Genomic DNA, 121,896 nt, shown 5'->3' with positions numbered 1-121,896 from the left:
ACAGATACAAATATAACGATAGCTTCGCATTGCATTTAAACTGTAATGAACGCATCAAGTATAACAGTCAAAACATAACAGTTACATGTGAGTGAAGGTCATTATTCAGTTAGACTGAGATACCACTTGCTGAAGTCTAATATAGTGTAAACATAAACATCTGTGCCCATCACTTTTTGTGTCTTTTTTGTTGAAAGAGAGAAATATTAAAGGTAGAAAGAGAAGACAGAGAAGAGAGAAAAAGAAAGAGAGAGAGAGAGAGAAAAAAAATGAATTATATATATATTTATATATATATATATATATCAACACTCCGGGGGGGGACAGTTGCCCCCGGGGAGCCAAGTTCGGTAATACTGAACTGTCGATGGAGATCCTAGACGATGGATCCTGACAAATATTGGTGGAATTCGTCAGAGAAGCGAAAGAGGTTCCAATGAAACCATCTGGACTTATGTTCCTCACGACTTATCTCGCAACACATAGGTCAGATCCTCCATCTGCTCAATATCCTTCACTCTTGCGAACCATTGGGCCACGGTTGGTGCAGACTGTTGCTTCCAAAGAGGTGGGATGCTAGCCCGAGCCGCATAAAGGAGATGCTTGAGGAGGGATTTGTGGTAACGTTTCCTTGACAGGGGAGTAAGGTTAAGAAGAACCGCAGCTGGATTATCCTGAAGGGAGATATCCGTGAGTTTCTGTACGAGCTTAAGCACCGGCTGCCAAAAAGTTTGGAGCACAGGGCAGTCCCAGAAAATATGTAATAGAGTGCCTTGGTGTAGGTTGCAGTGCCAGCAGTGGACAGTTGTAGAGGAAATATCTTAGCCAGCACTGAAGGGGTTCTGTACCAGCGCGTCACCATTTTATATGCGGTCTCTTGGTATTTGCTGCACATAGAGGATTTCTGTGCGAAAAAGAGTATGCGTTCTTTTTGGGGTTCTGTGAAGGTGACTTGTAAGTCTCTCTCCCATTCTGCTAAGAATGGGGGATCTTCGGTGGCGTGAAGGTCCAACAGGGATTTGTAAGAGGTTGATAAGGACCTCCGGATCGGTCCCTCACCCAGAGTTCCTCTAAAGAGTGGAGCTTTCTGACAAAGCGGGTTGGTTTTGGCAGTGAGCCAAGAAAGTGAAATAGTTGGTTGATCCTCCAGAGGTCTAACTGGAGTGGTGCCTGACCTGAGAGCAAGTTCTCTGTAGTTAGCCAACCAGAGGAACACAGGAGCGTAGAGGCCCTCATGAGTCCCTGTGGGGCTTGCGATCAAAAGGATGGGTCAGTGAGGCCAGGTAGAAAATCCAGATGACCAATAAGTGGCGTCAGTGGGGATGGAAAGTTTCTTAATGAGGCTAAGTGGAAAAACCTCTTCAGTTCCATAAGAGTTGGTCCAATCAGTGGGTGAGCAGTCAAGTGGGTGGCAGGAGTTTTCCCAGTCCAAGATAGCCCCGCTAGTGGGGCTCTGGCTGCCTCCTGCTCCAGCGACACACACAGCTTCAAATCACTGTGACGGCACCAGTCCATGACCCTGGTCATATGTGCCGCAGTATAGTATAGAGCTGGATCTGGGAATCCGAGACCGCCTCTAATCTTTGGTTGTAATAGGAGTGTTCTGCCAAGACGTGGGCGTTTTCCACGCCAGATGAATCTGATGAATAATGAGCGAATAGCATGAAAAAATCTTTGAGGTATCTTAACGGGCAGCGCCTGCAATAAATACAGGAGTCTGGGCATTGCATTCATTTTAAGTATATTGCAGCGGCCGAACCAGGAAAGGGCCAGGGAGTTCCACCTCTCAAGATCAGCAGCGAGCGTAGATAAAAGGGGCTGAAAGTTGAGGGTGATGATGTCTTGTAATTTTGCAGAGATTTTTGTTCCTAGATATTGTATTGAGCGGGCAGCCCATTGGAATGGGAAGAAGGGACGTAGGTTAGAAATGGTAGAATCTAACAAGGAAACACTTAAGGCCTCTGATTTTTGTAGGTTAACTTTAAAATTAGATAGGGTGCCATAACGCTTCAGCTCCTGTAACAAAGAGGGTAGAGAGGGGAGGGGCTCGGTAATGTAGAATAAAAGGTCGTCGGCATAAGCCGCAACTTTGTGTTGACATTGGTCCGATTGGATGCCTCCTATGGACTGATTACTTCTGATATGCCGTAGAAAAGGTTCCAGGGAGAGGACGAACAGCATTGGAGAGAGGGGGCAGCCCTGTCTGCTGCCGTTCGAGATAGAGAAGGAGCTGGAGTTAAAGCCATTTACCCGAACAGTCGCTGTGGGATTATCATATATGGCCGAAATCCATGACAGGATGGAATCTGGCATACCCCCGAATTTAAGTGTCTCCCGAAGGAAGGACCAGTCCACCCTGTCAAAAGCCTTCTTGGCATCTGTGGAAAGGAGCAGCAGGGGTATTCGGGAATGCTTCGCTTTTTCTATGATGTTCAGTGTCCGGGTGGTTTTGTCCCTGGCCTCTCTAGTTTGGATGAAACCGACTTGGTCTATTCTGACTAGACGTGGTAATAAGGCATTCATCCTAGAGGCCAGGATTTTAGTTAATAGTGTCATATCACAGTTCAGAAGTGAAATGGGCCTATAACTGGCACATAGTAGTGGGTCTTTACCCGGCTTAGGGATCACAGATATAGAGGCGTGCAGCATGTCTGCAGGGAGATTGTGTCTGTCGATCGCAGCATTGAAGGCTGCAAGAAATGAAGGTGCCAAAGTGTCCTGGTATATTTTGTAATAGGGGAGGGTAAAACCATCCGGTTCAGGAGCTTTACCGGACTGGGTGTCAGCTATTGCGGCTACAAATTCCTCCGTGGTAATAGGTTTGGACAAATCTACTCGCTCTTCTGTCGTCAGCGTAGGAAGGTCAGTTTCTTGAAGATATTTGCGAATATCCAGGGCTTTTTGGGGCAACAACTGAGGGGTGGAAATTGGATCCAAATTATACAACTTGTAGTAAAAATCACGGAAAGTATCCGCCAGTTCTGGAGACAAACTGACTCTGGAGCCCGATGACGAAAGAAGAGCGGGTACGTAAGTCTGAGAACGATTTGTACGTAAAGCGTTGGCTAATAGCCGACCACATTTATCGCCATATTTGTAAAAAGAACGACGGGCCTTCAGTAGTACATGTTTCGCCTCGTACATGGAATGGTCTCGTATAGCTTCCCGAAGACGGACCAGTTCCGCCTCGGTAGCACTATCGGGCCGACTCTTATGTTGACGTTCCAAAGTGTGAAGTTGCGCCAAGAGGTCAGACAAGGTTTTAGCACGATGTTGTTTGGCCGCATGACCGTGTTTGATTATTATTCCTCTAATGAAGCACTTATGCGCAGACCACACAATGGCTGGGTTGTCTACAGAGTCTATATTGACAGAAAGGTATGACTTGAGTTCCCGAAGGACATCAGCGGAAATCTCGGGGTCTTTTAGGAGCGTCTCGTTAAGTCACCACGTGGATGTCCTGGGGGATGCTTGTGAAATAGCCATCTCCAACAGAATTGGGGCGTGATCGGAAAGTGCTATGTGACCTATGTCCGTCTTGGTGACCATGGGGATGGCCGAGTGTTTTAGGAAAAAAAGGTCAATTCTGGAGTAGGACCCATGAACGGTAGAATAGAAGGTATAGTCCCGTTCTTGAGGGTGTACTATTCTCCAGATATCGATTAGTTGATGTGAGTGTAAAAGATCTTTTAGGCGAAGTCGGGTTCCTCTAGGGAGGGAAGACAGGTTCGAGGAGGAGTCTTTATGAGGGTCCAATGTTAGGTTGAAATCCCCACTTAAGAAAAGTGTTCCCTCGAGGAAGGAGTCGAGGGTGGATAAGAAAGCCTCAAGGGTGGGGAGAGGGTTGGAATTCGGAAGGTAGATGTTCGCAAGAGTGAAGGTCTGAGAACAAATTTTTCCCTTTATGAGGAGGAATCTACCCTCCTGGTCACGGAACTCTTTGAGGAATAGCCAGTGGAGGGACTTAGAAATGAGTATACTCGTCCCTTTAGAGTTAGAGGACAAAGACGGACTATGATAGGCCGTTGGGAAGTGTTTGTTCATTAGTTTGGGTATCTTGTCTGCCCTAAAGTGAGTCTCTTGGAGAAATGCAATGTGCGCTCTTTGTCTCCATAGCTCGGCAAGACAACTAGTACGCTTCTCCGGGGAATTCAGCCCCTTTATGTTCCATGAGAGGATCTTGACAGTCATGTTGTCTAAGTCTAGGTCAACTTGCGTCGACTCCTGGGGTGCGAGGGAAGGGGAGGAGGGGAGGAAAATGGGGGAAGGGAGAGGGGGAGGAAATAAAGAAAAAAAAAATTTAACAAGAGAAAGAAGGAGAAAGATAAGAAGAGAAGAGATCTAGTAGTCAAGAATGTAGACTCCGCAGAGAGAAGCTACTGCCACCTGGGCAGAGTGTTCCTAGTGCGGGGAGTAGTAAGGCACAGCTGAGTTCCGGGCCCCCGCAGCCTTTGTGTTCATGCCACTAAGGCACCATTATTGTTACCCGGCTGGGAAAGAAAAAAAAAAAAGTTGGTGAAGACGGATTTACGAGCCGAAATCACAAAGTATTTGCCTTAGTAGCAAGCCTTAACCTAGGACAGCACCAGTCCCGAGTTCCCACCCCGAAGCCGCACGGCGCCCAAATCTAGGCACCGCGGGTCCGCCGGGACCACCCCGAGGCAGGGCCATGGCATCCAAGTGGTACCAGAAAAACTGTAACCAAATTGTAAAACCTGTAAAAAGGCAAGGTGTTAGTTAAAATAAAAAATGGGGGGTAAAAGGTCCTTGAATCCACACTCACCAAAGTAGCAAACAGCAAATAGAGTAGTTTTTCTTTGGATTCAAATGGACACTGCATGCGTTTTTGGCCTGCAGGCACGCTCTGCAGTTTTATTCATCAATGTTGCAGCATGGTTTTTAATTTTGGTTTAGTGTAGTGAGACGGACTGTGTTATTTAGATACATTGTTTATCTTACATATATTTGGAATTTTTTGTATATGTAAATACCCCCACCCACCCTACCCTTAATAAAGCCTTTTTGCATTTTTGTACCATAAGCCGTAGTTGACCATTCCCCTTTTTTGCTTTCTGGGGACTCCCTTGTCTCCTCTTTCTGTTGTTGAGTTAGTTAAAATAACAGTTACCTACTCACATTTGCACATACTTAGACATAAAAACCCTCGCTAGAACATAGATATCCCTAGGTATATACATATATGTATGCGCATCATCATAGGGAATAGTATGACTACTACGTCAAGTCTCTATGGCAAGTGATACGTTATTATGTCCACGGTTCCAATATCAGGCAGTCATAGCCTCCTCATTAATCTTATACTCCGGGCCCGGGCGTGGTCCTAAAAAAAAACCCCAAAAAAATACCCTAAATATACATCTACTCGGCAATGGAGCCCATCCCTAAAAAGAGAAATTGCTCTTGCGCGTAGGCTAGGGACCAATGCTCCAGCTGTATTTTCAGAGTATACCAGTGTGAAGGCCTTGGGTCAAAGTTGAAGGTACCAAGCTTAGTACTGGGTTTGTCACATTGGAAACAAGCCATCGATTATGTGGGATGATCAGTGCATAGGAGAGGCCTATTTTCATCCGTGGACCAGTGTACACTGAATGGCAAGCTGGAAGGCCCCCAGTTTGCAGGCCTTACACACATTCCTGGCATGTCACCCGTAAGCAACAGTAACGTTCAGGGGGCGTGGCTTGACCTCTAAGGAGATGGCTGCTTAACTTCAGAGCTCCCACTGACAGGGATTGATTTCTTCTCGCAACGGAGGATTTTTCAATACTTACCTACCGGAAAACATGGGTGCGGCTTCTAGAAACTCCTCTGCCTCTCGGTCTCGCTCACCTCGTGAATTACCTGGCAGACCGACTCAAAATATACCTGAGATGTTTAGAGCCCAGGCGAGCAACATGGCGCCGTCTCATTCTCCACAAGGAACACAGAGACAAGTGACGGGCACTACGGGGACCACAGCCGCCTCACAGAATGCGGACATTAACGGGGGAATTACCCTCTCCCTTCATCAACAACCCAGTTTAAATGATCTCCGTTCTGTGGCAGCCGACATAAAGGACACCTTGACAGTAGCCATCACAGAACTGAGGATTGACATCCAGGCAATCACTGGCAGAGTACAGGCTGTGGAGAAATCAACAGCCCTACACACCACAGCGATCAGGAGAAATCACCTAATTTTAGACACCCACACCAGGCAACTAAGGGATATGAACCGCCACTTGGAGGATTTGGACAATCGTGGCAGACGCCATAATCTCCGTGTGAAAGGCTTATCAGAGGCCGTCGATACAGATCATCTGCAGGAAGAAATCAGTGGCATATTTAATAACATTCTAGAAAGACCGAGAGACACTACAATCAATATGGAACGGATACACCGTGCTTTGCAACCGAAAGGAAGGGAGGATGATCCGCCGTGGGATGTGATATGCTGTATTGTTGTCAAAGAGGAGCTGCTGAGGAGAGCCCGTGTTTTGGCGCCATTACAGCACAATGGAACAGAGATTCGTATATTCCAGGATCTATCCTCCATAACACTGCAGCGTAGAAGGGAATTGCGCCCTCTGCTGGATGTTCTCCGCACGAAGGGGATCACATATCGCTGGAAGTTCCCCTTTGGTCTTGCGGCTTCTTCACATGGCCGCTCCGCTCTCCTTAGGGTCCCGGAGGACCTTCATCATTTCTGTACAACGCTGGAGATTCCTCTCACCGAAGTCCCAGAGTGGTATGCGGAATTCCGCTCCCCAGCGCCTAGATCTGAACCCATGGAGACACAGGAGGTCCAGTACCGCAGACGCCGATCCCCATCAGAGGATAGACTACACCAATCGGGACCGCATCCAGCCTCACTTCACAGCCCGACTAAACCTCCACACATGCGCAGAGCCAGAAGGGACCGCTGAATCGATCGATCCTCCGCTGGAACACCAAACGTTTCTCTCTTATAAGTTAAGTTGCTGAATTTACTTTGCATGTTTTACTCTGTTAACAAATCTTTGAGACATATGGAGCTTTTTTCTATCTGATTCGCCTACTGTACTTAGGCTATCAGGGGGACATAGAGACCAAATGCCAGAGGCTGGTTGTCACCCCTCTGGTTCGGGACAATTGGACTCACTCATTCCAATACAAAACCTTCCCTGACCTGCGGAGCTGTTTACCCATTTGAGGCGTGATGACAGCCTCCATGCCATACTTGGAGTCATATCTATCTTTTTTTTTTTTTTTTTCATAATACTATATCTACCTAAGTTGACATGTGACTATGTTATACGGAAGGAAGGAACCCCCGGGATACAGAACCAAATGTTGAGCCACATGGTACATACATTTATTACTTTATTATACCCTCCTTTTTAAGCATAAGCTTACGTAAATAGACCCTACCAAGAATGACCTATTCGGAATTACTACAGCCCTATTGTAATCTTCATGCTAATGAGGATTACAATACTGCAGAACAGGGTAGGACATAATATCAATCGACCCCATGTGTGTAATTACTAAAGGCAAGGGATCCAGGGAGTTTCTTCCTAAATACTAGACACGCAATGGAGCTAGATAAAAATCTGCCCTATAGGTTCTTCTTACCAGGGCTCTAACATGATCTATCAGCGCTTACGCTGACATAGATCTCGACCACGCTCCAAGTTTATAAACTGCACCCACAATAACCCGCTGTTCGACGCTGCGGGTCCAATTAATGCACTCTAATGGCACAGTAACCCACAAAACATTTTGACACCAGGCCCATAAAGGCATGGTTTAAGCCACATTTTACAACCCAAATAGCCAGCCAGAATTGACATATATGATTGGAATCGTCCCCTGCTATGATCTGCCCTTCAATGGGCATATTTGTAAACCTGACATGATCCTGACCATATTCCATATTAACATTACCTGCAGGTTACGGGTCATCCCAATCAATAGCGTCGGGGCCTGTAAACTAAAAATTTCCCATCACATCAGACCGTACCTTCCACCCCTTTATCTCAGTGACTACACTCTTTCATGCTACTGAAGTTTAACCCTATATATGCTCTACACACTGCTAAGGTTTATACATAACATGCAGTGCTTCATCACCCGGGGTGGCAAGGTGACAACTAACTCAAATTTTACATGTTTATTGCCCATATGAATGGCTACGTCCCCAGCTGACCGACCTTCAGATAGTGTATTGTCTCACCTTGTTACCATTAAATGCTCTTTGTTTGCATGTTTCGTTACACACCTGTATGGTTTTTACCCGGTTGCTCCATACCTGTAACTCACAAATGTTTACCTCCACTTGTACATTCCACTACCCTATAACAGTGGGCAGACACTCTCTTCGTATACCTCTCCCTCGTCAGATCTTTGCCAACCCCCACACGGCCCCAGAATATAGTGTAGAAAGCCTCTAGGCCAATACACACTGACTGGGCACCGTAACTCACCGAAACTCCCCAATTGTGAGATGGGTGGGCTGGTACCCCCCCCCTCTTCTGTGACTTAACTAAGAGTACCCCATACCCCCTTACTTGAGATTGCGTTCTTTAACATCCTCTCCATACCTTGAAGCTCTTATCCTTACTCCCCACTTCACAATTATAGATCATTAACCCTATCATGGCAACACACAAGGCAGTACAACCCACACTCAGTGTTAAATTTTATTCACTGAACGCCCGTGGACTTAACACCCCGGAAAAGAGATCCCAACTAATGCACCACCTCCAAAGAACTAATTTTTTACATAATTTTTTTACAAGAGACCTATTTTAGATCCGATAATAGTCCGAAATTACATAGCAATTTCTATCCGACTGTATACCATGCCTCCAATAAAGATTCAAAAACCAAAGGCGTATCAATTTTAGTATCTAAACACTGTCCCATCCAAATACAAGATGTTTATCGAGATGAAAAGGGCAGATTCTTATTCCTCAAGGGTTCATTACACAACAGACCTATTACACTAGCCAACTTATACGCACCCAATATACATCAAGTTACCTTCTTCCGCAAAACTCTACACCAGCTCACCTCCTTCCAGAATGGCATCCTGATAGTAGGGGGTGACTTTAATGTAGCACTATCACCATCCCAAGACACATCAGCAGGTTCCTCTTCCCTGACATACAGAGCCCTCAGAGCAATCAAGACTCAACTAAGCGAATTAACCCTACACGACACATGGCGTACTCTTCATCCCAAGGAAAAGGACTATACTTTCTTTTCCTCACCACACAATAAGTACTCCAGACTGGACTACTTCTTCATTTCACAGAATGACCTGACACTCCTTAAGACAGCTACCATTGACCCCATGCTCCTCTCCAACCACAATCCCGTTTCCATGACCTTGTCTTTCCCGACTTCACAGACAAACTCTCCCATCTGGCGCATTGATAACTCACTGCTGACAGATCCTGCAATTACACAGAAGATCAATACTCACCTTACACATTATTTTCGGGAGAATGAATCTACAGACATCTCTCCTACCACTCTTTGGGCAGCGCATAAATGCGTCATCCGACGAGCACTCATCTCTCTCGCCGCGAACAGAAGAAGAACCAGAATAGCGCATATTGAGGAGCTGTCTAAGCGCATTCATTCTCTTGAAAAAGTCCACAAGCAAACCCTAGCTACAAAAGCCCTTGAAGAGTTACAAAAGGCCAGAGAAGAACTATTAGAAGAACTAGGAAAAACGCTGAAACGCAAAGTTACTCTAACAAAACGCCTATTCTACGAATTCGGGAATAAATCCGGTAAAATGTTAGCCAGAGCCCTTCAACTCAAAAAAGCGGCATATACCATTCACACCATCAAGGACCCCTCTGGGAACTCAATTGTCACATCTGACGGCATAGCAGATCAATTAGTCAGCTACTTCACCAAACTTTACAACTTACCTTCTATAAACATGACTGGAAAGAACCCCGACAGAACACAGGCTATTGAAAGTTTTCTAACTCAATATAGCCCCACACCTATAACACCAGATGATGCGGCTAAGATAAATCACCCGATTACTGCTGAAGAAACTATGCTAGCATTGAAACAATTGAAAACCGGCAAGAGCCCAGGCCCTGACGGCCTCTCCGTAAGCTACTATAAATCATTTACTGAAATTTTAGTCCCTAGATTCCTAAAAGCATTCAACTCTCTACCCTCTTCGCCTCAAGCCAGCAAAGATATTTTAACTGCCCATATAACGCTTATACCGAAACCCGGCAAAGACTCCACCTTAGTATCAAATTACAGACCCATATCTCTCCTGAACGTGGACGTAAAACTTTATGCGAAAGTTCTTGCAAATCGTATTCTTCTGCTAATCCCTAGACTGGTATCACTGGATCAGGTAGGTTTTGTCCCTGGACGAGAAGCCAGGGACAACACCTTAAAGGCCCTCAACATACATCACTGGTTAACGCATTCTTCGAAGCTGGGATTTCTGTTGTCCCTCGATGCGGAGAAGGCGTTCGACAGAGTGGCATGGGACTACATGATGGCGACACTTAAAGCTATGGGTTTCCCAGAACACCTGCTTCAACTAATTTTCGCACTTTACTCCCAGCCATCAGCTAGCATTCAAGTCAATGGCCGCCTGTCGGACGCCTTCTCCGTTTCGAATGGCACACGCCAGGGATGCCCTTTATCACCCCTCATCTTTATTCTTACTATGGAGCCACTTCTTCGTAAACTACAAGCCAACCCTGATATCAAGGGTGTCAACATCAACCACAAACATTATAAAATAGCAGCCTACGCTGACGATGTCTTGCTTTTCCTTACAGACCCAATCACCTCTATACCCAATTTACTAAAAGACCTCACTATGTTTACATCACTCTCCAACCTCCAAATTAATTTCTCGAAATCTAAGGCCTTAAACATTTCCCTACCTACCAGCACGGTATCTCAGTGCCAAGCAAACTTTCCCTTCGAGTGGGAACCTCACGCTATCACTTATCTAGGTATTCAGATCCCCAAAAACCTATCCAATTTATACTCCAGAAACTTCTTGCCTATTCTCCAATCTATTCAACAAGATCTCAAGAAATGGCATGTGGGCATATTTTCATGGTTCGGAAGAGCGTCCATCATAAAAATGAATATCCTATCCAGACTCCCAAACCTCTTTCAAACCCTGCCTATCCGTCTTCCCTTAGCATTCTTTGCAACCTACAAACGACTCTGCAGAAACTTCATTTGGTCAACAAAAACACCCAGATTGAGCTGGGATAGATTAACCATTCCTAAATCAAAAGGGGTATTGGACTCCCGGACGTCTACAAATATTATTGTGCATGTCACTTGACCAGAGTAGTTGACTGGCAAATCCACGCAGACACTAAGGCTTGGGTTAAACTTGAAGAAACGTTTGCAGGGATCCCGATCTCACATCTACCATGGATTTCACAGAAAATGATCCCCAAAGAATGCACTAACCACCCATTTATACACTCTACCCTTCTCCACTTTCGGATGACATGTAAAAAACATAACATAGCGTCTTCGCCCGGGCCTCTGACACCCATCGATCAAAATACTGACTTCCCTCCTGGCCTCTCGAATTCCAATACTGATACCCAACGACGGCTACCCTCTCTAAGGGCTGAACCCTTTTCCATAACGATGAATTCACAACGTATGCAGCGTTATCTTACCGTTTTCCCAATCAAACCATCCCCTTCTTTAAATATTTACAGGTTAGGCACTTTATACAAAGTTCTAAACCTCTGATTAACTGGCATAGGGAACACACCCCCTTTGAAGCTATCTGCACTGCTACTGATCCCCAAAGACATCTGATTTCGACCATGTACTCGCTCTTGTTCTCAGACTGTAGCCCTAAATCTAACGCAATTAGCCAGCGTTGGGAAATTGACCTTTCATTAGACTTATCTAACACTGAATGGGAGCGGATCTTTGAGCACATTCATAAAGGGTCCATCAATGTCACAGCACAAGAAAATGGATATAAGCTATACTCTAGATGGTACAGAACCCCGATCAAAATACACAAATACCACCCTAACATTTCCCCACTCTGCTGGAGATGCAATTTGACTCAAGGATCCTTACTCCACATATGGTGGGAGTGCCCACTCATACAACCTTTCTGGAAAGAAGTACACCGTCTCATAACCCACATTACTACTTACACACCGGACTTTACCCCCGCCCAATATATGCTCCTTCACACATCTATACCCTACTCGGCCTACAAAAAATCCCTTGCCCTCCACCTCATCAACGCCGCCAAACAATGCATACTCATGTTTTGGAGACAGACCAATACCCCTACTACCACTCACTGGTTTCGCCGCATAAATAACATAGCAGAAATGGAAGCCCTCATTCACCAGGCCAGAGAGAACCCACAAAAATTTCAACAAACTTGGGCCTGCTGGTCACATTTTAAAGAATCTGCCGATTACCGCAACTCTCTATAATGACACACCTTTACTCTATCCGGGTTATTACACACACTGTTTTCTGCCTTTAAGATACACCTGAAAGATGCATGATCCCACTTACCTCTACCCATTTTCACATACTACCCCTACCTACTATAATCCTCTTATTATCTGGATGACATCTGGCACATAAGAGCTTCTATTCCCTTCACCATATCGTCATGTAATTCCACAGAGGTTTCCCTGGTTATACCCTCTTTGGAGCTGATCATCCCACTATATTTTTGTCCCACTGGTATACCAAACAACAAATTATTGTACAGGTGAAATACTCCTCTACTGATATTACCGACTGAGATTAGTAGCTCCCCTCTCCAGACACAGTTAGAACCCAATAGGAGTGTTCAGTTGTCGGGGGAGCATGCATGAGTATACCTGTACTTCACCCTCACTAAGTTAAATACACAAGACATTGTACCATACTCCAATAGATGCCAGTGGAGATGTCCGCTTACCATTCATGTTGACTTCCTTACTTCCTTATCTGTTTCTCTATTTGGCTTGTTTTACCCTTAGTTGTGTAGTCTATTGATTACTATACATTTTATGTTGTACTGTAACTATACTGTATACATTTAAACCGTGTTATGCTTGTAACATTTCAATGTTGCACTGTATTCTCCTTGTTGTAATGAAAACTTCAATAAACAATTTGAAACAAAAAAAAAAAAACAGTAAAGTTATTTAAACTCAAAATTCAACCTGGGAAACAACTAAAAGGGAAATACTGAGCTGGGTGCGTGTCAACAATCTGCGTATGTAGGATCAGCCCGCCACTTCTGCATTCGGGGGTTGTGAGCAAGAGTTCCCCACCCGTCTAGCTTGAGTGTGGTTCCCACGGCCACGGCGACTGTAGTGGGCCCTGTGTGATCTACCTGGGGGAGCTTGGCACATCGGATCTTTGGTAATAACTATCAGAGACCAATTGGGCACTGGAAACGGTTCCATGTCGACAAAGGAGAACAGGTCTGGACGCTCCGAAGGGTGACGCAAAGGAAAAGTATCTGGGCCCTTGCGGACTATGAGGTGAAACAGGTGCCCCCACTTGTACGTCAAACCTTTCTCCCTAAGACCATCTAGGAGGTTTCAGCGATCGTCGCATAAGGAGGGTCTTTCTGGAAACATCTGGAAGAAGGTGGACAGCTGCGCCATCAAATTCGAGTACTCCCACCTGCCAGGCCTGCTGTAATATATCCTCCTTGAGACTGAAGGAGTGTAAACAGCATAGGACGTCTCTTGGTCTGTCAGATGAATCCGATCAAGGGCCCAGGGTCCTATGAACTCTGTCAATGATGATCTCAGAGTCTGGCGGGCGGTCTAGGTAACCACTGTTGAGCGCAATTCTGAGTTTGGAACACTTTCGGGCAACCCCCTCAGCCTGATGTTCTGCCTGCGGCTGCGATTCTCCAGGTCATCCTGAAGTAGATGCAGCTGTATGATTTGGTCAGTAAGTTCGGATTGGGGAGTCTGCAGGGTTTGCACAGATTGGGACACAATACAGGTTGCGGCCTTGCAGATTTGAGCCATAGAGGCCCGGTGATGCACAGCCCAAGAAGCACAGCCCAATTGCACTTGAGGAATATGCCCTGGTGTTAAAACGGAGGAATCTTCTGTTTCAAAACGTAAACTTGAATGATCAATTGTCGAATCCATTTAAAAATGGTAGCTTTTGATGCTGCTTGTCCTCTACTGGGTCCTTCTGGCAGCACAAACAAAAGATCCATTTTGCGAATCTGAGCAGTCGCTTCCAGATAGGCCTTAACTGCTCTCACTACATCCAAAGAATGTAGTGATCTTTCTGCTGGAGAACAGGGATCTGGTTTAGATGAAAATCTGAAACCACCTTCGGTAAAAAACTAGGATGAGGGCGCAGTACCACTGTATCCTTGTGTACAATCAAATAAGGCTCTTTACAGGAAAGAGCTGCTAATTCTGATACTCTTCTAACAGAAGAGATAGCCACCAGAAAAATTAACTTCCTTGTCAGCAAGACCAAAGGAATCTGACGTATTGGTTCAAAAGGCTGTTTCTGTAACACAGACAGAACCAAGTTCAAGTCCCAGTGGTTTAGGGGCGCCTTAACCAGAGGATTAAGACGCGTCACCCCCTGCATAAAGTTTCGGATCAAAGAATGCGAAGCAAGTGGCCGTTGAAATAATACTGATAAGGCCGAGACCTGGCCCTTGATGGTACTCAAGGCCAGCTTCATCTCTAATCCCAATTGTAGAAAATCAAGAATTCTACCAATCATATATTTTCTGGGATGCCAACCCCTGGATTCATACCAGGATATATAAGCTTTCCAGACTCTATGATAAATCATTCTAGAAGCTGGCTTCCTTGCATTGATCAAGGTAGATATCACAGGACCCGAAAGCCCACGACTCTTCAGAACGTGGGTCTCAATAGCCAAACCGTCAAATTTAGCGTTTGTAAATCAGGATGGAACACTGGACCCTGAGATAACAGGTCTGGGCATACCGGTAGTGTCCACGGGGAACCCACCGTCATCCTTACTATTTCCGCATACCACGTCCTGGGCCAAGCGGGGGCCACCAGAAGTACTGACTTCCTTTCCTGCCTGATCCTGCGAAGGAGTCGTGGCAGTATCATAATAGGCGGGAATGCATAAATCAGTGAGAACCGATGCCACGGAATCACCACCGCATCCGTCCCGTGTGCAAGAGGATCTTTTGTTCTTGCCACAAATCTGTCTATCTTTTTGTTGAATCGGGATGCAAAGAGATCTACATCTGGAACCCCCCCATCTTTGGCATATGGCCCAAAAGACGTCGGGATGCAGAGACCATTCCCCTGCAAGTAACTGCTTAAATAGTCCGCCTGCCAGTTCTCTATCCCCGGAATAAAGACTGCCGATATGCATGGCATATGCTTCTTTGCCCAGACTAAGATCTGGTTCACCTCCTTTTGAGCAGCTCGGCTCCTGGTGCCTCCCTGATGATTGACATAAGCCACTGCTGTGGCATTGTCGGACTGGATCCTGACCGGGCAACCCTGTAGCCTGATAGTCCAGGTCTTTAGGGCAAGATATCGCCCGGATCTCCAGAATGTTGGTGGGTAAGGTCCTCTCAGTCTTAGACCATACCCCCTGAACCGCAGATTGTTCCAGAACTGCTCCCCAACCCGACAGACTGGCATCTGTTGTTACCACCGTCTAGGTAACCGGCAGAAAGGAATTTCCCTTCTGCAGATTTTTGAGTGTGAGCCACCAATTGAGGCTCTGACGCACAGCATGAGACAGGTGCATCGGAAGGTCTAATGCCTGAACCTTCTTGTTCCAGGCCGACAGAATACTGTGCTGCAGTAGTCTTGAATGGAACGGAGCATAGGGAACCACTTCGAACGAAGACATCCTTTTTCCCAGCAGCCTCATACAAAGGCGGACAGAGGGACCCTTCTTGGTCCTGAATGCCAGGATCAGCTCCCTTAAAGTAGTGATCTTTGCCTGAGGTAGAAATACTTTCTCCTGGCTGGTATCTATGATCAGACCCAAATACTCCAGTCTTCTTACTGGTTTTAGGAAAGATTTTTCTAGGTTGAGGATCCCACCTAGGTGTTCCAGATACCTGACTGTGGTCCTCAAATTCCCGTTCAAGGAGGCTACCGACCGGTCTATCAGGAGCAGGTCGTCTAGGTATGCTATGACAGCTATACCCTGAGCCCTTAATCTGGCCAGAGGAGGAGCCAAGACCTTTGTGAACACTTGAGGTGCAGTGGCTATCCCAAAAGGCAGAGCCACAAACTGGAAATGGCGCCCTCCTATCTCGAAGCGCAGAAACTTCTGATGAGCAGGAAAAATGGGCACATGCAGATATGCATCTCTGATGTCCATCGATGCCAGAAATTCTCCTCCCTGCAGGGTGGAGACTACTGTCCGAATTAATTCCATGCAGAAGGATTGAATCCTTAGGAATCGGTTCAGATCCCTTAAATCCAAAATGGGTCTGACATCCCATTTGGTTTTTGGACCGTACAAATGACCTCCTGCGACAAAAGTCGCTCTAAACGCTAGAAGGAGCTACTGCTCTTTCTCTGGATCTCTGGGGACACTTGACCTGAGGAAACGAGGAGAAGGAAATTCCTGAAACTCCAGCTTGTACCCTAAGGTTACCGTGGAGATTACCCATCTGTCCTGGAAATCCTACTGCCAGAGCCTTGAGAACTGTCACAGTCTTCCCCCCACTTAAGCGAGCGGAGGCGCCCCCTCATGCAGAGGTCTGAGTGTTTTGCCTAGTAGGCTTCTTCCCCCAGGACTTCTTTTGTCCCTGGGGATGACTCTTGTCGCTTACTCTTCTTAACAGGTAAGAGAGTGCTTTTCCCACAAGAGATTCTCTTGATATAGTTATCCAAGTTATCTCCAAACAACCTTTCACCACGAAATGGAAACCCAGCCAGGAGCTTCTTACATGGTGCTTCGGCTAACCAACTTTTCAACCATAGGATTCTATGTATATGCACTAACCCCAGCGACAGACGAGAGGTTTGCATGATAGAATCTTTGATGGCGTCAACAACATAACATAAGGCCGCTGGAAGGTTAGCCAACCCCTGGGCCTGCTGTTCAGGTAAAACCTTGATGACCTGCTTAACATGGTCTTTTAGGTATTGACAGACTCCAATCACTGCTACTACAGGTTGAGCCACTGAGCCTGCTAAGGAGAAAACATCCTTCAATAGGGATTCCATCTTTTTATCCACAGGATCCCTGAGCATCTGAGCATTGTCTACAGGACAAGTCAGACTATTATTTATGGAGGAAATGGCGGCATCTATGGCCGGTACTCCCCACATTTTCATAAACTTTTCTTCCATAGGATAAAGTGTTGAAAACTTTTTCGGCGGAAAAAACGTTTATCTGCACTAAGACTTTCTCCTCTTGGGAAGTCGCAGAGGGTCCCTCTCCACCTGATACGTCCGAAGAGGAATCATCCGTCCCATCCTGATCCTCTGAAAGGGATTCCTCTCCTTTATCCCAGAGCTCTTCCTGAGGGTCTTGGGGAACAGAGGAAGGCCTAGTGCGTTTTCTTCCACCGAGTGAAGACATAATCACGGCCATTAATCTTTCCTCTAAACCATTAATGGCTGAGGAAAAAACCTCCTGTGTAATGTATACAGGGGCTGAAGTGCCAGAAGCAGGTATAGCCCCTGACCCCGACGGCTCTCCCTGGCTAGCCGTCCCTGGCCCCTCAGGGGGGGGGAGGATGCTGCAGACAGGGGGCCCTCAAAACCTGAACGAGATCCCCTAGAGTCTCTGGTTCTTGGGGTGCTTGAACCTCTTCTACCCATAGTGCAAAGCAACAAGGTAGAGGTATCACAAGATGTACACTAACTGCTGAGCGTTGTAGTCTGGCTAAAAGCCGTGCTACCCAATGCCCAGTCTGGTGTTACTTTAGTAAATGCTGCCTAGGAGAATGCCTGTGTCCTACCTTACATGCGACCTTCAGCCTTGTGTCCCTCCAGAAGGCTTAGTGCACCTGCAATCAGTGCCTTTAATAGCCTGCAGCCGGTCCTGTGGGCGTCTGAGCACGCTGTGCTGACGCCCCGCCCCCCTCTACCACGCGCCCTCCCCCCCTGTTTTTTGAAAAAACTAGCGCTTCCCGCGCTAGCCGACCCTTCTGAACCAACATGGAGGAGGCTGGGGGAGGGGGAGGAGGGAGAGAGGCCGGTAGTGATGGGCCTGCCCTGTGCAAATGGTGGCGGCCGCGACGGCGGTGAAAATGCGGTGTCTAACCGCCTTACAGATCACCTGCGGCCCCCCCTAGTCTGGGGGGAGATATCCCTGAGGAGAGCCCCCCATCCATCCTACCTGGAGCCGGCCAGAGGAGCTTGTGCAGCGTCGAACACTTGAGACAGACATCAGCATGAGAAGGTTTGTGCTCTTGGCAGCCCCCGGTGGTCACAATAGGCATAGCATGCATTTACCTTAAAGGAAAAACCTACTAGAATTAAAAAATTCTGTGGAATCTCTCTTACCTTATCCAGCCGCAGGGTTTGTTCTACAGACCCAATCTTCGCCTCTCACGGTGGGCTCCCTTTGAAAAAAACGTCAGAGACTGGGGCCCCCTAGGAATAGGGGGATCCACAGTTCTGGCCCAGTAAAGCACCCGGCTAGAAAAAACATTTTCTAATATGCGGGGTCCAGCTCTCTAAAAAGATAAGCGTTATAGGTAAAACCTCGTTTCTTCGGACACGAGGCCCAGGTACCATCCAATTCGGCCTAGAAAAGACACTTTGGAAGGGATCCGGTTTGCCTGGCCTGCCCCAGTATAGGATATAGGATAATCCCTTTGGAGCTCGGCACAGGACATCTTTACACGTCCATCACCTAAGACACTGGCGTAAAAACTGAGGAATCCCTGCAAGGGGGAGGGATTATATAGGGGGTTGAACTTCCTGGTTAGGGTGTGCCAGTGTCCAATCACCAGTGATGCCCATCAGTAATTACTGAGGCTCTGTGTCCCGTGATGTTCGAGAAAGAAACACAGAATTGTTGACATTTTTGCAGATTTATAAAAAAAAGAAAAAACGAAATATCACATGGTCCTAAGTATTCAGACCCTTTGCTCAGTATTTAGTAGAAGCACCCTTTTGATCTAATACAGCCATGAGTCTTTTTGGGAAAGATGCAACAAATTTTTTCACACCTGGATTTGGGGATCCTCTGCCATTCCTCCTTGCAGATCCTCTCCAGTTCTGTCAGGTTGGATGGTAAACGTTGGTAGACAGCCATTTTTAGGTCTTTCCAGAGATACTCAATTGGGTTTAAGTCAGGGCTCTGGCTGGGCCATTCAAGAACAGTCACAGAGTTGTTGTAAAGCCACTCCTTCGTTATTTTAGCTGTGTGCTTAGGGTCATTGTCTTTTTGGAAGGTAAACCTTCGGCCCAGTCTGAGGTCCTGAGCACTCTGGAGAAGGTTTTCGTCCAGGATATCCCTGTACTTGGCCGCATTAATCTTTCCCTCAATTGCAACAATCCTGTCCCTGCAGCTGAAAAACACCCCCACAGCATGATGCTGCCACCACCATGCTTCACTGTTGGGACTCTATTGGACAGGTGATGAGCAGTGCCTGTTTTTTTCCACATGTACCGCTTAGAATTAAGGCCAAAAAGTTCTATCTTGGTCTCAGACCAGAGAATCTTATTTCTTACCATCTTGGAGTCCTTCAGGTGTTTTTTTTAGCAAACTCCATGCGGGCTTTCATGTGTCTTGCACTGAGGAGCCGGGCCACTCTGCCATAAAGCCCCGACTGGTGGAGGGCTGCAGTGATGGTTGACTTTCTACAACTTTCTCCCATCTCCCGACTGCATCTCTGGAGCTCAGCCACAGTGATCTTTGGGTTCTTCTTTACCTCTCTCACCAAGGCTCTTCTCCCCGATAGCTCAGTTTGGCCGGATGGCCAGCTCTAGGAAGGGTACTGGTCATCCCAAACATCTTCCATTTAAGGATTATGGAGGCCACTGTGCTCTTAGGAACCTTAAGCGCAGCTGAAATTTTTTGTAACTTTGGCAAGATCTGTGCCTTGCCACAATTCTGTCTCTGAGCTCTTCAGGCAGTTCCTTTGACCTCATGATTCTCATTTGCTCTGACATGCACTGTGAGCTGTAAGGTCTTATATAGACAGGTGTGTGGCTTTCCTAATCAAGTCCAATCAATATAAATCAAACACAGCTGGACTCAAATGAAGGTGTAGAACCATCTCAAGGATGATCAGAAGAAATGGACAGCACCTGAGTTAAATATATGAGTGTCACAGCAAAGGGTCTGAATACTTAGGACCATGTGATATTTCAGTTTTTCTTTTTTAATAAATCTGCAAAAATGTCAACAACTCTGTGTTTTTCTGTCAATATGGGGTGCTGTGTGTACATTAATGAGGAAAAAAATGAACTTAAATGATTTTAGCAAATGGCTGCAATATAACAAAGAGTGAAAAATTTAAGAGGGTCTGAATTCTTTCCATCCCCACTGTATAATATATATTTTATATATATATATATATATATATATATATATATATATATATATATATATATATATATATATATATATATATATATAAATAAAAATGTTTGGGGGTTCTAAGTAATTTCCTAGAAAAAAAATAATTTTTTTAACTTGTCAACACCAAATCTCAGAAAGAGGCTCGGTCCTTAAGTGGTTAATGAAAAAGCTTAAATTGGTTGTAAGCCCTTACATATACCCAGTAAAGGGACTATCCTCTGTGATACACAGTGACTAAACAAATCCTTCTACATACAGTAAGTGGTATCTGTCTATCTGCAGTCTTCTCTACATCCATTCAAAGTTCAGAAATTATAAGACTGGATGGAAGGGACACAGAGCTCACAGGAACAGAGCTGAGGCCGTCAATCAGCAGGAGCTCCCTCCCCTGTCACCATTTTTTTCTTGGTGTCAGAAAAAGTTGTCAGAGTCGATTCATGCTGATAGCAGAGAAACAAAGCAGCAAACAGAAATCACAGTTTTAATTGAGACAAGTACAAACTATAGAGGGATATGCTTGTTCATATTTCATGTCTGAGGTTTACAACCACTTTAACTCTAGATAGAGATAAAAGACACAAGTAATTGAGACATTGTGTGCAAGTGCCTGAATTTGATTTGGCATCATCTTGTAATTATTTAAATATAAGGTCAACAGACCTCTCACTGCCTGGTTTCTAAAGTGTCAATCACAGCCAGACAGCCAATGAGGAGAGAAAGGGGGGCCCAAGCTGAGCCTCCGTGTCTGAATGGACACGCAGAGCAGTGGCTCGGGAATGTGTCGGCTTGGGTGCCCCCAGAGCAAGCTGCTTGCTCTGGGGGCATTCGGCAGGAGGGAGGGGCCAGGGACGTCGGTGGGGGACCTGAGAAGAGGAGGATAGGGGCTGCTCTGTGCAAAACCACTACACAGAAGAGGTAAGTATAACATGTTTGTTAATGTTTTTTTCTTTTAAGTTTTTGCCTTTAATATCACTTTGAGGGTCACATCAATGGGGTCTTGGTGCCAGAATCTAGAGTGTTGGTCAGCTTCAAGTAGGAGGCTATTGATACTACAGGGAGGATGATTGTGTGACATGCTGATGAGCTAAACTTCCACTGAATGCCCAGGTTAACATCTTCCATCAAATACAAAATGGTAAAGAAAATACTGTAACACAATCTAACTTGCATAATAAACCAATTAAAAAAAACAAGACAGGCTTTATTACAAGATCTGGTTTTATTTTAAATATTTAAGAACCTAGACAACAGAGCTTAAAACAAGATGGAGAATGCTTTAGGGTATAATTTTGATGTTTACCAGTACATTTAGCACAGAGTTCCCCTGTTCTGGAACCTAATGGTGGTTGTAATGAAAATGCATAACACAATGTTGTTAAAGGATCCATCCATTCATAGTCAAGATTGTAACCATGTATAGATGGGTTGGACTCGCATCTCTTGGCTTCCAATATTTTTCCTACACTCTAGCTGCAAGATCTTCTTTCTAGAGTTCCAGGTTCCTCCCCCTCCCAACCTCAGAGTCTCAGTCCTTCTACTGCATTTTTCATGGTATAAAATGAAAGTCTGACATGGAAGAGGAGACTTGATACAGTGACAGGTACAGTGGAGGATTTGAGATGACAAAATATCTCCAGAGTGTCTGAGAAATATGGAGAAGCTAGTTTGTGATTCAATCTACTGGCGTGTAGAGGGACTCTAACACATTTTGTTGAGTGGGTTTAATGAAAGACCAGGCGAAAAAAAATATTTTCTTAATTATGGTAATGCATCTCTGTATTTACCATATTTTGCAAACCCCTTTTCCATTTATTCAACCACGTACACCAAGGTATCGCCAATGTCCGCCTTTAGACCATTATCTGCTATGTGCACTCTCTTCTCATTAAAGTCAATGTGGAAGGCAGCTTGTGGGGAGATGACAGTTTTACCAGCTTCCTCTTTTCCCAGTACTGGAACGCGACGAGGACCAAGCAATGGGTCATCATACCTCATAAGCTTCACCTTTGCAACATCTACAAAGAATTAGAGTAAGAACACTTGTTTAAATCCATGCAACAACATATTGAAAATTTCACCAAAACTGCACACGCAAAGAAATAGTAACTCATCGTACACACTCATCCAGTCATTGAAGCATTGCGTTACAGAAGTTTCATGTAAACTATACAGAACCGAATGATAAATGGGTACAGTGTAATGCCACGTACACACAAGCGGACTTTACTACATACTTTGCCCGGCGGACTTTTCGACGGACTTTCCGAATGAACGGACTTGCCTACAAGCTCATGCTTGCCTAGCCACTTCCGGACCGCCCACCGTCGTTTTACGTGATGACTTTGAAAGAGGATATCGTTGTTATGGCAGCAGCTAGCTACCATAACCCCGGTATCCTCCTTTTCAGCGGGCGATCCGCTACAAGATAAAAGTGGTCTCTGCAGGGGGTTCACCACGAGATCACTTTTATCAGCGGCAGGAGAGGGCCCCCTCCCGCCGTAATCTGGTGCCCTCCGCCGCTTACTAGAGGCGATCGCGTCTGTCCCCTTGCTGGGTGTGGAAACGAGTGAGGGGAAGATGGCCCCCACCCGTCTCCATATCACTGCAGGGCGGAAGCGACGTCAAAACGTCACTTCCGCCCATAGCTCTTAAAGGGCCATTTTTTCTTTTTCATTTTTTAAAATGACAAATTTTTTAATTTTTTTATTGCATTTTATTGTAAATATGAGATCTGAGGTGTTTTTGACCCCAGAGTTATTTAAGAGGTCCTGTAATGCTTTTTTCTATTTCTAGGAATGTTTACATTCCTTGTAATAGGAATAAAAGTAACACATTTAAAAAAAAAAAAAAAAAGAGTAAAAATGTAAAAAATACAAGGTAAAAAAAAATAAGAAAAAAAAAATTTTTTTAAATGCGCCCCGTTCCGACGAGCTCGCATGCAGATGTGAACGCATACATGACTAGCGCCCGCGTATGAAAACGGTATTCAAACCACACTTTAGGTATCACCGCGATCGGTAGAGTGAGAGCAATAATTCTAGCCCCAGACCTCCTCTGTAACTTAAAACATGCAACCTGTAGAATTTTTTAAATGTCGCCTATGAAGATTTTTAAGGGTAAGAGTTTGTTGCCATTCCACGAGCGGGCGCAATTTTGAAGCGTGACAGGTTGGGTATCAATTTACTCGGCGTAACATTATCTTTCACAATAAAAAACAATTGGGCTAACTTTACTGTTGTCTTATTTTTTAATTCAAAAAAGTGCATTTTTTTTTTTAAAAAGTGCGCTTGTAAGACCACTGCGCAAATACAGTGTGACAGAAAATATTGCAACGACCGCCATTTTATTCTCTAGGGTGTTAGAAAAATAAAAATGTATAATTTTTGGGGGTTCCAAGTAATTTTCTAGCAAAAAAAAAACTGTTTTTAACTTGTAAACAACAAATCTCAGAAAGAGGCTCGGTCTTTAAGTGGCTAGGTAAAAAATGTGGAAGTGCTGCTTTGCAGCATGACAAAATGTCAAAAACAACTATAAATCTAATTGGGAGAGAGGGGGAGGCAGGGCAATATGGCATTTACATAAGGGTTAAGGTCCATTTTTGATTTACTTTTCCTAAACAGTCTACATCCTTCATAAGTGTAAAAAAATAGTAAAAAAAAGTTTCCCATACCCTTCTTTATGGCAGCATAGTGTTTCCTCTAAAACTACAGTTGCCCTTTAGGTCTATCTGACTTTGCCCTTTTTTCCTTGCATACGATCAATTTTAGATGCTTCACTGAAATTCTTTTTGGCATGTTACAAATGCACATCATTAAATCCCAAGAAAAAGTATCTATTGTTGCAGGAGGGTTACAATGTAATTGTGAGACAGTCTATCTTAAACTTACAAAAAATGCTAATAATGTGCAGAGAATTAAACATATTCTGTATGATCTTTGCAAATTACTAGGCCCCATATTAAGCACTACACAGAGCTTTCCCAGGATCTCAGGGGTGTTTGGTCATTATGCATGGTAATAAGATGGTTACGGAAAGTCGTTGTCTTCTGCCTTTGCAATTCTGATCATAAAAAACTGTATTCCACTCAGGCTGTAATAATTGCTCATTAAATCCATCCTTACTGCAAGTGATTTGTAGAGATCCTCTGAGACTCATAAAGAACACTCTTCCCAGCTCATCACTCTATTGCCCCCTTTCTGTCTGGAAGTTACCTTTGATCCCCCGATCAGTCTTCATTAGGCGCCTTATTACCGAGTCTCTGCTGTCTCCCTGCCGGATCTCAATTTTCATGGAAAAGTGGCCATTTGAGGGCTGGGGGTTCACTAGATATACAGGCACTCCAGGCTACAAAACATAACGAGCATCTGATGTGTTGTACACAGTACAATATAAAACATAGAAATAACAAGTGATACGCAAAAATAAAAAAGTGATTTTTTTTCCTGTGATACATTACCCAATATAAATAAATACAATACAGTGACAACTCCCTGAATAGAGCTCATTGGCAAATACACAATATATGCAAAATGATATATACAACTAAAGGCAGGTGTTCAGTAATTCAAATACTAAACCCTTGATGCATAGCAGGCAGGCTTGTGTTCCTATCCACCATGATGATCAGCACTGCAGGTCCCACAAAGAACAAATATTGACTGCCGTGACAGAAGGACCAGCCGAGGGGTCAGGTCGCTCCAGTACAGTTGTCACAGCCGATCCTGTCACAGCAGGGAACTGCATGTGCTCAATGGCAATGCTTGGGAGACTACTATCTTTATCCAGTCTGTCACATAGGACTGTAGTTGATTGAAGAGAAAAAAAAATCCATCAACTGGAAAAAAAAAATTCTGAAAGCAAGAAGGAAGAAAGAAATCCCAGGTCCTAACTCCTAAGCCCTAGGCAAAAAACTGAGCTGTGTGCTGCAGATAGAGGATATGGCCACCAGCAGGGGACCACCCTTAGGGCGTATTTTTATTTCGGTTGCAACATGTGTCCTGGCAACAACAAACCCATCCATTATGGTTTCAATGAATGGAAGAAAAACTGACTTTTCCAAAAGTAGACACTTGTGTACTGCTAGGCAAGCCACATACACCCCCATGACACAGGGCTTGGGCCTCTTGATTGGCTGCTTGACCACTAAACACTACATTGTAGGTGGTCAAGAGGGAGCATGCATGTGTGCACCATACCTAAAAGTACCATTTTATTTATAGGGTCAGTGATTGAATTGTTATGGTTCACAGGCTTGTTACTGGAAAGTTGTGACACCAGTGGGTATCTTCTATTTAACACTGGAGTTATTTTGGGTTTCATCTGCTGATGAGACAATTTTGCATTAAAATTGGCAAAATGTCAAAAGGAAGAATGGTGTGTTTCATAAAAAGCAATCAACTTCCTTGTTTAATTTTTCCAGTGCAAATTATGGAAATGCAGTTTTCTTGTCTGAAACAACTATAGTAGAATGAGACTCCAAGCATAGTGTATGAACAGCAAGAAGGGAGATAAAGCTTTAATTAATATACTTAACGCTCAACTTCAGGATTGTTTAGCTCTTAGTCACAGCTCTCAAAATATATGCCTAATAAAACTGTTTTATTAATTTAGTGATCAGACACTTATTTTTGCAGGTATACAACATAATATTGCTGTGAGGAACAGATGTTTGGCCTTGTCCTTTTTGCACAACCGACCCAACTGCTTACAGTGGTCTTGGGCTCCCTGGTGGAATGGCAAATTCTGGGAACAGCAGCATGTGGAGAAGCCCCCTTCCGAGCACTGTAAATGTGATCGTATGGCTTTAAAGCTACTCTGATCACTTTTACTAGAAAGCCAGTCACTGGCTGAAAAATAGGATACCAGGATCGCGGCTGCAGCTGAAGCCATAAACCTGGTATAACTGCACATTTCCGAGGCTCTTTAAAAACTTCCCCTTGGCTGGATGCAGTTAAAGTGTTACTAAACACAGAACCCTGCATTCACTATATCTGGTCTCCCACAATACACAGAACATGGAAATACAATTATTTTAGCAAATATAAACTGCTAAATACCTTTTCCCATCAGCAGTATATAGCAGTCTTGTGACTTCCATCAGTGTCAGGCTGAGCACTGGTTAAAGCTTGTAGGAGGAGTTTTCACTCTCCCCTGACTGTACTATGAGGCATGCCTGACCCTCTGTCTGGACAGTGCTGATTGGCCCTGTGCCGATCAAATGCACCCTCCAAAGAATAATAATAAAAAAAAACTCTCTAGCAATACACACCAAAGGTTCTGTTCTAGCAGCGGATGGATTGAGGACAGTAAAAGAAGGGGAAGATCAGAGAAGACGGTATTGAACAGATTTTTTTACACAGAGAATAATCCCCTTAGGTTTCACAGTGAGTATAACAAGCATGCTTTACTGCATATACAGACTGATTTTACTGTTGTGGGATTAGCAACACTTTAATATAAAGTTCTGCAATAGACAATATCCGATCCCCTACAATTTTTTTCCCTGACGCTTGATATACACCACTGCCATGTAATTGTCTGACTGAATTCAACTTAAATAATCTCCCAGCAGGATGGTCCAACACTGCAGACACAGCCAAATCACCCGAAGCTCTAGGACAGTGATGGCGAACCTTGGCACCCCAGATGTTTTGGAACTACATTTCCCATAATACTCATGCACTCTGCAGTTTAGTTGAGCCTCATGGTTAGTTCCAAAACATCTGGGGTGCCAAGGTTCACTATCACTGCTCTAGGATGTTGATCAGGAGACAAAACTCCCCTGACAACCCCTTGCACTGACAGGGTGCCCAGGACTCCTCCCCAGCCTGACAGGCTGGCATCTGTCTTAAGGATGCTCCAAATGATGGGAAAGAAAGACTATACATTTTTCAAGTTGGATCTCTGAGCCACCAAGCCAGTGACAACCTGGTCCTCAGTGCCAAACAAATCAGTCTCTCCATGGACCAGATTAGCTTGTCCCTGGACAATAGAATGTTGTGTTGTAGAGGTCGGGAGGTAAAGGCAAAGGTACTGCCTCAAAAGGAGGCTTACCATCAGACACATGACTCTCATGCAAAAGTGCTGAGTCTCACATTTCCTGGACTTAAGAACTTGAATGGAAGAAACTTGACGTTTCTCCAGTGGCAGTAACACTCTGACCTGTGTTCAGGGCTAGACCCAGATACTCCAGACAATGAGTCGGTTCCAGAGACTAATTTCTGAAGTTTCAGAATCCCCTCGAACTGCTGTAACTTCTGGACAGTCAAAGCCATATGGTCAGACAAAGCTTTCTGTTACTGTTCTTTCACCAATAGGTCATCTTAAAGGATAAGTTCACTTTAAAAAAAAAATGAAAAAAGATAACGAATGCACATTTTTTGCAAGTAACAATGTGTGCATTTATCATTTTTTGTTGCAGGAGGCTGTAAAGCATTGTACCAGAAATCATTGGTACCTCGTACGAGGAAGCCAATACATTCTGACAGGGAGACTCAATTAACTACCACAGCGCAAACAGTACCATGATAGTTCATTGAAAACTACAAGCCGACAGTCGCAAAGGATGTGGAGACTTGTAGTTTATTCATAAACAGAGCTCTATGTATGAATGACGTGACCATGTGGAAGGTGCCCCACACAACCACCCGGTTTTCAGTAAGTGATAGCTGGTACGTGGAATTTCTCCCACTACTGCTGCCACGGGGAGAACAAGCAGGGAGCGGCAGCTGCAGCAGTCGGAACGTTACACGTTCCACCCTAATAACAGGTGGAACATGTAACATGTTTCCAGTGGTGAACTTATCCTTTAAGTATTCCACAGTGGAGATGGCACAAGAGCACAGAAGGATCAGCACTTGGGTCAGGATCTTGGTAAACACCTGCAGTGCAGATGATGGGATGAAAGGCAGGGCCACAAACTGGTAGTGTAGGGCCATCACAGCAAAATGTAGTAAACAATAGTGCATTAGAAAGCTGGGGACATGCAATACACATGCTTGATGTTCACAGATGTTCAGCGCGTGAATAAAGACATTCAGAGCTTTAAGATCCAAATTGAGGCAAATGCCCCCTTAAAGTTTGGTAATGGTGAATAGGGTGGAGTAAAACTGCTCTGTCACAGGAATTGAGGCAATAATACTTTGGTTCAGAAGAACCAAGATTGCTCATTGAAGATCTGCTAATCTGTGAGGGGACACAAGAAGTTTGGAGATGAGAAACCAAGAAAGGGAGATTCAGCATAACTCCAGTTTATAACCCTGGGATATCACTTCCTGAACCCAAGCATCAGAGACGCAAGTTGTTCAAGTATATGGAAAGTTTAACAGCATCCCCACACTCTGGATTACGGATGCGCACATTTATGAAGAATAAGGTTTGTCTGTGGATTTGGCAGACTGCGTCCAGGCTTGGAAGGTCTCGACGAAGAAGTCGAAAGAGCGAAGAAGCAAAAGTTTCTTAACAGCCCAGTGGGGCAATAACTTCACAGACTGCTGCTTAGTCACCATTAGCATCCTTGATGATAGTACCATCAAGAGTCGGTCTGAGGAGATGTCTTTCAATGTAAATCAAATGCTTTTTGCACAAGGGCTCTAGAGTCTAGTACTACAACCAAACTGCCCTATGCATGTGTACTGACATAAGACCCATTCAAAAGATTAGGTGGAAAGCTTCCAGCACTTGCTCAACAGGTTCAATAATGAAGATATCAACCACAGCAGATCTCTTTCAGGGAATTTTAACCAGTCACAGACATGGTTTCAAGAGATGATAGCAAAAATAATGTGGGGAGTGGGGTCAGACAGTGAGAACAGAGCTCTAGAAAGGGCTGCCAACTGCTTATTACTTGGGACCTGAAAGCAGTGTTAAATACAAAAGGCAAACTTCATACTGAAGCTTACCAATTGCCAGATGTGGTGGCTACATTTATTTTATTTATTTATTTATTTTAAGGCTTTCTTTCCTCCTTTATTTTCACCTGTTGATCTAGCCAGTAAGTCTGTTGTTTTTCAACAGAACAGGCTGTGCTGCAGATTTAACACCGACAGAAGTGATTACAACGGTCAGCTTTTATTTTGAAAACCTTTATCCTAAAAGGAAAAAAAAACTATTACTGTAACTGCATAAAGCGGAGTTCCACCCAAAAGTGGAACTTCCACTCATTTGTCTCCTCCCCCCCCTTCGGTGACACATTTGGTACCTTTTTTGGAGGGGTGTATATCTGTCCCCACTTCCGGGAGAACGGGCCATGGCGAAATACATCAGCGGCTCGGCTCCCTCCTTCTCCCCCTGCTGCCGGGCCAGTAGGAGAGCGCAGCGGTCCCTCGCGCATGTGCAGTAGGGACCCGGCGTGAAGCCGGAGTGCTGCACTGCCGGGTTCCCTTACCGGCAATAGCTGCGGCAGCACCCGACAGTTGATGGAAACACGAGCTGCGGTGCCGACATCGCTGGACTTCAGGACAGGTAAGTGTCCTATTATTATAAGTCAGCATCTGCAGTATGTGCAGCTGCTGGGTTTTAATTTTTGCAGTTGTGGGTAGAACACCGCTTTAAAAACGAATTATAGCCAAAGCTTTTTTTAGCTGTACTTCTCCTACAGATCACAGGAGTGCTGTTCATTCTGCACACCTGTGACCCATTTTCAGCCAATGGCAGGCCAAAGCCCGCTGTCGGCTGATGTCATAGAGCCGGTACAGACTCTGATAAGATCCTAACCCTATGGTTGGGATCAACTCAGATGCCTCTATGGGCAGCTGGCTCACCCGCTCAGTGAAGACCCTGAGACAGCTGCTACTGTTGCAATTGGCGAAATAAGCTCTAGCACTGATACAAGGAAGAGTCTTGATTGAAGGAATAAAAAAATTGAAAATAAAAAAAGTGGCAGTAAAGATAAGTTAGTTTAATAAAGAAAAGAAAAGATAGCCATCTTCTTAGGACACCATCGAAAAACTAGGCATGCTGGCAGTAAGAGGGGTTATCCAGGGCTGACATAGTTTGTGTTCTAGTGTCTAACTCCTACAGTAGGCAGCAGAATAAAAGCTTTCTGAGTCCCTAAGTGGGTGGGAAAGAAAGTGTCTTTTCTTATTTTAAACTAGTAAATCACTGCTAAAAGTGACTTTTAGGCTCCATTCACACTAGTGCGACTTTAGACAAAAAGTCACATGACAAGTAGCAGCCCACTGATTTCAATGGCACCCGTTCCAATCTATGCGACAAAGTCGCAGTGACTTTGAAAAGGTTCCTGCACTACTTCTATGCAACTTGAGTGCCAGAATGTGTAAAGTCACACTCGTGTGAACCGAGCCTAAAATGATTTTGACATGTTGTGCAATACATGAACGCAGCTGATAAGCAAACGTTTGAGAGCAGCATGTGATATGTTTTATGAAAAAACAAACTAAGTGGGAAAATGTAGGTAATGAGCTGAGCATTTGTGTCTTTGGAGTAAAGATGTCCCAAAAGACATCTAAAGATGGTCTGTATCTGTAATAATGACCATGTTCTTAGCCTTTTAGATTGTAAGCAGGGCCCTCTGATTCCTCCTGTATTGAATTGTATTGTAGCTGTACTATCTGCCCTCATGTTGTAAAGCACTGCGCAAACTGTTGGTGCTATATAAATCTTGCATAATAATAATAAGGAGAACAACATTCAATATCAAGGACAGACAATAAAATCAGCTTCTGTGCTATACAAATACCACATAAGCAAATCAATATGTTGCACTCGAATATGAATATGTAACAAGTGAATATGCCTTTATGTGTACAAGTAAATCCACAAACTATAACCTCAAACATGTTTAAAACACATTTAAATATGATCTTGTATATTTCCTTTAAGCAGACTCTGGGGCCTACTGTAGAATACACAAGCAGCATAAAAAGCACAAACAGATGTGGCCAATAATTTCATAAGGGTCTTACAATAACTGCTCAAAAAAGAAAACCCACAACAGTGCGCATTCCACATAAATTCTGAAAACTAGGTAAAGGAAAAAGTCAATACTCATAGATGCAATCTCTTGAAAGCCATTCTAATGGAATTGATATGAGAAAACAGGGTATAACAAAACTAACAAAGGCAAGCCTGAAAGCAGCCAATTTAAGCACAGAAGTTTATGGCAACCTTTATGATGGGTCCCTCTTTTACATACCTCTGTTCTGAAGACAGAAAATGGTTTCCCTGGGCAACACTCTTCTCTAATTTTATCATCTGCTTCCGAAGCAAATTTCACTTCAATCTGGTCCAGCTGGGGAAAATAAAAATCATGCATAAATCATGTTTAGGTCTTTCCAAATGACTAATCAGTTAACACCGGAGAGAACAATTGTGGTTAATGAAGGGACAGAAGATACTGTATATATGGAGGCTGAAACATTTTAGTGCAGAGTAAAAAAAAAAAAAATTATATATATATATATATATATATATATATATATATATATATATATATATATATATATATATATATATATATATATATATATATATATATATAATAAAATTATGAAACCCAGTGCTAGAGGATTCATACAATCAGTGATTTGAATAATAGGATTTTTGTACTTACCATAAAATCTTTTTCTTGGAGTCAATTAAAAGAACACAAAGTCTTTTAACATTTGGCTAATGCTACAGTCTATAGGAGGACTGAGCACTGGCAAACAAGAAAAAAAAAAAAAAAAAAAAAACTGTAGGCCAGCATAGGATAACCCTCCCTCCTACCAGCATGCCTCAGCTTTGTAGTTGAGCAGTACCCAGTGCATGCTCATAGACAAAGGTGTGTGGGATCTATGTCCTTCAATAGACTCCAAGAAGTGTAAGAGGGACACAGTAAGATTCCATTCACACCAGCCGCTGTGTCATGCAGCAGCCGGCGTGCGGTGCAGTTCGGCCAGATCAGTGCAGTGTTGATGCGCCGATCCCGGCGAATCACACTGCTCACTCTAATGCCCCGTACACACGGTCGGACTTTGTTCGGACATTCCGACAACAAAATCCTAGGATTTTTTCCAACGGATGTTGGCTCAAACTTGTCTTGCATACACACGGTCACACAAAGTTGTCGGAAAATCCGATCGTTCTATCGTTCTAAACGCGGTGACGTAAAACACGTACGTCGGGACTATAAACGGGGCAGTGGCCAATAGCTTTCATCTCTTTATTTATTCTGAGCATGCGTGGCACTTTGTCCGTCGGATTTGTGTACACACGATCGGAATTTCCAACAACGGATTTTGTTGTCGGAAAATTTTATCTCCTGCTCTCCAACTTTGTGTGTCGGAAAATCCGATGGAAAATGTCCGATGGAGCCCACACACGGTCGGAATTTCCGACAACACGCTCCGATCGGACATTTTCCATCGGAAAATCCGACCGTGTGTACGGGGCATTACACTATGAATATCAATGTTATAAACAACCATTTTTTTTCTGAGTGAAATTCATTCATTCATTGTGTACTATTGTGATTAGCTGTTATTGGCCACAGCTAATCATATGGTACAGATGGGCTGTGATTGGCCCTGCTTTTATCATGTGATCACTGTGACCAATCACATAGACCATCACAATTGTACACAATAATTGGCATGAATGGAAGCCATCTATCATGCACAGTTGTCATGTTGTCTGTTGTGATTGGTCACAGTGATCACACGGTACCGGCAGCAGCCCGGTACACAGATTTGTCCCGGTACACAGATTTGTCATCCGGTGGACACAACGGGTGACAGATCGCGCCGCAGCACTGTCCATTGGGTGCAATCCTGGGAGATCATATTACATCCACCCAGATAGGCAAAGCTCCCATCTGGCCTATAGCAAAATTAGTTAAGCAAAGTTTGGTATCAACAGGGCAGTCAAAGTGTAGAATTCAGCTGGCACCAGATTTAAACCTTTTGATATGGAGGTGGGGGGGGGGGGGGGGGGGGGGGTAAATATGATCAGGTCTGTTAGAATATGGAGTGCAGTGGGCTAGTGCCTTTAGCATAAAGATGTGCCTATAGATCCGAAAGTCTATGGACAGAATTACACAGTGGCCAACAATCCTAACTGACCGATCCTAGCAGAAATGGCAATAGTGAGAATACAATTTTTAGCCAATGCCATGTTGTGACTGGGAGTTCCCTTCTGTTCAATACCAAAGAGAATCATTTCACTTTACCCACAAACTAAACAACCTTTTAAGCAAACTGATCATTTATTTTTTTTTTTTATGTATCTGAAGTTTTATAGAGATAAGCAAGTCAGGAAGGAGATGATTCCAAGAATACTAACATCTAGTGAATTGGTTAAGTAGACAAGGTTTTCTAAAAGAACAGCCCGCTCGTCAAATTCCAACTCTAGGTCCAGAACACGAGGTCCTTTCTTTTCAAGGTTCTCCTATAAAGATATACAAAAAGTGAATGGTTAATAAAACACTGGCACTCTTACTAAACAAAATGCATATGTGCCATATGGCAAAAGTTCTCTACCATGTTTGCTTCTTTGTATGCAGCAAGAATTATGCCACGTCTTGAATCAGAAATCCGAAAGCCTTAAAGTATACTTCAACAATATAAAATGCTGCAAAAAATATTATAACCACTTGAGTACTACCCTGTAAATAGCCCCCTCCATTACCAGGCCATTCTTCAGTGCTGTGATAGTTTAACTGGCAACTACTTGGCTCTGCATTAGTGTATCCAAATTAATTTTATATAGTTTTTTTTTTTAGATGGACAGAGCTTACATTTGGCGATATTTAATAGCCACTGTTTAGTATAGTCTTCACTATATATATATAAAAGCCAAAAAAAAAACACAATTTTTGAAAAAATACTTCCCTTACTGTCAGTTAAAAACATATATGTTACCCTTATCGTCTGTCCTAAAACATATGAAATAAAAATGCCAGGACAGTACAAACACCCCCAAACTGTCTCCTCCGCCAATGGGGATTTTGGAAGATTGCAAGAAAACATTTAGAACATCTTTGTCTGGGTCTGGATGATCCTTCTGGGCTAGCTATAGGAGTATCCATCATTCTGACTACCTTTTCAGTGTCATGACAGACAATCAGATCTGGGGGTTCTTCACTAAGAATAAACCTGCTAGTTCTCTGCTGCCTGGAGTTTCCTTCTTGCAAAGGTGAGAATCTCCTAGGTCTGTTATGTTCCCCATTCTACAGCACCTAGGTGTCCTTTTATGAAACTGAGATCATTACCAGTTTATGAAACTGAGGTAATCAGCGGAGAACACGTTCTCCACCGATTATCGCAGCACAGTGAGAATCTGTCACAGAAACGGCAGTTTATGAAGGTGCGATCTCAGCACCTCACTGGCGATCTGTGACAGAATTCTCACTTTCTGATTCACCATTCCAGAGGTGGAGAATCAGAGTGAGAAGCGTGAAGCTGGATGAGTATTCTGGAGAAAGCAAGAAGTCTTTTGACGTCTTTCTTTCACCAGTCAGAGCACATCTTCCCCACCATTACACACCCCAAAACCAGCAGGAATTTATAGCATATGTGTGTGTGTTTATTTCAATGTCTCTCTCTCTCTCTATATAGCTATATCTATAGATATATAGCTATATCTATAGATATATCTATTTTTTTTTTTTTTTCAGATGTTCACGTCTCTGGCTGGGTTCACACTTGTGCGATGCGTGAACCAGCGCGATTCCTGTGCGGGTTTCCACATCGCACTACATTGACATCTGCGCACCACTGCGGGTGTCAATGTAAAGTTAATGACACCCCCAGATCATTTCACAGATCGCAGTGCGAACTATGTAATGGTGCAGGAATTGGATCGCATGGGTGTTCACACCCACGCGATCCGATTCCAGTGCGGACCAAATAAAGGGTCCTGTACCATTTTGGTGCAAATGCAATATGATTTAGGGCCGATTTCCACTGCTGCGGTGTCCGAGATCGGATGTGATTCGCACCGCACTGCAGTGCAAATCACATCCGATCTCTGTGCGATGCGATTTCAGCCATACAGATAGTATGGCTGAATTTGCATTGCATTCGGACCAAACTCGTACAGGACCCTTTTTTTGATCTGCAGCAGAATCGGATCGCATGGATGTTCACACTCATGCAATCCGATTCCTGTCCGAGTTTGCAGATCGCACTGCAATATGCGAACTGATTTGGGGGTGTCGTTAACTTTTAGGCCCGGTTCACACTTGTGTGATGCCAGGCATCGCATGTAATTCGCAGCACACTGCTGTTCACATTACATGTGATGTCTGTGCGGTGCGATATCAGCCGTACAGATAGTATGGCTGATATCGCACCGCATTCGGTGCAAACACGCACAGGACCCTTTTTTCTGTTCGGACCAGAATCGGATCGCATGTGTGTTCACACATATGCGATCCGATTCATGTCCAAACTGTCAGTTCGCAGTGCGATATGGAAGCTGAACTGGGGGTGTCGTTAACAATGTATTGACACTCCCCAGCGATTCGCATATGGCAGTGTGAACTGACATGGGAGTTGGTGCGATGCGGGAACCCGCAGTGGATTCGCAGTGTTCTCGCATCGCACCAGTTTATCAATTTTTATGTTTCTCAATTATAAAATATATTTTATTTTAATTTATTAATAAATATTTATACTTGTATACTTAATTCAAATTATTTTTTAATGATTATAAATGTATTTTGCATTTATATGAATGGTGTATAGCTGCATTACATATGTGGATTACATTCATTTACTATACACCATTCACATTGTGCACATGTATGATCTTTAAATATTGTTTTTATATGTTTTTTTTAATAATTAGGTTAATGTATATTGTGTAGGGGGAATTTAACTTTATAATTTTATTAATATGTTGGAGAATAATGTGTGCTGATTTGTGTTAAACTTTTGTATTTTACGCTTCCTCATACAGTAATCTCGCTACATCACATGAGATTACAGCCATTCTCAGGAGTTCTCAGCGTTTGTAGATCGCTCCTAAACTCAACATGAGAAGCGATCTACACACTTTCATAAACAGGCACTCAGAGGAGAGTGATCTCCTCTGAGAATGCCTGAGAACTGAATCGCGGTATTTTACTGCAGTCTCATAAAAGGACACCCTAGTTCTCAGCCCCTTCTTCTTACACAGTACCACCTGCCTCTCCTTAGGCTATAAAATGTAATCTCTAAACACAGGTGGTTTAGAGCTCATTAGAGATCTGTTACTCAAAAGACCTTCCAATTCTGTGCTTTCATCTGCATTGAACAAAGATCTAATGCCCATACTATTTGTCCAAAATAAAAATAAACTGAGGTCATACTGAACACAATACAAGATTACCTTGATCATGGCAACAAATGGCATTACTCTCTTCATGTATTTCTTCAACTCTGGTAGGCTGTTTAGCTCTGTGGCTATAACTTTGTTGTCTGGTAGACTACCGGCATTTGCCTAACAAAAAACAAATTGTAAAACACATAAAATAAACCATGCTACACTCAAGAATAATTAATAATTAATCATCCTTTAATGGTAAACAATTAGATGAACTACAAAGCTATCAAGAATGTCTAATATTTTCAAGTATACAAAGTCAGTTGAACTTTCCATTACATATTAGTGGGCGGTATGCATGGCTGCTGTAAGTATAACGTACTTTAGGATTAACATAGATCCATACTGACATTCTCTTGATGTTTCGGAAGTTTAAAAACGCCTCTACGGTAACCGATCCAGAAAATCACCCTTCCGTTCTGCTTTGCAGTAAGATGCCAGATCAAATAACACCGCTACATGGGAGGACTAAGACCCCTTTCACACCGGAGCGCTTTTCAGGCGTTTTAGCGCTAAAAATAGCGCCTGAAAAGTGCCTCTCAAGCCACCCCAGTGTGAAAGCCTAAGTGCGCTTGCAAGACAAGAAAAAAAAAAGTCCTGCAAACCATTAAAACTAGCGGCTCTTTACCGCTAACGGACCCGCCGCCCCAGTGTGAAAAGGGTGTAAAGTCACAGAAACATTACATGACATATTAGTACACTACATTTCCTCATTTGCAGAGGTTGCATGGGTGGGGAGTTTTATCCATGTCACAATAAAGCATGTTTAGCTTTCAGATATTAGTTAAGGTAAAGCTATTATAGATTTACCTTGCGTCAATATTTTAGCTGATATTCTACAGAATAGCAAGCCAAATACAGGATGTTAGTAACCAAACTATTTTAGACATGTAAATATTATAACTGTAGGGTGAAGCTACCAATTATTCTGCAAGACCACCCTTGGGGAGCTAGAAGGTGCAAGATCAAGACCATTCTCGCTCACAACCCCTTACTGCAAATTGTTTCTATCCTGAACGCAATTCTTCCACATTCAGGAGAGGGAGGTTGAAGCTCACCTAAAACGCGGCAGCTCCTAAACTCCGCTAAAAGCCTATGTGTACATTGACGCATACGCTTTTATGGAGTTGAGTTTAGGAGCTTTGGCAAAAAAAAAAAAACACCAAAAGCTTCTAAAATCAAGTTTAGAAGCTGCCAGTGTAGGCTACTGTACATGAAGCGTTAAAGGGATTGTAAAGGCAGAAGGTTTTTTACCTTAATGCATTATCTGCATTAGGGTAAAACCTGTGATCACTCCCTGCCCCAACCCCCCCAATAAATACTAACCTAAGCCCAATCTCGATCCAACGCTGTGCCCAGGAGCAGTAATGCTGCTCTCTCTCCCTCCTTACAGGACATGGAGGTAGCAGTAGGAGCTGCCAATTTAATCCTGTGATGAGGAAGCGGGGGCCAAGCTGTATGTGTCAATAAACGCAGCAGCCTAGCTTCAGGATTGAGGTTGCATGAGTGCTCCCAAAGTGAGCAGAGCAGCTTGCTATTGGGGTACTCAAAAAGGAGGAGGAGCTAGAAGCGCCAGTAGGGGACTCCAAAAGAGGAGGTTTAGGGTTGCACTGTGCAAAACCATTGCACAGAGCAGGTAAGTATAACATGTTTATTATTTAAAAAAACAAATAATCAAACCTTTAGAATCACTGGCAGACTTTGGATTTAATTAATATAGCTTAAGACACAATAGTTTAGTATACATTATTAATTATAAAACTACATTTTACATAAGGTATTCATTTTACTGTACATACAACAGAACATGGGAAATGAATCTAATTTTACACATCTATGAGACATCAATAGTTACCTGGTAGTGCTTGCGGAGAGTTGATAGTGTGATGTGCTGCCATGGTGGGTATGTCTTGGCCACATAGGTTGTGCAATGAGATGGCTTCTGAGGTGGTGTTTTATCTCCTTTCTAAAAACGAAATGAAAAATCTGTAGGTTGCCTTATTGTGAACTGATAGTTGCCTAGCTATGCCTGATTTATTTTACTTCCGAGATATAGCAAAAGATGAATTAGGAGTGCTGAGCTCAAAAGGGCAAATCAAGTTGTATATCAGATCTCTTATACATGGGGTGTCCTTGAAGGTCCCTGGAGTTGTCTAAGCACAGTGTGAAAGATGACAGCGCAGTAAGTTTGCACTCTCAGCTGGCAACTGCACTGCTGATGAAAGGACTTCCACTTTCTTGCAATAATGTGTCCTGCATAAACTACCATTACAGCCAGCACCCAACGCCATGATGGAGAACGAGTTTTGAGCCCCCCAAACATGGCATTCATTTCTGACATTTTATTGAGCATAGGAAACGCCTACTGGACCTATTACAAACGTGTGGTGCTCTCATCATTGACAATGTGCTTAATTACCTTTGAGGATTTGACCCAGATAAAGCATTACATAAATCAAAGTAGAAGAAAAGTCAAGGGTTCCTTGAATCCTTAAAGTAGAGGAAAAGTCAAAAAAGTCAAAACTTTTTCTGTATATTAGTAACTAACTATATCAGAGACTAAAATGTTTGAAGCCAAAGCATAAGTAACACTGCCAGTCAGCTTGCGTTTTCAGAAGTAGAGGTCAACAATAGTAGCCCATATATTCTCCTTATGACAAGTTTTCTTTATCAAGATATGGAACTGTTGTGTGTACTATGCAAAAGAATCCGAGCATGCAAAACCTATTTGTCCAGCTAAGCACTCACTTAAAAAGTAATTATCAGGTTTAAAAGAGAAGTATGGCTTAAAAATAAATATATTTTATATATATATATATATATATATATATATATATATATATATATATATATATATATTTATTTATTTATACTCGCCTAGGTGGATGCAGAACTAATCCGATGCTGTATCTGTCCCCAGTTGCCCCCTGTAGTGAGAACTGAGCGATCAAACACAGCTGATCACTCAGTTCTCTTCCTTAATCCTAGGACAGAGCCATGACTGTCAGTCAGCGGCTCTTTGCTCTCCCCTCCAGCATTTACTGAAGTGCTCAGCTATAGAGGAGGCTGGAGGTGCTGGCTCAGGCTCTCGTTGGATCACCGAGATCACAGGTGCCGATCCAGTCCTTTGGGCAGATCCCCACTATATGGTCAGGATCTTTCCAGAGCCTGGACTGGCTCAGTGACTTCAGCCCGCTGTTGGCTAAAAACGTATCACAGGAGTACAGAACTGCACTTCTGTGATCCACAGGAGAAGTATAGCTAAAATAGCTTTGGCTATACTTCTCCTTTAAGGTTTTTTCCCCCCACTAAAAGGGGAGAGACCGGGTCTGAACAGTTCTGTCTAGATGGCACCAGTTACTGGCATACGGGTAGATAAGCTACACCACACAGTGCTGGCACTTTTAAGTGACCCTCCTTTGGAGTGTATTGTATTTTTTCAATGTGTAAAGATGTTAAAATGGTTGTAAAGCCGCTGTGTGATATTGCTACAATCCACTGTGTTACATTATATGATGTGCCCGGTGTATGTGCATTTTAAAAAACATGCAGCTGTATACCTTATTTCATAACGCCACTCACGTAACTGCTCTGCGCTCTCTTTTTCCGATCTGATAACTACAGTGGGAAGGGCTGAGAACCTCCCGCTGACGTCAGTCAGAAGGAGGGGAGGAGAAGAGAGCGGTCACGTGAGCGCCGCTATGAAATAAGGTATACAGCTGCATATTTTTAAAAAAACACATACACTTGGCACATCATGTAACACAGTGGATTGCAGCAATATCACACAGTTATGATAGCAGCAGGAGGGGAGGGCGGGCACTGACACTAGCTGAAAGGCAGGGAGGGAGGGGGAGAGAGGGAGCAAGGAGAGACAGCGGGATGATGGAGGTACGTAAACTGACCATGTTTATCATCATCAGCAGCAGCAGCAGCCATGATCAACGTAGTCAGTTTACAGAGAGGGCAGCACCAGGTGGGATCAGCCAGGTATTTTAGATAATACAAGGGGCAAAATTACACAGCACAAGCACTGTGCTGTTATTCATGCTTTAAAGGAGCGTGATTTTTTTTTTTTTTGGGTTACAACCACTTTAACATGCTGGCTTCAACCCAACTTTCAGCTTTCTTAGGTTATTGTTACATATTCAACACAAATATGAATTTAAAAGAAATGAAAAATTTAAATGTAGGTGTGCATATGCACCTTACAGTTAAGGGAATGTGAATGTCATAACATTTCTGTCCCCCAAACTGGCTGGGTTTTCTCTAATATTTGAATACAATAATTTTATGCACCTATTATTGCTATGATGTACTATTATGCATAACGCATGAACCAAGTGTAAAGTAGCACTAGAAAAGAGCAATAAATTATAGACATACAGGTAATCTACAATGGTTTGGGTAAATGTAATTTCATCATTCTTACATGTGTAAGCGTATACCATGGTGTTTTTAATCAGTTTTCCTAATACTTTTGTAATATATAGTTTTAGCATAAAATAACAGTTGAATTATTTAGTCCTTGCCACATTAAATATTTAAATGCATATAAAGCCTCTGTACATTGACTTTAAAAACAACATCATTGGCTACCTTCCCCTTAGCTGGAGCCAAGTAATTCTTGAGGCGTATTCGCAGGTCATGAGCAGTTTCTGTTAGGTACTGGGAGGAACGGATAAGCACTTCATCTGCTGGTCCTGCCACAGGCCATGAGGTGTTCATGATGGAATCAGTCTGGAATAAAAGCAGCAAACACAGGACTTTACTGGAGATATTCAGGCTCATCTCTGTTCCTTCAAGTAGTATCAAACCATGGCTTCTTTTATATACCCATTAACATAGCTTTGACTACTTTTTTAAATTCCTTCCTAAAATCAAAACATGAAAATATGGCAAATAAAACATTAAATACATGCTAAAAGACAATTTGTGTGTGCTGGAATATTGAACCATGCAGTAAGGGCAAAATTTGGGAGGTACTGAGAAGGATGAACTGCATGCAAAAGATCAGTGCCCAGGCATTGCTGTACTAAAGAAAAATAGGTTTTTTATTACACCTTACCTGCAAAATCATTTTCTTAGGGTACATCATGGGACACAGAGCAGCATCGTAATTACTATGTGGGTTATAGGCCACCTTCAGGTGATGGACACTGGTACACCCTAAACAGGAAGTTGCCTCCCTATGCAACCTCTCCTCCTACCAGGAGTATCTCAGTTTTTGTAGCAAAGCAATATACGTATACATATCCCCCCGAAAAAGGGGGGGGGGGGCCCTGTGTCCCATGATGTACTCCAAGAAAAGGATTTTACAGGTAAGCTGTAATAAAAATCCTATTTTCTTTATCGTACATCATGGGACACAGAGCAGCATAGTAATTACTATGTGGGACGTCCCATAGCAACGCTATTTGAGGGGAGGGAGACACAACACGTAGGGCGCCAACAGACTTGAGGACCTATACTGCTGCCTGCAGCACACTATGCCCAAAGGCGATAACCTCATGCCCTTTTTTACATCCACTTAATGAAATCTGGTGAATGAATGGACTGCAGACCAAGTTGCGGCCTTGCAAATCTGAGCCATAGAGGCTTAGTGACGCACTGCCCAAGAAGCACTAACCGCTCTGGTAGAGTGCACTTTGATTTGAAAAGGTGGAATCTTACTCCTAATCATAAGTCTGAATTATAACTTGCCGAATCCACTTAATGACAGTGGATTTTGACGCTGCCTGTCCTTTCTTAGGACCCTCTGGCAGTACAAATAAGACATCAGTCTTCCGAATCTGAGCAGTTGTCTTTAAATAGACCTTCACTGCTCTCACATCAAGACAATGTAGTGACTTTTCTTCCCTGGAACATGGTTTTGGAAAAAAAAAAAAAAAAAAAAAAAACGATGGCAGGATAATATCTTGGTTCAGGTGGAAACCTGAGACCATTTTGGCAAAAACCTGGACGAGGGCGCAACACCACTCTGTCCTCATGAATAATCAAGTATGGCTCTTTACAAGAAAGAGCAGCCAACTCCGAAACCCTCCTTGCTGAGGATATAGAAACCAAAAATACCAACTTCCTTGTCAGAAGGACTAAGGGAATATGCTGCATTGGTTCAAATGGCTGTTATTGTAACACTGACAAAACTAAGTTCAAATCCCAAGGGTTCAAAGGAGGTTTGACTGGCAGATTAAGCTGCATCACTCCTTGCATAAAACCCTGGACCAAAGAATGCGTAGCAAGTGGTCTTTGAAATAAGACCGATAAAGCTGAGACTTTGCCCTTAAAAGTACTCAAGGCCAACTTCATCTCTACCCCTAATTGTAGAAAGGCAAGCATTCTGCCTATGATATACCTCGGAGGGTGTCAACCCTTGGTTTCACACCAGGAAACAGAAGTCCTCCAGACTCTATATTATAAAGTTCTAGAAACTGGCTTCCTTGCATTAATCAGGGTAGTGATAACTGACCCGGAAAGCACACGTCTCTTCAGAAAATGGGTTTCAATAGCCAAGCCATTAAATTTAGAGGTCATAAAGTAGGATGGAATATCGACCCCTGTGAAAGTAGGTCTGGCTGTAGTGGAAGGGTAGTGGAAGGGACCATGGATCCTCCACTGTCATCTTTACGATTTCTGCATACCATGACCTTCTGCGCCATGCTGGGGCTACCAGAATTACTGGCTTTCTTTCCAGCTTGATCCTGCAAAGAAGTCATGGCAGCAACTGAATAGGGAAAAAAACCTAATTCTGTGAAAACTGACACCATGGGGTCAACATGCATCTGTCTCGCATGCGAGTGGATCCCTTGTCCTTGACATAAAGTTGACCAACTACATGTTGAACCTGGACACCAAAAGATCTACGTCCGGAATCCCCCATCTTTGGCATATAGCCAGAAAGATTTCGGGGTGAAGGAACCACTCCCCCAGGAAGAACTGCTGGGGATTCACGTAGTCTGCCTGCCAATTCTCTATTTCCGGAATGAAGACTGCCGAAGGAATATCCCAAGCTAGAATATGGTCCACCACTCTCTGAGCTGCGTGACCCTTAGTGCCCCCTTGGCGATTGATATAGGCCACAGCTGCGGCATTGTCGGATTGGATCCTGACAGGACGATCCCGTACCCTGTTCAGGGCCTCACAGCCAGACGCGCTGCCTGAATCTCTAGGATGTTAATGGGCAAGGCTTTTTCGATTCTGGACCACTGTCCCTGGACAGTTGTCTTTTACAGTACTGCTCCCCAACCTGAAAGGTTGGCATCTGTCGTTACCACTTTTCAGGTACCTGGTATGAAGGTTTTTTCCTTCTGCAGATTCCTGGATATCGAGCACCAACTGAGGCTCTGGAACACCTTTGGGGAACAGCCGCATTTGGCAAATCTAGAGCTTGAACCGTTTTGTTCCAAGCAGACAGGATATTGTTTTGCAACAGTCTCAAATGGAACTGGCATAGGGAACCGCTTCAAATGAAGGCACCATCTTTCCTAACCACCTCATGCAAAGGTGAATGGAGGAATCTCTCTTCAACCTGACCATCCACACCAGCTCTCTTATGGTGTTGATCTTTGCCTGAGGCAAGAACACCTTTTTCTGGGCTGTGTCTATGATCATATCCAAGTACTCCAGCCTTCTCTAGTTTGAGAACTCAACCTGGATTTTTCAGGTATTTGGCTGTAATGCACATGCTTTGCTCCAAAGGAGCCCCCGACTGGTCTATTAGCAATAGATCGTCTAGTTACGCTTATGCCCTGTGGCCTTAACCTGGCTAGAGGTGGGGCCAGAACTTTTGTAAACACCCGGGGTGCTGTAGCTAGCACCGAAGGGCAAAGCTACTGAAAATGCTGCTGCTCTACCTTGAACCGCAGAAACCCATGGTGAGTGGGAAATATAGGGACATGCAGATATGCATCCCTGATGTCGATAGACGCCAGAAATTTTCCTCCTTATAGGATAGAAACCACTGACCTAATCGACTCCATGCGAAAGGAGTGGATCTTAAGGAACTGATTTAAACTTTTTAGATCTAGAACGGGTCTGACATTTCCATTTGGTTTTGGTACCATAAGGAAGTTTGAATTAAACTCCAAACCTTGCTATTCTGTGGTCTATGATCACCCCCAGAGCCATTAATCAGTCGAAACAGAGATGGTCTTTGGGAACGTTTGACCTCAGGAAACGAGACGGTGGAAAGTCCAGCTTGTACCCCAGAGTTACCGTGGAGATGACCCATCTGTCCTGAATTTCCTCTTGCCAGACCTCTGAAAACTGCAGAAGTCTTTCCCCCACCCTGGCGAGGGGGGTGCACCTTTTCATAATAAGGCTCTAGGATTCTGCTTTGCATGTTTCCGGCCCCAGGACTTCTTTTGAGTCTGGGCCTGACCCTGAGGTTTTCCTCTAGAGTCTGACAGCAGAGGCCGTCGCCACTGCCTAGAGGCGGATGCCCCTGGCGTAGGAGAAAGAGCCTGTTTAAATGAAGGGTGTTTACATTTTCTTTTGACTGGCAAGAGAGTACTTTTCCCACTGGAAATCGTTTAGACAAATACATCCAAATCAACCCCGAGCCGATCCGCATGAAAAAAAGAGAACCCAGTCAGGAGTACTTTTCAACCACAGGACTCAACGCATGTGTACTAGCACAAGCTCAAGGTGAGACTTCTGGTGAATAGAATCTTTAATGGCGTCTATGGCAAAACATAATGCTTTTGGTAGCTCTGCCAAATCCCGGGCTTGTTGAGCAGGAACCTATTTAAGGGACTGTCTAAATTGGTCCTTTAGGGATTGACAGACGCCTATTGCAGCAACTGCAGGCTGAGTAACGGCACCTGCCAAAGAAAAAGAGCAGGAATTCCAACCTTTTACTGTTGGATCCTTAAGCATTTGTGCATTGTCTACTGGGCAAGTTAGACTTTTGTTCACACTCGAAATCGCAGCGTCAACTGCTGGTACTTTCCATTTTTTGATGAATTTCTCCTTCATGGGATAGAGAACTGAGAATCTCTTAGGAGGGAGAAAAAATGCTTATCCGGGTGATTCCAATGAGCATAAATAAGCTTTTCAAGTAATGCATGGATAGGAAACGCATGCAAAGGCTGTGAGAGTTTTAAGGAACCCAAGAGTCCGTTACAGACAGCATGAAAGTAGAATGAACCATCTCCATGAAAGCTTGTATAATCAACTTCTCAGATTGTGAGGCTGAAAAAGGTACATCTACCGTTGTTTCCTCTGCAGAGGAATCATCGGTTTGTCTTTCCTCCTGATCGCTTGAGGGTAACACCTCATCATGTACCCACTTTTCCCTTAATAAAGGGCCTAAGGTGGGGAGGGGGATCTGACACGCTTTCCATCCTGCTGGATGGAGGATGCGATTAAAGCCGCTAATCTTCCTTCTAGACCCTGCCGGGTGGAGGAAAAGACATCTTCAGTCACGTATACAGGGGCGGAGATGTGAGAAGCAGCTGCACCACCAATTTGTTCCAATGGCTCACCCCGGCTTGCCATAATTGGTATTTCAGGCGAGGATGGCAGTGTGCGACTGGAGTTCCTAGCGCCTGGGGGTGAAACCTTTGGTACCTTTCTGGAAGTTGTGGTGTCTTTTTTGGTACGCATAATCCTAAGCAAAAAAGCAGAGGCACTATTAAATTGCACTAATTGGTGAACATAGTTATGACAGAATGATGCCGCTATTACGTTCAGCCTAGTGCTGGGAAAAATGTCCTTCCCTTTAGGAATGCCACTTGCAGCCCTTACATGCCCCAACGCTCCTGCGTCCCAGGTGTAAGCTGCTTGCTTACTCCACACTATCAGCCGCGAGAGAGACTGACCCAGCTGATCTTTAAGCCTCTGTGCGTCCTGGTGGACGTTGCACGGTGCCACGCCTAGGCCCCGCCCTCTTCGTAAACCTGCCTCCTCCTTTTCATTTGAAAATTATTCCCGCGTGCGAGGGGGGGGGGGGGGGGTACAACCACTGCTGTTTCCCTAACCCTTCTGGTCCCTTCAGGGGGGAGAAAAGCATTTTAGCAGTTCTCTTACCTTGAGAGGAATCCTCCTGCACAAGCCGCTGCGGCCACACACAGACTGACACTGAGCTGAAGTGAAGACAAGAGATTAAGGTATGTGCATATACTCCCTCTAGTGGAGAATTAAGGCATGACAAAAAATTTTCCCGTAGCCTCCCTGGCGGTATTCCCGAGTGTGGCTCGGGGTTAAAATTCAGCACCATTAGCGGTAACCCCGAGCCACACTCGGGATTGCATCGCAGGATCCTGGTGCCTCCTTACTTACCTTGTCCCCGGGATCCTGCGATGTCCCCCACAGTGTCCGCGGGCTGTGTCCTGTTCCGAAGCCTCTCTGTGCCAGGCTCCGTTCCCTGCGAGCGTCGCGACGCACGGGGGCGGAGCCTGGCGGCAAATTCAAAAAAATGTAAAAAGCATAACACATACAGTACCGTAATCTTACAGATTACGGTACTGTATGAAATCATTTCACATCCCATTTGTCCCCAGTGCTCTGGCCCATGCCCTGCATGCAGTTTTATATTGCATATACTGTTCTTTCTGCCTGGAAACTGGAGATTGTCAATAGCAACCAAAAAGTGTCCCTTTACGTCAAAAATGGCTTTAGACCAGCTAGAAAACAGCGATAGTAAATTAGAACACTTGCAGAATTGAGCGATAGTGAATCGTGTGGAAATTTATTTTATTACTATTTATTTTTATTTTTTTTAATTATTATTTTTTTTTTATTATATTATAATTTATGTTTTTGTGTTTCAAACTTTATCATACCCGGGATATCTACTAGACTCTTGTTTGGACAGATTTAAGTGTGTTATTGTTAAGAATTACAGGCCTACAATATAAAACGCCAAATTTCCATGCAAAATAATTGTACCGCTTTCAGCACCTAAAATCAGAAAGAATCATACCGCCAGGGAGGTTAAAGAAGAAATCATAGGTGGACTTTTTAGTTCCTAAGTTTCTTCCCTTACCTTATCCCCATCGCAGGATTAGGTGATTTAACAGTCAATCCAACCTTCACCCATCATGGCGGGCTGCGTTTAGTAAACCTTCAAGGACCGGGTCCCTTTTTATCAGGGTTCCACTCCCTTGGACCTGTAAAAGCACCCCTCCAGGAAAAGCTGTTAGGTAATGTAGCATGACCAAAGCCCTGGGTCCAGCCCTCAAAGAGAGGCGTTACAGGCAAAACCACGTGGCCCAGGTACCATCCACTTTGGCCTCAGTGGCACTTTGGATGGATCCAGTCTGTGGAGGATATTTAAATCCCGCAAGGATCCCTCCTGGAGCTCCTCAGAGCACATCTTCACTCGTGACCAACATCTTAGACACTGGCGAAAAAACTGAGCTACTCTTGGTAGGAGGAGGGGTTATATAGGGAGGAAAGTTCCTGTTTAGGTTGTGCCAGTGTCCATCACCTGAAGGTGGCCTATAACCCACATAGTAATTACTATGCTGCTCTGTGTCCCATGATGTATGATAAAGAAATAAGGATAAGGCTATAACATATATTAAGGATAAGGCTAGGTTGAAACTTGTGCCATATAGAAGCGCAAGCATTCAAAATCTTGTGCCAAAATGCATGGTAACAAAAGTATAATACATTTTAATGCGGGTTATTTCATAAAAAAGGGTCCTTTACTTCTTTGTGTGATTTAGATGCAGTAGGCAGCTCGTTCAAGTAAACATGCGTTAAAGAAGAGGCACAAAAATACATATGATTTCTGAATAAAATTACATTGCACAGAGCGCATATTAAAATATGCATTCACATGTAAGTACTTAAAAAAGAACTTCACTTAAAAAATTAAAAGTCAGCAGTTACAAATACTTTAATGGATCAAGCTGTTAAGGCAGCCAATAAAATTACATACCTTCCCCAGTAATGACCATATATATTCACACAAATGTGGACAGATAGGAGCCAGCAGGAGAGTCTGGATTTCGATAAACCTGAACACAAGGTCACGGTGCATGCCTTCAATTGCCAGTTCTCGGTATTTATCCTTGGCAGCCTGCAACAAAATAATTGATCCAGCAAACCATAATGACTTCCGAACTCCCAAATGACCTTTGGTATACAGCATTTTAAAAACAATATGCTGCAATGCTATAGTAAAATTAACTGCTAAATGGCTCCTGCTTGGATGATTAGGATAATTTTTATTAGTACTATTTCTATTACAGATATAAGAAGAGTTTGCTGGCCTCACATAACCAAGTGGGTTAAATGAAATTGTACCATCATCCGAATTTATTTAAGACAAGAATTTTTGGGAGCAGGGACCCCTTACTCCAAGCTCACCGGGATAAAGTGCAAACAGACTATCTCGGTACAAGTAGAAAGGGATATACAGTAAGAGTAGAGAGGTATATGTAAAAAACAGATTTTATTAATACAAAAATCAAGACATAATAATAATACAAACTATATTAAAATATGCGCAGATGACATGAAATTTCGACTAGTTTCGCTGGAAACCCGCTTCATCAGGAAATGTGTCTGCGAATAAAATACAATGCAATGAGATATACATACTTTAATTTGATTTAAAGAAGGGTGTAAAAGATAATACCAAGGTTTGGAAAACGGGGAAAAGAAATTTTGTGAACAAATGTAGAGGGCAGCTTACCCATGTTAAGGCTCATAACGTGTTGAGGCCAACCCGGTAGAGTCTCTCGCAGTGACTGGGGAGAGCACAAATAAGGCCGCAAAAAGACAAACGTCTAAATAGGTAATTAAGGGGTATATATGAAATATATACATGGATGTCAATAGTCAAGAGAATAAAAGGTAGGTAGGAAAAACACCATTGGAAATAAGGTGGAGAAAATCAGGAACAGGAGTCCATACCAACGGCCGTATTGAAAACAGAAAAGGTGGTGTAAACAAAAAAGTAGTAAATAAGAAGGTAGTGGTAATAGAACCAAAAGCAAACCGTGACTGAATGGTGACAGTAAAGGGTATCAAAGGTAAATGAATAACCAGGAAATGGAGAAATAATAAGGGGAGAGTGCAAAGGGTTACTTGTGTGCAGACCGGGGGTGGAGATACCAATAGTGGATGCAATGGTGAATGATAAAACCCGAGACAAACAGAGGACAAGTAAATGTAAATAAAGGAAGTGAAGACTAAGACCAATATATACCTGTATCAGGTGTTATGAGTGAAAAACGGGGACACCGGATGAAAAATTCAGTTGATTAACCAATGAATGGATGGTAATTCAAAAGAGATTAGTGGGTAAATGCTTGAATACAGGCTATGTGCCTGTAGATGCCAGAAGTCAGCACTCCAGATCCAAAATCTATAAAGTAAAGTCAAATATAGTAAATATGATAGCAATGCTGCCCCAACCACACTCAAGGCTGCAATGAGGGCGGTGGGCAGGATGCAAGGCTATAATGGGGAAAAAAACTTACTTTGACTGGATCTGATCATAAGGACCATCCGGGTCCCACGCTGGCCTATGAAGACTGCGGAACAAAGCCGCAGTATATGCGTCCTACAACCCTGTGACGTCACGACATCGCCGATCTCGGCGTGAGGCGGCGTCATGGGGCCCGCAGGGAGCGCTCGCGATATTGAATCGCGCGCGCCTGCGCACATCGCCTTAAGGAGCCGGGAAGATGCGGTGCGAGATCGGCGGTGTCGTGAGGCCACGGGGTTGGAGGACGCATATACTGCGGCTTTGTTCAGCAGTCTTCATAGGCCAGCGTGGGACCCGGATGGTCCTTATGATCAGATCCAGTCAAAGTAAGTTTTTTTTCCCCATTATAGCCTTGCATCCTGCCCACCGCCCTCATTGCAGCCTTGAGTGTGGTTGGGGCAGCATTGCTATATTTACTATATTTGACTTTACTTTATAGATTTTGGATCTGGGGTGCTGACTTCTGACATCTACAGGCACATAGCCTGTATTCAAGCATTTACTCACTAATCTCTTTTGAATTACCATCCATTCATTGGTTAATCAACTGAATTTTTCATCCGGTGTCCCCGTTTTTCACTCATAACACCTGATACAGGTATATATTGGTCTTAGTCTTCACTTCCTTTATTTACATTTACCTTGTCCTCTGTTTGTCTCGGGTTTTATCATTCACCATTGCATCCACTATTGGTATCTCCACCCCCGGTCTGCACACAAGTAACCCTTTGCACTCTCCCCTTATTAGTTCTCCATTTCCTGGTTATTCATTTACCTTTGATACCCTTCACTGTCACCATTCAGTCACGGTTTGCTTTTGGTTCTATTACCATTACCTTCTTATTTACTACTTTTTTGTTTACACCACCTTTTCTGTTTTCAATACGGCCATTGGTATGGACTCCTTTTCCTGATTTTCTCCACCTTATTTCCAATGGTGTTTTTCCTACCTACCTTTATCCTCTTGACTATTGACATCCATGTATATATTTCATATATACCCCTTTATTACCTATTTAGACGTTTGTCTTTTTGCGGCCTTATTTGTGCTCTCCCCAGTCACTGCGAGAGACTCTACTGGGTTGGCCTCAACACGTTATGCGCCTTAACATGGGTAAGCTGCCCTCTACATTTGTTCACAAAATTTTTTTCCCCTGTTTTCCACACCTTGGTATTATCTTTTACACTCTCCTTTAAATCAAATTAATTTAAAGCCCCAAAGCCCAGCATCACAGGTAAAGAAAGTATCTGCTTTGCTACTTACATTGTGTATCTGTTCACAGTTTTATGTATACTACATTCACACCAGGGCAGTTCATGCTCATTTAGATACACTTTAGGTTTTGGAAACCGCTTGCCTTAGTTTTGCTGGGAGGGCGTCTATTGACATCCTCCCGTGATTGCGCTCCCTGTCTGCCCCCTGCGGCATGCTCTGTGATCGCTGAGTCTGCAGGAATCAGCTGATCACAGATCAGGGTAAAGGACCAATCACAGGCCCTTTACCACATGATCAGCTGTCAGCCAATAACAGCTAATCACTGGATGTAAACACAAGCCGGTTATTGGCTTTTCTTTTGAGAGAAGAGAGACGATAAGCAGCTTGTGTTAAAGGGACATTGGCACTGATAATCAGGGCCTGACCGGTGTTGCCAACCAGTGCCACCAACCAGTGCCCATTAGTGCCGCCAACCAGTGCCACCCATCAGTGCCCAGTGTCCCCCATCAGTGCCACCTCATTAGTGCATATGAGTGCAGCCTCATCAGCGCCCATCAGGGAAGGAGAAAAATTACCTGTTTGCAAAATTTTTTAAATAAACAATAAAAAATATATTTTTTTTTTCAAAAAGGTTTGATCTTATTTTGTTTTTTTTAGCAAAAAATAAAAAAACCCAGTGGTGATCAAATACCACCAAAAGAAAGCTCTATTTGTGGGAAAAAATGATCAAACTTTCATTTGGGTACAGTGTTGCATGACCGCCCAATTGTCATTAAAAGTGTTACAGCGATGAAAGTTGAAAATTGGCCTGGGCAGGAAGGGGGTCAAAGTGCCCAGTAGGCAAGTGGTTAAAAGCGGAGTTCCACACAAAAATGGAACTTCCGCTTTTCGGAACCCCCCCCCTCCGGTGTCACATTTGGCACCTTTCAGGGGGGAGGGGGGTGCAGATACCTGTCTAAGACAGGTATTTGCACCCACTTCCGGCATAGACTCCCATGGGAGTCTATGCCTCTTCCTGTCCCTCCGCACTGTCTCCTGGGAAACACACAGCTCCCAGGAGAGAGCGGGGACCACTTGGGACGCGCGGCGCGACTCGCGCATGCGCAGTAGGGAACCGGGAAGTGAAGCCGCAACGCTTCACTTCCTGATTCCCTCACCTAGGATGGCTGCGGCAGCTGCCGAGAACCAAGCGGGTTCTCGGCATCGCCTGCCGACATCGCTGGACCCTGGGACAGGTAAGTGGCCATGTATTAAAAGTCAGCAGCTGCAGTATTTGTAGCTGCTGGCTTTTAATATTTTTTTTTTTAGCTGATGAAGGTGGACCCCCGCTTTAATATCCATAATTTATTACTTTAAAAGTTTTTTTATCCCAACAAATATATCATAGAAAAAAAGAATCAACACAGAACAAATCACATTGACAAAATAAATTACCAAACTAAATGCAACCTTACATATTAAAAAAACGTTATACATTCTAATCTGTCTCATCTCTGAGAAAAAAACTACATATATATACTTTTTTACTCTAACAATCCTTAGCTTGTAGTATCTTTTGTATTCTCACAGCTATTTTGCGGATACCTTTTGAAAGGTGTGTTTAGAGCTCCCCTATGCTGAAAAGTCAACTGTTCTAATTTCAAATTCAAATTGACTGCCGATATCCATTCTGCCACTTTGATGGATGTTTTAAAATCCACTTTTGTGTAATCAATTTTCTAGCAAGAAATAATGTTCTCCAATGACCCACCAATTTTAGATTAACTTGGTTTTCCAGAACTTCTAGATGGCAAAAATAAGTCTTATTTAATGCTGGCTACAATCATTACCTTAAACAAGAATTTACAGTTTGTAATAAAAAAATAAATAAATAAAAAATGAAAAAGGTAAAAAACCATTAATCTAATTTAACTTTCCTTTTATTAAAAATTCCATGCTAAAACTTACTATCAAAAAAAAAAAAAAAAAAAAAAAAAAGCAACACATTCCTCCATCCACAAAAGCGTCTAAATGCTTTAGAGAAAACCCCTTTACTCAAAACCATACTATATTCTGGGGACAGAAAAGCCTGGCATTGTATTATATTACCCATTCAATAAATGTTGTAAAACCATTAGCCCAAAGAAAACTGAATCAAAATATTAAATTACAGCACAGAAGAGAAATTGTTTATATGGAGTTAGATTAATAACACTAATGTCACATACTCAACAACATAGTCTGCAAACTCACCTGAAATTCGAAGAATCCTGTTTTCAGAGCTTCTTTAAACATCATTTTTTCATAATTTTGCTCAGTTTTAATAATTCCTGCATTGATCTCACTGAAAATATGTAAAATTGTTAAAAAAAAAAATGAGTTCTATAAAAGATTCATATAAAAGCCAGCTCACAGGAAAACAACAGTCTTATATGGGGTCAAGATGTACTGTATATGACTCTATATGATGCTCTAATGGTGAAAAAAGAACTCAATTGTCATAGCCATGGCTAGCCCTTTCTGTTCTTTTGTTCTTTCTGTTCTTGCTTAAGCAGGAGACAAAAGGTTTTTTTTTAATAGAGCTGCAGCAACAGAGCACCAAAGACCATTTTATTCCCCCAAAGTATAAAATATCTATCTGGTATAACAAGATAGTATAACAAGGGTTTCTAGTTACCCTTTCACTGCCAGGGCCATTTTTGTGTTTTTAGTTCAATCTTATTAAAGATTAGATTACACAAAGAACAGAATAATTTATATAATCCACAGCGTGACTTCACTGTAAGGTATAGAGGCATATATAGTACACTATGTATTGGCAAGTAGAAACAGAACAGCATGCAAGTATGCAAAACTTGGGTAAGTCTACATCCGACTGCTATTGAAGAAGGAATGACATTCAGAAAGGCATCTGTTGGCCAGATTTGTGTTTTTTGTAGACATGTTTAAAAAACCATGTTAGGCCTGCAAACATTATATATTTTGTCAAAGCAGAGACCGGGGAGAATAAAATGGTGTTAGCTTAATTTTTTTAAGTCACACAATATTCCCTTAATATTTTATCAAAAATGTATAAACAAATACATTTATGTTCATTTTAGGGCACAAAATTGCAATATATTACCCAAGATTTTGGTAAAATATAAAAGAGAAGGTTCTGCCAAATAAATAGATACTCAATATGTCAAGCTTTTAATTGGGGCTGTAATGGTGTGCATGGCGATATGTAACATGTATCGCAAGCAATGTTTTCATATGTGGACACACCTTATGGGTGCGTTTACATTTGTATGTGTGTGGACATGCATTTATATCACACAGGGAACAAAAAGTCCCCTATGTGATATAATTTCTTTCTCATACATCACGGGACACAGAGCCTCAGTAATAGCTGATGGGTTACAGGGTATCACTAGGTGATTGGACACTGGCACACCCTAACCAGGAAGTTCAACCCCCTATATAATCCCTCCCCTTACAAGGATACCTCAGTTTTTTAGCCAGTGTCTTAGGTGTTGGACCTGTAAAGATGTCCTGTGCTGAGCTCCAAAGGGAATATCCTATATCCTATACTGGGGCAAGCCAGGCAAACCGGATCCATTTCAAAGTGTCCTTTCTAGGCCGAATTGGATGGTACCCGGGTCTCGTGTCCGAAGAAACGAGGTTTTACCTGTAACTCTTCCTCTTGTTAGAGAGCTGGACCCCGCATTTCAGAAAATGGTTTTTCTAGCCTTATTTCTGGCCGGGTGCTTTACAGGCCCAGAAATGTGGATTCCCCTATCCGTAGGGGGCCCCAGTCTTTGAAGGTTTTTTCAAACGGAGCCCACCGTGAGAGGTGCAGATTGGGTCTGTATAACAGAACCCTGCGGCTGGATAAGGTAAGGGAGATTCCACAGAATTTTTTAATTCTAGTAGGTTTTCTCCTTTAAGGTAAATGCATGCTATGCCTATTGTCGCCACCGGGGGCTGCCAAGAGCACATACCTTCTCATGCTGATTGTCTGTCTCAGTGTTTCACGCTGCACAAGCTCCTCCAGCCGAGCTCCAGGTAGGATGGGATGGGGGGCTCTCCTCAGGGATATTCCCCCCCCAAAATAGGGGGCCGCAGGTGGTCTGTGAGGAGGTAGTATACCGTACTATCACCGCCGCCATTTCCAGGTGCAGGCCCCATCACTGCTGGCCACTCTCCTTCCTTCTCCACCCCCAGCCTTCCTCCACGCTTATCCAGCGGAGGGTCGGCTTGCGCGGGAAGCTCTCGTTTGTTTGAAAACCGCGAGGGGGGGCGTCAGCTCAGCGTCCTCAGACGCCCACATTGCCGGCTGCAAGGCTTTATAGGTGCACACAGCCTTTGGAGGGACACAGAGCTCCACCTTGTTGCTTTGCACTATGGGTAGAAGAGGTTCAAATACCCCAAGAACCAGAGGCTCTAGGGGATCTCCTTCGGGTTCTGAGGGCCCCCTGTCTGCAGCATCCTCCCCCCCCCTGAGGGGCCAGGGACGGCTAGCCAGGGAGAGCCGTTGGGGTCAGGGGCTATACCTGCTTCTGGCACTTCAGCGCCTGTATATATTACGCAGGAGGTTTTTTCCTCAACCATTAATGACCGTGATCTTCACTCAGTGGAATAAAACGCACTAGGCCTTCCTCTGCTACCCAGGACCCTCAGGCTGAGGAGGACTATGATAGGGGAGAAGAATCCCTTTCAGAGGATCGGAATGGGACGGATGATTCCTCTTCAGAGGAATCAGGTGGAGAAGGGCCCTCTGCAGCTTCTCAGGATGAGAAAGTCTTAGTGCAGATCCTTGCTGGATTGGTCTGCTCCACATTTAAGTTGCCCGTATCTGAATCAGTTAAAAAACCCTCTTCTTCGTTGGGGTCACTGAAACCTCCTCAAACAGCACATGCTTTTCCTGTTCATAATTTACTTGAAAAACTCCTTTATTCTGAGTGGGATCACCCAGATAAACATTTTTTTCCACTGAAAAAGTTTTCAACACTTTATCCTATGGAAGAAAAGTTTATTAAGATGTGGGGAATACCGGCCATTGATGCCGCCATTTCCTCCGTAAATAAAAGTCTGACTTGTCCTGTAGACAATGCTCAGATGCTCAGGGATCCTGTGAATAAAAAGATGGAATCCCTGTTGAAAGAGGTTTTCGCCTTAGCAGGCTCAGTGGCTTAACCTGCAGTAGCAGCGATTGGAGTCTGTCAATACTTAAGAGACCATGTTAAGCAGGCCATCAAAGTTTTACCTGAACAGCAGGCCCAGGGGTTGGCTAACCTTCCAGCGGCCTTATGTTTTTCTGTTGACGCCATCAGAGATTCTATCATGCAAACCTCTCGTCTTTCACTTGGGTTGGTGCATATGCGTAGAATCTTATGGTTAAAAAACTGGTCAGCTGAAGCACCATGTAAGAAGCTCCTGGCTGGGTTTCCATTTCGTGGTGCAAGGCTGTTTGGAGAAGACTTGGATAACTATATCCAAAGGATCTCTAGTGGGAAAAGCACTCTTTTACCTGTTAAGAGAAAGAGTAAGCGTCCCTCCTTCAAATGGACGCTTTCCCCAGCGCCAGGGGCATCAGCCTCCAGGCAGTCGCGACGGCCTCCTCCGTCTGGGTCAAGAAAGAAGAGTCAACCCCAGGGACAAAAGAAGTCCTGGGGGAAGAAGTCTACTAGATAAGACACTAAAGCCTCTTTATGAAGGGGCGCCCCCGCTCGCTCGAGTGGGGGGGAAGACTGCTACAGCTCTGGCAGGACTTCCAGAACAGATGGGTAATCTCCATGGTAACCTTAGGTTACAAACTGGAGTTCCAAGAATTTCCCTCTCCTCGTTTCCTCAGGTCAAATGTCCCCAGGGATCCAGAGAAAAAGCAGTCGCTCCTTCTAGCGTTAGAGCGGCTTTTATCGCAAAAGGTCATTATGGTGGTTCCCACGAAGGATCAAGGATTTGGCTTCTATCCCAACCTTTTTACGGTCCAAAAGCCAAATGGGGATGTCAGACCCATTCTGGATCTAAGGGATCTGAATCGATTCCTAAGGATTCGGTCTTTCCACATGGAATCAATTCGGACAGTAGTCTCCATCCTGCAGGGAGGAGAATTTCTGGCATCGATAGACATCAGAGATACATATCTGCATGTGCCCATTTTTCCTGCTCATCAGAAGTTCCTGCGCTTCAAGATAGGAGGGCGCCATTTCCAGTTTGTGGCTCTGCCTTTCAGGATAGCCACTGCACCTTGAGTGTTTACAAAGATCTTGGCTCCTCCTCTGGCCAGATTAAGGGCTCAAGGTATAACTGTTATAGCATACCTAGACGACCTGCTTTTGATAGACCAGTCGATAGCCTCTTTGAACGCGAGCTTGAGGACCACAGTCAAGTATCTGGAACACCTAGGTTGGATTCTCAACCTAGAAAAATCTTTCCTAAAACCAGTAAGAAGACTGGAGTATTTGGGTCTGATCATAGATACAAGCCAGGAGAAAGTTTTTCTACCTCAGGCAAAGATCACGGCTTTAAGGGAGCTGATTCTGGTAGTCAGGACCAAGAAGGGGCCTTCTGTCCACCTTTGTATGAGGCTGCTAGGAAAGATGGTGTCTTCATTCGAAGCAGTTCCCTATGCTCAGTTTCATTCAAGACTGCTGCAACACAGTATCCTGTCGACCTGGAACAAGAAGGTTCAGGCATTAGACTTTCCAATGCACCTGCCTCATGTGGTGCGTCAGAGCCTCAATTGGTGGTTAATACCCGAAAACCTGCAGAAGGGGAAATCCTTTCTATGGGCTACCTGGACGGTGGTAACAACGGATGCCAGTCTTTCGGGTTGGGGAGCAGTTCTGGAACAGTCTGCGGTCCAGGGGGTATGCTCCAAAACCGAGAGGACCTTACCCATCAACATTCTGGAGATCCGTGCGGTATATCTAGCCCTAAGAGCCTGGACTCTCTGGCTACAGGGTTGCCCAGTCAGGATCCAGTCCGACAAAGCCACAGCAGTGGCTTATATCAATCACCAGGGAGGCACCAGGAGCTGAGCTGCTCAAAGAGAGGTGAACCAGATCTTTGTCTGGGCAGAGAAGCAGGTGCCATGCATATCGGCAGTTTTCATTCCAGGGATAGAGAACTGGCAGGCGGACTATTTAAGTCACCAGCAGTTACTCCCAGGGGAATGGTCTCTGCATCCCAACGCTTGCGTTGGTGATTCCGTGGCATCGGTTCTCACTGATTTATGCATTCCCGCCTATTCTGCTACTGCCACGACTTCTTTGCAGGATCAGGCAAGAAAGGAAGTCAGTACTGCTGGTAGCTCCCGCCTGGCCCAGGAGGACTTGGTATGCAGAAATAGTAAGGATGACGGTGGGTTCCCCGTGGACCCTACCGTTACGATCAGACCTGTTGTCTCAGGGTTCCATCCTGCCTTACAAACGCTAAATTTGACGGTTTGGCTATTGAAACCCACATTCTGAAGAGTCGTGGGCTTTCAGGTCCTGTGATATCTACCTTGATCAATGCAAGGAAGCCAACTTCCAGAGTAATTTATCATTGAGTCTGGAAAGCTTATGTATCCTGGTGTGAATCCAGGGGTTGGCATCCCAGAAAATATGTCATAGGTAGAATTCTTGATTTTCTACAATTGGGATTAGAGATGAAGCTGGCCTTGAGTAACATCAAGGGCCAGGTCTCGGCCTTATCAGTATTATTTCAACGGTCACTTGCTACACATTCTTTGGTCCAAAACTTTATGCAGGGGGTGACGTGTCTTAACCCTCCAGATAAGGCGCCCCTAAACCCCTGGGACTTAAATTTGGTTCTGTCTTTCACAAAATCTGGGATAGATGGCTTGAGGATACCTCCACTAGTGATGCAAGGAACTAATTCTTTTGTTTACTGTGCTGACTTTATTAACCCCTCCTTCACCCCTCCCTACTTTTGGCTATATTCCATCTTATTGCCTGTCAGACCCTAATATGTAAGCTTGCTTCTCCACACCACAAACCATTTTATTGTATGTATCAGCTGTACTGCGATGCCATTAATGCTATGTATGCTATATATGTCAATTGGACTAATCCGTAATTGTAGTGCATGTTGCACTAACTTCACCCGTGTGTTGATATACTTTTTTCTTTTATGCTCAATAAAAGTTACTTTTGTTTAAAAAAAAATTTTGGTTCTGTCTGTTTTACAGAAACAGCCTTTTGAACCAATACGTCAAATTCCTTTGGTCTTATTGACAAGAAAGTTAATTTTTCTGGTAGCCATTTCTTCTGCTAGAAGAGTATCAGAATTGGCAGCTCTTTCCTGTAAGGAGCCTTATTTGATTGTACACAAGGATAGAGTGGTATTGCGCCCTCATCCTAGTTTTTTACTGAAGGTGGTTTCAGATTTTCATCTAAACCAAGATATTGTTCTGCCTTCCTTTTTTCCAGATCCCTGTTCTTCGGAAGAAAGGTCACTACATTCTTTGGATGTAGTAAGAGCAGTCAGGGCCTATCTGAAAGCAACTGCTCAAATTCGCAAGACGGATGTTCTGTTCGTGCTGCCAGAGGGTCTCAATAGAGGACAGGCAGCGTCAAGAGCTACCATTTCTAAATGGATTCGACAAATGATTATTCAAGCTTACGGTTTGAAACGGAAGATTCCTCCGTTTCAGTTTAAGGCACATTCCACAAGGGCTATTGGTGCTTCTTGGGCGGAGCATCACCAGGCCTCTATGGCTCAAATCTGCAAGGCCGCAACCTGGTCTTCAGTCCATACATTCACCAGATTTTATCAGGTGGACGTGAGAAGGCATGAGGATATCGCCTTTGGGCGTAGTGTGCTGCAGGCAGCGGTACAGGGTCCTCAGGTCTGATTGCACCCTACTTGGTTATGGTTCCCCTCCCCTCAGATAGCATTGCTCTGGGACATCCCATCAGTTATTACTGAGGCTCTGTGTCCCGTGATGTACGAGAAAGAAAATAGGATTTTTTATAACAGCTTACCTGTAAAATCCTTTTCTTTTGATGTACATCACGGGACACAGAGGTCCTGCCCCTATTCTAATACACTTATATTGCTTTGCTACAAAACTGAGGTATCCCTGTAAGGGGAGGGATTATATAGGGGATTGAACTTCCTGGTTAGGGTGTGCCAGTGTCCAATCACCTAGTGATACCCTATAACCCATCAGTTATTACTGAGGCTCTGTGTCCCATGATGTACCTCAAAAGAAAAGGATTTTACAGGTAAGCTGTTTTAAAAAAAAATATTATTTTTAAAACATGTTCTCTCTAATGAGAAATAAGGGTCTTTTTAGACCCCTGATGTCTTACCTGCCTTCCACTGAAGCTAAGGGAGTGCAGACCAGGAGGGTCTCAGAAAGCAATCAGACAGCTGTATTCTACTAGAGTCAACCTCCCCTCATTTTAAAGTGACATGAGCTAGGTTTTCTACTGGTGCACTGCAGCTCATCAAGTCCGGTATAATGAGCTACAAACAGGAGGGTGTGGTATGCATCCATGTTTACGAGAGGGCTGGGGCCCTAAATACATTTTCATTTTTAAATCATACCTTTCAAACACACGGTCGTTAAATGTATGGCTCGAACCACTTCTTAGACTGTTGAAGTTGGCTAACATTTCTTTAACCCACTCCACCCATGTGTACAGCCGGAGAATACCAGCATCAGCCATGGCTTCCACAAAGTTGGCATCTTCCACAGTATCTCCAGCATCAGCAAGTGCAAGACGCATGCCTGAAGGACAACAAGCAAAACTTACTATTCACAATGCACCTAATACATGTAACATAGTAACAAGTGATATGCAAAGGGCGGATGCATATTATTCAGGCCTTCAGCAGCCAAGACTGGGAAATACCAGTAATATTCAACTGTCATAATTCAACACTGACACAGTAATAACAAACAGGCATCAAAGAACCTGTGACTAACATTCATCAGAAGTCCATACTTGTAAAGATGGTGCTCTGAGAGACAAAACGGCATACAAGGCTGGCAAATTTATGGAATGCTGCCTTGGTTAAGCAACATTTCAGAAGTGTTAACTCCACGCTGTAGTGTTTTTATGGTTAAATTTGTATTTTAAAAAAACTACAATCCAGGAAGTCAGTTGTTCCAGAAACATGGCAACGAAATTGAATTCCACTGTAGTGTTTTTAACCACTTAAGGACTGAGACTCTTTCTGATATTTGGCGTTTACAAGGTAAAAACAGTTTTTTTTTTTTGCTAGAAAATTACTTAGAACCCCCAAACATTATATTTTTTTTTCTAACACCCTAGAGAATAAAATGGCGGTCATTACAATATTTTTTGTCACACTGTATTTGCGCAGCGGTCTTACAAGCGCACCTTTTTTTGGAAAAAAAAATCACTTTTTTGAATTAAAAAATAAGACAACAGTAAAGTTAGCCCAATTTTTTTTATATTGTGAAAGATAATGTTATGCCGAGTAAATTGATACCCAACATGTCACGCTTCAAAGTTGCACCCGCTCGTGGAAAGGCGACAAACTTTTACCCTTAAACATCTCCATAGGTGACGTTTAAAAAATTCTACAGGTTGCATGTTTTGAGTTACAGATGAGGTCTAGGGCTAGAATTATTGCTCTCGCTCTAATGATTGTGGCAATAACTCACATGTGTGGTTGGAATACCGTTTTCATATGCGGGCGCTGCTCACGTATGCGTTTGCTTCTGCACGCAAGCTCGGCGGGACGGGGCGCGTTTAAAATGGTTTTTTTTTTCTTATTTATTTTAACTTTTATTTTCTATTTTTACACTGTTCTTTAAAAAAAAATGGGTCACTTTTATTCCTTTTTGCAAGGAATGTAAACATCCCTTGTAATAGAAAAAAAGCATGACAGGACCTCTTAAATATGAGATCAAAATCGCTGCTGCAGGGAAACCACATAGTTCTATGTGGCTCCCAGCTTGGGAAAATATGCTGTGTTTTCCAGTGCGTGCGGGTGCCATTAATGCTAACAGTGGTGCATTTTTGCTGCGGGTGCAACTAAGCGTGCGATTTACAAGCAGTCCCACACCCGCAGAAGTATGACCCTACACTTAAGCTGAACTCTAGAATAAGAAAATATTGTCTAAATATAAATGGCATTTGTATTTCTACTTGAATCCTGGTGTGCTTTGTGTATTTATTCCAGTTGTGCAGTAATCCAGCATGAGACGTTTCCTCTGTATAAGACCTGTATAAGACCTGCCACTATTTCCCCGTGCAAATGGTCTTGTCTCCACCCCCCTGGAGTTTTCTGCAGTCAGTCTGTAGTGGGTGGGCCTGCTGGTTCCCCCCCTTCATAGGACACCATGATGATGTCACTACTACTTTAAGAAGGAAATATCTGGGTTTTCAAAGGCAATTAGTGCTCACAAAGTGGATTTATATCCTTTGGGGTTACTGCGGATACATTTAAAGTTTTTTTGCCAGGAGCTAAACTTTAAAGTAGATGGGTTCCAGCCTACTTTCTGCTGATAAGCTCAAACATGGAAAAAAAGTATTCCATTAACCTGAGTTATGTATGTTGCAAAGCCCAGCACCATTCTATAAGAAAATTGTATTTCACTATAGCGATAGGCCAACCCCCCCTCCGCTGATACCTTCCATGCTCACCTCTCTGTTTGCTTGCCAAAGCCTGGAGTCTAGTCCTTGTGTAAATTCTATGTTAGAGCTTACATTGGGTTAATAGATTTACAAAGTTCCTCTACAGTATATATGAACAAATGAAAGCTAGATCAGCAAAAATCCATAGTTCCATCCTCCTAGATACACTGAAGCTAATCAGTTGGTGCTATTCCCCATTAATGAATGTACTGCTTAGAAAGGTGATGCCAACTACGTTAGTGGCAATCCCCTAAGCAGAGGATAACATAATAAGCAGAGCATATTACATGTAGTACTGTGTCTCTCAATGAGCAACAAGAGAAAAAAAATCCTGCATTTGTATTCATTTAGGTTGAAGCAGAAAATATAAAAATGCACAAACCATCTGCTGAAAACTTGTCAATTGCCTGAGTTAATGTGAGAAAGTTTCCTGTAGACTTGGACATCTGGAAAAGCAATAAAAAGCAAAATGTAAGTGATTTATGTTGCAATTATATCCATAATATACAATCCAGCAAATATACCATCATACCTTTTCTGAATTCAGTAGAAGATGTCCATTTGCTCTGACAGCTACAGGCCATTTGCCACTAATTTAGGGAAAAGAAACAAAAAAATGTAATATTTAAATTAGACTGCAGAAAAACATTTAGACAAAAAGAGCCATGCACGTCTTAAATCATGTGATAGAATTGTAAAAGAATTTACCAGCTGTCTTCAGACACCCAATATGCACATACTTGTTCCAAATCATTCACTTACCATGTACCGAAGCAGGGACGTAAAAAAAAAAAAAAAAAAAATATGACAGCAACTGCAGCCCTGATATTTCTACCTGTATAAGTCCCATTTAAAACTAAAACTATTTTTGTTAATTTTGGATAGAGTGGAGAGGGATTAGAAAGCGTGTCAGTTTTTATTGCAGTCAGTGACCCTGCTAAGGAGAGTCACCCTCTCTATTTGTCCTGTTTACCATTATTATTGAAAGTGAAAGTAAAAGAAATCCCAAATTTTGGGTTGTCCCCAGAAAAGTAAGAAGGGAAATCTTTCATAGGGGACACTAGATCTGGTGAGCTGGGGGGCCCCCAAGTATTTTCCTTAAATGGCAGGGGTTTCCTCTCACTTCCCATTTGGCTCTGGGTCAAGAAGTGAAGGTAAATCTCCGCAATGGGACACAGATGGGGGGGAAAAAAAAAAAAATCTGACAGGTTGCTTTATCCAAAATGAAAAAGAGAAAGTTTTGTCTATAGTTCTACTTTAACCAGTTGCCAACCGCCTACCGCAGATGTACTGCGGCAGGTCAGCTCTATTGCACGAAATTACGTACCTGTACGTCGTTTCCTGTAATAGACACTGGGGGGGCGACCCAATGTCCGCGGCCACACGCGATTGTTCCCCAGAGAGGCAGAATGGAGGTCTGCCTATGTAAACAAGGCAGATCGCCATTCTGACAGGGGAGAAGAGAGAGATCTTGTGTTCCTGCTAAGCAGGAACACGGATCTCTGTCTTAACCCAGTCAGAGCATCCCCCATACAGTTAGCAAACACCCCCTAGGGACACACTTAACCCTTTGATCGCCCGTTAACCCCTTCCCTGCCAGTGTCATTAGTACAGTAACAGTGCATATTTTTTAGCACTGATCACTGTAGGTGTCCGAATTGTCCGCCACAATGTCGCAGGCCCGCTAAAATTCTCTGATCACCACCATTACTAGTATAAAATAAATAAAAATGCCATAAAAATATCCCATAGTTTGTAGACGCGATCACTTTTGCACAAACCAATCGATATACGCTTATTGGGATTTTTCTTACCAAAAATATGTAGAATACATATTGGCCTAAATCGATTGATTATTTACATTTTTTTATTGGATGTGTTTTATAGCAGAAAGTAAAAAATATATTTAATTTTTCTTTACAAAATTGTCACTCTTTGTTTATAGCGCAAAAAATAAACTGCAGAGGTGATCAATTACCACCAAAAGAAAGCTCTATTTGTGGGAAAAAAAAGGAGATAAATTGTATTTGAGTACGGCATTGCACGACCACACAACTGTCAGTTAAATTAACGCAGTGCCGTATAGCAAAAAATGGGGCTGAAGCGGTTAAGTAAAATGGTTCACAATCAAAGAGAAAGTTGCTAGGTTTTATTTTCCATAACACCCCTTTTCTCGATGGCCAATAATAATTTAGTAATGCTGTAGTAGCCACACCCACCTGTCTTCAGGCCACATAGCCACATGGTTGTATAGATAATAGGACAAGTGATTTGGGACAAGATCTTTTCCAGACACTCGCAGGTCTACTGGATACCAGAACTCAAACTCATTCTTTAACTTGTTTAGTTTCTCCTTGGGAATGGTAGATTGTGGAAATGGAGCACTCTTGAAAAATATGTAATCCCATACTTCCTTGGTCAACTGTTCTGGCCTGTGGATTAAATGCAAGCAATAAGTAGCCGTTTAACAAACCATTTTTTAAAAAGCTCTATAGCTATGATCACCATCTATCCCTCTGATGAACACGTAAAGGGGCAGAGCTGGTGACGTAGGATGATAGCTCTAGAGAGAAGGGCAGAAGAAAATGCCAAGGAATTGTGTAAGAAAACCCAGAACTTAAGGGGACAGTGTTAAAGATCATATCATATATGGAAATTGTTTAACAAGCTGAAGCCTTCATATATAATTGCCTCCAGTGGTGATCTTAAAGTGGATTTATGTGTTTTTTTCTGTAGTGCACCAGTGGTAGTGCACTTTTTATTGTGAGTGTATTCTCAGCTTTTTAATCAATAAATAGTGACATTTTATGGAAAACACTCCGATTTATTTAATGCATTTATTTATGGGCCTCATTGCTGTATCTTATGGAGTTTATCCCTGAGTGGACCATATCAATACAAGTTTTCAATCAGTTTTGGCATATCCAAAATTTGAGGTGAGCTGCTAGTGGTGAAGGGATTTACTGCACGAAGTGTTTCTTTGTATCGGAAATAATGGAAGATTAGAGACTGTAATTTAACACATACACGTGAACTCCAACTATAGTTTTGATGGTTTTGGTATTCTGTTATTTATTTGCATTAACTACATGTTGGATAAAGTGTAGCGCTAAATCACTTTTCATTTATATTCTTGATTATTTAAGTGTGTGATACACTTATAAATTGTAGCAGCAGCACATTTGTTATATTGCACAAGCATGTTTTTTTCTGAGTTTATTTTAAGGGTGTGCACAGGAGTATATTATTTTCAATATTCATGATCATCAGTATGTAGTGCAAAGTATGACATGGAGCAGGCCAAGTATCTAAATTGGCTGATCTACCTTTCATTTGTTCATACAGTGCCTTGAAAAAGTATTCATAGAAATTTTCCACATTTTGTCATGTTACAACCAAAAATGTAAATGTATTTTATTGGGCTTTTATGTGATAGACAGACACAAAGTGGCACATAATTGTGAAGTGGAAGGAAAATGTTAATTGGTTTTCAACATTAATATCTTAAAAGTGTGGCGTGCATTTGTATTCAGCCCCCTTTACTCTGATACCCCTAACTAAAATCCAGTGGAACCAACTGCCGTCAGAAGTCACCTAATTAATAACTAGAGTCCACATGTGTGTAATTTAATCTCTGTATAAATACAGCTGTTCTGTGAAGCCCTAAGAGGTTTGTTAGAGAACCTTGGTGAACAAACAGCATCATGAGGACCAAGGAACACACCAGACAGGTCAGGGATAAAGTTGTGTAGAAGTTTAAAGCAGGGTTAGGTTATAAAAAAATATCTAGGGCTGCAACAACTAATCGATTAATCGACAATTAATCGATTATGAAATTAATCGATTACTATTTTCATAATCGATTAATCGGCCAGTAACATAATGGGGTTAAAGAAAAACTAAAATGAGCCCTTTATAGTACAAAAAGAGCAAATAATCGCTACTGTAAATATTACTTTCACAGCTCTACAGTAAAAAAATTAACCCCTTACAGTAGTGATTATCTGCTTTTTTTTGTACTATAAAGGGCCGATTTTCGTTTTTTTAACCCCATTATGTTACTAAGCGTCTTAGACCTGGTTCACATCTATGTGTTTCTCGGTGCTTTTTGCAGAAACGCACTGCAGTTCATTTACATGGTTTCCAATGAGACACGTTCACGCAAAACGGTGCATTTTTGGTTCAATATACTTCAATAGAGAAGCTGCAGAAAAGCATGTAATGCGTTTTTGCAGCAATTTGTGCTTTTTAATCTGCCCAACAACAAATTGGCCAAAAAAAAAGCAAAATGCAAATCGCAGCAAAATCACGTGCACAAAAATCAAAAACGCCACGCAAAGAGCACTGCAGAAACAGATCAAAAGCAAACTGCATAGGTGTGCACCGAGCCTTATGCTGGCCACACCGATCAATTTTCAGAAAAATCTTTGTACATTCGCTGAATGAAAGAAAGTTGTTTGAAATTTTCACTTGTTTATAACATTCTGTTTTTAAGATGAATGTCATTTCTGAAGGAAAACCACATACACTGTCTGAAAATTCCTTTGACTAAGTTTTGTATTTCCGAATTTTCCCGTCACTGTGGTTGAAAATGAACATCGATTTGACCCCACTAACGATTAGAAAATCGAACGAACGTTCTTAAAATGACATTCATTGTTTTTGTTTTAATAAAAAAAAATTGATCTCTGATGATATTTACCAGATTCACCCTTTAATAGTATATACCCTCTAATTGTGTATATCTCTTCTAATAGTATATACAGTATATCTCTTCTGTCTGTTATTCTCAGAGTGGATTAGATATTTTGCTCCCTAACCATATAGTTGGTTATTTATATTTACAACTGCATAGAGATATTTAAGAATAAATTACCTTTTTTTTAAACTTTACATATTAACTAAAATTATACACCACACTTTTTTTTAAGGTTATTAACCAATTAATCAAAACAATAATCGGCCACGAATCGATTATGAAAATAATCCTTAGTTGCAGCTCTAAAAATATCTCAAGCTTTGAACATCTCATGGAGCACTGTTCAATCCATCATCTGAAAATGGAAAGAGTATGGCACAACTGCAAACCTACCAAGACATGGCAGTCCACCTAAACTGACAGGCCGGGCAAGGAGAGCATTAATCAGAGAAGCAGCCAAGCAGCCCATGGTAACTCTGGAGGAGCTGCAGATCCACAGCTCAGGTGGGAGAATCTGTCCACAGGACAACTATTAGTAAATTGAACTTTTTGGCCTAAAAGCAAAAAGCTATGTGTGGCAGAAAACTAACACTGCCCATCACCCTGAACACACCATCCCCACCGTGAAACATGGTGGTGGCAGCATCATGTCGTGGGGTTGCTTTTCATCAGCAGGGACAGTGAAGTTGAACTGATGGGAAGGTGGATGGAACCAAATACAGGGAAATCTTAGAAGAAAACCTGTTAGAATCTGCAAAAGACTTGAAACTGGGGTGGAGGTTCACCTTCCAGCAAGACAATGACCCTAAACATACAGCCAGAGCTACAATGGAATGGTTTAAATCAAAGCATATTCATGTGTTAGAATTACTGTTCACAGAAGCTCTCCATCCAATCTGACAGAGCTTGAGCTATTTTGCCGAGAAGAATGGGCAAAGAATTCACTCTAGATGTGCAAAGCTGGTAGAGACATCCCCAAAAGACTTGTAGCTGTAATTGCAGCGAAAGGTGGTTCAAGTATTGACTCAGGGGGGCTGAATACAAATGCACACCAAACTTTTAAGATATTTGTAAAAAAAATTGAAAACCATTTATCATTTTCCTTCCACTTCGTGTTGGTCTATGACATAAAATCCCAATAAAATACATTTCTGTTTTTGGTTGTAACATGACAACGTAAGGGGTATGGATACTTTTTCAAGGCACTGTATGTACTATAGAGGAACTAGTAAAGGTATTAATCCCATATGATTTATCCAACGCCTTCCATCAGTGCTCAGAAATGACAACTTTTTCTCAATCTCCAACCTCCCAAAGAGAGGACATATGACCCATTAGTCCAAAAAACTGGTGGATACTGCTGTTCTCTATCTCCCCCTTCTGTCCATGTCACCTTTGCAGTTGGCATTTTGCAGAGCAGAATAGGCAGCTCTTCACATGCTCAGTTTTCAGTGAGCTTCTATGCTGCGCATTTCCTCCTCATCACATCTGAGCAGCCATTGTGACTATAGAGTCACACATGCCCACTAACCAGCTAAACACAATTGGGGGGGGGGGGGGGGGGGGCTGAGAAAGGAGGCCACGCCCTCTGAAATGCGTAGTCCTGACAACCACACACGCTACCATACACGCACTCGGTCAGCTGTTAGCCCTCTAGGTCACGTGACACGGAAGGCGGCTCTGTATAGTATACAGCCAGCGAGTTTCCATTGAGGGAGAGAGGCCAGTGTGCAGCTTGTCGGCGGCTGCACGGTGACAAGTACATCTTATTCCCTGGAACATTGTGAGCCCACGGCAGGAAGCCATCCAGATGAGAGATGCACCTTTGTGGATTCCAACGCCCAAATCTGTTTGTGAGTGTATTTATTTTATTTCTCATTTAATAAAAGGTTTTGTACCAGAGCCTGTGCACGCTTCTCCCTTTGTTTTGGTACCCCAAAAAAATAAGCACTATTCAAATAAAAATGAAGAGAAATACTATCAAAATAAAAATTGATGCAAATTACCTGATGCCAATAGGAGATTCTCCTTGGCCACTAAGATTGTTTCCTTGCAAGAGATGACAAACTGTGTAGTAGGCCATGTATATTGTAGAGTCAGAAAGAGACTCAATCAGCCACTGCTCATCCCAAGGCAGGCGAGATCCTGCAACAGCAACGGGTGCAATACATTAACATTAAAAAGCATTAAAAATCTAAACATCATGACTATTGTTTATTACAGCAAAGCTTAATAATATATCCTGTATCTTTGTTCCTACCGTGTTTACCTGAAAATAAGCCCGGGTCTAATATGAATTTTGGCAACAAAAGGCACAGTAGGGCTTATTTTCGAGGTAGGTCTTATCATGCCATGTGCTGTCTTCTCTCGCTGCCTGTCAGGAATCCCCTGTGGAAAAGTGCTTGTAAAATACTAGAAACCACTCCATTACAGTATCACACAATGCAAATAGTGTATGTTTCTACAATCCAACCAGTGCTACATACCTTCTTATAGCACCGCTGGGTGCTTCCGTGACCCGCCAGAGTTCTGCAGAGGGAGGGGGGCCCGAGATCCCCCCGCTGACAGCTTGGAGACGGGAAGATCAGCTGAGCGCAGCTCGCCACTTCCTTAGCCCGCCAGACCTCTCCTCCCCTCTCCGAGCACTGCAGGGGGGGGGCGCGATATCCCCCACTGAAAGCTGGGAGTAGAGCAGCAGATCAGCTGATCGGCGAGCGGCTATTCCGAAGGTACTTGGCACAATTATATCCAAACACACACAGTCTGCATTATACATTTCTGCGACAGAGTAGATTCCAGCACTCTACCAGCACTTCAAACTAGGGCTTATTTTCGGGGTAGGGCTTATATTGCAGCCCTTCCCGAAGTCTCAGGAGGCCTTATTTTCAGGGTAGATCTTATATTCGGGGAAATACGGTACTTACAATACCCTTAGCTGCAGCAAAATGGCTGTCCACACATTGCCTCGGCATATAGTGAGCCCCACTTAGTAAAAAACTGGCTTCAGCTTGTTCTCCCACCCATGGGCAAACTCCCTCTAACATGTTTTGCCAAATAGGGGCTTAATAGTAGGGGCCCCTACGGGGTGAAACAATTCAAACACCAACCCCTTGTGTTATAATTATGAATGTTATTGTGCACACACATGTATATCAAACAATATGCATGTACCCCACTGTACTATAATACATCTCTCGTGAAACCAATAAATGATTTCCAAAGTCTAATGTGCTTTATTACCTTCTTCTACTTTTAGTGCCATATCCACAATGTTTTTCCCCATGTCTCAAACACTCACCAAAAATTTTGAGTACTTAAAGTGGGGTTCCCATTTAAAAAAAAAAAAAAAATAAACAAAAGTCAGCAGCTACAAATACTGCAGCTGCTGACTTAATTGGACACTTACCTGTCCCAGGGTCCAGCGATGCGGGGGATCGAAGCCCCGCTTGTCTCCCCCTCCGTTCGGCGGCGCCGGAATTGCAACTGTGGGTGCCGGGCTGTGGCTTCACAGCCGGGCACCCACAGCGCATGCGCGAGCGGCACCACGCGCCGTGATTGGCCGCTCAGTCATCTGGGACCTGTAATGGGTCCCAGATGATTGACAAGAGCGAGGGAGCAGAGCTGAGCCCTTCCTGTGCCAAGGGGAAGTGATATCACCAGCGCAGGCACTGAAAGAGGCAGACTACGAGGGACCCCCTAGCAACAGGCATTTAGAGGTGAGTAAAAAAAAAAAAAATTCCAAATTTTTTTAAAATTTTTTTTTTAGGCACATTCATGTATTTTTTTTCTTTTGGGTGGAACACCACTTTAAATGAATAAGTGGGTCAACCAGCACTTGTTTTCCTTATCCTGGGAATCTTTTTGTAGATATCTCTCCAACCACAGATAAACCAGATAATGGCCTTCTATCCACACCTTCAGAGATCAATATCCTCCTCTCTAACATGCCAGCCACCAAAAAACACTGAGAACTCAAGAAATAGTGTGATCCCACATTTTTTATTAACAATCCTCATGCACTTATATTGTGTAATGAAATGTCAGCCAGACCCTCTAGTGCAGTCTGTGAAACACAAATGTGCATTTCAATCAGCAAAAGTGACATAGGAAGGTCTCACCCAATGCGTTTAATCAATAATATGGATGTCATCAGAAGCAGAACAAGCGCTGATTGATCATTTATTCATTTAGGAGTCTAAAATTTTGGTGAGCGTTTGAGACACAGGGAGGAAGAGCTCAAGAGTGAATACGGCACTAAAAGTGGAATTTTTAAAGCACATTGGATTTTGGACAATTATATATTTGTTTCAGGAGAGATGTATTATAGTACAATGGAGAGCATACATATTGCTTGATATACATGTGTGTGCACAATATCATTCAAAAATTATTATACAAGGGGTTGGGGGTTGGCTTGTCTTATCACAGCACGAATAAGGAAGGGGGAGGTGCACTATAGAACCCTATTAAGATTTATTGAATTGATCACTTTAGCCCCATATATTGTTTATTAATGCTGTATTGTTATAGTGTTGTACTACTACTGTTTTTTTATTATGGAAGATCGTTTGAGGTAACGCTACATACCGAGACCATACGTCCTAGAGCAGGCATGCTCTTGTAGCCAGTCAAGAGAGGCTTCAAAGTTTCTTCTGGTCTCTTCACAGAACCTTCAGAAGAGATGATGACAATCAACCTTTTGAGACTAAAAAAAACATCTCAAGAAAAGCTATATAAAATTGGCTTACGTTTCCAGGTTCGCCAAACACCCTTTAGTCTGAGTCTTCCAGGCTTCTGCACCATAGTCCAGGTACCTTTGCAAAATAATAGACAATTTCACTATAGTCAGACATTTGTGTTTTTCTGTAATAATGAACAGTAATAGAGTTCTATTTCTTTCTCATTTTGGTGAGAGTGTCCATTTAAAGCAGAAAAGTAAAAACATATAATTATTTTCCTTACTGAAAATTAGGGTCATGGTGTACAATCCTCCAAATAATTTTCAATAAAACTAAGTGTAAATTCAAGAAAAACTATGAAAAAAATATATATAGGCTGCATTGCTGATCACTTTCTGAAACCACTAATTGCTTTGTTTTGATGCTCATACTGACTTGGAACAAGTATGTGAATCAGGAGATCTGACTTGCTCTGTAGTCATTGCTAAGAATGTTTTGAATAGAAAGAGCATAAAAGCAACGAGGTGACTAACATTTTCAGAGGAAGGTCAGCAATAGCACAGTAAACATTTCTCTAATAAACAGTTGCGTTAATGAATGTAAAATATAATGGAGAAGAATAAAAAACAGTTGTAAGTCAACAATGTACTCACCACTGGTCACACAGGGATACTACACACTCATCAGCAGAACGGGAGATCACCTGCTTCTCTGGCTCCATGTAAATCATAGCCTCACCCTGCAAGAGACAATGAAAGTATAAATATATATATAAAATAATGAAGAACTACTACAGGAGTAGTGTCAAAGCAAATATAAATGCGTATTCCCAAATGTTCCAATGATTTTGCAGATTCACAGCAGAAGCAGGTTAAAATTACATTTTCAACCATTTTCCTTTGGATAGGTTTTTTGACGTCCTGCACTTTCTGTCCTTCATATCCAGCAACCAACATGATCTAAGGAGAGCAAGCACAAACGTAAACATTAATTCACATTATGGTTATCTATTAGGGAATATATATATGGGTACAAGAATTACAACTTGTAAGTATACATACACCTTCATAGAATCCTTTCAGATAGACTCTCTCTTTGGCTTCAGTCAGCTTTTCCCGGTCATTCTGGCTTTGGATTTTCAGATCATCACAGACCTGAGGTGCAGACAGGTTTCCATAACCAGGGATCTCGATGATTGGCACCTAGAAAGAGAGAAGAACAAATAAACATACAGCCTAAGGTGCATTTTAACCACTTCAGTACCGGGCACTTTCACCCCCTTCTTGTCTAGGCAAATTTTCAGCTTTAGCTCTGAAACACTTTAAATGACATTTGCACAGCCATGCAGCACTGCGCCCATGTGAAATTTGTATTTTTTTTTTCACACAAATAGAGCAAGATTTTTATTTTTTTTTACACATTGTGATTGCATATATCAGTGAATTTCACTATTATAAGCAACCATTTTTACTGAATGAAATGGATTCATTTCATGTTTACTACTGTGGTTAGCTGTGATTAGCCACAGTTAATCACATAGTACTGATAGGTTGTGATTGGCCCTGTCTGTACCATATGATCAATGTGACCAATCACAGAGATCAACAAAATAGTACACAATAAATGCCATGAATCAAAGCCATTCATTGTGTACACTTGTCATGTGATTTGCTGTGACTGGTCACAGCAATTACATGGTACCGGCAGCGGCCGGTACACTGATCAGTCATCCAGTGGACACAGCAGGTTACAGATCATGCCGCAGCACAGCCTGTGGGACGTGCATAAAGCGTGTTCCAGGAGGACATCATATGATGTCAACCCAGAACTACAAATGTCCCGCCCCGCCGTCATTTGACTATAGGGTGGGGGGAAATGGTTAAAGAATCATTAGAAAATAATTCAACAAATATAGGCAATTGGTTAAAACCATTTAGGTCAACCTGCCTCTCTGTCCTGCCACTACGGCACCCTTAAAATTCTGATGCAAATACACAGTCTGAAAGCAGACCCCCACCCTCCATGTAACAGTGTTCAAATTTAGCCGCTGCAGTTACTGAGTACCGCATGATATAGATAAAATGTGCATGTAGCTGTGTGTCATGCCTGGATATTTGTGTTTTACATCGAGGACCTGGTAAGCAGATCAATGGGGTCAGTGCTAAGAAAATAAAAGCAGGTACCCTAAAGTTGTTGTTGTGCAATATTGCTGTTCAATTGATTATAGACTGGTACAGGTTTATTTACACTCCCATAGCATGTTTTTTATGTAATAGTTCTTGTCAGCCTATCACGTTTGTTAGTTATATTAACTGCATTATTTGCAGTTTTTTCTTCCTTTATAATGGTTATGTTCTTGTATAGCACCAAAATAATGTAGCAGAAATTAGTTGCTGGAAATGGGTATGTATAGCTATTACACAAGAAAAAACAAACTAAATGTTATATACTCACAGGCTCAAAGGGTAATACCATTTCATCCTTTATTCCATATTTCACTCTGAGTGCCTTCAAAAAGGGACAGCAAAAAAATAGAAATACATGTAAACAATGTGACTGAAGCATTCCTTGATTTTACCTGCAGCAAAATTGTATTGCAATTACACATTCATTTAAAATGTTAGCCTGGGCCTTTAAATCCTGAAGAACAATGAAGATGTATTACAGCCCTGACACTGAATCAGATCCCTGCTGAAAATTAAATCTAATATTTGTTCAAATATTAAAGACTTTGCCTTCCAGTCCATTCCTCCAGCATTAAAGGAGACCCATTAGCCCTTGTGTCAGTAAATGAGCACACTTGATATCTGACAAGTTACCATAAGAACATAAAATGACTAGAAACTAACCGGCTTCTTCTTCAGATCTCTTAAGGCTGCTATATCATCTGGAGCATCAGAAGGGACGCTGGTTACCACCCCAGTGCCTGGAAGATAACACAAACCTCTTCTCAGATAATAGCAGAAAGCATCAATTACTTAGATAATTATTCCATAGTGGATCTATTAAAATAGATGAGTAATAACCTTACCTTTGTCTTCTTTGATGGTAAGCATAGGAAGGGCATAGATAACTTTGTAAGAAGTCAGTGGAGCTGACAAAGCAGCTCCCAGAAGGTCCTGTAAGAACAGTAAAAGGTATTAGAGGAAGCACCGACAATTGGTTCAGTTTAAATCCTACTAAAAGAATGTTTTTCGTTTTCTGCTCAGTTAGTACATATAGCTATACAAAGTAGATGCTGCAAGTCTGCTATGCCTCGTAAAGTCTACATTTAAAGTTTAGTTATCAATGAAAAGTTCGTTTTTCAATTTGTGCTTAAATCACACAGAGAAAACACATTGACTCATACTGAAAGCATTCTTTTACCAGAAAGTATAGTCAGAAGAAAAGCAGTACTAGAATTATCTGCACCACCATTATAAGAAGGAAGTTCTGGTGTAGCAATAGCTAACAGGGAAACCACTGAATACCGTCAATGGAATATTAGTGGTAGCTGCAGGTAACACCACTGAATCCCGTCAATGGATTATTAGTGGTAGCTGCAGGTAACACCACTGAATCCCGTCAATAGAGTATAGTGCTGCACGATTAATCGCGGAGAATCGTTATCGCAACTCCGGATTTGTGCGATTCTGACGATCGAGCTGAAAAGCACCCGTCGCGCCGCGGCACACTGATCGATGTTGTCCCTGTGTTAGAGCGGAGGGGAAGCCGTCAGAGCCAGCATGCTGACGTCACTCAGCAGAAGAATGTGATTGGTCAGGTAAGTAATCTTTTTCACAGAAGTCCCGGGGACAAGCGTGACTGCAGCTGCATGCTGCAGCACTGAGCAAACGTGAGCAGCTTTACTTTTTTTTTTAGAAATCAGGGAGAGTTGAGAGAGGGAGAGCCATTTTACACACACACACACACACACATATTTATATTGAGAGAGGGAGAGACATTTTATATATATATATATTTATATTGAGAGAGGGAGAGACATTTTATATATATATATATATATATATATATATATATATATATAATTTATTGAGAGAGGGAAGAGACATTTTATATATATATATATATAATTTATTGAGAGAGGGAAGAGACATTTTATATATATATATATATATATATATATATATATATATATATATATATATAAAATGTCTCCCCCTCTCTCAATATATATATATATAAAATCTTTCGCTCTCTCTCAATATATAAAAAACTCTCTCTCAACATATATACAATATATATATTATATATAATTTGTTAAAGTAATAAAACAAATTAAAAAAAAAAAAAAATTGCCCCCCATCCCCGCAGAAGTGAACGCATACGTAAGCCTCGCCGTATAAACAACGTCCAAAACACATTGTGAGGCATCACCGCAAACATTACAGCAAGAACAATAATTCTAGCACTAGACATCCTCTGTAACTCTAAACAGATACTCTGTAAAAAAAAAAAAAAAATTAGCCAGTCATGTCACAGTGTCGCCTAAGGAGGTTTTGAAGTACTGAAGTTTGTCGCCATACCATGAGTGTCACAATATTAAAGTGTAACATGTGAGGTATCTATTTACTCGGCAACGGCATAACATCATACAACAAAAAATGGGCTAACTTTTTAGTGTTTTGATTTTTTATTCATGAAAATGTTGTTTTTCCACACAAAAAAAAAATCACACCGCCAGGTTTATTGGCTGACTTATAAAAACACACTTTTTGTTTTATTGCCTTTTAAATGACAGTGTGTGCTCTCGTTTTGTCTTCTTTTTAGGTACATGTGTCCACCGCACCCAGTTGAACACTAAGAGAGAGAGCTAGAAGAGTAGAATAATGAGTGAGGCAGAGGCCACAAAGGCAGAGCAATGCGCAAGTCAGTCTGATAAAAACACGGACCTTGTTTTTGTACTGAAAAAAGGATCTTATTCTGAAGTGTGGGCTTATTTCGGTTTCAAGCCAGATGATAATGCTCAGAAAACCATATTCTGCAAGCAATGTTTAGCCATTGTTTCTGCACCACAGGCTAACACCACCAATCTGTTTAATCACCTGAAACGTAACCACGTACAACTGTATGATGCGATACAGAAAAAAAAAATTGGCGATCAATCACAAAGTACCTGCAACCAGACAAAACAAACATCAATTAAATCAACAATATTCAATGCAACACCGTACCCAACAACCTCTACCAGGTACAAAGAAATAACGGACGCAATCACATTTCACCTGGCTAAAGATATGGCTCCCATGACCACTGCTGAAAAAGACGGATTTAAAAAACTCATTCGTACCCTTGATAAGCGCTATTGCGTGCCCTCTTGTAATTATTTTTCACATATTGGAATCCCTGCTCTGTACAACAAATGTCATGAAAATGTTGAAACAGAATTGCGCAGTGTACTTAATATTGCAGCAACTTCAGATTTATGGTCCAGCAGAGCAATGGAACCATACATGAGCTTAACGATCCATTTCATTACTGATAATTTTGAGATGAAAAGTCGGTGCCTACAAACTGGGTTTTTCCCTGAGGACCACACTGGTGAAGCTTTAGCGCAGGGATTAAAGGATGCTCTCATAAACTGGAAATTGGAGGAGGAAACTCTTGTGTGCATAACTACAGACAATGGAACCAACATAGTAAAGGCCATATCCATAAATCACTGGACACGACTGCAGTGTTTTGGCCATAGGCTTCATTTTCGCAATAGAGAATGCAATGAAGGACCCACGAATTGAGCGTGCTATGAGTTTGTGCAAAAAGCTTGTCGGGTGTTTCAGCTACAGTTGGAGGAAGAGGGAGCTTTCTCTGGCACAAAGACAACTCTGTTTACCAGACCACAAGCTCAAGACAGAGTGTCCGACAAGGTGGGGATCTAGGCAGAGACACCTCTTGCCAACATGGCAAGACCTAAAGGTCCTGGAGGCTGTGGACAAGACTCTCACCCCACTGGCAGACTTCACAGATGCTCTTTCAGGAGAGCAGTATGTCAGTGTCTCTTCTGTGAAACCTGCTCTCCATCTATTTCAGTCTTCTGTTTTGGCTGTTAAGGAAGAGGACTCTGATCTTATTCGGACAATGAAATCAAACATCATGGGGTATCTGGAGGAAAAATATAATGACCAAAGAACACAAGACCTCCTCGACATAGCCACAACCCTTGATCCCAGGTTTAAGATGACTTACGTCAACGAGGATAACCAAACTACTGTCTGGAGCAGACTAAAAGATGAAATGTCGAAGCTAGCAGTTAAGGAAAGTCTCCCTACAACAGCTACTACTAGTAGCAGTCCTGCAAAGAAGACTCGAAAGACCTTGGGTAGCTTTTTTAATGCAGCACAAAGAAATGAAGGGCCACCACCAGATCCAGCCTCACACAGCAACAACAATCCATCACCTTGGACTTGGAGCTAAAGACTTACCTGTTCTTAGGCAACACTGACAGTGAAGACGATCCATTAGTCTGGCGGAAGACTCACAAGGAGCAGTATCCAAGATTGTCTGCATTGGCCAGAAAATACCTTTGCATTCCTGCAACCAGTTCCCCTTCTGAAAGGGTTTTTAGCACAGGGGGAAACATTGTCTCTTGTCGCCGTTCTGCACTGAAGCCACAAAATGTTGATAGGCTCGCGTTTCTAGCGAAGAATCTTTAAATCGGTTTCTCTAAAATAATACCTGAATGTTTTTTTTAATGTAATGGTAATTCCTTTATTTCACATTACATTGTTCTTCATTATATTTCTTTCAATTTGACTGAAGCAAAGAGTATTATGGCTTATGTTATTGCCATCTTGTTTGCTCAGAGGTTGTAAATCTTTGAAATAAAAAGTTTTTGAGAATCGTGATCTTTATTCTCCAAGCAAAAAAATTGTGATTCTCATTTTTCCCAGAATCGTGCAGCTCTAATAGAGTATTATTGGTAGCTGCAGGTAACAGGGAGACTACTGAAACTTCAATTGTAGAGTCGCTTAGAGGAAATTTCAAGAAGGTGTGAAGTAGTCAGCTAAGTCACTAGTATTTTGCACTCTCCAGTTTTAGTAAATCAACCCCATTGTGTTTCTGCAATAGGGTTGATTTACTAAAACTGGAGAGTGCAAAATCTGCTGCAGCTCTGCATAGAAACCAATTTGTTTCTAAATTCAACTTGTTCAATTAAAGTGGTTGTGCAACAATTATCAAAGACTCACTTCTCTTTAGTTTGTACAATAAAAGCGCATTATGTGTACCTCAGTATTTCCTTGTTTTTTTCCTGTTACAGGCCAATGAATAACTCTTGATCCGTGGGCGTGTCCACTGCCTGATGCTCCGTGGGAGTGTCCACTGCCGATTTCTCCCTACAGCTGTTTAACAGCACACACGGCAGCTGGACTTGTGTGCACACAGCGCTCCACACCGTGCTCCAGGCAGGCTGGCGCGATCACCCCATCAGCTGGCCACACCACCTCACAAGTGCCGACCAATCACAGAACCAGGAAGGCACACCTGACTTCCTTGAGTGCCCAGTACTGAGGAGCTACACATCTACTACTGGGGGGAGCCGGAGGAGGTATCTGTGTGCCTCATGTGCTGTGTTTTGTGTTCCCCGCCCTGCAGCACCTCTGCTTTGACGCCAATTCACTTTATTCAGGGCGAGCTGCTTAACTGTCCGTGACAGACCTTCCTTTCATGGATAAGGTCTTATCCAGACAGCTGTCAAATGTACATGTATGTGACTAGCAACTTGGTAATGTTGGCAACTATGCTAGTGCAGATCCAGAGGAGATGAACAGGGAGGAAGTGACAGTACAGGCACTTCAAGCTCAGTCAGGCCGTGGGAGACCCACACCCTTCACTCATGCTCTCCTTATTAAGTCTGTCAATAACAGGAGAGGGGGCGTGGTGACATTTTTTTTTTGTTTTGCAGACGTCTGATTTTTTTACTGTAGCAAAGTGGGGAGGATTACAGATGACGGGTTGCTCTTTTCCCGACCAGACTGTGGACAGATGAGTTCTGCTGCTTTGCTGAGTTTTCTTTGGTTTACAACCACTTCAAGCTTTGACAAAAAAAAAACTGATTGGTTTCAGTGCACAGCTGCACCAGATTTTGCACGCTTCAGTTTTAGTAAATGAACCTCACTATGCAAAGAGGAGACTGAGGCAAAAGAGAAAAGGTTGGAAAATAACACCAAAGGTCAAAACACACACTTTTTTTTTCCGATTTCATAAAATAAGAACATAAGTGTAAACGTAGGTAGATGTTAGTCAAGGAACAAAATAAGATTTCCATCTTTTTGACTTTTGCACTGACCTCTCCCATGAGCTCTTTGACCACTGGAACAACTCCGTTGTCTTTGGTAAAACCCTGATAAGACATGTTCCTTGCTGCCCTCTGAGTGCACACAAATATATCACCGGTGGCAGTCTCAAATGCAATGTAGGGCATGTCGGGCCGCAGCCAACAGTTTGTCTGTCCAAACATGGTTTCTGGGCGCAGTGTAGCAGCTACTAGGTAAACATTCCTTCCTTTCAACCCACTAGGAAATTAAGCAGATATATTTACTGTAATATTTAATATATACATATACATCACAGTATAATACAAAACACAACAGATTTTTTATAGGGCAAATCCACCTAAACACGATTTTATTTACAGGTGGAGTTTAGTATTCTGAGCCAGGCCCAGGTTTCTTACATGTCTTGCATACTCTAACCGCCAAATCTGCCTGCCATAATGCCTGACTCTATTCATATCCAGCTGGGAAGTATGGGGAGTTTCTGCCAAACTTTGAGTGTTTCAGCTACTACTGTTGCATTCTCTGCAACATCACATACAATAATATTTCAACAGGTAAGGTGGTGAACCCTCATAATGGACAATAAAAGGTATCCATACCCAGGAACTCAAGCACATAGATATCACCTAGAGAGCATCAAAGAGATTAGAACCTGTCATGTGGGTTAACTCTCCACCATCTACTAAACCCTAAATAAATTATTGGAAACAGTTTTCCCATTTATAACCCCTGCTGATTTGCTGGTGGTAGTTTTCTTGTTGCTATATTCATTGCAACACAGCACAGAAACCCATTTGTTCCACTAGGCTGTGCTGCCCAGATAAAGGCTATCAGCAGATTGATCTGTCTGCATTACATGGAAGAAAGCCCCAGCATCATTGAATGGAGGATGCCTCAGAGCTTCTTGAGTGTTAAAATGGCTGATTGGCAGGGATAAAAGGTAGACCTCCATCACCCAAGCAGTAGTATATTGTGTTTTCTGTCCAAAAGTAGAGAACCACTTTAAAGTAATTGTAAAGCCTAAACATTTTTTACCTTAATGCATTCCTTGTATCAAGGTAAAAAATGTTTAGGTGTCATTATCCGCCCTCACCCCCCACCGCCCCTTTTACTTACCTGAGCTCTCATTTGATCCAGCGCCATGCACGTCTGCAGCTCTTCTGTCCCCTCACTTCCGGGTCTTGTTAGCTTTGCTGGGGCACCGGGAGCCATTGGGTCCCAGTGCTGTCAAAGACAGTGACGAGCGAGCAGGGGATGGGGCAAGCCCTCGGGTGGAAGCCACTTCCCATGGGGGCACTGGTCAGAGGGGAAGGGCCAGGAGCACCGGCGGGGGACCCGAATAGAGCACAGAACATATAATTATAGACATATTATTTGTTTTTTTTATTTTACCTTTACAATTACTTTAAGTTCTGTGTCATTAAAGCAGAGTTCCACCCACATTTTACACTCCTCACCATCAAGCACCAATGTGTATCCTTAAAACAAATTGGCATTTTTTGGGGGGGGAAACTTACTATAATTCAGTTCTTACCTTTTTTCACTTTTTCCTTAGCGGCCACGGCCCCGCATATCATTTCAGGCTTTGCAATGTCTGCTGGGGAATGTGTGTCATCAATCCCAGGAGGCAAGAGGCAAACCCGACCTACAAGCTATTATACTGCTCGCGCCGCACTGCACATGTGCAAGATTGGCAGATGCATGCTGGATAGCCAGCATGCATGGAATCCAGGAAGTATAACACTGCGGCTTCAGATGCCCACACAGGAGATGGCCGCAGCATGCTAAGACTTCCTAATGTAAGAAAACAATGCTGTACATATACAAAACAGCCCTTAGTTTATAGCATACCTTTAGTAGACTACACTAAGCATCAGTATTATAGAGCTATTTTTATCTAAAAAGTTAAATTTCGGCCACAATTTCTGACTTCTCAATGTAAAAAAAAAAAAAACTCCTATGTTCAATAATAAGGGGAAATTATAGCCATACCTCTGCCTCAATGTGTTTTATGCTGTCCTAGTATGCCAAGTCTGTCCAAACAAATGTGAGAAAGTTCTCTGGAATTTGATCCTTAAGCCACAATCTACCATTTCCTTAAAAACCTAGGCCACTTATACAAGAGTATAATAATCAGACTTACCTCAGCTTTGATGGATAAGGGTCAAGGACCTTCATTTTAATAAGAGTATATTCTTGGGGACCAACACCCTAAAAAAATAATGACCACAGCTAAATGAGACTGACAGCTTACATTTTATACGATCTACAAAAAACTGGCATAGATCACTTGTATTTGCTATGTCTATTGCATGCAATGTTTTCAGGGATAAAAAAAAAGCAAAAAAAATTATATGCACTTCAGCATATAAATGCACCTACAGCTTAGCGTCAACATAGTGGGGAGTTATGCCCCAAGGTTTCAATGTTCAGTGGGGTTAGCCCAGAGTACAAATTGCCTGAACAATAAAGAAGTTGAAAAACAAGGATGGCGCAATCAGCTCTTTTATGCGTATAATTAGAGCAGTGAATGAATAGACTGCAATAAATCAAGAGTAGTCAAGCTAAAAGATGTTCTGTGTTCAAGTTATGTCTTGTGTCTACTTATGGTTTTGTGGGCTAACCTAGCAATTGTCCATAATATGGGAAGGATGTTGTCCTTAAATGGAAATTCAGCAAAAGTTTTTTTGGATTGGGAAAGGTTTAAAACCTCCGTCAGGCTTTTATTGTTTGCCTTTCTGTTGGGGAGAATCCCTTTGTTTCCTGCTCAGTGGTCACCTGGACAGAATGTGAATGAAAAATTCTCCATATGTAACAGACAGCTATACAAATCTGACCCTTCCTAATTCTATCAAAAACATAAAACAAAGTTTAGGATAGAGTTACATTTGCACCATCATTAGAAACTGAACTCCATCTCGTTTTAGGAAAGCTGCAAGAAGGCTATTGAAGATAAAAAACAGCTGATTTACAGTTAAAGACACAGTTGGAAATCCTTTCTTTTGTGTTTTTAATTAGCTCTGAGTCAGGAGGTTCAAGGTTTAGGAAAATAGGGAACAGGATGCTGACTAGCACAGCACATGCTCTTTAGAAGTGATCATAGCTCTATAAATTATTCAGTCTGTTTTCTGACCAAAGACCAGGACCATCTGGCTAAATTAAACCAGTACTGCACATTAGATTTTAGGGAAATTAATCATTTCTAATTTTTTGAAAAATAGTGAATGAAAAACTATTTAAAACAATACCAACCTCTCCAGTCTGTCTATCATGATCCATGCATGGCTGGCCATCTCTTGGTGAATAGATGGTGTACCTGAGGCAAAGAAAAGTATTGGTTATAAATAGTATAGTTTAAATGGCCTAATGTCTCATAAATAACCTCTGGTGTACTACACCTGTGCCAGTAACTGGACCATGGCCATCTTTAAGGGAGGGCAAAAGGGCAGCTGCCCTGGGCCCCATCATTGTTGTGGGGCCCAAAGCAGCTGCCTCATACTTGCCAACCATCCCAGTTTAAATTCCCTTGTCCCTTAAAGTTTTAGTCCCATGCTGTGCCCCGATATCTCAGTGTGAAGTTCTGTTACTAATGCTGCCCATGTTGTTATGTACAGATGACTCACCTGCAGACCCTGTGTTTACATGTAAATACCATGCAATGATATGTAAATAGAAGCGGCATTCATATGTATATCTTGCCCCCCTGAAGTCATATTCACTATCACTTTTGCTGAATGCTGCCCAAAAGGGAGGTAAAGGGGCATGTTGGAAAGTCTTGCCTACAACTGTGCTCATTAAAGTGGAGGGCCACCCTGAAAAAAAAAAAAATTCACCAAAAAAATAAATAAATAAAAAATTTTTTTTTTTTAAACTTGCTAAACCCTTGTTGCTAGGCAGTCTTCCTAATCTGCCTCTTCCTATTCCGTGGCGTTTTCTTCTCCTCGGTGAGCGGCCCCGTTGTCTTCTGGGAACTGTGTGTGTTCCCAGAACACCAGGGGGCCATTCACAGAGCGGAGCGCCGCTCACGCGTGCGCAGTAGGAAACTGGCAGTGAAGCCGCAAGGCTCCACTGCCTGTTTCCCTTACCTAGGATGGCGGTGCCGGGACCCGAGGGACGGGTCGGCCTCGGGCGGCCGACATTGCGGGCACCCAGGACAGGTAAGTACTTATTTAAAGTCAGCAGCTACAGTGTTTGTAGCTGCTGACTTTAAGTCTTTTTTTTTTTTTTTTTACAGCCGGAATCCCGCTTTAAGCCTAACCTCAGCCTGTTCTGCAAAAGTCAGCAAATTGGAGGTGGAACCCTTTTTCAAAATAACATGGTGCCACAGCACCGTGAATTATGGTGCATGTGAATACGCACATCTCAGTCGATGCGTGAGGGTGTCATTAACAATTAAATGGCACTGCTGTGTATCTGCTAAAGGGCAGCATGTTTCTGTGCTCTCAGTAAAGTGATTTTGCATGCGTTCCCGAGACACACAAGTGTGAACGCAGGCTAAACGTCTTAGTTACATTGGTGGCCAGTGTAAATCTTCTCATTACATTGGGGCTTGGTGTACAATCCATTCATTTACACTAGTGGCCAGTGGGACATTGGCGGTCCATGTAAATCCCTCCTTACATTGGTGGTTACTGTGAAAGCTCCCATTATGTTAATGGTCAGTGTAAATCCTCATTACATTAGTGGCCAGTGTAGAAACTTCTCTTTATATTAGTAATCGGTAAAAAATCCAAACTTGCATTTGTGGTCAGTTTCGAATCCACCCTTACATTGGTGGTCCATGTAGAAGTCCCCCTTTAAATTGTTGGTGAGTATAAATCTCCCCTTACATTGGTGGCCAGTGTAGAAATCCCCCTTTAATGGTTTTTGGTGTAAAATCCCCCATTACATTGGTTGTCAGTGTAAATCCTTCATTACATTGGTGATCACTGTAAATCCCCCTTTACATTGGTGGTTGGTGTAGAAGTGTCACCTTACATTGGTGGTTAGTACAAATCTCCTTGACAATGTTTTTCAGTGTAAATTCCCTCTTACATGGAGGTCATTGTGTATTCCCACTTACACTGGTGGTTGGTGTAAATGCTCCTATTACATTGGTGTCAGTGTAGAAATCCTCTTTATATTAGTGGGTAGCATAAAATCCCCCGTTACATGGTGGTCATTGTAAATTCCCCATTGCATTGGTGGTCAGTGTAGAAGCCCCCACTATATACTTGCCAAAGATTCCCAGCTTTGCTCTACATGATTCAGAATTGGAGACAGTGTACTCCCCCCTAACTAATCCCATCCCCCACCACTGTCATTGATACCATCAACCCCCCAGCTAAGGATATGCAGTGACCTCTGTCAACCAATCAGTGAGCAGTATTGATGTACAGTAATCTCTAGCAACCAATAAACAAGCAGAAGTCATGTGCTGTAACCTCTAGCAAATAATCAGTGAGCCATAATGTGTGCTGTAACCTCTAGCAGCCAGTCAGTAAGCGGTAATGATACACTGTAACCTCTGGCAACCAATCGCAATCGCTTCCTAATCTGATTCAGGAAACTGCTATTTTTTGTATGTCTCAGAACAGGTGGAGAACAAAATTGCATGGAAGGGGAGGGCTCCAAGAAAATGTTTGCCCAGGGTCCAATCGAAATTAAATTAAAGACGGTCCTGAACTGGACAACCACCAAACCTGAACTTCTAGTCTAGTCTCTAACATTTTTACTCCAGAGGAACACCTAAAATAATATTTCAGGTCCCTGGGAACCCTTACCTAAACTAATTAATCAGGACATCAATGGGATAATGCCCTCTATATTGATAACCAGTAAGAAGAAGGAAACCCCTACAGTGGTGGTCAGAATGCCGTCTTTGCAGGCAGCTTGATATGTATCATTAGTGTCATGTTAATGACTTTTCCCATGTGGCAGGGGCCCTAAAACTATGCAGGTACCATCAAATGGAAGCACCATCAATCACATCTCAAGGAATCCCTAGCAACCTCTGGGGAACCCTAGGCTTCCACAGAACCCTGGTTGAGAATGGCTGTTCTAGTCAAAAGAAATACTAAGTTTCTACCTACAAACTTCCAGTCAAAAGAAAAGCTGCTAGCGTCAGGGATCATGGACCCTATACACCAAAACATACTACACAGCCTTGCCTTAGCCACAGCTAAATATACCATAAAAACAAATCATCAACAGAGAGATGAAAGCGATGGTATGAGGCCCAAATACAACTGGTACCAGAAAATACCTCAGGGTGCCTGGCGCTGCTGTTGATTAATTGTAAGTGTTGATGGGTTCACATGGATTTTAATATTGGAAGAGTTACCAGCTTTAGCCTTATAATCAAGTACCACTGTGTGTGAAACATGTAAAAAACTTTTCTGCTAACACTGTAAATATATCCCAATCTATAAACTTTTATGTGAAAAAAAAAAAAAAAAAAAAAATCTACGGGCTGCATCTGTTTGAAGAAGAAAAAAAAAAAAAAAATCTGTGCATAAAGGACACATGACTCTTCACAGGAGGAAAATCTCTCTCTCCACAAAGAATACGGATGTATGGCTTATACTTGCTCCTCTGTATTGCTGTGTCGCTAAATTAAGGGTTTAAAAAAAAGAAAAAATACATACCTTTTTCCAAATTTGATTTTATTCCTTTCCCGTAGGGTTACATACTGCCATCTTACAAAGGAGTCATAATAAGGGTTTACATCGGTGGTGATAAAAGAACGACGCCAATCTACCTAAAAAAGACAAGTTATATTTCAGATGCAACTGCAGTTCTCAAGAGACACTAACCACAGGCAATTATTATTGTGCAATAACATTTTACATTTTTTTAAGGTTTATGATCTGCTAAATGTTAGAGTGTGTGTGTGTGTGTGTGTCAAGTAATAAAGACATAATCGCCAAATGTTTGTGGTGTTCCAAGTCCCATTTACCTGGGAACTCTAAAGAACCTCACATTAAAATGAATATTTATGGATAGCAAGAAAAAAAACATGATGGCTATTTTGCACCTATACTGGCTGTTTACAATGTAATTTAACCACTTGCCGACCGCCGCACGCCGATGTATGTCCCTTTTTTGGGGACTGATATCGTTGTTATGGCAGCAGCTAGCTGCCATAATCCCGGTATCCCCGTTTTTGGCCGGCGGTCGACTACAAGATAAAAGTGGTCTCTGCGGCGGATTCGCCGTGAGATCACTTTCATCAGTGGTGGGAGAGGGGGCCCCCCCTCCTGCCGCGATCTGGTGCCCTCCACCGCTTACCAGAGCCGTCGGCAGCGGCGGAGGCGATCACGGCTGTTGCCTAGCTGTGCATGGAGACGAGTGAGGGGAAGATGGCGCCCACTCGTCTCCATGACACTGCAGGGCGGAAGCGACGTCAAAACGTCACTTCCGCCCATACGTCTTAAAAGGCACATTTTTTCAATGTCATTTTTTTTTTTTAAATGACTTTTTTTTTTTTTTATTGCATTTTAGTTTATATATGAAATCTGAGGTCTTTTGACCCCAGATATTTAAGAGGTCCTGTCATGCTTTTTTCTATTACAAGGGATGTTTACATTCCTTGTAATATGAATAAAAGTGACACATTTTTTTTAAAACCAGTGTAAAAATAAATAAAATTATGTTAAATAAATAAGAAAAATTAAAAAAAAAAAATGTTTTAAACGCCCTGTCCCGACGAGCTCGCGCGCAGAAGCGAACGAATACGTGAGTAGCGCCCACATATGAGAACGTGGTCAAACCACACATGTGAGGTATCGCCGTGACCGGTAGAGCAAGAGCAATAATTCTAGCCCTAGACCTCCTCTGTAATGCAAAACATGCAACCTGTAGAATTTTTTAAACGTCGCCTATGGAGATTTTTGAGGGTAAAAGTTTGACGCCATTCCACGAGCGGGCGCAATTTTGAAGTGTGACATGTTGGGTATCAATTTACTCGGCGTAACATTATCTTTCACAGTATAAAAAAAAAAATTGGGCTAACTTTACTGTTGTCTTATTTTTTTATTCAAAAAAGTGAATTTTTTCCAAAAAAAGCATGCTTGTAAGACCGCTGCGCAAATACGGTGTGAAAAAAAAAGTATTGCAATGACCGTCATTTTATTCTCTAGGGTGTTCGAAAAAAAAACCAATATATAATGTTTGGGGGTTCTAAGTAATTTTCTAGCAAAAAAAAACTGTTTTAAACATGTAAACACCTAAATTCCAAAACGAGGCTGGTCCTTAAGTGGTTAAAAATCTGAGCATATTACTTTGGGTAAAAGATAAGTGAGAATAAGCATGCAGCAAATATTAGCGGTTTTAGTTTTTGTTTAATCCAATAAGCAAAATAGCCCTTTAGGAGTAAAACCAAATCAGATTTTGACCACAAATTCCTAATGATAACAATAACTGTCAATTCTTGGACCTTTTGTTGCATCTGAGATAAGGACAGATTCTGTACAGCAACAAGATAGGTTGAAGCACATACTGTATATCAGTCCACGAATGTCTGAACTGGTCACACGATTACAATGCAGGCACTGCTATGTGCCAGTAGTGTAGTCCTGTGATTAGTCTACCAGTTTTAGGGTTATTTTGAAATAGCAACCACTATGAGGGCAGTCAGAAGTGTCAAAATCATCCAACCAAACTCAGGCATCAACATTGCCAGGTGGATCCACAAACAGGAATACTCTGCTTGGCTGAATGTTCTCATTCGTGTGAACGGAGAAGGGAAAAGATAGCCACTGCTGGAAGGTTATGTTGGCTTGAGGGGGTAACAGCAGCAAATTGAAAAAAGCTTTCTTTTTTTATTTTACAATGAATGGCCAGAAATGGACATTACCTAAAGCAGTAATCTCACATCTTTAGGTACCCTTACCTAGCGCTCTATTGTAATCATTACCTTTAACCCCATACTTTTCAGATCTTCTAGTGCTAGAGGAGGGAAATAGCCAAGCCAATGTTCAGCTTCAGAAAACTTTACGATCTCTTCATCCGTGAGTCCTAAGGATTTCATAATTCCCCACTGATATTTTGATGATCCAGACTTTGCAGCTGCTTTACTCTGTTAAACAGTAATAACAAATAAACACAACATACATTTAGTAATTTTAATCATTTTTAGGTATAAAAAAAAGTTCTAAAACAAGATCTCTAGCAGAAGATGTGATTGTTTACTGCCGGTTCACACAGGGGCAACACCACCTGCAGGCCGACTCACAGAGGTGACCTGCACACGACTTCAGCGGCGACTTGCAAAACGACTTCTGTATAGAAGTCAATGCAAGTCGCCTGAAGTCGCCCCAAAAGTAGCACAGGAACCTTTTTCTAAGTCGGAGCGACTTGCGTCGCTCCTATTAGAACAGTTCCGTAGTACAGAACAGGACGCGACTTGTCAGGCGGCTAGGTCGCCCGACAAGTCGCCCCTGTGTGAACCGGGGCTTAGGCTCTGTTCACAACTTCAAAGGTGCACAATTTCCAATGTGACCTTGGAGTGTGACTTTGAGGCCTCTTGCACACAATACATCTATTTGAGCATCTTTTTCAGACTTTTTTTATGTATTTTCGCGCATATGCGCGCATGAAAACTTATTCTCGCGTTTTTGTTCTGCACAATATGTAAATGGGCATTTGCACACATTTACGCTCACGAGGCATAGATTTCCTACCAAAAATGCTGATTTTTCTGGGGGTTTTTTACTAAAGAATGCATGGCTCGTTTACACGCCTGTGTGCATAGGCATATTACAATGATGGGCTGTATTTTAGCTCAGTAAAAAAAAAAAAGCTGTACTGAGCTTTTTCAAGCTGCAGTGTGCAAAAGGCCTAATGTGACTTTACACTGTCTGGCACTCAAGTCGTATCAAAGTAGTGCAGGAACTGTTTTAAAAATGCACAGATCCGAATGGGTGCCATTGAAAACAATGGGCGGCCACTTGTTATGTGACTTTGTGTCTAAAGTCGCAGAACAAGTCGCACTATGTAATCAGTAATAATAGTGAAACATATAGGACTGATCACATTGCTTTCTCACAGGTCAATCCAAAATGGAGACATTCATATTGTTTAACCTCTTGCCGACCAGCCGCCATCATACTGCAGCAGGTTGGCACAGCTGCGCAAGCCGCAGTACATGTACTTCGGCCGCTTTAAGAGTTATAGGAGGCACGTGTGTGCACGCGGCACGTCAACAGAGCCGATGCGCGTGGCCGGCAGCCGCGATGTACTTCTACTTCCAGAGAGCCAGAACAGGGATCTGTCAATGTTAACAGACAGATCCCTGTTCTGTCAGGGAAGTAGAGAGAGATCGGCTGTTCCTAGTGATCAGGAACAGCGATCTCTCTCTCTACTCCCACTCAGTCCACTCCCCCACAGTTAGAAACACCTCCCAGGGAACACACTTAAACCCTTGATCGCCCCCTAGTGTTAACTACTTCCCTGCCAGTGACATTTATACAGTAATCAGTGGCTATTTATAGCACTGATCGCTGTAAAAATGTCAATGACCCAAAAAAATGTCAAAAGTGTCCTGCTAAAAATCACTGATCACTGCCATTACTAGTAAAAAAAAAAAAAAAAAAAAAAAATACAAATGCCATAAATATATCCCCCATTTTGAAGATGCTATAACTTTTGCGCAAACCAATCCATATACGCTTTTTGCGATTTTTTTTTTACTAAAAATATGTAGAAGAATATGTATTGCCCTAAACTGATGAAGAAATTATTTTTTTTATTTTTTTTGGGATATTTATCATAGTTTTTTTTCAAAATTGTTGCTTTTTTTTTGTTTATAGCGCAAAAAATAAAAACAACAGAGGTGATCAAATACCAACAAAAGAAAGCTCTATTTGTGGGAAAAAAAAAGGACAAAACTTTTGTGTACAACGTCACATGACCGAGCAATTGTCAGTTAAAGCAACGCAGTGCCGTATCGCAAAAAATGGCCTGGTCAATAAGGGAGAAAATCCTTCTGCGGCTGAAGTGGTTAAAGAGGCTTTCCACATGGAAACTAAAAAAAATTGCATTGTCAGAAAGCACCAACGAACTCTTCATGACATAATTAAAGAGGAATATAAAGGTTCTGTACTAGGATCTTTGACTGTAAGTGGCAGTTGGTTCACTGACTGGCTGGTTGAGGACTTATAACACTACAATACTGTTAAGTATAAGAACTTGCATTCTGAAACCAGCCTTTTTCCAGTGTTTACCATACGCATTACAATCTGACTGTACAATCTTTACACAATCAGCTTAAAATTTACAAAACTATGCAATACGAGGACGTGCCTAAAATATCCAATCAGACATGCCCTTGAACCACATAGTAGTTGTTGGTCTAAAGAAGATTGTAAGGTATGTGGTGAGCTTAGAGGAGTTGTAAAGGCAGAAGGTTTTTTATCTTAATGCACTCTAGGCATTAAGATAAAAAGCCTTCTGTGTGTAGCAGCTTCCCCAGCACCCTCTAATACTTACCTGAGCCCCATCTCTGTCGAGCGATGTCTACAAGTCCCTCGGCCATCCCTCCTGATTGGCTGAGACACAGCAGCGGCGCCATTGGCACTCGCAGCTGTCAATCAAAGTCAGTGAGCCAATCAGGAGAGAGGGGGCGGGGCCTAACAGCAGCTCCGTGTCTGAATGGACACACGGAGCTGCAGCTCAGTTCGGGTGCCCCCATAGCAAGCTGCTGAAACTTTTCATACACCATACCTGTCAGGTCCCTCTAGAAGCTGGAAATCACTGTAGTAGATACCACTACTATAGTGATCTCGACTAGCTTCTGGGTTCCGTGCCTAGCTGCTGCTGTAGGAGGTCACTCACTGGACACTGCGACCATTCATAAAATGCTTTGCTTTTTATCAAAGAGTGCAATTCTCTGATTGGACGAGGTGGAGAGCGTGACCTCACCACCCCACCTCATCCAAAGAGAGAATGCATTGCATGCATTCAGAAAATCTCTGAATTGCGCCGGTTCTGAGCAGCCAACCTCTTTCAGCAGCAGCTTGGGACAGGACCTGGAAGCTAATGGAGATCACTATAGTAGTGGTGTCTACTACACTGATTTTTAGGTCCTAGAGGAATCTCACAGATATGGTGTATGCAGGTTACATTGGTCCAAGCTGGGCCAAAGCAACTATGGCAAAAGATCCATACCTGAAGTTATTCCTTAAGAGACCATAACAGATTCATATCTGTCTGTTAGAAGGTATGGAGCTCACAATTTACCTTTTTTCCTTTGGCTTTGTCTTTAATAACCAGCTCATCCTCTTTTTTTGCTGGTAACTCCTCATCCTCCTCCTCCTCTTCAGGAAACTGAGGTGGGTAGCCATATAGCTCCATCTCCCTTTTCAGTTTATCCGCACATGCCTGAAAAGAATAAGTTAACAGACATTGGTAAAGGTGTATACAGATTTGACCAACATCAAACCTGCATGGAAATGGTTACTTACTTTGATAGGCATGCCAGTGCAATGTAGACCAAATGGAAAAAGGCAAATCTTTCCCTTCAGTCTCTGGAAACCTACAGAAAACTAAACCAACAGTAAAGGTCATTCATTTTCAAGATGAGTTACACTTACAAGGCTGCAGTTATACAGCAGAGTGAACATTTTGTAATAATAAAAGCATTAGTGAAGCATTCTCCATTATAAATCTCACAGTACAGCTAAAAAGGAAAATATTTTGCATGACAATAGAAACTGCATGCCGTGCAATATACTGTACATTCAGCATAGGGCATTTGTACCAAAACATTATTTTCATCACAAAAACATATTAAAGAAAATTTACCATTAGATTTTTATCAATTACATGTTTATCTAAAGTGGTTGTAAACCCTTACATATACCCAGTGAAGTGACTGGCCACAGAGATGAAACAAATCCTCCTACAAAAGTTGTACCTGTTTATCTATAGCTGTCTTTCCTCTACAATCATTCAAAGTGCAGAATTTACACAGGATCCCTCAGCTCTGAAAAGAAGGGGGGCAGAGAGCTAAAGTTACATCAGAGAGGAAAGCTCCGAAGGCTGATTGAAGGGGGAGGGGGGAATGTCACTTCCCTTCATACAACTCACAGGAACAGAGCTGAGGCTGTCAATCTGCTGGAGCTCCCTCCCGTCACCATTTTTCTCTTGGTGTCAGGAAATCTTGTCAGAAGTGACTCATTGTGATAACAGATGAACAAAGCAGCAGACAGAAATTACACTTAGTGTTTTGGATTGAGATAAGTACACACTATAGAGGGATACGTTTTGGTCATATTTCATGTCTGAAGTTTACAACCACTTTAAAATTAAACTCCAGTCAAAATATTTGTTTCCCTTTTGGATGGCGTGGGGAAGGTTTTTATTAATGCATATGTCCACATATGGGGAAATTTTCACTTTCCACCAGATGGGTGGAAAAATATTTCCAATCTGGTCAAAAAAACAAACAATAGAAATCAATTTCTGTAATATATTGGAAAAGGGTTAGAAGCTCAGAGCATCTACCACTGGGGTCTATTTAAAAAGCAGATAGATGGCTGCACTTTTAGAAGGTGTGTTTTACAAACGTGCATTGTGCTCAACCTATCTGGAGTCAGAAGCCGATGAAGTTTATAGTACGGAGTGAAAGTGAAAAAAAATATAATAAATAAAAACAGGAGAAGAGCCCAGAACTTCAATTTTAAAAACCAGAGTTAGAGCCCTTTCACACTGGGGCGGGCGTCGGCGGTAAAGCGCCGCTATTGTAAGCAGCGCTTTACCGTCGCTATGCGGCCGCTAGCGGGGTGGTTTTACCCCCCGCTAGCGGCCGAGAAATGGTTAAAAACCACCGCAAAGCTCCTCTGCTGAGGCGCTTTGCCGGCGGTATAGCCGCGCCGTCCCATTGATTTCAATGGGCAGGAGCGGTGAAGGAGCGGTATACACTCCGCTCCTTCACCGCTCCGAAGATGCTGCTAGCAGAACTTTTTTTACCGCCCTGCCAGCGCATCGCTCCAGTGTGAAAGCCCTCGGGGCTTTCACACTGGAATGAAAGCAGTGGCACTTTCGGGTCGGTTTGCAGGCGCTATTATTAGCGCAATAGCGCCTGCAAACCGCCCCAGTGTGAAAGGTCGGAGCTTCGAACACCAATTTTTTTTTCCCCGAATGCAAAACAAGTAGAGCATTGGATATTCTAATGCTTTCCGACAATTCCAGATACCGTAAGACACAGTTGGTGGAACTCTGTTTCTTTTGGATTGGTTAGGGACCCACAGAAAAAAGGCAAAACTATTTCCCGGAGTCCTGTGGAATTTTGACACCACTTTAGGAACAAACCCCAGGTCTGTACGCAATACCAGTCTGTCTTCAAAAATTTGCAGGAAAGGCTCCTTAATGGAAAGTGCCTGCAGCTCGCTAATGCATTTGGCTGTGGAGATGGCCACTAAAAAGACAGTTTTGAGCGTGACCCATTTTAAGGACAGCTCTTCTTTTTGCGACCATTTTATCCAACCTTGCAATACTGTCGACAGGTCCCATTTTGGCAGAATTTTGAACGGAATGGGCCTAATCCTGGCTAACCCCTTAAAGAACCTAATAACTAGCGGGTCTAACGCCAGGGGTTGCTCAAAAAAAAAAAAAAAAAAAAAAAAAAACAGACAAGGCCGATACCTGAACTTTCAATGTACTAACAACCAGTTCTTGGTCTGTGCCATCTTGTAAAAACTCCAAGACGGCTGGAATATCTGCAGACACCTTCTTGGTGTCTAGCCATGAACAGAAAACTTTCCAAAATGTAACAAATTGCTTGGGTTACTTTCTTTCTACTAGAAAGAATTGTATTTACCACCCTATCTGAGAGCCCCTTAGACCTCAGGAGGCTTTCCTTAGACACCAAGCCGACAATTTCAGGCTCTGTATTGTTGGCAAAAGGACTGGGCCCTGGAACAGCAGATCCTCCCTCTCAGGCAGCATGAGGGGAGGCTCTCCTGCCAGGCGCAGCAGTGTGAAAACCCAGGCCTCTTCGGCCAATAAGGGATCACCAGGATCATTGTGGTGAGCTCCTGAACAAACTTCCTCAGGACCAGGGGAATAAGTTTAAAGGGGGGGGGGGGCGTAGCATAGGTGAAATGCCCACTTCTGGGTCAAGGCGTCTATCCCCTTGGCCCCTACTTCTCTTTCCAGCAAGAAGTACACTGGAACCTTGGCATTTGATTTGTTGGCGAACAAGTCCACCTCTGGAAGGCCCCATTTCTCTGCCACTAGCTGGAAGACCCTGTTTAGTGACCATTCTTACTCTTAAACTTGGTTCAGAAAGTCTGCCAGATGATTGTCCACTCCCTTTAGATGGACTGCAGACCTCAGGTTCCTCTTGGCCCAAGAAAAGATGGCGCTAGCCAATCTGATTAAGGATGGACACCGTGTTCCCCCTTGTTTGTTTAAATAAGAGACTGCTACCACACTGTCCGAGAGGACTTGTATGTGGTGACTTTTCAGCTCTTTGGCGATTGCCTTTAGCACCTTCCAGATTCCTTGCAACTCCCTCCAGTTGGTTGATCTTTGGGAATGTATTTTCTCCCAGCGCCCTTGGGCTACTCTTGACCCCCAGTGGGCTCCCTAGGCACTGGCATCTGTGATGATACGGGCGGACACTGGAAGAGACCATAGTAGACCCTGCACGAGGCTGTCTTCGTCCCTCCACCACCAGAGACCTCTTGGTCATTAGAGATAGGCAGAAAGTCGTGTCCAGCGATTCCTGCGCCCCGTCCCAGCTGCTCAGGATATTGGTCTGGAGACACCTGAAATGGGCCCTTGCCCATGGTACTGCTAGGATTGTTGCTGCCAGGAGACCTAGACCCAACATGGCTGAACAAATGGAAACTGACAGATTGTTCTGAAAAAAGGCTGCAGTCACCTTTACCTTTTCTACTTTCTCCTCTGTGAGATAGGGTGATCCAAGAACTGTAAGGCCTGTGTCGGGGTTAGATTCGATTTCTCCCTGTTTATCAAGCACCCCAGCTTTTCCAGAAAGGAAATGGCCACCCGCAGATCTCCTTGTAATTGGAGCGCGGAGAGTGCAAAAAATAAAAGATCGTCTAAGTATGGGATGAATGAGATTCCTCAGTCTCAGGGGGACCAATGCCTTATAGGCTGAAACGTGTCAACTGTTCTCATTTGCGTTTGGTCACCGTGGCTTGTCAATAAATATTACACTTTTTAAGAGCAATCACCAGAGTGCGGATCATCTTTTCCTCATTTCCCTACTCAGCCAGCGACTGTGGATCGATCACCCAGGATCTCTGCTTTCTATGTGATGTATGGGTAATAGCACTGACTTTTTTGTTTATATTCTGGGCCAGTGCCTCCGCCAGGATTTTCGATGAGGACAGGCCAAATGGCAGGGCCCTGAATTGAAAATGTCGGACCTGCTTTCCCCACTTGATTGCCACCCTCAAAAACTTTTGAGATTCTTAGTGGATCGGAACGTGTAAATAAGCGTCCCTCAGATAGAGGGAGGCCATGAAACAATCTGGGGGAAGAATTGACTTCACTGTAAAGATTGCTTCCATCCGAAATTTCTTGTAATCACCCATTTGTTCAGCGACTTCAAGTTCAGTATTAGGCGGAATTTGCCCAACGATTTCCTTACCACGAAAACCTGAGACTAGAAACCGTGGTTTATTTCTGGCTCTGGCACTGGAATAAGAACCTGCTGGTCTATCAATTCGCCAATTTGTAACAAGGCTGTTGTCTTCTGAGGATCCCTGGGAGGTGTGGTTATGAACATCCTTGCGGGCGGAGTGCCCTTGAACTGGATTCGATAGCCTTCCATGATTATCCTCAGTATAAATGCATTTGGGGTAGTCTTTTCCCACTGTGGGAAGAACAGCCCCAATCTCCCTCCCATGGGAACTAAGTCATTGGGATTTGGTGGTTTTCTTAGGAGTGGAAAACAGGACACCTTTCTGCTTCCCCCTTCCCCACTGTTTCTTAGAGGTTGACCCTTTAGGGGTCTGCCCCTGTGATGGCCCTTGTCTTTGGGGACGAAAAAAAAAATGTTTGCCTGGAGCTTTCTTATTTTTAATAGGAAAAGCCTTCTTGTCAGCAGTACGGTCTAATGCCCTGTACACACGGTCGGACATTGATCAGACATTCCGACAACAAAATCCATGGATTTTTTCCGACGGATGTTAGCTCAAACTTGTCTTGCATACACACGGTCACACAAAGTTGTCCGAAAATCCGATCGTTCTGAACGCGGTGACGTAAAACACATACGTCGGGACTATAAACGGGGCAGTAGCCAATAGCTTTCATCTCTTAATTTATTCTGAGCATGCATGGCACTTTGTGCGTCGGATTTGTGTACACACAATCGGAACTTCTGACAACGGATTTTGTTGTCGGAAAATTTTATAGCAAGCTCTCAAACTTTGTGTGTCGGAAATTCCTATGGAAAATGTGTGATGGAGCCTACACACGGTCGGAATTTCCTACAACAAGGTCCTATCATACATTTTCCATCGGAAAATCCTATAGAGTGTACAAGGCATAAAACCTAACTTTTGAGGCCAGGTCCCTCGACCGGGATTTTAACCATAAAGCCCTGCGAGAGGAATTTACTAGGGCAGTGGTCTTTGCTTGATCGACTCTGCAGAGGCGCCTGCCATATAACATATATGTGCAGCATGGCTAAGGAATCCAGAAATTCCTTCCTGGAGGTCCCACTTTCCAAATGGCCTTGTAACTGGTCCAGCCAGACCTCCAAATTAGGAGCTACTATTGTTGCAGCCATTGCTGGTTTTAAATTTGTCATGGCAGTACTCCCATCCTCTTGTCCATGGGTTCCCTAAGGACACCCATGTCCTAAAAGGCGAGGTCCGTTGATTTGGTGTACTGGGAGAAAGCTGCGTCCACTTTGGTCACTTTGTTCCATATACAGGCGGAATACAAAATGAGGGGGAACCTCCTCTTCAGGCTTTTAGGAAAAAATAGTTTTTTTCTCTGGTTCCACCCACTCCTTTTTGATAGAGTCGACCAGTGCGCTGTGTACCGGAAATACCGTTTTAGTCTTCTTTCAGGGTCTGATACATCTGGTCATGTAGGAACAAGGAGGCCTGCTCTTCTTTAATATCTAGCGTCTCACAGATCACCCCCAATAAGGCACCCACCTCCTCGAGCAAGAGCCTATATCTGAGTGACCTTGTCCCTTGGCTTGGATGATGCTGTCTCACTTAGCTCATCCAAAGGATCTGATTCTTTTCTCCCGATATCTCACCCTCCTCTGGGGCTGAAGCGGGGGGGGGGGGGGGGGTGTGGATTCACATGACTCTTTAGCCTGGATCACGTCTGACTAAGGGGGGGGTGGAAAAAAAATGGGAGCTAGCGCTGGTCCAGCACCCCCCCCCCCCCAGCCCTATAGGCCAAAGGCACCCCAGTGTCCGCCTACCTGAGCTGGGCCGGCACCACTGCCACCTGGTTCTGCTAGGTCCATGCTGTCCTCCTGGAGCATCGTGCTGCTGCTGTAGGTGGATCAGGACCATCCGTTTGCCGTGGCTGGCGTTTTTTAAATAAACCGCCATGGATGCAAAAGTGATGTGCCGGAAGTTCCCGCCCTCCTCCTGCGTTCCACAGGCCAGAACTTGAGGCCTATGCCTGCCCCCGCTGGACTCATTGTGAGATACCACAATATCCGTCCAGCAGACCGCCGTGATCCCTGTGCGGGGGAGCACCAGACCTCCCAGGCTATCCATGGAGGAGGACGCCAGTATCAGCTCTCCACAGCCTGACCGGGGGACATAGATGCCTGCCATACCTGCTTGCAGGTACCTGCAGACCTCCTTCCCCTCCTCCTTAGACAGCCCTGCCTAGGCTCAGGGGAAGGAGAGCTCCTCCCATCCAGCCTCCTCCTCCGGTGGAGGAAACACAAAGACTGGGGAAGAGGGACGGAAGCCGTCGTTTATGGATTTAAATTTTGTGTTTCCTGCCTCTGGAGGTGGAGCTTATCTCTCTAGTGCTGTCCTGGACAGACGACTAGAGAAAACTGCAACCAGGCAGCCCTTTATTGCAGAAGAGACCTGCTATGTGTGAGATACTGGATGATTCCCTTTCTGATCTCCTAAAACAATCTTGGTTTGTCTCTCGTTTCTGGTGAACCTTGGACTCTTTGTTCCTCCCATGAACTTCCTGATTTAGGTGTCTCTGCACTTCCTGTTTAATTTGATTGTTGTGCTCTCGCCAGCCGATATCTCGCTCCTTTGCATACCTGCAGTTGTCCTTCTCTCCGCTACCACTTGTTACGGACCTTTGGCTTGTTCCTCGACTACTCTTCCACTTGCTCCCCAACCTGCAACCAGTCGTTGTCGACCTTTGGCTTGTTCCTCGACTACACTTCTGCTTGATCCTAAAGACCTTTGTGTTGTTTACTGACTATGATTCTGCTATTTAAAGGGGTCTGAATACTTTCCGTCCCCAATATATTATATATAATATTTTTTTTTTTTTTTTTTTTTTTTTTAACGCCACTTTTGTTTTTCCATCACATAGTCCCCTATGTGATGATTTTTTTGGGGACACAGGTTCTCACTTGAGGTCTCCCCTGTGCTCCACTGAATGTAATGCAATGCAAATTGCACTGCATTAAAGCAGTAGTAAACCCGCTGAATTTTTTTTTCTTTCCCTACACCTGTAAGGGAAAAGGCATAATGAGCTAGTATGCACCGCATACTAGCTCATTATGAGATACTTACCTTAGAACGAGGCGCCAGCATTTCACCCAGTCCACGCCGAGGGAGCTGACATTTCCCCTCGGCGTGTCTTCCGGGTACCACGGCTCCGGCGCTGAGTGGCCGGAGCCGCGATGTTGTCACTCCCGCGCATGCGCGCGGGAGACTTCTTTCCGGCAAGGTCCGGAGTTTGCCGGGCTTTCAGCCAAGAATCCCCTGTGCGCATGCGCCGCTGCAGTCAGCGGCTCATTGCGAGGGGAATATCTCCAAAACCGTACAGGTTTAGGAGATATTTTTTTTACCTACAGGTAAGCCTTATTATAGGCTTACCTGTAGGTAAAAGTTTTAAAAGTAGGTATACAACCCACTTTAAATATTTTCCTGGCCATTGTGGCCCAGAGAAACTGACAGGGGGACCCAGGTAACGTTTTACATGTCGCTTCTGGGTCAGCAACAAGAAGGGGAGGAGAGCGGACAAGTCCCAGGCCCACAGATGGGCAAGCAGAGCTCAGAATACATGGCAGGGGCGTGCATATGCAGTGTGCGCCCGCTACTGTGGGGAATGAAAGCAATTCAGTGCCGCCGGAGGCGCCGGACTGTTTCCATCTGACAGCCAGAAGTCGGCTTGCAGCCACCGGGAGTGTGTGTAAACTCCCCCCACCCTGTCAGGACCTGCTAGCGAAAGGGTTAATTCACAAATTAAAACGGAGAAACTTTGCAAACAACTGACCTCTTAAATAACTGCATTAACTATACAGCTAAAACTGCAGATGACTAATTTCATTACTTTTCTTACCTCACACTTAGAGAGGGAGAACGTGTGACCAAGGTGAAGACGCCCATTCATGTAAGGGTAAGGGAAAGTCACAAGGTATTTGCTTTTCCTGTAATGAAAAGGAACGTTACCTCTTTTCCCATTCATAAAAAAATAACACAATATTTCACTGTTGTATTGTGCAGCACTGCACAGATTACAGAAATAAAATGTCAACTTTAATATCAGTTATCAGAGAGTGCCTGGACCTGACCTTTATAGAGGAAGCTCGGTGAAAACTTTCTTTTTAGTATTTAAAGTGTTACTAAACCCACAACAGTAAAATCTGTCTGTATATGCAGCATAGTATGCTTGTTATACTCACTGTGGAACGTAAGGGGTTAATCCTCTACATTGTGTAAAAAGGCTGTTTTATCCTGTATGTATGGATCCTCCCCCTCCTGCACTGTCTATCTGGGGAAAGCCAGCTAACACAGGCAGAGTAGCCAACCTGCACATGTTCAGTTGTGTCTTTTATGCTGGAGAGAAAAATGACTTGTTCTCAGAGCTGGCCAGGTCACATGGTATTAGTATCACACAGGTGGGCGTGTATACAGGCTGTGGAAATCTCCTCCTACCTGAACTCTCAGCACTGGAGAAACTTTGCAGTTTATATCACTGACCGTGGTATACAGAGCAGCCAAAAAGGTAAATAGTGGCAGTATTTTAAAGTAAAAAGAAGATTTATAAGCTGTGGGCACTGTGGGGGGCAGATGAACTATTTTCATATTACTGGGTTTAGTAACACTTTAATATAAAAGGCAAATATTAGAACCTCCATCAGATTTGCATTGCTTCCATAAGGACATGGAATAGCCAAAAGGGGGAAGTTATACACAATAATCCAAATGTTATCAATGGAAATTATTGCATTCACAAATAGTGTTAAAGCATATGTCACCCCAGCACTTCATATTCCTGATGTGCCTGCTGTACCATGTACTTGTATGAGAAAGTATCCTATTCTCTTTGTATTGCTTCCTTTATGGCCGGTCCCCTTGTTTTCCTATTAAAAATTGACCACACTAAGCAGGAGAGCACACAGTGGTCGGTTCTCTAGCTGTGCTGGGAACTCTGTGTACTCTCCTCCAAAGATCAGACTTGTCCTGACACAGCCCCGCTGCACAGCCATTCACTGGCAAGCTCAGTGTCCTGTTGTTTCTTCTCCTCCTCCTCCTAGCTCTTATGCAGCAGAGAAGAGACAGAATGTGATCACTTATAAAAAAAAAAAAAAAAAAAAAAAAGGGAACTGTATATTTTTTTCTTTTTATAGCTATACAAAAATGTTTTGCCTTTCATTTCTATTTTAAACTGAATAGGGTTATTTTACAAGGTTAGGGTTTACAATCAGTGTTAATTTTTACGTCACAATTTGATCTAGTTTTAGTCATAGCCTTCTGACTAAAATGCTATGTTAGTTGTAGTCGTATTTTAGTCTACTAAAATCCCTAGTACATTTTAGTGAACTAAAACAAAATGGGTTTAGTTAAATTATAATGCATTATTTAAGCATTTCTCTAGAATTTTCAAACTCATTCTATACTCCTGGAGTAAAAATCTGATAACATGTAGTGAGAATGGGGAAGTAAATGGTAGTGAGTGAGTGCACAGGACAGAGAAGGTGTCTGGTGGGGAGGCTGTTATTTTACACAGTGCTAAGCACCTTGCTGGGGGGGGCACTCACCACAAGGTTTGCAGGGCATTGTTCCAGGCTGAAGGCAAGTCTTCTCCCTTTTGCTATTTTTTTAGGCTTTAAAAGGTTTTCTAAATTTGAGGCTCCACTTTGGGACTCCTTGTTCATCCACAATATCAATAACATTTTTTCAAGGAACTTTAATTAAAATTACGTGCAGATGCTATATAACATTATTTAGCATTAATTTTTTTCAAGTGGTGGACTATGTAAGTTCTCAGTTATAGAAGTTCTTTGGTATACGTGGGAAGGGGAAGGCTGACTGCAGGTCAGCCTAAATTTGTAGGAGGAGTTGGGCTGTATTTAAGCCCACCCTCTAGCCTCCATTACCTGCCGACGCTTCTCACGTTACGCATTCTTTCCGGTGCGACCGCGACGTCGTTTTCTTGCAGCAAGGTGGATGTCCAGCTGGGTTCACCTCTCCCCTTCATGCGTGGACACAGGTATCGGTCTGTCGGGAGAGGGGCTGCCCGCTTCTGGACTGTTTCATGGCCGCAGTGTTGGCGTTTGGGGGGCCGGGGGCCCTTTTTCGGTTTGTGAAGGTGGGGGCAGGGAAGTATGTCACTTGTATCTGGACCACTTTCCCTTGTCCATGGGTAGATGGAGAGAGGACACTGGATAGAGGGTACATGGGCAGTTGGAGGTTGTTGTAGGAATTGTGGTCATGGCTGCCAGAGCCATATTAGGTGTCACGGGGTCCCTGGATGTCTCTCTTTTCAGGGAGGCGGACGTGCGGCTGCAGGTGGGATCGTTTCTCCCCATTCTCACGGGTGGACACAGGTATCAATCTAGAGGGGGTCCATGGGCGGAGTAGGGACCACCCGCTTCGGGCGTTTTCATGCTGCAGTAACGGCTTTTTAGGAGGGCCTGCTCCACATGATGTCCGATGGGTGGGTTAGAGGGGCTCTTGAGGTTCCTCTCAAGCTGGGGTGGTTGGGGCCGGGGGCAGTGTGTCTGTCAGCAACCAACGATTTGGTATTGGGAGGGGAGTCATGCAATCGGCTTCATTACGGACGATCTACCCTTGTCTCGGGTACTCTCATCGCAGTTCACTGCTCTTTATGGTTCTAAGCATGTTTCATCATCTTACCAAGGCTGCATCTCTTAAATATCTGTTTATTTTTCAGGATTCTGGTTGGAGTGTGTATGTGATCAGCCAATCAGTGTTCAGTTAGTGAGCTCATTGAGTGTTATTTATTTCGTCAGATACGGTCCGGGTTTCACAGATTGAGGTGGGGGTGATGCAGCTTTTTACACTTTAATCAGGTCCTCAGTGTATGGCTCATTGCCACAGTTATTGGTCGGTTGTTTGAGCCTCAGTTCTTAGCATATGTGGGATTTTGGGGCAGCACTGCTTAACACCTTGTTCCTACTGATGGCACGGCTTGCATCCCACCACGTCACTTGGGAGTAGCTAGTAAGGGCACCGGCCAGTCGTACCAGGCATCTCGCAGGTTGGTTGGCAGGGGTCACAGTGCACAGCTTATCCGGACCTCCTCCACTAGTCAAGCGATGGTTCATCACGATGAGGATTTCATGTTTAATACCTGATTTGACCAGGCATCGTTTGGGTGGTAACTTTGTTCAGCTCAGGTGGGTGTTGTTTGTTTCACCTTATGCCGGTTACAAACTCATACATTTTATGTGGTAATTTCTTCATGTATTAGGCCTTGCGGCAGTCTGGGTCACCCATCATGTTTTTGGGTGCTAACGGATTGAGATGTTTGTTATTAAATTAGTTTGTGCGGTGGCAAGTCTCCTCATACGGTTCATGTTACATTTGCACGCCTCATGACATTTCACCACTCATATAGTTGCCTGACACATCTTTAGGTTTTCCTTAGGCCTGGGGTACGTTTTAATTGCCTGCCATGCTTCAGGTTGCTCGGCCTTGGTATTTCAGGGGGTTGACACGTTTACAGTCCTACTAATACGTTGTATTTCAGGGTTGGCCTCGGTCACCAGGTGCAGGCCTTAAAAGGATAAGAGAGGTGGCAAGTCTTCTCACCCGTTTCTCATAAAGTAGACGTTAGACTGTTTTCATACATTGTTGTTTTTGCACTACTCACTACATTTGACCCGACACGCCTACAGGTTCCGTAGGCCTGAGTGTACATTTTAACTGGCCTGCTTCGCCTTAGGTTACTCGGCCTCTGTAATGCTTATGGTGAACACTTTCTTAGTCTTATAAAAACACTTACTTCATTTTTCCCTAACACCAGGTCCTATATCGCATACTCGGTACATGATCATATCCTCATACTGTAGGCATCACGGCGTTACACCACTGTACGGCAACACTCTACTGTAGGTTTACCTATCACGTTTATGGGTGCGGTGGCAAGTCTCCTCATCTGTTTTTCATACAGCTCACATTACGATTTCATACATCGTGACATCTCACTGCTCATATCACTTGCCTGACACGTCTTCAGGTTTCATAGGCCTGAGTTTATGTTTTTAATTTGCCTGATACGCCTCAGGTAACTCGGCCTTGGTAGTTCTTGAGACTGACACATTTTCAGTCCTGCACAATGTATACTTTGTCATTAACCACATTAGGAGGTTGTTATAAAAAAAAAAAAAAAAAAAAAAAGGACTTTTTTTGGGGTACATGAAGTTAACACTTTTCCTTTTGACAGTGTTGTTTTTGGTTGTATAGGTCATGTCACAGGCAGCGGATATCGAAGACTTTGCCTCTATCTCTCCTTCTCCGGCCAGGGGTAGGACGCCCTCCTTAAAAACCTGGACCATCCCAAGACTCACAGCAGAACTGTGACGCAGGGGAATTTCGTACCCGGCTTCGGCTCGCAAACGGAACTATTAAGATTATTATTCCCCATTCCCCTGTACTTCAGGCTCTAATACTGAGCAGGTTACCCTACGGGCTGTTGCCTCTTCTCCGTCACAAATTCACGCCACCCTGAGATCGCTGGCAACCTTCTGTCAGGAGTCGCGGGCCGGGGTGGAGGCTTTGAAGAGCCAACCAAGTCCGGTCCCGGTGTATCCTGCCATTCTAGGGACATCAACAGGTACCAGGACTCCCTTGGTACCAACCCCCGGGCATTTAGCTTTAGGTAAAGTGCAAGTGCTCCCTCCATTACCCCGAGTCACTTCATTCCTGGGAATATCAAAAAAGATATTTCAGATGGCAAAGACATTTATTTGGCATCCCTCTTAATTGCCGCCCACGATGTAGTCGACAACAAGTCGTATGCTTGCGGTGAAGTTTCCATGGTTTTTAAGACCAGGGACCACAGGCTCAGCCATAAGCTTTCCATCCCAGAGTTTGTCCTGGCTTTCAGTTGTTAGGGACAATATTTGTTCAGTGGGCCCCTAGAAGAGGGAGGAGCTGGATCTTTACCTCTATGAGGTAGTGGAGTTAGGGCAAAAGTATGGGGGGGGTCGGTTTTACGATTATCATCGTTTTTCTGCTAAAGCCGCTGCCATTTTGCTCAACACCAGGTGGTAACAGTCTGGAACAATTTTGACAGTGAGCTGTTTTGCCGGCATTTTGCTGGGCTGAGGTCGCCAGTTTGTGTGACATGCCTGTCATCTTCTCATACCACGCACTGGTGTCTGAATACGGAACTTCCCATTCTACCGGGTACATCCAGGGCAAGCCTTTTCCAGAGTAGAATTGCAGTCACTGATAGGCATGCTAAATTTGCCATGTGATCATTCCCTAGGGTAGTTCATTCATTTCTCGTTGTTGGCATTGTTACCCTTAGCCCCTGACTCAGACTCTCCAGTCAAGTTAGATTCTGTGGCTCTGACTTGCATGTAGGACGAGTTCCTTCAACACTGGTATGGGGCCACCATGTTCATCCTCGCAGAGTCGGTTTTCTCCTCAAGGTTGCGTGATGCAGCAGCCACTAAGGGCTATGCGGCTATTTTTGGCACTCGCTGGCAGCTGGGCTGTGGCCAGGCGAGATCTTTGATATTCCAGGGTTTGCAGAGATATCAGCTTTGTTTGAGGTTCACCCCACAGTGTTGGCAGCGCAGACATGGTGTCGCTTTTGGATAGGTGAAACGGTGGTTTTCTCCACGGACAATCGAGCTACCTCAGAATTGTTTAACAAGGTAGATCCAGGTCTTTTATTCATTCTGTCTTTTGTACATAAGCTGATTTGGCTGTACCTTCAGTTCCATTTCCATATACACTGTAGGTTCATCTGTGGTGTAGAGTATACAGCAGTGGATTGCTCTGTCTTGTTTTGAACCGCCCGCTATTTTCCCAACAGGTCCCACACTCAGACATCTGTGTCACACTGTCCCCGCTTTTCTCGCTACTAACAATGGACTAGATCCCCACTGGGCCAACGCTTATGACACGGCCTGGGATACATTCCAGGCTTTCCAGTTTAGGTATCCTAGGAGTGATTGCCACAACATTCTATATCTACTTGATTTCTTCCATTTACAACTCTAGCTGTCCTAGAACACTTTCAAGACATATGTGGAAGGTATCCAGCATTGTTGCCCTTGCGGGACCCTAATAGGGCATCCATTTTTGCAGCACATCCCATCAAGGCCATTCTCAAGAAGATTCAGAATAGTAGCCCCCCTGCCACGGTTAGCAAACTCCCGATTACAGGGCATATTTTCCGGAGCATGTCCAATTTACTCTCCAGGTCTCCTTTCGGGCTGCTACCCAGCTTGGTCCTCAAGGCAGTCATGTATCTGGTTTTCTATGGTTTCCTCAGGCCAGGTGAGTTCACTCGTACGGGGATGAGATCCCGCGTATTCTTGATCTACCAGTTAGTTAGGTACCCCGATCATTTCCAGTTACATCTGGTCGCTTGCAAGATGCAGCAGTCAGGAGTCGGTACCGACGTTAGAATTTTTGGGGCCAGCAGTACCTCACAGTTTCAGATCAGCTCATGGTGAGCACTGTGGATAAACCCAGAGCTAGCCCACTTTTATCTTTCCCTAGTACTCCCCTCTCCACGGCACAGTTCATGAAACATTTCCTCACCCTACTGCCAAACCTAGGTTGGACACCAAAGCTTATTCTGGCCATTTTTTCACGGTAGGTGTGGCTTCCATTGCTTCTCGCCAAGGGGTCCTTGTTCACGTAGTTAAGAAGTTAGGTAGGTGGAATCCAGCATGCTTCTCCATGTGTATCGCGGTTCCACATGTGGAAATGTCACGGGCATTCATGCTGCATATGGTAACTTTCAATAAATCTATGCCAGCTCATCCTACTCTCTTTATTTTTGCCCCCTTTAGGCATACTGACCGCATGACTACAGCACACCCCAGGTCACTTCCTGTTTTCCCTTCATACCTTTCCTAATACGCACTGCTAGAGACTCCAAGTACAAGTGGGAAAGCTGACAGCAGGTCAGCCTGAATTTGTCAGGCTGTATTAAAGACTGCCCTCTAGCCTCCATTTCCTGTCGACGTTTCTCTCGTGTCCCACCCGCCCTTTCCCCATTCTTTCTATTTCTTCTCTTTTACTTACAGTTGTGCTCAAAAGTTTACATACCCTGGCAGAATTTATGATTTCTTGGCCATTTTTCAGAGAATATGAATAACACAAAAACTTTTCTCACTCATGGTTAGCATTTGGCTGAAACCATTTATTATCAATCAACTGTGATTACTCTTTTTACATCATAATGACAACAGAAACTACCCAAATGACCCTGATTAAAAGTTTACATACCCTGGTGATTTTGGCCTGATAACATGCACACAAGTTGACACAAAGGGGCTTGAATGGCTATTAAAAAGGTAACCATCCTCACCTGTGATCTGTTTTCTTGTGATTAGTGTGTGTGTGTGTGTGTGTGTGTGTGTGTGTGTGTGTGTGTGTGTGTGTGTGTATAAAAGGTCAATGAGTTTCTGGACTCCTGACAGACCCTTGCATCTTTCAGCCAGTGCTGCACTGACGTTTCTGGATTCTGAGTCATGGGGAAAGCAAAAGAATTGTCAAAGGATCTGCGGGAAAAGGTAGTTGAACTGTATAAAACAGGAAAGGGATATAAAAAGATATCCAAGGAATTGAGAATGCCAATAAGCAGTGTTCAAACTCTGATCAAGAAGTAGAAAATGAGGGGTTCTGTTGAAACCAAACCACGGTCAGGTAGACCAACTACAATTTCAGCCACAAAAGAAAAACCCACAAATAACTTCAGGTGAAATACAGGACTCTCTGAAAACATGTGGTGTGACTGTTTCAAGATTCACAATAAGGAGGCACTTGAAGAAAGATGGGCTGCATGGTCGCCAGAAGAAAGCCACTACTACGCAAATGCCACAGCACAGAGACAAGCCTCAAACCTTCTGGCACAAAGTCATTTGGAGTGATATTAAATAGATATATGTAGCGCTACCCCACCTAAAGTGCAATAACTGATGATCCAAAAATCAATAATACATAAATGTAATAGAATGCAAAAAGAATGATCAATAATATGTGCAATGATCAAGTATACAACAATGACATTGATACCGTGCAAAAGAGCAATAAATGAACTCAATATTGAAGGTGCAATGTGCATACAATATGAGCAATACTATACACTATGTAATAAAAGATGTGTGAACTATTAGCACATATTGCCGTAAAATGAATATCCGAATATAAATATGCAATTCAGAAAAAACATACGGTGACAACTACTGGAAGCTGGTCCTCGTTATACAATTCCACCACTTGTTGGTGCATGCTCGATTCGGCCCATTGGGGGCCGCAACTACGTGAGAGGCTGGGGGAAACGATTGCCGCATTCCGGAACAAGATCGGATCAACACACTGATAATTAGACACTGATTGTTACAGTGTTTTGCCCACTGCACTTGCACTTTTGTATCACCCGTAGAAGATTTCACCGTGCTGATATCGGGAGTCGCACTATATGCTTCTTTGAACTGTACTTTGCGTCTGTTTAGACATTTATCTTATAGCATATGTGGTATCAGTTTACACATTTTTTGCACATTCTTATGTATATTTAATATTGCACTTTTATATCACTTTTAGAAGATTTTTCGTGCTGTTATCAAGAGTCACACCGTATGTTTTTTCTGAATTGCATATTTATATTTGGATATTCATTTTACGGCAATGTGTGCTATTAGTTCACACATCTTTTTATTACATAGTGTGTATTATTGCTCATATTTGTATGCACATTGCACCTTCAATATTGAGTTCACTTTATTGCTCTTTTGCACGGTATCAATGTCATTGTTGTATACTTGATCATTGCACATATTATTGATCATTCTTTTTGCATTCTATTACATTTATGTATTATTGATTTTTGGATCATCAGTTATTACACTTTAGGTGGGGTAGCGCCACATATATCTATTTAATATTTCTTTGAGTTATGTGAGTATACTTTTTTATGTAGGCGGCTCCCTGTGTCAAATAACGAGTGTGGTTTTTTGCGCACTAGTTGTATCTTCCATTTGGAGTGATGAGATCAAAATTGAGCTTTTTTGGCCACAACCACAAAAAGCTACATTTGGAGAAGAGTCAACAAGATCTATGATGAAAGGTACGGAGGTGGATTCGCTGATGTTTTGGGGATGTGTGAGCTACAAAGGCACAGGAAATTTGGTCAAAATTGATGGCAAGATAAATACAGTATGTTATCAAAAAATACCAAAGGAACATTTGCATTCATCAGCCAGGAAGCTGCGCATGGGACATACTTGGACATTCCAACATGACAATGATCCAAAACACAAGGCCAAGTCAACCAGTCATTGGCTACAGCAGAATAAAGTGAAGGTTCTGGAGTGGCCATCTCAGTCTCCTGACCTCAATATCATTGAGCCACTCTGGGGAGATCTCAAAACATACAGTTCATGCAAGACAGCCCAAGAATTTACAGGAACTGGAGGCTTTTTGCCAAGAGGAATGGGCAGCTTTACTATCTAAGATAAAGAGGCTCATCCACAAAAGACTTCAAGCTGTCATTGATGTTAAAGGGGGCAATACACGGTATTAAGAACTGGGGTATGTAAACTTTTGATCAGAGTCATTTTGGTAGTTTCTGTTGCCATTATTATTTAAAATGTTTAAACACAGTTGATTGATAATAAATGGTTTCAGGCAAGCACTAACCATGAGTGAAAGAAAAGTTTGTGTGTTATCATTCATATTCCCTGAAAAATGGCCAAGAAATCATAAATTCTGCCAGGGTATGTAAACTTATGAGCACAACTGTATACTTGGGTATGCCCCCTTTAGGCATACTGACCACAATCCACACCCCAGGTCACTTCTCGTTTTCCCTTCATACCCTTCCTAATACGGTCTACTAGACCGTTTATTGCTGTCTGTATCTCTGTTAGAGATATCTTCAATTATATTTGTACCTGTTCACAGTATGTTCTGCAACCAAACAGGAAGTGAGGAGATATTCTCAGTAAAGTCACAGAAAGCAGTAAAAAAAAAAAAAAAAAAAAAAAAAAAAAAAAAAAAAAAACCACAATATGACTGACTGAAGTTCTTAAAGTGATTGTAAAGTCTCGTTTTAAAAAATAAATAAATAAACATGTTATACTTACCTTCTCTGTGCAGTGGATTTGCACACAGCAACCCGGATCCTTCTCTTCTGGGGTCCCTCTTTGGTGCTCCTGGCTCCTCCCTCCTGTCGAGTACCCCCACAGCAAGCAGCTTGCTCCGGGGGCACCCAAGCCGAGCTGCAACTCCGTGCGTCCAGTCAGACACGGACCTGACTTCGGCCCCGCCCCCTCTATCCACCGATTGTCTGACTTTGATTGACAGCCCCGGAAGCCAAGGGGAGGCTGCTACACAAAGAAGGTTGATAATATGCACAGAATGCATAGAATAAAAAAAAAAAAAAAAAAAAAAAAAAATTCTGCCTTTACAACTCTCTTAAATGTTTCCAATTATCCAAAACTAAGCAATAAGCTTTGGATGGAACTTTACTTTATAGTGGTTCCTGTTTATACATCTGATTTTTATGCAACTTAATTTTTTAATAGGTGTAAACCATTACAAGACTGATTCAATTTCACCATACAGAACAAATACAAATGCCAATAATGAGCTATGGAGATGGAGAGTACTGCAAGCAAGGAGAACATGCTAGGCACACTATGTAAACAGTAGAGACCCACCCGCTCCGATTCTGATGATCCGATGCGTTGACCTCGAACACTTTTTGGCTTTCCCATTTTAACTGGATTTCCTTTTCGATATTCTTTAGGAAGTCAACTTTCGCAGTTCCCTTTCTTTCCTGTACAAAAACATATTATTATTACAGGTACTTATACAGCACCATAATTTTACACAGCGCTTTACATATACATTGTACAATCACATCAGTCCCTGCCCTCAAGGAGCTTACATCTAAGGTCCCTAAACTCACATTCATACACATACTAGGGCCAATTTAGACAGGAGACAATTAATCTACCAGCATGTTTTGGAGTGTGGGAGGAAACCGGAGTACCCGGAGGAAACCAGCACGGGGAGAACATGCAAACTCCAGGCAGGTAGTGCCGTGGTTGGGATTCAAACAGACAACCCTAGTGCTGCTAGGCGGAAGTGCTAACCACTTAGCCACATACAACAAATTATGTTTATTGCTTTTGTTTAAAAGGTCTGCTCTTAAATACAAGGATTGTTGTTGCTCATAAAACAGTAAGCAGTGAAATGCAGACATTTTTATGTGTCTGCGTAGTCACCGAGTTGTTAGCAGTACTGTGTTGGAGCTCTGGGCCCCCAGCTTGAATCCCATCAGGGACACTACTATCGAGTTTGAATGTTGCTGCAGAAATTCAGGAAGAACTTGAGACAGTGGGGTTGATTTACTAAAGTAGAGCATGTTCACCTAGCATAAGGAATTTTCACTCAGCTTAATGAATGAGGTGACATCAAGTGAAATTTCACTTCGCAAAGAATACCCTCTTAAAAACAGGATTTTTGGTCATGCATGATTGGATGACTGAAGATAGCACAGCTTCACCCCATTCGCTTTGCAAAGTGGACATGCACTACTTATTTAGAAAATCAACCACATTGCCTGACATTGTATTTCCATGACTGTCATGAGGAAGCGCTGGTTAGCGCAGTCATTTTGTACAGAGCAGCCCTGATCCTCCTCTTTTTCGGTCCCCCGCCAGTGCTCCTGGCTCCTCCTCTTCAAGCCAGTGCCCTCAATAACAAGCCGCTTGCTTTGGGGGCACTGGTGCGTGCTCACCCCTGAGCCCCACTCTATGCGTCCATAAGACACAAAGAGCCGTGGCTTGGCATCGCCCACGCTCTCTCCTCATTGCCTCACTGGCTGTGATTGAGAACAGTAGGAGCCCTGGCATGCAGGGACTAGAAATGTTTCTGCCAACATTGTGTGCATCAATAGAAACACACAGCCCCATAGCCTAAGATGACGAGACACTCCCCTGCTCCTCCTCCCTCATTTCTCAAAGCTAACAGACTGTCTGCACACTGCACTGTCCATCATTAAAGTGGAAGAAAAGCCTATATCTAAAGCCAGCTATACATGGATTGAAAGCTGTTTCAACAGGGACCGGCAGAATTTTGATCCCTGTATTGGCAAGGAGGTTGTATAGAAGTCGATCTACAGAGCGATCTCTGTACAAAAGCCCTGTTGGATTTTCCCTGCTTGATCAATCTCTCTGCTATCAGAAAACACTAGCTCAGAGAGGAACTAGAAGTGGATGGGGGAATTGAGTCAGTTTCTTTTCCTTCAGCTTTAAAATTCCTTAACACCTTCTTTTCCTAAAAATTTTAATTTTCAAAAAATGAACATACGGTCGCGAGAGCTAACGATATTGCCATCAAGTAATGACCAAATTTCGAATGATAATGGACATACTGTAAATGAATTTGTTTCTCGTTTGTTTTTTGCTTCTGGGTCAGGCATGCGCAGTACCAACAATTACATTTTTAACAAGAGAGAAGCACATTTAACTTTCAAACCATTGTCCATTCAGCAGTAGTTTTCCAAACTTTTCCTTGGATTTTTTTTTTTTTTTTTTATCAAAAACATCACAACTGATTTTTGTTTTGTGCCAATTAACTGGATGAAAAACGAATAAACTGTCCAATGACCAATTTCCTAACTATTTTTTGTCTCGTGTATGAGCCCCAATAGAATCAGTACTAGAAGTTATGAAATTAATTTCCACTATTCCTTAGAGCACAAAGCAAACATAACAGCTGTTATATACCGTATATACTCAAGTATAAGCCAACCGGAATATAACCTGAGTAGGGCTGGAGAAAAAAAATCGATTTAAATCTTGAATCGAGATGAGAGGTCAAATCTATTCAAAATTTAAGCAAATCGATTTTTTTTTCACTGCGCCAGTCCTGAGGAGCTGCGGGCATGAGTTTTTAGGCGTGGCAGCGGCTTCGGCCTAGTCCGCGAAGTCGGACGCCGCAGACTAGGCTAAAGCCGCGACCTCGCCTAAAAACTCCTGCCCGCAGCTCCTCAGGACCGTCACGGTGTCCAAAAAAAAAAACCCTCGATTCGAATCGTGAATCATGTTTTTTTTAAGAAAATCTCAGATTTTTTTTTTTTTTGGACAATCTCCCAGCCATAAACCTAAGGCACCCAATTTTACCACAAAAGACTGGGAAAACTTATTGACTCGAGTATAAGCCTAAGGTGAGAAATGCGCAGCTACTGTAAGTGGAAAAGAGGGTCAACAATGCCCATTTGCAGCCTCACTATGCCCATTTGCAGCCATATGTCCCCCGAACTTCAAACACGATAGTTAAGGGTTCCTAGATGCCCCCTAGCTGCAGCCAAAGTTTGGGGTCTCTGGACCCAAAGGGTCCCGAAATGACATTGCTGCAGATGGACACAGTTGACCTAATTCTAGTTGACCTTCTAATATTACTAACCATTATGATCAACTGACATCCATCTGATATTAAAGGAAAGAAGTGAGAGATTTCACAGAACACATTTTGTACAGTTCTGGTACTTCCCAACAGTCAATATTCCAACTGCCTATTTCACCAAAAATAGGAGATCTGTCCCTTGTCCATTGAGCAATGCTGATCTTCATGGCTCAATGCAAGGGTACACAAGAAAAAGTTTTCTTTGTGGCCTGTTCACACCATAGAATGCACTGCATAAAATGTAACATGTATGTTATTTTATACAGTGCAACATTGTTGCAATGGACTGTGCTGCATAATTTGAATGAAGTGTCATTTTGTGACACTTCAATAAGATTTAAAAAAGCAAGTAGACTGTAAGTAAACAGTGTGATGGTTTGTAAGGGAACATTGCACTGCCGTTATACAATGCACACCAGTACACATATGTTTTACCTGGTGTGAACGAATCCTTAAAGTCCCCACCCCTCATGATTTTTAAAAGTCAGGAGCTACAGTATTTTTAGCACTAACACTTTTTATTAGATAAGAGTGTTTAAGGGTTAGAGCCAAGAGCAGGCACACCACTCAAAATTAGAAAGGCTTCAGATCTATACGTAAACACACACATACAGTGTACACTCTATAGCTAATAGATTCCTATACCATTCTGGTCTACACAAACCCCCGATCTCCAAGCGCATTACACACAAACCCAGAGCACGCTACACACAATCCCAGAGCACGCTACACACAATCCCAGAGCACGCTACACACAATCCCAGAGCACGCTACACACAAACCCAGAGCACGCTACACACAATCCCAGAGCACGCTACACACAATCCCAGAGCACGCTACACACAAACCCAGAGCACGCTACACACAAACCCAGAGCACGCTACACACAAACCCAGAGCACGCTACACACAAACCCAGAGCACGCTACACACAATCCCAGAGCACGCTACACACAAACCCAGAGCACGCTACACACAATCCCAGAGCACGCTACACACAATCCCAGAGCACGCTACACACAAACCCAGAGCACGCTACACACAAACCCAGAGCACGCTACACACAAACCCAGAGCACGCTACACACAATCCCAGAGCACGCTACACACAAACCCAGAGCACGCTACACACAAACCCAGAGCACGCTACACACAAACCCAGAGCACGCTACACACAAACCCAGAGCACGCTACACACAAACCCAGAGCACGCTACACACAAACCCAGAGCACGCTACACACAAACCCAGAGCACGCTACACACAAACCCAGAGCACGCTACACACAAACCCAGAGCACGCTACACACAATCCCAGCGCACGCTACACACAATCCCAGCGCACGCTACACACAATCCCAGCGCACGCTACACACAATCCCAGAGCACGCTACACACAATCCCAGAGCACGCTACACACAATCCCAGCGCACGCTACACACAATCCCAGCGCACGCTACACACAATCCCAGCGCACGCTACACACAATCCCAGAGCACGCTACACACAATCCCAGAGCACGCTACACACAATCCCAGAGCACGCTACACACAATCCCAGAGCACGCTACACACAATCCCAGAGCACGCTACACACAATCCCAGAGCACGCTACACACAATCCCAGAGCACGCTACACACAAACCCAGAGCACGCTACACACGATCTTCAAACACGTTATACACAGCCGGGATCTCCAAGCACTGACCGTCATGCTGACTCTCCCGGTACACAGCTGCTCTCCCTCTCCGATCACACGTTGCCGGACCGGTTAGTAAGCGGAAAGCCGTTTCCTTCCCGCACAGCATGCCGGTCGTTGTAGTTTTCCTCTCTAGCAGAGTCCTGGGCTCACTCCACATTCACACTACAACTCCCGACATTCCCCTTGTCCGGAGATTGCATCAGTTCTATTGACAGGAGAAGGCTACCTTCTCAGACATTACAGAGGAGGGCACACGCCGCCAGTTGATGGATTGTCAGCTGTTATCTGGAGGAGCCATGTCACTAGACATGGAGCGAAAGGAGCTCCTGACCATAGAAAATAAATCTCATAGAACTAATATGTGCAATGTGCAGATCGGATTCCAGTTATTAGCCATAGCTCTGCAGTAACCACTGACACTTACTGTTCCATCTGGGGCAGGGTGGGCTAATATTGTAGCACAAACAAGAGTTTATTTCACCAGTGTTCACAAATAGTAACTGTAGATAAAATGTATGCATTTTATTTTATATAACACTAAAATTATAATTTTGGTACAAAGCATTTCAGTTATTTCCAAAAGACATAGCGTGATTTTTTTTTTTTTTTTACATTTTGCCCCCTTTTTTTTTAACACAAAAAAAATTAAATATTATTGGTTAATGAAACAGAAGTGCAGCCACAAATGGTCTCCCCCCCCCCCCCCCATGCCACATTTGGCACCTTTGCGGGGGGGGAGCAGATACCTGTCTTAGACAGATATCCTGTCCCCACTTCCGGGAGACCAGGCCATGGCAAATTACATAAGCAGCCGGGCTCCTTCCCCAGCTGCCAGGCCAGTAGGAGAGGGCAGTGGTGCCTCGTGCAGGGGCAGTAGGGACCCGGCGTGAAGCAACATTTAAAAAAAAAAATCACATTGTGACAGACCTAGCCGGGAGAGAGACTTTTGGAGGGGACTGTATGCTAGCCTCTTGCCGATCGATCGGGGGCCCTTGCATTTGGGGGAACGGTGCTCTTTGTGAGCTGTATGTCTGGGGACTCTGGATTTTCCATATTGGAATAGTGGCTGATTCATAATGCTGGGACAGATACTGTTAGGAGATGCTGATGTAAATTCCAACACCTGTCTGTCTATTGTTTGCTGAAAATGTGTATTGTAAATAAGTCTACTATGGGATCTAAGAGTCATTAGATCCCCATTGTTATTTGTGTTAATTAACTCTGCTATTGTGTGAAGAAGAGTCTATGTTGATTGTGATAATGTTGATTGGATGTTCTGAACTACAAGACGGCCAGTCTGGCCTAACGGTCATGTCTGAGTCATCTAGGCTGTCTAAAGGGATTCGTTAATTAGCTCATGTTAATTAGGTTAATTAGGTTACAGCTGTATTGTTAGAGTAATATGAGCAGGAGGTCTGCACCTACACTTTGAGTGTATAAAAGCCTGTATTTTGTCAATAAAGATAGATTCCTGGTTGAACTTACATACAGCCTGCCTAGTGTTTGTTCTGAGCTATCACAACTGGGTTAGAACGGCACAGAGCTGTAGTTCTAATCCCGGAACATTGGATGACCGAACAATCAGATGTTGCGATCTGCAATCTGATTCTATAGCTGCAGAGGAGTGTCGGGAGAGTGGAACCGAGCGAGCAAGGGGCTCGTTACACACATGTTATACTTACCTGCTCTGTGCAATGGTTTTGCACAGAGCAGCCCCAATCCTCTTCTTCCCCATCTCTAATTTAAAGATGTAATCCGGGCAAATTTTTTTAAAGCTGTTTGCTTTAATTGAGTCATTTGATCCTCCTTGTACAAGGCCAGTCCAGCACCCCCCACGTTCCAGAGGTCTTAAAAATGGACTGTTCCTCATGTCAGCAAGCTCAGAGCAGGCTCCAAAGACAGGAACAGTCCACCACTGGACCGTGGGGGAGCTGGAGTTGTGCTTTAAGGCAGTAGTAAACTCAAGATAATTTTTCTTTTTTAAAATGGGGCCCAGGTGGGTTATGCCGTAATGTGCTAGTTTTCAGTAAGATGGACTGAGCCTCATCAAAATGTTGACAATAAAAAAACACTATCTTTATCTACCTCCTTTGGAAGACCTGTGAGTGTCTCGATATTACTTTTGGATTTGCATGGATCTCTTTGTGGATGAGCACCTGGGCATTTATCTCAAACATAGAGTGCCGTGGCTACCCTTGGGATTGTTTATTAGCAAAGTATAGTAGACTTACCTATCATAATGTGCCCTCCAGTGCTAAGCTGTCACCGATCCAGTGGGTCCTTGGCGCTTCCATCTTCTCCCAGTCTTCACTACAGGTTCTGCCGGTTTAAACGCTTGAATGGATAAGTTGCAATGTTGTCACTCCCACGCATGGCATGCCACTGTGGCACAGATCAGGTGCCCTTAATGTGGTTTGAGCTGCAGACGCGCATCTCAGGTCACATTACCACTGATAGGCAGAGAGAGAGGTTTATGACAGAAGAGACCACTAAGGCCTCCTATGTTATAAAAAATCTTGCCTGCCTAAGATCCTGCTGCTTAAAGTAGTTGAAGACCTTTTGTTGTAAAATATAGACATTAGGAGATGCCAAAAGAAAAATTAAACCCTTACCTTTTTTTCTGAAAAGGAGATCTACACTTTAGCTCTTCCTGCTGGCTATATATATATATATATATATATATACATTCTCTTGGGCTTTATAGCTTTAATGTAAACAAACACATTCAGGACTGCCAATCACAGTGGTCAGATGATCAACATGCCCACCTCCTGGTATTTAGAACCTCTTAAAGGGCCAGGAGGCAGCAGCAGGGAGGGGTTAAAGTGAAACTAAAACCTCCTATAGTTTTCAGCCAAGGAAGCTGTCATCTTATTATGTTTGATCTTCAATTGCCATGATGCTGAACATGTGATTGACACCAACCATTTAATGGTTTGACAGTTTGGTTAAGAACACAACCAGTGTGACAGTTAGCACATGCTGGGAATGTAGCCATTTAAGTCCTATTAGATCGCTTCAGGTCGGACCCTTTTGCAGGTATAGGTAAAACATTAAAAATAAGTGCCTATACTGTTTAAAATCCAGTAATAAGCTGTTTTACCCTGCTCTGCACATGCTCAGTTGCTCTCTATTTTTAGGCACTGTTGAGTTTGTAGAGGACAATCTGCTGACAGCCTTAAAGTGGTATTAAACCCTCCTATCCTTTACAGCCTTGATCTGCAGCTGCCATGGTGCTGTGCATGTGATCAGTTATGGAACCAGCCATTTGATTGTTTGACAGTTTGGTTGAGGACACAAGCAAATGCAACAGTTAGCGACAGTTAGCGATCCTGGCAATTCAGGAATGTGACTGTTTTTTAAAACCGGTAAATCAATGGGTTTAGTTCCGCTTTCTGATTTACTTTTGTTAAGGGGGCTTTGGGCTTCAGCAAAATGACAGCCTTCAGCAAGAAGAAACAGGAACAATGCTGGGGGCAATTCACAACACACACTAATTTTGGTAGCATAATTATTAATGTGGAATGTATGTTCCTTGCTAAAGAACATTCTTTTTTATCAAGTTGTTTTGGGTAAAGTTCCACTTTAAATATGGCCTCTTCTTTTTCATGCAGCCAGTCCCCAAGCCATAGAAATCCCCTCCTCCCACAATTTGCAGGTGTCTCCTTAGGCTGGCCATAGACAGATCAGAATTTGACAGTTCGGCAGGGACTGGCAGATGGACTGTGGGATTAGGCACACCCAGAATGTTTACAATATACACAATATTTCATCTTCACATTTTATTTTTACTCCTGATAATAAATAGATAATAAAGACAATATATACAGACAGTAGCATATTAAAGGGGTGGAGTCCACACCAGGTGCTGACACTCTGAGGGTGCTGTGGCCGCCTGACTTTTTGTGTTGAATATTGCTGCACCATCTAATCTGTACCCTCATGCCTTTTATATTAAAGTGGATATAAACCTACCACTCATCCAGTATAAACTAATGGCACAGTATTAATGTATATATACATGCAAGCCTCTTGCATGTATCCCTACCTTGCAAATGTCACCCCCTACAGCAGTAGGCGCCCTGCAAAACTCTGGAATCAGTGGGTGGGTCTCTTTGCCGGAGCTTGAGGGGCGTAGTCGCGCTGTCACAAGGGGAGTCCACCTCTACACCCTCCTACTCTTCATTCACACTGATCATGCCCCATGATGAGTAAAATCCAGTCAAAACTCAGGAAAGGCACCACATGACTTAACCACCTCCCACCCAGCCACTGCACATATACGGCCGGGTGGGCACTTCCTGAACGTCCTTCTGAGAGGACGTTCAGGAACGTCTCTCAGAAGGAGGTGGATCGCGCGCGCAGAGAGAAGACACCTAGGTTTGGAACAGTATTCCACCGGTCGAAAGGCTCATCATCACACTGAGGTAAGAAACATCAACACACCTCCCCACCACGCTACCCATACCCTCTCTCCAAACCCCTATCTCACACTCCCCACCCCACATGTTCTACCTAGTGTTGCCACCTGTCCAGGATTCACCCAGACACTCTGGATTTTGAATCATGTGTCCAGGTTTCAGTCCGCCTGAATCTGGGACACATTATTCAGACAGGCCTGTGGCTCTCCAAATAACCAAGATAGTCACATAAAAATCTGTTGCCATCCGAGAGCTGTGGGCGGCTGTCTGGGGACAGCGTGTTCCAGGTCTTTTATAATACTATGGTGTATACTGTGAGAAAAAAAATTGCCCTGCACTGCTAAAGTGTTCGGGTCTGGCTTGGAGATAAGGTGGCAACCCTAGTTCCACCCAACAACACGTTCCCAATGCTGCATCTGCTGCCCCCCCCCCCGGCAGCCATATGGGGAGAATTTCCCCGTACTAGCTGACACTAGCAGTGTGGTAGTGCGGGGCCGCACCCACATGGCCACGTCATTCAACACACAGCTCCGTGTGAATGACCACAAAAATAAGCAGATACATTGACAGTGTGCCGGAGACCTGCATGGCATCAGCGATCTGGTGATCGCTATGCAATGATAAGCTCCTGCATGCAAACAAAAAGTAAAAGATGTCCTTTTTTTTTACTTTAAAAAAAATATATAATTTTATTAATATCCCCCTAATCTACTCCTCTGCAACCCTAACTTCCTACTCCCAACCTTCTCCCCTACCCACTATGAAGAAGAGACACATATACACAGATGTTGCTTAAAGTGTACTTGTAGTGCACACATTTATTTATTTTTTAAACTGTGTGCTTTATTAGTATATAACATAACATAAAATAACAATATAGTCAACTCCTGTCTCACCCTCCAGAGGAAAATGGGCAGACTGATAGAAAGGCAACAGTATAACCATTTGTTAGAACCAAGGCATGTACATAGTTACATAGTTAGTAAGGTTGAATAAAGACACCAGTCC

General features: G+C 43.1%; 1 protein-coding gene across 1 annotated transcript; it reads right to left on the bottom strand.

Annotated features, from left to right (window-relative positions):
• Nucleotides 1-21,717: 21,717 nt before the first annotated feature.
• LARS1 (leucyl-tRNA synthetase 1) lies at nucleotides 21,718-116,628 on the bottom strand. The gene is made up of 32 exons (XM_073620626.1): nucleotides 116,474-116,628; nucleotides 112,016-112,134; nucleotides 101,197-101,284; nucleotides 93,165-93,245; nucleotides 92,941-93,081; nucleotides 89,618-89,779; nucleotides 87,348-87,460; nucleotides 83,974-84,037; nucleotides 82,865-82,932; nucleotides 80,733-80,958; nucleotides 75,477-75,564; nucleotides 75,295-75,371; nucleotides 74,900-74,953; nucleotides 73,507-73,647; nucleotides 73,327-73,404; nucleotides 73,099-73,184; nucleotides 72,515-72,580; nucleotides 72,354-72,436; nucleotides 69,773-69,911; nucleotides 65,287-65,499; nucleotides 63,600-63,657; nucleotides 63,450-63,513; nucleotides 61,005-61,188; nucleotides 53,715-53,805; nucleotides 48,710-48,850; nucleotides 41,422-41,562; nucleotides 38,678-38,788; nucleotides 36,829-36,939; nucleotides 33,799-33,903; nucleotides 31,673-31,768; nucleotides 24,729-24,861; nucleotides 21,718-22,532 (listed from the first exon to the last, which is right to left on the bottom strand). The coding sequence occupies exons 1-32, from the start codon at nucleotides 116,477-116,479 to the stop codon at nucleotides 22,327-22,329; spliced, it is 3,534 nt and encodes a 1,177-aa protein (XP_073476727.1). The 5' UTR covers nucleotides 116,480-116,628; the 3' UTR covers nucleotides 21,718-22,326.
• Nucleotides 116,629-121,896: the final 5,268 nt, after the last annotated feature.

The sequence above is a fragment of the Aquarana catesbeiana genome, linkage group LG03 (assembly GCF_042186555.1).
Source record: "Aquarana catesbeiana isolate 2022-GZ linkage group LG03, ASM4218655v1, whole genome shotgun sequence".
In the NCBI taxonomy this organism is placed as follows: Eukaryota; Metazoa; Chordata; class Amphibia; order Anura; family Ranidae; genus Aquarana; species Aquarana catesbeiana.
The sequence above is the reverse complement of the archived record's forward strand: the minus strand, read 5'-3'. Positions and strand labels throughout refer to the sequence as shown.

Bases quoted from the DNA above. Each gene is read 5' to 3' on its own strand.
- LARS1 (XM_073620626.1), bottom strand. The intron at 89,780-92,940 runs GTAAATTGTGAG...ACTGTTTAACAG, and splicing joins ACAAAGCCAAAGGAAAAAAG to AGTAAAGCAGCTGCAAAGTC. The intron at 69,912-72,353 runs GTATGTAGCGTT...TTGCTGTTGCAG, and splicing joins CTCTAGGACGTATGGTCTCG to GATCTCGCCTGCCTTGGGAT.